We start from the raw sequence: 141,997 nt of genomic DNA, 5'->3' as shown, positions 1-141,997 counted from the left end.
CCCACTCATCCGCCAAAGGTCCAATCCACCACAAAGCCCACCTTGCCAAAGGTCCGATGGCTCAGCCTGCACAAAGTCAACCCGATTCTCGATGACTCTCCACCGCCGAGTTCCTTTAGCTCCAAATCCACGACAAACCTCGCCAAGGAAACCATATCACAATATATTCCAGCTGGCCTTGCCGTGAACAAACAATCCCGGGGTCGCAAAGTCTTAGCCTTGCACAGTCACTTACCGACGCTGTAGTGCCCAAGCTTGCTCATAAGGTCCTTGCCGAACGGCAAGGTCTATGCATAACCAATGGGAGCTCACAAAAATCAGAAGTATACATACTTGCCGAAGGACTAGCTCCAAGGCACTCTCCTCCCAAAGCTTGAACACCTAGCTCCCGATCTCTCCTTGCCAAGGCGAGCCTGCACTCGCTAGACATCAAAAGAAGGTCAAATCACCACATTGAACTCGAACCGACTCGCCAACGGCAAGGTCTGCAGTAACTAAATAGGCTCATCAAAAACTTGTTCTCACCAAGGGCCCGCCCAAGTCTGAATGTGCCTCACCACCCCCAAAATTTGAAGCACCTCTCAAAATCCTAATGAACCCTTGCTGCTCGGGCAATGGTTGAGCCTTGGCTAATGGAAGCAACTCCGATCCAAGAGGCCAAGCTCTGCAGCCTTCCAACCAAGATATCAAGACAATGACCTCCAACTCTTCGCACCACTTGGTTCCGCACTCACTCGCCAAGAGAACTCGCAAGCTTTAATGGCTCAAATCTCTGAGCCCTGCCTTTACACAAAAGGCCCAGCCTGTGATGCAACCTCAAGGCTCACAATATACCTTCAAAGATGCTTCTACCGATCAGAAGACAATAGTAACATGCTCAGCTCCTCCTCCCGAACGCTGGCCATTTGATAACGGCCCAACCTTTGGAACCCGGCTCCAAATGCCTTACCAAAGCTCCATCAAGGCCTAGCTCCATGCAACCTTGCCGAAGCCAACTAGAGCCCAGCCCTTCATTTCGTGCCCCAATGGCCCAACCCCACTACTAAAGCATTGGAGGCCCACCCCCGACTGCCAAGACCCTTGAATTCCAAGCCAAGCCTAAACTGTCTTGGCTTCCTTGCCGAACGGCAACACCCATGAAACTTTTGGGAAGGATCACAACTATTCTCCCTCCAAAAACAAAAAGAGGCTTGGCTTCCTTGCCAACGGCAAGGAGCATGAAAGTTTTGGGGAAGGCTCACCACTCTCCGAGGCCCACCACGAATTGCTAGGATATCACCAAGGTAACCATCATTAAGACCAAAAAAAAGAACTTTGCATGGTTTGCATGGCTCACCACAATTCAAACTAGCCCACCTTGGCCAACCAAAAGCCCAGCTCCTTGTATAAAAATTCTGAGGCCTTAGGCTGCTCCAAACACTCCAACTTCTTATCTAAAACTTATGCAACCTACCATACGGAGGACCTCACACTTCAGGCCTCCACAAAAGGCCCAGCCTTTTGACCCTGTGTCTTTGCCAATAACTGAAAAACAACTTCCTATGTCCCACCTGTGCACAAGCTTAAAGAGCCCGGCTCCTTACTTTTCAAATTTTTCTCCCCAAGCACACAAAACACCACCACCTATGGCTCACCAAACCACAAGAAGACCTCAAGCTCCAACCTACACCGCAAAAAGGCTCAAAGCACAACAGAAAACACCTTCAAAATTTATCAAGACACCCTTGCCGAACGGCAAGGGGTGGTGCCAACCCGATCCCCACTTGACTCATGGGTGGTGCTGTTCGAGAATTCCAAACAACCACAACAACAACAAAATCAAGACAAAAAATTAATGGAACTCGCTGAACGGCAGCTCCGCAGTAATCAAACGGAGGCTTCCTAAAAATCTCTCACCTTGTCCAAACTCCACGGCCGGGTAAATCTTCCCAAAACTCCAAGCAAAATCAAGCTAAGACTCTCACAACCCAACTTACTTGCCTGTCCACTTTGCCGAACCCGACACTACGGTTTTGCCTAATCTCTCTAGCAACCTACGGTTTCTAAGCCTCTGCCACCCGGAAAAGGCCCCGCCAACTTTCCCGATAATCACCAAGGCCACCACGAAACTACAACAGTTTATTCAACCTTGCTGCTCAAAGAAGGGTCGTGGTAAACGACGGAAGACTCCTCGACGGACGAAACTGGCACGGCAACAAAGCCTAGCTTCACCAAAACTCCCGAGTCCCAGCCCGTGCGCACAAGATCTCAAACAACTTGCCAACACCAACCCAAACTCCTGAGTCCAACCGTAAACCCTTAGAAGTGCAATCAAAATACCCAGCCCACTTCTTCCTCAACGTGAAAGAGCCCATCCCTCTTCCAAGGTTGCCGAACGCAAGTTCTAAAAAATAAAGGAGGCACACCAATCCTCATCTAAACCTAGCACCTTACTCTAAACAAGGCCTCACAACTAAACTCACGGCCCACTCTTTTATGCCAAGCCCAGTGATGCAAATCTGCAAACCTGCTGAAATGTTGAAGGCCCAACTCCAAAACCGGTGCTCACTAAAGGGCCACAACAAACTCAAGATGTGCTCATGATCTCTCACGGACCTAGCCCCATTATTACATCGGGCCTCTCTCTACCGAATGCTGTTAAAGCCCATACCACATGGCCATTCGAAAAAAAAAAAACATTGCCGAACGGCAAGGAGCATTGAAACAAGAAAGGTCTCACCCATTTCTCCCCTTGTGGAAGGCCCAGCTTCAATAAATTGACTAAGATTCATTGGGTCCAGCCTACCTTAGCCTTAGCCAAAGCCCCATGGACCCAGCTCTTATCCTTCCTTTTATCACCTTGCCAAGGCCTAGCTCACAAAACTTCAAGGCCCCGGCCTCTGCTAATGCTCAACTCCACAGAGCCCGCACCCGCTTTCTCGCCAAATGCCCAGGTACCTAGCTACCAACAGCAGTAGAAGCTCATATAGCCACAATACCTTCCAAGTGTTGATGCAACTTCTAGCTTGCCAACTTGGGGGACTAGGGAACGCCCTACGGCTCCCACTGAACCTGGAATGCTCAGTCATGATTACACAAAATTTAACAAGTTCCCAACCCAGAAGTTACTTCTTGACCGCGAACTTGGGGGACTACTGTTTACACCATAATCAACCGAGCATATCCGGCATCAAAGCAACAGCTCCAAGAGCATCAACACCGTGACATGTGTCACCACCACAGTGACTTGCAAAAGTCCCACATCGAAATTCTATGCAAACCTCCCACTTTCACCTCCTTATAAATAGGGAGTAGTATCATGTGAAAAGGGGACTTCTTCTCTCCACTTAGAAGAGGATCCGGGTCTCAAAGCTAGACCCTAGAGCCGGGGACTCTCTTCTAGATCCCTGACCTAGGCATCTCACTTGTCATCTTTATATTTGGGTCCAACCCAATGTACAAATGTAATCATACACTATTATAATGAGAACACACTTCTCCGTGGACGTAGCCCATTCATTAAGGGTGAACCACGTATATCTTGTCTTCTTTACATTTATCGCTTGCCCAAGTCTTTACATACATGCTTAAGGTCCTCACCTTCATCCATCATCCATCACTCATCATCACTAAGTTGGACTCATTCTTGGCCTAACCAATTTGAGCATCAACAGAATCCATCAGGGATTGTGCAGCGATTAACATGGGTGCACCAAACACATAGTTGGGAACTTTCCTCCACATTTCAAGCAGATCGGTGTGAAAATTATGCTTTGTGTGGTGCATATGCTAGTTGCAATATGAATGTCTCTCCCTTATGTGCGTGCTTGAAGGGATTTGTACCAAAATCTCCAAAAGATTGGAATTCAGGATATTGGTCTGACGGGTGTGTTCGAAAGATTCCATTGGCTTGCAGCTCTGGAGGTGGCTTCCTAAAGTACACTGGGGTTAAATTGCCAGACACATCTTCCTCATGGTTTGATAAAAGCATGAGCCTCAAGGAATGCAAGGGATTATGTTTGAACAACTGCTCATGTACGGGATATGCAAATTTAGATATCAGGGAGGGAGGAACTGGCTGCTTGCTATGGTTTGGCAAGCTCATTGACATAAGGGAATTCACTCCCGGTTGTGGTCAAGACCTCTAAATACGGATGGCAGCTTCAGAACTTGGTAGCTCTTAAACTTTTATTTAATCTTATTTTTATTTTTCTATCCAACAGTGGATAACATTATCACAATATATTTAGACGTTAAGGGAATGAGGTTTTGTCTACTTGTTATGTTTTGCTTTTGGAAGTGTGTTTGATGGGGGCATCAGTTAGAAGCAACATGTTTAAAATTATTGATCTAGGTCCATAATCAAAGGCCAAACGACATGAAAACCACAATGGTAGTTATTTCCTCAGTTGGCCTTGCTGCTTCATCTGCAACATGAGAAATTGCTTACCGAATTGCATTAAAATTTTGTTTCAATTATGATATTTCAGATCAAATTGAAAAAAAGAGCAAGTTCAACAAGAAAAAGCTACCTGGAATTCTTCTCATCAGCTCTACACCTTTTCTTTTGGGAACTTTAATAATTGGCTTGATATTGTATAGACGGAAGAAGAAACTCAGAAGTCAAGGTAAATATCTCAATGCGGACCCTGATTCTTTCGAATGCATGATTGGATTGATATATGCATTAGATAAAGTTGTTAGTATCTAATTTAGGTAGTGTGTGATTTTCTTGTGTTCCAAGATTTGGTTTAGGGTTAAGCAAAGGGATATGATTTCCCCACTTACACTCCCTTTTGCTTTTTAATAATTTTTAATCAATTTTGTTCTTTCTCATTCCTTACCCTACATTAATTTCATTTTACTTCACTTTTATATTAGTTCTTTTTCTTTATACTTAATTTTCCAACTTGCACTTCATTTTCAGTATTTTTTTTCCTTTAATCGAGTAAGAAATTAAGTTTTTTTTTCTTCCTATAATACTGAAAACGGAGTGTAAGTTGAAAAATTAAGTATAAAGAAAAAGAAATAATATAAAAGTGAAGTAAAACAGAAATTAATGTAGGGTAAGGATAGAATAGGAAAGAGAAAGAACAAAATTGATTAAAAAGTATTAAAAAGAAAAAAGGAGTGTAAGTGGAGAAAAGAGGAGTGAGAAAATCAGCTCCCTAAGCAAATTACCAATTACATTGGCACACATGGCATGTTGTGATTTGATCAATTGATTAACCAAGAGAATTCTTACATTTATCCATGCTGAAGAAATCTCCCACCCAATTTCAGGAGTCAGAAGCATGGATTGCAGAAAAGATTGCCTTGGAGAAGACATGGGATTACCACTATTAAACTTGACCACCGTAGCTAATGCCACTAATGAGTTTTCAAGCAGTAACAAGGTGGGAGAAGGTGGCTTTGGACCTGTGTACAAGGTAACATAAATTTATGCAACTAAAGTGAGCTATTCTGTGATACAAGTTTTAAGACTTTTCTAAATGATGATCCATAGGGTACATTGATAGGAGGGAAAGAAATTGCAGTGAAAAGGCTTTCAAAGGATTCCGGACAAGGACTGAGGGAGTTCAAAAATGAAGCTATGCTGATAGCTGGCCTTCAACATCGCAATCTTGTAAAGCTTTTGGGTTGTTGCATTCAAGAAGATGAAAAAATTTTGATATATGAATTCATGACCAACAGAAGCTTGGACTTCTTTATTTTTGGTATGGTCCTCCCACCATCTTTAATGTTATTCTGCAAGGATTCAATGGTGCATTGACTTAATAGGATCAAAATTTCTTCAGATCATGAGGGACAAAAGTTGCTCGACTGGGCTACATGCTTCCACATTATTGGTGGAATTGCTAGAGGGCTTCTTTATCTTCACCAAGACTCTAGATTGAGAATTATCCATAGAGACTTGAAAGCTAGCAATATCCTGCTTGATGATAATATGAACCCTAAGATTTCAGACTTCGGCCTCGCTAAAACATTTGGTACTGATCAAAGTCGGGGTAATACAAAAAGAGTGGTTGGAACGTAGTAAGTATATTTTCTATGGTTTACATTTTACATTGTGTTGTTTTTGTTGAAATTCTTACTCAACTTATTTTGATGGTGCAGTGGTTACATGTCTCCCGAATATGCAGTAGATGGAATTTTCTCGATGAAATCTGATGTCTTTAGCTTCGGAGTAATACTGCTAGAGATGTTGAGTAGGCAAAAGAACAGGGGATTTTCTAACCCAGATCACCACCTTAACCTTCTTGGACATGTGAGTACAAAGCATTAATAAGTACTATCATTTTACTTTGAAGAACCTAGCGAATTAGACGGTGTAATCTTCTCAGCACCTCCTTCTTTCAATGACATGCCATATAACAGTATAGAGGGTTGATGTAGCAATGCTCCAATTACATGCCACCCAGTTAACATATTGTATATGTTTCAATTCTTTAAGGCATGGATACTATGGATTGAAGATAAACCATTGGAACTGATTGATAAGATATTACGTGATTCGTGCACCATATCTGAAGTGTTAAGGTGTCTTCATGTGGCGCTGTTATGTGTGCAAAGAGTACCTGAAGATAGACCAAGCATGTCATCGGTGGTTCTAATGTTGAGCAGTGATGTTACCTTGCCTCCACCAAAGCAGCCTGGTTTTTACACCGAGCGAAGTGTCCCTGAATCATACTTAAGTACACGCCGGTGTTCAGCAAATACTTCCATTACAATAATAGAGGCTCGGTAGATCATCATTCTGGTGCTTGTTCATGCTTCTGTCTACCATTCACAAAATTGCATTTGGGCAGGTTGTCTACAACCTTTGTAGTCTGATAGAAAACAATGACATGAAGATTATTCATAGTATGCCAAGAAAAGATGTGATTGAATTATAAGTTTGCTTGGAACAGTTTCTACTGCACAACAAAGAAAGGATTTGGGGTTGTTGGGTTGAAGAAAATTTAAGGGGTGTGCTTTGCCATGTATTTAACTTAATTATTTAACAAAATTTAAGATTCTACTTCCAGTCCTGATGCACGTTACTGGTCTGGGTTGTGGGATAAACTATTATGGTTATCGATTGACATAGTGACGGGCACATTTTATGATATTTGTTAAATACAATATCTTTCCCCCCAAAAAAAAACTTAATTATGTTCTTACTCCCCAAGGTATACATAGAAGTGTTCAAAACTGTCAACCAACAAGCAGAAAAAGTGTGAATTGTTAAAAACGTGAGAGACTTGTAATTTCATGTTTGTTGAATTCAAATGGCAGCCCAAATGGTTGTTCCTCATATGCATTGTTGTGTTATGGGGTTTTCCACAGGTTATCACTTTTGGGTTTTTCCCAATTGGCTGGTCAGTTGCCAGTCACTTTTCTATTGTTACAGTGAACAAATGATAACAATAAAAGATGAAAACATAGGAGGGAGGAGAGGCAAGAGGAACACCAAAGAGGCTGACTCATGCCTTTGAAAACCGATTGAAACGTAAAAGCTTGGTATGCATTCATGTCGCACCAGTGTCAGGGCTAATATTAACACGGTCTATGGCCATGCCGGTTTGGTTCGGGAATTTAGTCGAACAAGTGACATGGCACTGTCGTAAATAGGCGGGGTTACCGTGAACCTAAGGCTCGGGTGAGGTGAAAGACATTGATGGATAGCTTTGAAAGCATGCTATTTTATTGTTTTCAAATGGCTTTTGCATCCTGGGTTATAATTTGTAGGGAGAAACTTCAAGTTTACAAGTGACTTTGGAAAGAGTTCTAAACTCTAGTTTTTTGGTTTTTTAATAATTATTTTTTTTATCGATTATTTTTGTTTTGGTCTTATCTTGGTCAACCAATGACTCATTCACGTCTCTTATGGCAACTAGATGGAGATACAACACATATATTTGAATGCTAAAGGGTATCAATTCGGCCAATAGACAGTTGTATGGGTAGCAATCAGAGAAACACCATTTGATTCTTCGTTGACCAACTGGCTTCTAGTCCTTCTCATTCACTGTCTCTTCTAGATCCTAATGGTCCATAGTCAATGACTACCTTTCACAGAGGCCAACTTTTCAAACCCAGAGAAATTGGCATAAGCATACTTATTATCAGTGTATAATAAGTTTTTAGCTCTTCCATCTTCTCTGCCTAATTTATGTGCTAATTTTTTGGGGTATAAAAATATTTAGTCTCAGAATATCAATGCAAGCCATGAAAAGCCTTTTTGTGTGCTCCTTCTTGTTCTCTTTCCTAAGTGTCTCAACTACAACCACACCAGACACAATCACTCCAAGTCGATCTATGAGAGACGGTGAAACTCTAGTTTCAGCAGGTGGAAGCTTTCAACTGGGATTCTTTAGCCCTGGTACATCAAAAGGTCGATACTTAGGAATATGGTACTCTGTTCATACTGAGACAGTTGTATGGGTAGCCAACAGAGAAACACCACTTGGCGATTCTTCAGGAGTTTTGAAGGTCACTGAGCAAGGAGTTCTAGTCCTTCTCAATAGCACAAACACGATTGTATGGTCATCAAATTCATCAACAACTGCAGGGAATCCAGTATCACAACTCATGGATTCAGGAAATCTTGTTTTGAAAGATGGAAATGAAACTAACCCTGATAAATTCTTGTGGCAGAGTTTTGATTATCCTTGTGACACATTCCTACCAGAAATGAAGCTTGGTTGGGACTTGGTTACTGGTTTAGATAGGTACGTCTCATCTTGGAGGAGCACAGAAGATCCTTCTTCAGGACAGTTTTCATTACGGATGGATCTCGTGGTTTCCCACAAATTTTTGTTATGAAAGGAGCTAAGATAATGTCTAGAGCAGGGTCATGGAACGGCCTTCATTTTACAGCATATCCATATTCTCAACAAACACAAGCAAGCCCAACATCGGAGTATGAATTTGTGTTGAACAAGGATGAGGTCTATTATGAGTACAGGCTTCTAAACACGTCCACGTTCTCGAGATATATGTTGAATCCATCAGGCACTGCAGCGCGATTCACATGGGTGTACCGAACACATAGTTGGGAACAGTCCTCTACATTCCAAGCAGATCAGTGTGAGAATTATGCCTTGTGTGGTGCATATACTAGTTGCAGTGTCAATGTCTCTCCCATATGTGCATGCTTGAAGGGATTTGTACCAAAATCTCCAAAAGATTGGAATTCAGGATATTGGTCTGATGGGTGTGTTAGAAAGATTCCATTGGCTTGCAGCTCTGGAGATGGCTTCCTAAATTACACTGGGGTTAAATTGCCAGACACATCTTCCTCATGGTATGACAAAAGCATGAGTCTCAAGGAAAGCATGAGTCCCAAGTGGCTGGTTTAAGCTTCTGAGTAGAAGTTCTGCAGTTGCTTCTTCTTCTTCCCTTTTTCTTTTTGAGTCATTTGTTGATCTTTCTCTAAGGTCTGACCCGTGAGTCCTTTTTCAGAGAAATTGCTCAGAGACATTGTTCTTCATTAACTATCTCAGGGAGTCGGCTTATATTGGTTTTAGAACTGCTTGAACTACAGGAATTTGTTCTAAATAAACGACTCATGACTACTCAAGTGTTTGGGATTGGCTGACTAAAGAAGGAGATAAACAGGGGCTTCCTAAACTGACCATTTTCTCTACAAGAAACTTATTAACCTCTCTCAATTTTCTGTCTCCTGCCCACCGCTCAGGCCCTCTACACTGGGGTCCTACTGTTTGGAAAAAGGACTCACAGGTCAGACCTTAGAGAAAGATCAACAAATGACTCAAAAAGAAAAAGGGAAGAAGAAGAAGCAACTGCAGAACTTCTACTCAGAAGCTTAGAACTCTGGTATCCATGGTTACCCTATAAGACCATTTGAGAATCCAAGGAACCTTATACCGGGCAATAAAAAGCATTTGTTTAGGGAAAAATAAATCAACTTTGGCAAATTTGGCTCAAATGACGGATTAACTCAAGAACAATTTTCGTCAAACCATGCTTTTTAATGAAGAAACCAGTAGGAAAAAAGACTTTTGAATTTATTGTCAAAATTGATAAACCAGGAATGACTAAAATCCTCAGATTGGTGGAGGAAAATAGAATATCAGGCTTCAATATAATCAGAATAATTATATTGTAATTTTGACGACTAGAGGGTTTTCAACTGTAAGGATGGCTACAAGGATTCTTGGCTGGCATCACATTCCATTCATAATGACCGAAAGGGGTGACAAATGCAGTCTTATATATATCTGACTCATCTATTTGGATATCTTCATATATATATATATATATATGCCACATACATCAAGTCATGCTGTTCCAAATTCATTGCCTTGTGTAGAACACAGCAGCAATGAAATTCATTGCCTTGTGTACAGCATCCAAGAAAATAGCATAGTTTTTTTTTCCGTCCATGGAATTTGGATTTTTAAAATTCATAAATTGTTAACAAAATAGGATTTTTTTTTTCATTAAGCAAGCAAGCAGACATTATTAAAATATAATAATTAAAATATTACCTCATTAAAAAACAAGTTAACAGATTAAGCTTTTGACCATATATAAAGCTTTGATCATATATAAAGCTTTTGATTGAATATATAGAGCAGTGCGTGAAAACCCAATAGAGGATATCGAGATGACCAAATTAAAGTCTCATACTATGGAAAAATGAAGCTTTATTTTCTTTACTTTAGAAGTGAATGGTGTGTTTGAATATTGTTGTTGTTGTTGTTTTTTTTAACGTGGACAATTGTAATGTGGTTTTTTCTATTAATTAAGAATTATAATATTATCGTTTCATATTTTTTTTGTTCTAATTTGTATAGAATTTTTTTACCTTTTAGATGTTGACCCCTGCAATCAGAGATCCTGGATCCGCCACTGACAATAACTATATATAGATATTTGAATTGAGCTATATTAGTTATGAAATTTGAAGTTTTATGACATGTTGAACATTAGGATGATTTCGTACCCTAAAAAATGATTTAAGTATGGGACAAGTTGTGCATTTGTTATGCCAGAATTGGGCTAATAATGTTAAAAAAATGAAAATGAAAAGAGAATTGGGCTCAGGCAAAAGAAAAGAGAATTGGGCTTAGGCCCAAAATGTATGTTAAAGTTAACCAAGTAATTTGAACTATTGAAGAAAGATTAAGTTATCAAGAAATAAATTAAGTTCAGTCGCCTCTCCTCCCTGTATATTAGAATAGCTTAAAATATTGTTTTGTCAAATAAAATAAAAATACAATTTAGTTTGTTGGTATTAATGAGAATTGGAATAAACTAACGAATGGGCCTGCAGAGGAAAAGAACCGATTGGGCCTTTGAAGATAAATTTGCATTTTAGAAACCTAGCGATCCAAGACAAAGGTGGCAAATAATAATGGAAAAATGAAGGGGTCAAAGTAGAAATTAGCAAAATTATGGAGATAAAATGGAATTTCGCACAAAATTGTTTCCGAAATCTTTTGCGCTTGACCCCAATAAAAAGGAAGCTTTTGCAGCTTGAAATGGTCGTTTTATTTTATCTTCCCTACAAGCCATTTGGGTACGAAATGGATAACATACAAGATATCACACAAGGGATACAGGAATTGAAATTTGAAGTAATGACACGCTCTTTATCCTGAGGAATTTATACAATAGATCGTAATTAGGCTATACCTGTTAAATCTATGATCAAATGCACTTCAGTCTGCAAGACATGGAGGTCCATGATCATGAACAAAAGCTTCATCTGCTTCATAGCATAACTGTGGACTTTAGCAACTGAATGATGTTCACCTCTCCTACTCCACAAAATTTCTCTGGCAAGAGGCCAACTTCAACTACTACCAAAACACGGTCATTCACAAGGTAGAAGACGAGGTTCACTCTGTGCATCATGATAACCAGGCGTTTGATGTGTACTCCAAGTTTGAATTTCCAATTGCCGCAAAGAAAAACTATGGCAATTCACATGTTTGAGTGGTTGGCTTGGCACTTGTGATGGGCTAGTTTGTTTTGTGGATGATATCCCCTCTTATGCTTACAACTTCATTATATGGAAGTTTGGAACGGGTATATATAGGAGTTTACATATGAGGGTTTTACAAGGAATTAGATATAGTAAAGAATTAGGAAAGTATCTCCTAATTGTACAATGATTTATCACTTAGATAAAAAATAGGAAAGTAAATCCCTTAATTAATCAAGGAAGTAAATCTCCTTGATTAATTAGGAGACTTACGTCAACACTCCTCCTCAAGTTGGTGCATATATATCACGAATGCCCAACTTGGTAAGTGAGTCGTGAAATACTCTTCCATACTCACACATATGCAATATCTGATCTTGGAGGACATATGAAGAGCAGAACCTTGGTGGTGGTGATAGAAGAAGGAGTCCGCAGGTGCCAACAGGATTGATCGCATGCTTCTGTGAGTCTGCAACAAGATGGAGAATCGTATGGGTTCTTGACATCAGCAGCGGAAGTAAAATGTGATATGAGAAGGTGGGGAAGGTGATGTGAGAAATTTGATGTATGAATTTGATGTAGGGATTGGATTTAAGAGGTATGTGTATAAGATTTGATGGTATGTGTTGAGGGATTTGGATAAGAGGATTTGAGGACTTTAGATTTGAGGGATTTGGATTTGGGGAAAAAAATATAAGGAATTTGATTTAGGGTTTTGGATTTGAATATGAGAAATTTGAGATAAGGGTTTAGAGACAAAACAACTTCTCTTCACTCCCCTTCTCCCCTTGAAGAGAAGGGCTCGTTAGAATAAAGAGATATGTAGTATCTTCATGGGAATACATCAAGGTAATGGGGATACGTCAATAAACATATCATTTTCACTCCCCCTCCCTCCCTTGAAGAGGAGGGGAGGAAAGCACTTAAATTTCATGAAAAACGCAAGCATAGGTCACAAGAGAACCTGGCTCTGATACCATGCTAAAATATGAATATGGTTTGAATGTATTAGGTTTTTTTTATTATTTTCCATAAGGAGGTATATATAGGAGTTTACATATGAGGGTTTTACAAGGAATTAGATATAGTAAAGAATTAGGAAAGTGTCTCCTAATTGTACAATGATTTATCACTTATATAAAAAATAGGAAAGTAAATCCCTTAATTAATCAAGGAAGTAAATCTCATTGATTAATTAGGAGACTCACGCCAACAAAGCATGGTAGGTATGATGCTTCTATTGTTGGTTTGATGCTACAACCAATGACTATAAGGTTGCGAGGTGACTTTATTGATGAAGATGAGACGGCAACTCTAGCCGAGGTTTATTCCTAGCCAATTACACTATGAGCACCCTTGGTTGTGTTTTTCCTGCATGTCTAGTAGATAAAGCCGCATCCATTTTGTTAATGGGGTTCTTCATTGGCCTGTAGTTTGTCGACAATTGTTGATTTTTACTATTTATACCAAAACGAACAGCCTATGAGAGAACTGTAGACACGTGGACAGATTGAGCCTGACCATGGTAACCCTCGGCACCCTACTGATTCATCAATTAGGGCCACCTCATTCTCCACGACATGTGGCAGGCCCACAATCGATGTCTACAGTCCCACATTTAAAATCTACTCAACTAGCACACCTCCTAAGGCTTATTAAAGGAGTACACCCCAAAATGGAGGTAATCGAACTTACGGCATACTGTCTATTGATATGTCAGTTTAATCTACCAACTCCGACTTACTTACATCAAGAGCCTTCGCCGGTACCACATAGGTGCCAAGGACTTCGAGCGTGTGTTATTTTACAGATCACGTGCTTTACTCGAGGCCCAAAGGCATACCGAAGGCCCAACATCACTAAGTTGGCCTTAACAACCTGCCAACCATTTTTGAGGTCCAATAGCTTAAGGTCATGGGAAACGAACAAAATCGACCCATTTTCTCCGTAGAATACATGAGGACCACTTCAGTACCAACGCATTGTTAGAAGACTGATTATCGCTTCAGAGGCAGAGTGGAGCTAGCCGAGCTGCCCCTGAGTACTTTGCTCGCACCACCCATTATGCACTACAAACAAGGCAGCTTCGCCCAAATAACTTCTTCTTGAAGGACATGGCTAAACTCTAAGAACATAACAACCTTCTCGCCCAAAGTAGACAACCCAGCAATAGCTTGCTCAATCGAAACATACGCAAAATATCCAAACCACTTAATCTTCCTAGAGCCTCAGACTTCCCAAATGTAAGAAGAAGGGTAAAAGGTAGCAAAGGCAACGCCAGCGCCTTCCAAACAGCTTAGTAGTTCCGGCACTGTGGGATCAACCGCACATACCAAAAATGGTTTACTCGATTGTGCCATCGGCTTAAAGACAAGGAGGTTGAAAGGCAGAGGTCTCCAATCTGATTAATGTAAGGTTGAGAGACTCACAGATGAGGGTTCTCGGGAAGCAAGTCACCCATTTGGAAGGTACCTTTGGAATCGGAAGTAGAATCCGACAACGAGTACGCCCTTTCCAAAACCACCAAATAAACCTACCGCTCGCAACTCCCACGCGATTCTCTGAGGCAAGGCCTTCAAGTCCGTGGAAAACTTCCGAAGACTATGGTTCCGAGGAGGTTCCAAGCCGAGGCCCCGCTATAGGTCTACTTTTTCAGAGGATTTAGAAGATGGAAAATTATAGGACCTGCTCCCAAGAGCCGACCGATGCAAACTTCTGGCCGGACTGCTTCACCTAATGCATAAAGCGCCACGACGTGATAGAGATATACAGCCACTTCATATCATTCTACACCGGTGTCGAAGACCCCTTAACACATCTTCATTCCTTCTAATCGGCAATAGTGGTGCAAGGGACTCAGCGACGAAGGGCAATGCCTCATGTTCCCATCATCCCTTACAGAGGCGGCGTGAATTGGTTCTACAGTTTGGAGCCGGAAATGTAGATTCCTTTGATGAATTGAAACAGATTTTCCTCAATCACTTTATGATCCAGACGGATCATTCAGATTCTGCCGATGATCTGTACACGATTCGGCAGGGAGAAGACGAACCTCTGCGAGAATATGCTGCACGCTCAGTCATGAGTACTGAGGTGTCTGAAACAGACGTGGCAGCCTACGACGCCTTCAAGAGTGGCATTCGGTCATCACACTTTCGGTACTCGTGCACGAGCAACTAGCGCACCTATGACGAACTAATGAAACAAGCCGCAATCCACGCTAAGGAATATTTCAACTCAAAATTCGGGCTTCGCTGGCAAGTGGAAATGGCAATCAAAAGTTACTTGGGCAGATTCTCCTTACGCGGAGAGCCGATTTAATCTCGTAGGGCATAAACGGAAAGATAACCGTGATCAATCGATGTGGACGCTAAAAGAGAGAAAAGGAAAATACGGTAGCAATGACCACCGGGCGCCATCACGATTACCGACTATGCCAAGAAGTCTTCACTCACGAACATCACTTATGAGGCGCTCATGAATGAGAACGAAATAATCCCGAAGACTAATCACCAAAGCCTAGTTTGGCAAGACAATCTAGATAATGCAAATTCGCTGACTACCAAAGATAATAGTCATAGCACGCAGGAGTGCATAAGTCTAAGGAAGATCATCGAACGCTTGATTCGAGAAGGAAAGTGGATCGAAGATATTGCCAAACCACCGCAAGCACCGTCTCCATGTGAATCGACAGATCAACATGATCAACTATCAATCGAGGCCCACTATGGCGGTAGACCATTTAACCGACGAAGCAATATGTACGGGCTGCGACTATCTCAAGTCTTCGGCAGAGAATCTGACCGACTAATCGTAAGGTCTCAAGGTAGTGAGAGCCCATCACGCTTTTGTGAAGAAGAGGAAGAATGAATCATTTACCCCATAATGACCCCTATGTTGTAGGCAATGGATCGATCGACATCGAAGTTCAAGAATGTAATTTTTTGATGTCATAAAGGAATGGGAATACCAAATACCAAAGTCAATCGGCAAATCACACCATCCGCCACTGGGACCTAGTCCACCAAATTCATAGTTGTCACCGCTATCGCCTTCGGCGTTGCCTCCTCAAAACAATGATATATGACTAGTTCCTCATCGCCGATCGTCCCAACGGCATATAACGTCATTATCTAAGAGTCGCTTATGGCGCATACAAAATATATTATTAAAATTACAAAGCTAAAGCTCAAGCGGCAGCCTCTCATCGGCGACATTGGCACCTCGCTGATAGCAACATCGGCAGTAGTATGGCCCTCGGCAAAGACAAAGCTTTCCCGGCGTCCTTCCTCATAGTCCTCAGTCATTTCTTTGGTAATGCCTTTGGGAAGAGGAGGAGGATTGGCAATGAAGTTTAGGTTCAGCTTTTGCCTGGGGTTGTACCGCTTGAATCTTTAGAGCAGATCCGCCATCTTCGAGCCCACTTCCTTGTCCAACAAGACAAGCTGAACTCTTCCGATGAATGGTAGCCTCTCATAGCTTCCCTAATGTGCAGCTTCAATTTCGCTACTTAGAATGCTCTGACTCCTCCAGCCATCTACACCGCCTCCTTAGTCGCTCCATCCTTTGCCGCTATCACCGCAGCCTTCCAGAGCTACTCTCATCTCTCCCACCACCTCGTGTAAGCCCCGAACTTACTATTCGACACCTTGCTTGTCCTTCAAAGAGGTGAGCGTGGTCTTGGAGGGCCTTGCCAGCCTCGACAACCTTGGCATGGCCATCGTCGTATGCCTTCTTTGCACGCTTGGCAGCGGTGATGGCCCGCTTCATGCACAACCACATGTCCATCGATGCCTCGAAACAAAGCAGAATGTCAAAGATAAGTATACAGCCAACGGTGGCACAGCTTGGATAAAATAACTTACTGAGGCCTAGAGAAGGCTCAACCGCTTTTCCCGATGGAGTTTCTTCGATAGCTTTTCTATCTCCGACAACTCCATTTGCGAACCAAGGATCATATGGTTCTCAAATTAGACTGTCTTCGACGGGCATGCGTGGGTGATCGGATAGGCAGGATTGTCATCATCCTCGATACCAGATGCCTCTGCGCCCGTCTCGCCGACCGCAGCTTGGCACCGCCGGCCTCGAGGTCTACAATGAGTGGCCTTTTTCAGCGGCCTTGAAGTAAAGGTCTGGTGGTTGGCATCGTACACTAGGCGCCGACTCGTGTTGAGCTGCCGGAGACGATCGGCAAGGGTTTGATCCTCTAGATCAACCCGCCAATGGAACCGGATCGCCCGCCGCGATTCTTCTTCATCCCTTGAAAGCCCATCATGAGGCGCTCTTGGAGGACTGCTTCATCCTCTTGGCCTAGGCGGCTCTTCCGGCGCCTCACTGTCATTGCACAAGGTGGAGATCGGTAAGGCATTGATATGATATAAATGAGAATGCAAAGATGAAGTCCACTTACTCTCGGCAGGGCTGACAAGTTCAGCTTTTTGATGAGGTTCACGGTAGAACAAAAATTTAGGGTACACCCTCTCAACGGCAGGGACTTTCAACCTAACTTTATCAATTTGCTGAATCTCTGATTGCATGTAGGGCTCGATTGCTTCAGTTTGCATACAAGAACAAAAACAAAACAGGGTTTAAATATCAAGAAAGACACAACTATAGACTCTACCGATCGGCATGTCGACCTATCGCTATTTGAAGGTTGTGGGATGTGGAAACGAACAGCCGCCCTGTGGCGATTCCCAATCCTCCGACAGAGCACCTCCATTCCTTCAGACTTCGAGAGGTCAGCACGGGCGCACGAAATGGCCTCAAGCCCAAGACAGCTGGCAACCAACCTCCGTGATCGCACTTTTTGTACTGTAGGAAAATTGCTCGTATGAGGTTCCCATCCTGCAATATCGAAGCAACAACCCCATTAAGGCCATCCGAGTTGGGGTTGTATTGGCCCGAGCACAACCGATTTAGGCGCATTCATCGCACGACGGTTATGCGATATCGAACCTCTCGTAGAAGGACGCCGGTTGAAAAGACGACTTCACCGCCTTCTGGATTACTGAGGATTCGGTAGGACTCGAATCCTCATCCTTACCAATCCGGATGAGGTATTCAGCACGATACTTGACTATCTCCCCGGTGATCTTATTCGGCTCCAAAATAATCGACGCCAAATAAATGCTCTTCGACATGACTATGGGTACCTAGGATTTTCCGTAAACTACGATACCCTGTGGGAGAGGGTTCTACAGCCGCCTCCACGACCGTATGGAGGTCTTCGATTGGTGACTAGCGCTGATTCGCAAAGGTCGCCCATGCCGATGTGATCGCCATCACGATATACCACAGCCAACGGCATCGCTGCCTTGTCATAAGCCCCTTTCCGATGCGCCGTAGGAATGGAGCTCGCCCCTTATCGATAATCTCAACATCGGAGTCTTCTCCGCTCGCATCGAGGCTTACGACCTCACTATTTGTATCAAACAGGTCATCCGATGACTCCCTATCGAACGCATGGGCTCACTCTTCGAATGGTGACTCGCTATTGACATCTACAAAACACACAAAAGAAACCAAGGCCATGCGAAGACTAGCCTATTGATTCCTACATCACTACCTATGGCAACCAGACTCACTGAAGGGAACCCTATGGTCGGGCCTAGTTCATGCCAAGGAAGGACGTGCACAGAGTAAAGAGTATTAAATAAGAGCACCGAATGGTACCTTATCTCGAGCTTTGAAGGAGAATAGCGAATCGACTACCGATCACCTTCGGCCGAAAATCGCCTTTGTTCTCCTGACGACTTCGTCACGTAAATTGCCTTGACTACCGATTGTTTGGCTGAGAAATCGCCTTGGTTGTCGTTAGCTCGCCGAAGTTGCCTCAACAGAGCTCTCGCCACTCACAAATGCAAAGTGAATTTCCACGAGTCGAGGGTTTGCAACAGACGCCTCAAAAACCAAACGGTGCATTAATGGCGCTTCGCTTGATTGACATGCCACACGCCGCTCGACGCGTATGATTTTCCGACAGACGCATGTAAGTACATCAAGCGCCTTTCATCCCATCATTCCTCGCTTGAAGCGACCTTCCAATCCCCGACGTCAATGAAGACGCATCTAAGGGCCGTAAAAGCCCTTTCATTCGCTTAACTACCGATGGTAGGAATACATTTTGCTTAATCAAGAAGAATGTCAAGTCCCTCCGAGAACTCTCTAATGAGAACTTGGAGGACTTCTGTTTTACCAAAATGAACAGCTTATGAGAAACATACACGTGGGACAGATTGAGCCCGACCATGGTAGCTGCACTTGGCCTACCGATTCATCGACAGGCCACCTCATTCTCCACGACACGTGGCAAGCCCACAATTGATGTCTACAGTCCCACATCGAAAATCTACTCAACTAGCACACCTCCCAAGGCTTATAAAAGGAGTACAATTCCCCAAAATAGAGGTAAAGAACTTACGGCATACCGCCTATTGATATGTCACTTAATCTACCAACTCCGTATCCTACTTAAGCACGAGAGCCTTGCGCACCACACGGTGCCTCAGGACTTACCAGCGTGTGTTATTGTACAGATCACGTGCTCTACCGAGGCCCAAAGGCATACCAAAAGCCCAACATCACTAAGTTGGCCTCAAAAACTGCCGAACCATTTTTGAGCATCAACACTTACTATATTATATTGACATTTGACCTGGGCAAGGAGGTGTTTAGTAAGATACCTATGCCGAAGATTATTCAATGGAATTTCAACTTGGGATTGCAATTGTCTGTTTCAGATAACAAAAAATCTATTGCTTTGTTCATGAGGCCCAACAATCGTGAAGATTTCATAACGGATTATAGGCCTGAAGATTTTGTTCTTCATATATGGGTGATGAAAGAGTATATCAGAGAGGAATCATGGACCAAATTGAATGCTCTCTGTCCACAAGATCTAGAAACAATTTTCCCAGCTACATGTTTTAGGAAGAGTGGGTATCACATCGCTCAAAGAAGAAGAGAGGTAGGAACTAGTATATCACTAGACCTTGTGAGCAAACAGTTTAAAATTCCGTGATTGGATATAAATATCTTGGTCATTTTTATAAAGAGAGCCTCCTCATACACGACAAGAGAGATGAGTCTTACTAAGAGAAAGAATGGTAATGTGACTATAGTGCCGAGAGCAGAACATTTCAATTCTTTGTTTGCCTAAATTGCATGATTGGTGACTTAAAAGACCAAAGACTTGCTGCTTTTTCCATTTCTTGACTGCCCTTATGTTGTATATATGGATATCTGATACCAATATCTCTGTATGTATTAATTGAGATCGTGAAGGTACTATAGAGTCTTGTCTTGGCCAGAATAGTGACTCCTCAACTACCCTCTTAGGGTTCGTGCTCGAAATTCCATCAAATTACCACACTCATTCATGTTTCTCACTGGTAGCCACATTCCGCTATATAAATAGTATAGCTCCTCAACATTCTACCTCTTTAAAAGAGAAGAGTAATCTTGCAATAGGATGCAGATGAGTTTGTGTTTTTTTTATAACTTAATATGAAGAGTGGTAGGGTGAATGAGATGTGTGTATTGATGTACTAGAATTAAGTATTAAGTTGGATGACATTTTTTGTCTTTTCACACAATAATAAAACTTAACAGCTTAATGATTTAAGTATTTGGGTGAACAAAGAGAAATGTGGGGTTTAAATAGAACAATTCGCAAGAAAACCAACGTGACCAATGTTATATTACCACATGCACGCATGGTGGCTGTCTCCTGCTTTGACTCCTTTTGAGGTTGGAAAGGTCAAATACAATATGTTAACCAAAAAATGCAATTTCTGAAACATAACTTTAGGACTAGGAGACATGTATTTGTCATGTGTGAGTTTCCAAGAAAATTCTACATGTGAAAAGGCCTTATATATCGTATGTCCTCATGGTCCACATAACCATAGTCCGTGAGTTTCTTCCACGGTGACCAACTTTCCAAACCAGGGATTCGGTCAATTAAGAAAAGCATCACAACTATACGCATATAGTTTTTATCAGATAACAACATGCCTTTTACTTCTAGTTTTTGGCTCTTCCATCTCTGGAGAAGTCCTGTGCTAATTTTTTTTCGATACAAGTATACAACGCAAGCCTTGAGAAGCATTTTTGTGTTCTACTTTTTATTTCCCTTCTTAGGAACCTCCACTCCAATAACACTAGACACAATTACTCCAAATCGATATATTAGGGATGGTGAAAGTCTAGTTTCAGCTGGTCGAAGCTTTGAACTGGGATTCTTTAGCCCTGGTAAATCAAATGGTCGATACTTGGGAATATGGTACACTGTTGATACTGAGGCAGTTGTATGGGTAGCCAACAGAGAAACACCACTTGGCGATACTTCGGAGTTTGAATGTCACTGAGCAAGGAGTTCTAGTCCTTTTCAACAGCTCAAACAGATTGTATGGTCATCCAATTCATCAACAACTGCAGAAATCCAGTATCACAACTCTTGGATTCAGGAAATCTTGTTGTGAAAGATGGAAATGAAACCAACCTGTTAACTTGTTGTGGCAGAGTTTTGATTATCCTTGTGACACATTCCTACCAGAAATGAAGCTTGGTTGGGAGTTAGTTACTGGTTTAGAGAGGTACGTCTCGTCTTGGAGGAGCACAGACGATCCTGCTCGGAGAGTTTTCTTTATGGATAGATCATCGTGGTTTCCCACAAACTGTTGTTGTGAAGGGAGCTAAGATAGTGGCTTCAGCAGGCTCATGGAACGGCCTTCATTTTACAGCATATCCATATCCTCCACAAACACGAGCAAACCCAACATCGGAGTATGAATTTGTGTTGAACAAGGATGAGATCTATTATGAGTACAGGCTCTTAAAGAGGTCCATGTTCTCAAGATATATACTGAATCCATCAGGCATTGCGCAACAATTAACATGGGTGCACCAAACACATAGTTGGGAACTTTTCCTCTACATTTCAAGCAGACCGGTGTGAATTATGCTTTGTGTGGTGCATATGCTAGTTGCAATATGAATGTCTCTCCCTTATGTGAAATCTTGAAGGGATTTGTACCAAAATCTCCAAAAGATTGGAATTCGGGATATTGGTCTGATGGGTGTGTTCAAAAGATTCCATTGGCTTGCAGCTCTGGAGATGGCTTTCTAAAGTACACTGGGGTTAAATTGCCAGACACATCTTCCTCATGGTTTGATAAAAGCATGAGCCTCAAGTAATGCAAGGGATTATGTTTGAAAAAACTGCTCATGTACGGCATATGCAAATTTAGATATCAGGGAGGGAGGAACTGGCTGCTTGCTTTGGTTTGGAAAGCTCATTGACATAAGGGAATTCACTCGCGGTGGTGGTCAAGACCTCTATATACCGATTGCATCTTCAGACCTTGGTAGCTCTTAAACTTTTATTTCATCTTATTTTTATTTTTCTATCCAATAGTGGATAACATTTATTGTGATTTGATCAATTGATTAACCAAGAGAATTCTCACATTTATTCATGCTGAAGAAATCTCACACCCAATTTTAGAGAGTCAGAAGCATGGATTGCAGAAAATATTACCTTGGAGAAGACATGGAATTACCACTATTAAACTTTTCCACTTTAGCTAAAGCCACTAATGAGTTTTCAAGCAGTAACAAGCTGGGAGAAGGTGGTTTTGGACTGTGTACAGGTATGAAATTTATGCAACTAAAGTGAGCTATTCTGTGATACAAGTTTTAAGACTTTTCTAAATGATGATCCATAGGGTGTTGAAATATAATCTGCTGATTTTCTCTGCTCGCTGATTTAATCGATTACTGATTCGATTCGAGTTGTTCGATTCACTGATTCTTTTTGATTTGTTAGAGCAGTAATTTTCTATTTTTTTTCTGTCTATTTTAAATGATGTAATGAGAACCATTAGATCATAGTCTAGGTGGATTCTCTAGCTTAGATTTGGTATGACACGTGTAAGCACCTAATAGGGTGACAATTGTAATTCTGTTAGAAGAGAATCACATTTCTCTCTACGTCAGTCACACTATGTGCGGCGGTTTGTAAGAATTCAATAGAACAGTGCTTCCTCATTTTCTCTTCATTCTCTCTAGCTGAAATCTCCAGAAAATACATCTCTTCCTAAATCGGAAAATACATATACAAACTAAGAACTCTAACATAGGGTACATTGATAGGAGGGAAAGAAATTGCAGTGAAAAGGCTTTCAAAGGATTCCGGACAAGGACTGAGGGAGTTCAATAATGAAGCTATGCTGATAGCCTGACTTCGGCATCGCAATCTTGTAAAGCTTTTGGGTTGTTGCATTCAAGAAGATGAAATTTTTTTGATATATGAATTCATGACCAACAGAAGCTTGGACTTCTTTATTTTTGGTATGGTCCTCCCTGAAGCCAACCATATGGCTTTTAGGTCATACCATCTTTAATGTTATTCTGCAAGGATTCAATGGTGCATTGACTTAATAGGATCAAAATTTCTTCAGATCATGAGGGACAAAAGTTGCTCGACTGGGCTACATGCTTCCACATGATTGGTGGAATTGCTAGAGGGCTTCTTTATCTTCACCAAGACTCTAGATTGAGAATTATCCATAGAGACTTGAAAGCTAGCAATATCCTGCTTGATGATAATATGAACCCTAAGATTTCAGACTTCGGCCTCGCTAAAACATTTGGTACTGATCAAAGTCGGGGTAATACAAAAAGAGTGGTTGGAACGTAGTAAGTATATTTTCTATGGTTTACATTTTACATTGTGTTGTTTTTGTTGAAATTCTTACTCAACTTATTTTGATGGTGCAGTGGTTACATGTCTCCCGAATATGCAGTAGATGGAATTTTCTCGATGAAATCTGATGTCTTTAGCTTCGGAGTAATACTGCTAGAGATGTTGAGTAGGCAAAAGAACAGGGGATTTTCTAACCCAGATCACCACCTTAACCTTCTTGGACATGTGAGTACAAAGCATTAATAAGTACTATCATTTTACTTTGAAGAACCTAGCGAATTAGACGGTGTAATCTTCTCAGCACCTCCTTCTTTCAATGACATGCCATATAACAGTATAGAGGGTTGATGTAGCAATGCTCCAATTACATGCCACCCAGTTAACATATTGTATATGTTTCAATTCTTTAAGGCATGGATACTATGGATTGAAGATAAACCATTGGAACTGATTGATAAGATATTACGTGATTCGTGCACCATATCTGAAGTGTTAAGGTGTCTTCATGTGGCGCTGTTATGTGTGCAAAGAGTACCTGAAGATAGACCAAGCATGTCATCGGTGGTTCTAATGTTGAGCAGTGATGTTACCTTGCGTCCACCAAAGCAGCCTGGTTTTTACACCGAGCGAAGTGTCCCTGAATCACACTTAAGTACACGCCGGTGTTCAGCAAATACTTCCATTACAATAATAGAGGCTCGGTAGATCATCATTCTGGTGCTTGTTCATGCTTCTGTCTACCATTCACAAAATTGCATAGGGCAGGTTGTCTACAGCCTTAGTTGGAAAACAATGACATGAGATTATTAATATTATGCAAGAACGATGTGATTGAATTATAAGTTTGCTTGGAACAGTTTCTACTGCACAACAAAGAAAGGATTTGGGGTTGTTGGGTTGAAGAAAATTTAAGGGGTATGCTTTGCCATGTATTTAACTTAATTATTTAACAAAATTTAAGATTCTACTTCCATTCCTGATCGTTACTTCTGGGTTGTGGATAAACTATTATGGTTATCGATTGACATTGTACACATTTTATGATATTTGTTAAATACAATATCTTTCCCCCCAAAAAAAAACTTAATTATGTTCTTACTCCCCAAGGTATACATAGAAGTGTTCAAAACTGTCAACCAACAAGCAGAAAAAGTGTGAATTGTTAAAAACGTGAGAGACTTGTAATTTCATGTTTGTTGAATTCAAATGGCAGCCCAAGTGGTTGTTCCTCATATGCATTGTTGTGTTATGGGGTTTTCCACAGGTTATCACTTTTGGGTTTTTCCCAATTGGCTGGTCAGTTGCCAGTCACTTTTCTATTGTTACAGTGAACAAATGATAACAATAAAAGATGAAAACATAGGAGGGAGGAGAGGCAAGAGGAACACCAAAGAGGCTGACTCATGCCTTTGCAACCGATAGAAGTAAAAGCTTTATGCATTCATGTCGTGTGTGGGCTAATATTAACACGGTCTATGCATGCCGGTTTGGTTCGGGAATTTAGTCGAACAAGTGACAGGCACGTCGTAAATAGGCGGGGTTACCGTGAACCTAAGGCTCGGGTGAGGTGAAAGACATTGATGGATAGCTTTGAAAGCATGCTATTTTATTGTTTTAATGGCTTTTGCATCTTATAATTTGTAGGGAGAAGCTTCAAGTTTACAAGTGACTTTGGAAAGAGTTCTAAAGTCTAGTTTTTTTGTTTTTTAATAATTATTTTTTTTATCGATTATTTTTGTTTTGGTCTTATCTTTTTTGTCAACCAATGACTCATTCACGTCTCTTATGGCAACTAGATGGAGATACAAAAGCACATATATTTGAATGCTAGATATCAAGGCCAATAGACAGTTGTATGGGTAGCAAACAGAGAAACACCATTTGATTCTTCGTTGACCAAGGCTTCTAGTCCTTCTCATTCACGTCTCTTCTAGTCCTAATGGTCCATAGTCAATGACTACCTTTCACAGAGGCCAACTTTTCAAACCCAGAGAAATTGGCATAAGCATACTTATTATCAGTGTATAATAAGTTTTTAGCTCTTCCATCTTCTCTGCCTAATTTATGTGCTAATTTTTTGGGGTATAAAAATATTTAGTCTCAGAATATCAATGCAAGCCATGAAAAGCCTTTTTGTGTGCTCCTTCTTGTTCTCTTTCCTAAGTGTCTCAACTACAACCACACCAGACACAATCACTCCAAGTCGATCTATGAGAGACGGTGAAACTCTAGTTTCAGCAGGTGGAAGCTTTCAACTGGGATTCTTTAGCCCTGGTACATCAAAAGGTCGATACTTAGGAATATGGTACTCTGTTCATACTGAGACAGTTGTATGGGTAGCCAACAGAGAAACACCACTTGGCGATTCTTCAGGAGTTTTGAAGGTCACTGAGCAAGGAGTTCTAGTCCTTCTCAATAGCACAAACACGATTGTATGGTCATCAAATTCATCAACAACTGCAGGGAATCCAGTATCACAACTCATGGATTCAGGAAATCTTGTTTTGAAAGATGGAAATGAAACTAACCCTGATAAATTCTTGTGGCAGAGTTTTGATTATCCTTGTGACACATTCCTACCAGAAATGAAGCTTGGTTGGGACTTGGTTACTGGTTTAGATAGGTACGTCTCATCTTGGAGGAGCACAGAAGATCCTTCTTCAGGACAGTTTTCATTACGGATGGATCGTCGTGGTTTCCCACAAATTTTTGTTATGAAAGGAGCTAAGATAATGTCTAGAGCAGGGTCATGGAACGGCCTTCATTTTACAGCATATCCATATTCTCAACAAACACAAGCAAGCCCAACATCGGAGTATGAATTTGTGTTGAACAAGGATGAGGTCTATTATGAGTACAGGCTTCTAAACACGTCCACGTTCTCGAGATATATGTTGAATCCATCAGGCACTGCAGCGCGATTCACATGGGTGTACCGAACACATAGTTGGGAACAGTCCTCTACATTCCAGGCAGATCAGTGTCAGAATTATGCCTTGTGTGGTGCATATACTAGTTGCAGGGTCAATGTCTCTCCCATATGTGCATGCTTGAAGGGATTTGTACCAAAATCTCCAAAAGATTGGAATTCAGGATATTGGTCTGATGGGTGTGTTAGAAAGATTCCATTGGCTTGCAGCTCTGGAGATGGCTTCCTAAATTACACTGGGGTTAAATTGCCAGACACATCTTCCTCATGGTATAACAAAAGCATGAGCCTCAAGGAATGCAATGGATTATGTTTGAACAACTGCTCATGTACGGCATATGCAAATTTAGATATCAGGGAGGGAGGAACTGGCTGTTTGCTTTGGTTTGGTAACCTCACTGACATGACACAATTCACTTCCGGTGGTGGTCAAGACCTCTATGTACGGATGGCAGCTTCAGAACTTGGTAGCTCTTACAATTTTATTTGATCTTGTTTTTGTTTTTCTAGCCAATACTGGATAACATTGTCACAATATATTTATACGTTAAGGGAAAATGAGTTTTTGTCAACTTTTATGTTTTTCTTTTGGATGGGGTTTTGATGGGGGCAGCCGTTAGAACCAGCATGGTTAAAAGTATTGAGCTTTACCTAGATCTAGGTCCACAAATGGTGGTTATTTCCTCAGTTGGCCTTGCTGTTTTGTCTGCAGTTAAGCAGAGTATGGCTAAAATAAGTTAGTGTTAGATTCACAGTTACTGTGAAATGCGAGATTGCTTACTGAATTGCATGAAAGTTTTATTTTAATTGTGATCTTTCAGATCATATTGAGGAAAAGAGCAAGTTCAACAAGAAAAAGCTACCTGGAATTCTCATCAGCTCTGCAGTTTTTCTCGTGGTAACGTTACTAATTGGATTGATATTGTATATACGGAACAAGAAACTCAGAAATCAAGGTAAATATCTCAAACGCGGACCTGGATTCTTTCAAATACATGATTGTAAAATTCAGGCACAAAAAATTAAACCAAAGTACTCTTCTATGAAATTTGCATTAGATTGTTTCGATAGTGTGTGATTTTCTTATGTTCCAAGATTTGGCTTAGGGCGTTTAATCAATTAAATTGGGACACATGGCATATTGTGATTTGACCAATTGATTAACCAATATAATTCTTACACATCTATTTATCCATGCTGAGGAGATCTCCTTGTCATTTCAGGAGTTAGAAGCATAGATTGCACAAAAGATTACCTTGGAGAAGACAGGGAAGACATGGAGTTAACACCACTATTTGATTTGAGCACCGTAGCTAAAGCCACCAATGACTTTTCAAGCAGCAACAAGCTGGGAGAAGGTGGTTTTGGACCTGTGTACAAGGTAACATAAATTTATGCAACTAAAGTGAGCTAATCTGTGATACAAGTTTTAAGACTTTATAAATGATGATCCGTAGGGTATATTGATCGGAGGGAAAGAAATTGCAGTGAAAAGGCTTTCGAAGAATTCCGGACAAGGAATTATAGAGTTTAAAAATGAAGTTATACTGATAGCAAGACTTCAGCATCGCAATCTTGTAAAGCTCTTGGGTTGTTGCGTTCAAGAAGATGAAAAAATCTTGATATATGAATTCATGCCCAACAAAAGCTTGGACTTCTTTATTTTTGGTATGGTCCTCTCTGATGCCAACCATATGGCTTTTAAGTCATACTGTCCTTCACCTTTAATCTTATTCTACAAGGATTCAATGGTGCATTGAGTTAACAGCCTGAAATTTTCTTCAGATCAAGAGGGACAAAAATTACTCGACTGGCCTACGTGCTTCCACATTATTGGTGGAATTGCTAGAGGGCTTGTTTATCTTCACCAAGACTCTAGATTAAGGATTATCCATAGAGATTTGAAAGCTAGCAATATCCTGCTTGATAATGATATGAACCCTAAGATTGCAGACTTCGGCCTCGCTAAAACATTTGGTAGTGATCAAAGTCGGGGTAATACAAAAAGAGTGGTTGGAACGTAGTAAGTATATTTTCTATGGTTTACATTTTACATTGTGTTGTTTTTTTTTGAAATTCTTACTGATTGAAACTTGATTGTGCAGTGGTTACATGTCTCCCGAATATGCAGTAGATGGAATTTTCTCAATGAAATCTGATGTCTTTAGCTTTGGAGTTATACTGCTAGAGATGTTGAGTAGGAAAAAGAACAGGGGATTTTCTCATCCAGATCATCACCTTAACCTTCTTGGACATGTGAGTATAGAGCATTAAGTACCATCATTTTACTTTGAAAAAACTAGCGAATTAGACGGTGCAATGTTCTAAGCACTTTCTCCAATGACATGCCATATACCAGTATAGACAGAATGTAGCAATGCTCTAATTACATGTCGTCCTACTAACATCTCATTTATTTTTCAATTTGTTCAAGGCATGGACATTATGGATTCAAGATAAACAACTGGAATTGATAGATACGATGTTATATGATTCATGCAACATATCTGAAGTGTTAAGGTGTCTTCATGTGGGGCTGTTATGTGTGCAAAGAGTACCAGAAGATAGACCAAACATGTCATATGTGGTTCTAATGTTGAGCAGTGATATTACTTTGCCTCCACCAAAGCAGCCTGGTTTTTACACTGAACGAAGTGTCCCTGAATCGCCATCAAGGAAGCGCCCGTTTTCAGTGAATTATTTCAGCACTACAGTGATCGAGGCACGGTAGATTTTTGTTCTGGATGCTTTGTTGATGGTTCTGTCTGTCATCACGGAATGTGTTTGGCAGATTGACTTGATGCTTGTAGTCTTAGGTGGGAGACAATGACATGAGACATTATCATTATTCATGTTATGCAAGAAAAATGTGTTGAATTAGAAGTTGGTTTGGAGCTTTGCCATTCATTTTATTTATTTTACTCTGTTCTACTCCCCCAAGGTATGCTGTAAGTAATGATATTTAACAACCAGAAAATGTGAATTGTGAATAATGTGTGAGACTTTATCCATTTAAGTAATTTTACTCTGCCACACACGCTTTAACAACCAATGGAAGTAGAAGATTATGGGTAACAATTTTCCCAACTCTCAATGAAGTGCTTTCTGGATTCTCTGAGGAAAACTCATGTCGTGTTTGGGATGATATTAACATAGGTCCATGCACGCAGGTCTGGTTCAGGAATTTGATCGAACAAGTGGTGGGCGCATTAATCGCCTGAATCAAAGTAAATATTGAAGAACCGTCCCAGGTGATCTTATTTATTATTATTGTTCTAATGGCTTTTGCATCTTTTCACTCATTTGTATCGTTATGTAACATACGCAAGATGAATTGAAGGTGCACCACTATATTTACCATTGCATACCCCATTTCGACCACAGTTGAATTTAAGTAGAGGCTGAGTTGTGCTAATCCTTGAATTCCATTTAAGATTTGACATGCATGCATAATGGCTATTTTGGGCTCTTTTTGAGGTTGCAAAAGTCAAATATGTTAACCAAAAGTGAAGATTCATGGCTGCTGGGTATTTGTCATGTGGGTTTATATGAGAATTCTACAATAAATTTGTTTGGCAATCTACCACTGGAGATGACACACACACGCGTGGTCAATTATCAGCTGTCAACTTGGTTGAGTCTTTTTCCTCTTGTGAAATGGCCTTGTATTGCATATCCTAATTGCCCAAAGTCCATGACTTTCTTCCACAGAGACCAACTTTCCAAACCAAGGTGCCGTGTAAAATAAGAAAACCAAGTCCAACAAATATAGGCTTTACTTATTATCAGTACAGAAACACATATTGTACTTTTACGTTTTGGTACTTCCACCTCCTCTGCATAATTTCGTTGGATAAGTATATAGTCCCAGAATATCAATGCAAGCCTTGAGGAACCTTTTTGTGTGCTTCTTGTTTTTCAGGAGTTTTGAAGGTCACCGAGCAAGGAGTTCTAGTCCTTCTCAATAGCTCAAACAGGATTGTATGGTCATCAAATTCATCAACAACTGCAGGGAATCCAGTGTCACAACTCTTGGATTCTGGAAATCTTGTTGTGAAAGACGGAAATGAAACTAACCCTGATAAATTCTTGTGGCAGAGTTTTGATTATCCTTGTGACACATTCCTACCAGAAATGAAGCTTGGTTGGGACTTAGTTACTGGTTTAGATAGGTACGTCTCGTCTTGGAGGAGCACAGAAGATCCTGCTCCAGGAGAGTTTTCATTACGGATGGATCGTCGTGGTTTCCCACAAGTTGATACCATGAAAGGAGCTAAGATAATGGCTACAGCAGGGTCATGGAATGACATTTATTTTACAGCATATCCATATCCTCCACAAACACGGGAAAACCAAATACTTGGGTATGAATTTGTGTTGGACAAGAATGAGATCTATTACGAGTACAGACTCCTAAACAGGTCCATGTTCTCAAGATACGTACTGAATCCATCAGGCATTGCACAGAGATTCACATGGGTGCACCAAACACATAGTTGGGAACTTTACTCTACATTCCAAGCAGATCAGTGTCAAAATTATGCCTTGTGTGGCACATATACTAGTTGCAATATGAATGTCTCTCCCTCATGTGCATGCTTGAAGGGATTTGTACCAAAATCTCCACAAGATTGGAATTTGGGATATTGGTCTGATGGGTGTGTTTGAAAGATTCCATTGGCTTGCAGCTATGGAGATGGCTTCCTAAAGTACACTGGTGTTAAATTGCCAGACACATCTTCCTCATGGTTTGATAAGAGCATGAGCCTCAAGGAATGTAAGGGATTATGTTTGAAAAACTGCTCATGTACGGCATATGCAAATTTAGATGTCAGGGAGGGAGGAACTGGCTGTTTGCTTTGGTTTGGTAACCTCACTGACATAAGACAATTCACTCCCGGTGGTGGTCAAGACCTCTATATACGGATGGCAGCTTCAGAACTTGGTAGCTCTTTGACTGTTATTTCATCTTATTTTTGTTTTTCTAGCCAATAACAATATCACAATATACTTGGAGGTTAAGGGAAAATGAGTTTGTCGTCTCCTTTTTATGTTTTTCTTTTGGAAGGGTGTTTGATGGGGGCAGCAGTTAGAAGCCGCATGGTTAGAATCACTGAGCTTTACCTAGATCTAGGTCCATAGTAAAAGTCGAACTACATGTTCTTCTACCCAATGGTAACAGCATGAAAACCACAAATGGTGTTATTTCCTGGATTGTCCTGCTTCATGTGCAGTTATGCAGAGTATGGCTAAAATAAGTTGGTGTTAGATTCAGAGTTACTGCATCATGATAAATTTTTTACCGAATTGCATGAAAACTTTGTTTTAATTGTGATCTTTCAGATGGAATTGATAAAAAGAGCAAGTTCAACAAGGAAAAGCTACCTGGAATTCTCATCAGCTCTGCAGTTTTTCTTGTCGGAACATTAATAATTGGATTGATATTGTATATACGGAAGAAGAAACTCATAAATCAAGGTAAAAATTGGATTCTTTCAAATACATGATTGTAAAATCCGGGCACAAAAAATTAAACCAAGGTATCTCTACTATGAAATTTGCATTAGATTATAGTGTGTGATTTTCTTGTGTTCCAAGATTTGGCTTAGGGTTTCGCACTGAACCAATTTAATTGGGACACATGGCATATTGTGATTTGACCAATTGATTAACCAATAGAATTCTTACACATCTATTTATCCATGCTGAGGAGATCTCCCTGTCATTTCAGGAGTCAGAAGCATAGTTTGCAGAAAAGATTACCTTGGAGAAGACAGGGAAAACATGGAGTTCCCAATATTTGATTTGAACACCGTAGCTAAAGCCACCAATGACTTTTCAAGCAGCAACAAGCTGGGAGAAGGTGGTTTTGGAACTGTGTATAAGGTAACAATATTTTATGCAACTAAAGTGAGCTATTATGTGATACAAGTTTTAAGACTTTTCTAAATGATGATCCATAGGGCACATTGTTAGAAGGGGAAGAAATTGCAGTGAAAAGGCTTTCAAAGGATTCCGGACAAGGACTGCGGGAGTTCGAGAATCAAGTTTTACTGATAGCCAGACTTCAGCATCGCAATCTTGTAAAGCTTTTGGGTTGTTGCATTAAAGAAGATGAACAAATCTTGATATATGAATTCATGCCCAATGGAAGCTTGGACTTATTTATTTTTGGTATGGTTCTCTCTAAAGCCATATGGCTTTTAAGTCATACCATCCTTCGCCTTTAATCTTATATATACAAGGATTTAATGTTGCATAGAGTTAACAGTCTCAAATTTTCTTTTGATCAAGAGGGACAAAAGTTGCTCGACTGGCCTACGTGCTTCCGCATTATTGGTGGAATTTCTAGAGGGCTTGTTTATCTTCACCAAGACTCTAGATTAAGGATTATCCATAGAGATTTGAAAGCTAGCAATATCCTGCTTGATAATAGTATGAACCCTAAGATTTCAGACTTTGGCCTCGCTAAAACATTTGGTGGTGATCAGAGTCAGGGTAATACAAAAAGAGTGGTTGGAACGTAGTAAGTATATTTAATATGGTTACATTTTATGTTGTGCTGTTTTTGTTGAATTTCTTACTCACTGCAATTTGATTGTGCAGTGGTTACATGTCTCCTGAATATGCAGTTGATGGAATTTTCTTGATGAAATCTGATGTCTTTAGCTTTGGAGTTATACTGCTAGAGATGTTGAGTAGGCAAAAGAACATGGGATTTTCTCACCCAGATCACCACCTTAACCTTCTTGGACATGTTAGTATAAAGCATTAAGTACTATCATTTTACTTTGAAGAAACTAGTGAATTAGACGGTGCAATCTTCGAAGCACCTCCTTGAATTTAATGACATGCCATATATGCCTAATAACATATATCATATCTGTTTCAATTTTTTAGGCATGGACACTATGGAATCAAGAGAAACCATTGGAACTGATTGATAAGACATTAAGTGATTCATGCATCATATCTGAAGTTCTAAGGTGTATTCATGTCGGGCTGTTATGTGTGCAAAGAGTACCTGAAGATAGACCAAGCATGTCATCTGTGGTTCTGATGTTGAGCAGTGATATTACCTTGCCTCCACCAAAGCAGCCTGGTTTTTACACTGAATGAAGTGTCCCCGGATCACCATCATGGATGCCCCCATGTTCAGCGGATAATTTCATTACAATGGTAGAGGGACGGTAGATCATGATTCTGGTGCTTGTTCATGCTTCTCTCTACCATCACTACTGGATATGGCTGGTTGTCTACAACCTTAGCAGGAAAACTATGACCTGAGATTATCTATATTATGCAAGAAAGAAGTGATTGAATTAAAGTTTGTTTGGAGCAGTTCCTACCGCACAACAAAGAAAGGATTTGGGGTTTTTGGGTTGTTGAAGAAAACCAACCAAGAGTGGCCCAGTGGTTTGTCCGCCATTTGGTTAAGGCTCTTGGGTTCAGTTGGGTTTGCTCCCCAGTTCGAGTCCTAGTAGTTACAACACGTGGTGGAAGGATAGGCTCTGATCTGCGAGTGGGGATTACTTGAGGTGGGCGCAATCTGGCCCGGACACCTTATGGTACTTACCAAAATAAAAGAAAAAGAAAATTTAACTATGGTCTTACTCCCCCTAGGTATATAAAACTGTCAGCTAACAAGCAGAAAATATGTGAATTGCTAACAATGTAAGAGAATTCATCCATTTGGGTAATTTTATGTTTTATGTTTGTTGAATTCAAATTGGGTTTTCCATAAGTTATCAGTTTTGAGTTTTTCCCAATTGGCTGGTCCGTTGTCAGTTTTGTTTGTATTGTTACAGTAAACAGTGATAAGAATAATATTTCTTTTCATTGTTTCTTTATATATAATAATAAGATCGAATTTAATTGAGAAGTAAAGTATTTCATATATTGGCACACAGACGCTTTAGGAAATATATACAAGCAGAAGATTATCGGCAACACTTTGCCAAAGAAACAGAGTACTTATTATACAGATGCTACGAAATTAAGCAGAATATATACAACTATAGTTTGATAAGGTTTTTTTGTCATTGTATTTATCTTAGTTGAATTTCTGTTGAGCTTGAGCTGAGCTAATCCTTGACCCCAGCTAACTGCTAAGGTTGTGATAGGAAAAACAAGCTTGCTTGGAAATATTATTTCCAGAGCTCAAATTGTTATGGGCAGAGCAAGTATGCATGTGAAGGTTGTACCTAATATAGGAGGATTGCATTGCACTGGCATGCAATAGTTTCTGCACTAGAAGTAATGTTTTCAAAGAAAAAGCTTTCGTTCTTCAATATTAATCCATTTTATGATTTTAAGTCTTTTTCATTCTGCTTGGCAATCACAAACATGACTGACTCGTTTACTCATCCTGGCTTTGAATTGGGCCATTGAAGCACTCAAAGTGTAAAGCTTTATGGATTTATGTTGTCCATGCTCGCCAGTCTGGTTCAGGAATTTGGTCGAACATGTGGGGTAGCTTTCAAATCATGGATAAATACTCTTTTAACCATTTGATAAGGTTTTCAATGTGGTCCTGAATTTACATTTCCTTGGTTGACAGAAAAATGTGAGAGAAAAACTTATGTGACTTTTTCATGTGTGTTCAAAGCAAAAACATTAGAAACGAACTGATGATGCAGTGTGAATATGTTCAAGTTTTGATCAGTTTTGTCAACAAATGAGTCATTTTCGTATCTTTCTAAAAGAAATATAAAAAAATACGAAAGTCATAGCAACGGTTTGTCTAGTAGACAAAATTTTAGTCATGGTAAGGCTTCTCGACAATCTATTTCTTTTGTTTTAGTCAATTTATGGGTTGTCAGCTTCACTGAGTCTTCCCCTTGTGACCAACATGTGTATTAATCTATGAGTTTCTTTTGCTGAGACCAAGTTGCCGTCATTGAAGAAATCCAAGCTTATCAGAAGACTTTATAGCCTTGAAACTTGACACAGAGGTTGAAGGAAGAAAGCCATAATCATATTTATAGTTGTCAATACTAGACATATTGCATCTTAAATTTCTAGGTGGACAGAGAAAGTAAGGTCTTTTGGGGCTTACTTTTAATTAGTATCAATAGAGACCTAAGAAAGCAATCGAACGATTGAGATCTTCCAATTTACTTCTTTCAACTTCTCTGCATATATGTTATGCATTGCTTTTTTTTTTTTTTTTCACTAAAGTTATGCATTCTGATCAGAATATCGCCTTGAGAACCCTTTTTGTGTGCTCGTTATTTTTCTCCTTCGTGAGAACCTCCACTACCAATACACTAGACACTATCTCTCCAAATCAATATATTAGAGATGATCAAACTCTAGTTTCAGCTGGTGGAACCTTTCAACTGGGATTCTTCAGCCCTGGTAAATTGACAGGCCGATACCTGGGGATATGGTACACTATTTCTAATGAGGTAGTAGTATGGGTAGCCAACCGAGAAACACCACTTGATGATTCTTCAGGAGTTTTAAAGGTCACTGATCAAGGAGTTCTAGTCCTTCTCAATAGCTCAAACGGCATTGTATGGTCATCTAACTCATCAAGAACTGTAGATAATCCAGTATCACAACTATTGGATTCGGGAAATCTTGTTGTGAAAGATGCCAACGAAACCAACCCTGATAACTTCTTGTGGCAGAGTTTTGATTATCCTTGTGATACATTCCTACCAGAAATGAAGCTTGGATGGGACTTCGTTACTTGGTTTAGAAAGGTATGTTTCGTCTTGGAAGAGCACAGAAGATCCTGCTCGAGGAGAGTTTTCACTAAGGATGACTCCTCATGGTTTACCACAACTTGTTGTTATGAAGGGAGCTAAGATACAAACTAGATCAGGTTCATGGAACGGCGTTCAATTAACAGGAGCTATGAGACGATCAAGCCCATCTGAGTTTGCGTTCTTCTTAAATAAGGATGAGGTTTATTATGAGTACAGACTCCTAAACAGGTCTATTCCCTCAAGATATGTATTGACCCCATCTGGCATTGCACAGTGGTTCATATGGATTGAAAATACGTTTAGTTGGCAACCCTTCTTTCAAACCCAACAAGATGAGTGTGAAATTTATGCCTTCTGTGGTGCATATTCTAGCTGCAACACCCGTGATGCTCCCGTATGTGCATGCTTGAAGGGATTTATACCAAAATTGACAGAACATTGGAAATCACAAAATTGGTCTGATGGGTGTATACGAAATACTCCATTAGCTTGCAGCTATAAAGATAAGTTCTTTAAATACACTAGCTTTAAATTGCCAGACACATCTTCCTCATGGTTTGATAAGAGCATGAGCCTCAACGAATGCAAGAGATCATGTTTGGAAAACTGCTCATGTACGGCATATGCAAATTTAGATATCAGGGATGGAGGAAGTGGCTGCTTGCTTTGGTTTGGAGACCTCACTGACATAAGAACCTTCCAATCTGATTCTCAAGACCTCTATATACGGCTGGCTTCTTCAGAACTAGGTAGCTTTTAGAATTTTGTCTGATCTTACTTTTGTTCTTCTTTCCAACAGTAGATAACATTATCACTTATTCTCTGAGGTCAGGGGAAATGAGTTATTTTTTGTCTTTATTTTTTATTTTTGGAGTGGGTTGAGGAGGTAGTAGTTATAAGCAGGTCGGTAAAACTAGAGCATTTTCTATATCCGGACCATAATCATGGACAGATACTTGTTCCTCTACCCAAAAGTAATACCATGAAAACCAGAATTGTTGGTTGTCTCAGCTGTAGGCCATGGTGCTTAATCTGCTGTAGGCCATAATCACGATGCTCTGGGCTCTGGTTTCACATGGTGGGACACTGCACCTTCTTTTATTTTGTCTTTTTGCCATCGGGACTGGTTGGGCATGCCCAATTGCCATTTTACTTAGTCTCTTTTTGTTTACTCTTTCAGAGTTTTGGTTTCTTGGGTCAGCATGTTGATGTGCCTTTGTATCACTGTCTTTCTTTCCTGCAGGGTTACGTCCCCTCTGATATTCTTGTTTTCTTTATGTTTCTTGTCTATTAATAAAATTATGATCAAGGGGACGGGTGGGGACTCCCGAAATGTGTCGATCCCCTCTTTGAAGGTTGTGGATGTTTGTGCATGAGCTAATCTGGCATAATCCATTGTTTTATTTATAAAAAAAGTAATATTAGAATCTCAATTAACTTCAACATGAAAAATTGCTCCCCAAATGACGTGCTTGTTATATTACACTTGTGATCTTTCAGATGACATTGAGAAGAAGAGCAAGTTCAAGAAGAAAAGGCAAGCTGGAGTTGTAATCAGCTCCGTACTTTTTCTAGTGGTAATGCTAATAGCGGGGTTTATCTTGTATATACGAAAGAAGAAACTCAGAAATCAAGGTACATTTCTCAGACATGGACTTAATCATGTTAAATAGACGATTGCAAGATTCTGGCACAAAACACTAAATCAAAAGTATTTTTACTATAAAAAATTCATTTGATAGGGTTAGCATTAATTTCATCAGCGCAACTGTCCACATCTAGCTGAAGAGATCTGCTACTGTTTCAGCATTCAGAAAAAAGGATGACCTTGGAGAAGACGGGGAAGACAGAGAGTTGCCACTATTTGACTTCAACACAATAGTTCATGCCACTAATGGCTTTTCAAGCAGAAACAAGCTGGGAGAAGGTGGTTTTGGACCAGTATACCAGGTAAGATAAAGTAATTCAACTAAAACTAGATTACTTTTGCGTCAAGTTGGCTTTTCTGAATGATGATCCATTCCATAGGGTACATTGATAGGAGGGAAAGAAATTGCAGTAAAGAGGCTTTCAAAGGATTCTGGACAAGGAATGAGGGAGTTCAAAAATGAAGTTATACTGATAGCCAAACTTCAGCACCGCAATCTTGTAAAGCTTCTTGGTTGTTGCACTCAAGATGATGAAAAAATCTTAATATATGAATTCATGGCCAACAGAAGTTTGGATTTCTATATTTTTGGTAGGTTCCTCTCCCAACTCAACCACATAGCTTTTGAGTCCTATCATCCTCCCCTTATGTACTTATTATTTAACGTGGTACTGAACTAATTAACATGCTAAAAAAATTTCAGACCAGGAAAGAGCGAAATTGCTCGACTGGCCTAAGTGTTTCCACATTATTGATGGAATTGCTCGAGGACTTCTTTATCTTCACCAAGACTCTAGATTAAGGATTATCCATAGAGATCTGAAAGCTAGCAATATTTTGCTTGATAATGATATGAACCCAAAGATTTCTGACTTTGGCCTGGCCAGAATATTTGGTGCCGATCAAAGTCGGGGTAATACAAAAAGAGTGGTTGGAACATAGTAAGTAAGGCTTGAACTTATTTTATGGTTGAATTTTTCGTTCTGCTGTTTCTGAAATTCTTTCTTACTCCAATTTCATTTCCCAGTGGTTATATGCCCCCTGAATATGCAGTAGATGGAATTTTCTCGACGAAATCAGATGTATTTAGCTTCGGTGTTGTACTGCTAGAGATATTGAGTAGGCAGAAGAACAGAGGATTTTGGCATCCAGATCACCATCTTAACCTTCTTGGACATGTAAGTACAAAAACTATTTTATTTTGTTGGTGCAATCCTTTAAGTACCTCCTCCAATGGCCTGCCAGTTAAAGTATACTATTATATAGAGGGTATGCAAGTAACAATTCTCCTTTTGTTATGTACATAGAGGGATAGGGACATGAAACCTAACCTGCTAACATAACAAATGTCTTAATATGTTTTAGGCATGGACACTATGGATCCAAAATATTCCACTGGAACTGATTGATAAGTCGCTAAGCGATTCGTGCACCATATCTGAAGTGTTACGGTGTCTTCATGTGGCTCTATTATGCGTGCAACAAGTACCTGAAGATAGACCAAGCATGTCATCTGTGGTTCTAATGCTGAGCAGTGAGGTTGCATTGCCTCCACCAAAGCAGCCTGGTTTTTACACCGAACGGACTCTACCTGATGATCTGTCACGGGTGCGTGATTTGTCGGAAAATAATTTCAGCACTACATTGTTAGAGGCTCGGTAGATGATCTTCAATCTGTCTGGTGCCTATTAATGCTCCTGTGTACCGTCACCAAAATGTGTTCGGCATGTAAGCTTGACTTGAACCTTGTAGGCTTAGATGCGAAACATTGACTTAAAGATTATTCATGTTGTGCACCACACATGTTATTGAGTTATTCCTATGGCACAAACAAAAAAATTTGGGATTGTGGTAGAAACTTTTAAGGAACTATAGGCTTGCTGTTATTTTTCTTAGCTCTGTTTTGCTCCCCCAGAGAATTTGTCTAGATTTGTATTTTTATGTCACAGGTTTATTGTTTTTGTTGATATAAAATCATGTAATGGGGAGCAACTGGTGCCAATGATTGGTTGATTCCCGAGTATTTTACTGTCTTAATTAAAGAACCGAAATATTTATAAAAAAAATCTATGCAATTAAAAAATATTGATGCTATATATGGCATAATAATCCAACCCTAGAAGTAGAGCACCAGATCTCAGCCAAATAAAAAAAAAAAAAAAAAACTCAAGAACAGCAGACAAACAAAAGTACCGAGCTACAGAATTGTTAGCTCAGCAGCAAGTAACACATTGTGAGAAATTTAAAGAGCAGAGCAGACTTGTTGAACGTAGTTAGTTCGAAATTTGCCAAGCGCTCAAAGTGTAAAGCTTTATGGATTCATGTTGTCCATGCATTCATGTTGTCCATGCTCGCCAGTCTGGTTCAGGAATTTGGTCGAACACGTGACGGGCATGTCGCAAATTCTCGGAATTACAGTAAAATTACAAGAACCTAAGGCTCAGGTGAGATGAGAGATGTTGATGGGTAGCTTTTAAATCATGGATAAATACTCTTTTAACCATTTGATAAGGTTTTCAATGTGGTCTGAATTTACATTTCCTTGGTTGACAGAAAAATGTGAGAGAAAAACTTATGCGACTTTTTCACGTGTGTTCAAAGCAAAAACATTAGAAACGAACTGATGATGCAGTGTGAATATGTTCAAGTTTTGTTCAGTTTTGTCAACCAATGAGTCTTTTTCGTATCTTTCTAAAAGAATATGCAAGTTGAATTAAACATGGCGACTCTTTGTTATTGCTGTTCGCATACAGAAAATATAAAAGTCATAACAACGGTTTGTCTACTAGACAAAATTTTAGTCTTGGTAGATACTAGTATATTACACATATGATTGAATGCTGATTTAATTTTATTGTGACTTTATTAGCTTTGTTGAATTTCAGATTTTGATGACACCAGCTGACTGCTGAGCTCATCTTTTTCATATGAACAAGGTTGTGATGGGAAAAACAAAAGCTTGCTTGGAACCATTATTTCCAAAGCTGAAATTGTTATGGGCAGAGCAAGTATGCATGTGAAGGTTATACTTAACATAGGTGGATTGCATCGCTCTGGCATGCAACAGTTTCTGCTCTAGAAGTAATGTTTTCGAAGAAAAAGCTTTCATTTTTCAACATCAATCGAATTTTCGATTTCAAGTTTTGTCATATCACAAACATGACTGACTCGTTTACTTGTCCTGGCTTTGAATTGGGCCATTGAAGCACAGGACCTGACATGATGGTGATCTTAGATGTTGAGGTTGGAATGATCAATATGTTTACTGAAAGACGTTGGATTTTCAGAGACACAAGTGAAGCTTCATGGAAGCTGGGGGAGAGGTCTTTTTCTTGCTCGGTAAGGCTTCTCTACAATCTATTTCTTTTGTTTTAGTCAATTTATGGGTAGTCAACTTCACTGAGTCTTCCTCTTGTGACCAACATGTGTATTAATTTATGAGTTTCTTTTGCTGAGACCAAGTTTTTTTTAAACCAAGTTGCCCTGTCATTGAAGAAATCCAAGCCTAACAAAAGACTTAATAGCCCTGAAACTTGACACAGAGGTTGAAGGAAGAAAGCCATAATCATATTAATAGTTGTCACGAAAAAAAGACAAACATTCCCACCAAAAAAAGAAGAAAAAAAAAAATTGAACTTTTAGATTAATTTACTGTGAAATTTCTCTCTTTTCAATATTTGTTTTTTATACGAATTATAAACTAATACAAGTAGGCCACAAAATTTCAAAATTACTAGGGCAGCCTTTTATTTATTTATTAATAAATAGTATAGCCGCGTGGCTATACGTTGAAAATATAATGTATTTAAAGAGTATAGCAGCCCGGCTATACTGGGGTTTTTTTTTTCATTTTATTGATTACGAGTATAGTCGCTCGGCTACACGCTTTGAATGTATAGCCGGGCGGCTGTACTTGGCGCTTTAAAAAAAAATTAAATAAATACTGTGGCCGGGCGGCTATACTTTTTTAATATAGACTTGGATATATTTTTTAATATATACTTGGATCTTTCCCTTGAAGATTCTATCTAGGTATCCCGATGGAAGACAAGAGGATGGCATAGAGGTTTGGCTGCATTGGTGGAATAGAGGCATACATTACCATGGAGGAGGAAGTCATGACTAAATTTGAAATTGATCCCTTTCTTCAGAGACCAGTGGGCATGGACCGGTTTGATTCTATAGGTTCAAACTTAGCCCATCAATCAGCCCAATTGCACCAGGTTGTGAATTTTCACACCCGAAATCCATCGAGTCTAATTATAAAAAAAAATCGATCCAAACCAAACCAATGATACTTGGGTCGGGTTCGGTTGTATTCAGTTTATTTCTCAAGCTATTAAAAACAATAAAGGCTAAAATTTATGCCTACCTCATTGTAATTTCTTTTCTTATTATCAATAAATTTGTCTTTCATTGGGAAAGTGATAGAGACCAAACATATCCCGAAATGTTAAGGTATATCTTCATCTGGGTCTGTTTACCATCACAAAATGTGTTTGGCCGGTAATATTGACTTGAACCTTATAGGCTTTGCAGGGAAACAATGATAGTTGAGATTTATTCATATTTTAGGGTTGTTGAGTTGTGTTGTGGGGTTGTTTTTAAGGATTCTCGGTCGTTGAGGTGTGGAAGAAAATTTAAGGGGCAGGTATAGGCTTTGCCATTTTCCACTTGATTAGACCTCGTCAGCTCTATTATTTGTTTTATTTTAATTCTCACAGATGGCCAATAATATAATTATCTTAATAGTGGTCACTTATTGAGTTATTATTAATTATTTATCTGCCTGGTGCTACATTAAAAAAAGACCTATAGTGTGGGATAAATCCCATGACAGCACACAGAAGTGAGAACCACAATCAATAGATAATGAACGTTGAAGTGGAAATAATCTCCAAGGAGATCATCAAACCATCTTCTCCAACCCCTAAACATCTTCGACGCCATCAGTTTTCCTTTCTTGATCAAATAAATCCCCCAATTTATACCTCCTTGGTCCTCTTCTATGAATTCAATGGCAAGATCCCGCCCACCATTACCGAAATATCAAAGCACCTTAAGAAGTCCTTATCCGAGATCTTGACCCTTTTCTACCCACTAGCCGGCCGACTCAGAGTCGAGAACCATTTTGTAGACTGCAATGACCAGGGAATACCCTACCTTGAAGGTCTAGTAAAGCCCAACTGCCAGCTTTGTGATTTTCTCAATGATCCGGTCCCTGATGACCTCCAGAAATTTGTCCCCTTTGAGCCAGATGATCTTAATGAATTTCCCCTAGGTGTCCAGCTCAACATGTTCGAATGTGGAGGCTTCGCCATTGGTCTAAGCGTTTCTCACAAGCTCGCAGATGGACTATCTATGCTCATGCTCACCAAAACTTGGGCTGCCATTTCCCGCGGAGAATATGATAATCTTGAAGCCAAAATAGAGCATCCGCAATTTGTTTCAGCCACACTCTTCCCACCCAAGGAGATGACCAGGTACTACTCACACGCCGGTATCACCACGAACAAAGTAACAAAGAGGTTCGTGTTTGATGCCTCTGCGATAGAGGATCTCAGAGTTAAATATACAGGCTTGGAAAACAATGAGAAACGCCCGTCACGTGTTGAGACCTTATCGGCTTTCATATGGAGGCGATTTGTGGAAGCTACCAAGGGTGATCCTGATCAAAATATTGATGATAAGAATAAGTTGCATATGGTGATCCAGACTGTGAACCTGCGCCCCAGGATTGATCCACCATTGCCGCAAAATTCATTTGGAAATATTTGTCATTTTTTCATGATTAGTAGTAGTGGGGATGATGATTATGATGATGAAGATGAAGAATCTTGTCATGGCATGGTGAGGCGGGTACGAGAAGAAATAAGTAAGATTGACAAGGACTACGTGAAAAGGCTACAACAGGGTGATGAGCACTTCAAATTCATGAACCGACTTGCTCAAAGTTCTATTAGATCTGGAGGGAAGGTAGTTACGTCTTACTTCAGTAGTTTGTGCAGATTTCCCCTCTATGATATGGATTTTGGTTGGGGGAGACCGGCATGGGTGGGCATACAGCCACTACCCTTGAACAACCTAATAGTTTTCGTCGACACCAAAGAGACTGGCGGAATAGAGGCATACGTTACCCTGGCGGATCAGCATGTCATGGCTAAATTCGAAAGTGACTCCTTCCTTCAAAGACGGGTGCACAAGGGCCGGTTTGATACTGCCGTTTCAAGTTTAGCGTGTCAACCAGCCCAATTTAACCAGGTTGCGAAATTTCACTCCCAAGATCAGTCGAGTGTAATTAAGAAACCAATTCAAATCAAACCATTGAAACTCGGATCGAGGCTATAATATGGCTTAAATTTAAATTTGGGCCTATCTAACCTTGTAATTGCGTTTCATATCAACAAAAAACATATCCAAAATGTTAATGTGTGTTCATGTGAGTCTGTTGTGTGTGCAACCATGTGCCTGTGACAGACCAAACATGTCGTCTGTGGTTCTAATGTTCGGAAAGGGATCACAAAATGTGTTTGGCAGGGTCATGTTGACTGCTTGGAAACAATCAATATGTTTGTATAAAAAAAACCCTACACCCAAAACACTTTTAAACACACCCAAAACTCATAGTCTGGAGTTGATTTTGGGTGTGTTTCAAGTGCTTGGGTTTTTTTAAAGATGTATTTGAGTTTATAAATTGGTCGATTTGTTGCTGTTCCCACTTGACATATTGAATACTTTCGAATTGTGATGTGAGAGATGAAAACTTTTAAATCTTTTGACATATATATTTCCCACGCAACACATAGGCTATTTATTTTATTTCAATTCTCACAGATGGTGTACTTATTTAATTCTTCATCATTACCCAATATTTTAATGGTTTGCAGGTCAGCTCTGATTATTGAAGTTATTAATCATTCACCAGCCTCATGCTAATAAACAAATACTGCTTCTTCTTTTTTTAATCAGTAATCCCATGATGGCGCAATAATTAAATCATCCAGTTGTAACTTGTAATTTTGATAGACATTGTTAACTCATTTTCTCATAACTTAAGGGCCTGTTTGGTATCATTTTCACAGGCCATTTTCTGTTTTTCACGTGAAAATGTATTGTGGGTTATTTTGACAAACAAGCTGAAATTTTTCTTTCTGAGAATGAATCCAAAAGTATGAACAAATATTGAAAATGCCAAAAAGTCGTTTTTGTTTTCAGTCTCCCGATCAAAGACTCTTCTTCGTCAAATGAGCAACAATCCAATCAAATTATATCCAAAACAGTCAAATCTCCTCCTTCCAACCATAATCAGCCCCAAAATTTCATGAAAATAAACCCATAATTACACAAATTTGCAACTGAGCAAAAAAAAAAAAAAAAAAAAAATAGAGAGGAAGAAGAAGAACCACCACATACCTAGCTCAACCACCATCACCGCCCAATCGAACTACCACAACCACTAATTGGTGGAACCGGAGAGAGAGAGAGAGAGAGAGAGAGTGGGGATAAGATTTTAGTTATTCCAAATGCCAAAAGCAGTGCAAATTTGCCAAAACTAGACTGCTTTTGATTCTTACATAATTATTTTGTGGCGACTCAAGAGATCTCTTGCATGAAATCAAGGGAGTGTCGCAGGTTGCTTGATTGGCAATGGTTTCTCTGTGCCAAAAAAGATTTTTCTTTCACTTTCCAAAAGAAAAAGAATAATGTGTTCACGAGTTCATAAAGAAGATGCATCCTAGCACCCGTATAGTGTGTGTAAATTTAGTATATTATCACCCGTCTCAATAAGAAATGTTCTAAAAAAAAGAAAAAAAAAAAGATGCGTGTATCGAGGGTCAACTATATATGAATAATGTGCAACGTAATGTTATCATTTGCAGTTTATTAATCTTCTTCATAGTTTTTTTAATTTTTTATTCTCTCAAGTGGGTACAACAGTAGCTCAAGACGACGCGATCACGTCTCAAATGGGTAGATGCTCATAAAAAAATGCATGTGTATGGCACAAGTTGACTTGAACATTGCAGGCTTAGCTGGGAAACAATGACTTGAGATTATTCATATTCTACAAGTTAGGCACGATCTTGAATTATAAATTTGCCTGCATTTGCAAAGGATTTGGGGTTTGTTGAGTTGTAGAAGAAATTTAAGGGGCCATATATAAGGCTTTAATTTGCCATTTATATTGTGCATGGCTCTGTCTACACCTCCTACACAGTTATCGTACGTGCTTACCCAATTGAGATTGAAACACCAGCAGAAATGTTTTGAAATTGTGAATAACGTGAGAGATTATGTCAATCCATTTATTTTCTTGAATTCCTTAGTTAATTACGGATTACATAAAGTCAGGTTTAATCAGGTTTAATGAACACAAACAAAAGTACCACGACTTTTAAAATACAAGCAAACTGGAATTTTATGAAGAAAATTAATAAGCAAGTACATTTAACATCCATAAGCAAGCAAGTACTGAAATGATTAGGAAAAATCAACAAAAATATATAAAGATTAGAAGATCTGGATCACAATATATATAAAGATTATATTTTTCCCACGCAACGCATGGGCTCTATTTAAAATTCTCAAAGTGCAATTCTATACTATTAGGCAATCCCATTTGCACATATATATATATTTTTGTGTACGTGTCCCATGTGTAATGATTTAATCCTTAATTGCTGCCAATAATATTACTAATCGTTTCAACTCTTTGTGATAATTAAACTAATACTTATCTTCTTTTTTTTCCAAATTGTTTTCCCTGATTTTTGTTTACGATAAGAGTAGTTTAAAGCATTATCCATTACTATTAGGCCATTACCCGAGTCTCTACTGTCCCCTTTTGATTTTTTACTTTTTCAGAATTATTACCAGTATAAAGAATTTAGTATTTTTCCGTTTAATATTCGTATTATACACGTATGTACGTTTTTTTTTAATAACACTTCCGTTTTTCGTACATGTCTTAAAGAATAGGTAAAATACACATTTTTAAAAAAAACAAACATACAATACACGTATATACATATTTTTCATATTTAATACACGTATTTTTTCATAATTTTTCAATAATACACAAAATTCACGTATTATGCATATAATTTTCACATATTATTGAATATATAATATATAATTAAATAATTAAATATATTATATTAAAATATTATGTAGTGGCCAAACTTCTCAATTGTAACTTGCCAAAATATTGCTGAATAAAACACGTACCTATTTTATTTGTATTTTTTCCGTTCCGTAATTTACTAACTATAAAAGAATTTGGGTGGCCAAGATTATTTCTTACTTGTTGTAAGAAAAATGCAAGATGGTGATTTTCCAATCTCTTTGCCAACAAGAACAACAATTTTAAATAAAGTTTTATGCGTATAGTAGTAAGAGAGGTGGTATCTTCATTTAAAGTGTTGTTTGAAAAGTGAAGCAATTACCAAGACCACTACAACTCAGCATGCAATTCTTTATTAAGATAAACAATGTGTGCAATAACATTATTTAGTAGCATTCGAGAGAAGAAGGTAGATCAAAGACAAACATTCACACAAAAAAAAAAAAAAAAATTGAACTTTCAAATTGATTTTCTCTAAAATTTCTCTCTTTTCAATATCTATTTTTGATATGTTGAAATTAGCAAATTAATAACTATAAATCGAAGTAGGCCAAAAAATTTCAAAATTGCTAGGGCACACTTAAAAAAAAAAAAAAGTATAGCCACATTGCTATACTTAAAGAGTATAGCTGCGCGGCTATACTTGGGTTTTTTAAATTGTTTTTTAAATTAATAGGCTATACTCGTAATTATCAAAATAAAATAAAATAAAAAAGGGCCGCCAAGGCGAGTCCTTCCTCTTTTTTAATAAATAGTATGGCCGCGCGGCTCTACTTAGCTTTAAAAAAAAAAAATTTGTATAACCACCCTACTGTACTATTTTAATATATACTTGGATCTTTCCCTTGAAGATTCTATCGAGGTATCCCGATAGAAGACAAGAGGATGGCATAGAGGCTTGGGCCGGCTGACTCTTTTTATTGGGCAAGCCCAGCCCCATTTAAATTTGTATATATTTTTGGATCCATCTGAATATTTAATTAATAATCATTAGCCAATATTTAAATTGTTTTCAGTAGTGTTCAAATTGTTTGCACTAGTGGGGATAAGATCCTTAAACAAAGACTTCTCTGTCAGTCTATTGCCGTATAAATTCAATAACAGTAGGGCATGCAAAGTATAACAACCATACCATACCATAAATGAACGTTGAAGTGGAAGTGATCTCCGAAGAGATTATCAAAACATCTTCTCCAATCCCATACCATCTTCGCAATTACCACTTTTCCTTTCTTGATCGAACACATCATCCAGTGTACACCTCTTTGCAGGGCCGTCCCTGAGATTTTGAGAGCCCTGTGCGAAACTTAAATTGGGGCCTCGCATAATCTAATATGAAAATACTATAGAAATTTGCCATAACTTAATGTCATAAACAATTTTTTTTATAACTAAAATTCACCATCAATAAATATGCAATGACAATCAGAAATCAAATTCATAAAAATTTAAATGTTTCTATTTGATAAAGTTAAATGTTTGGTACAAAAATAAGCTCATTGTGCCCTTATAAGGTCCCTTGCTGCCTCCAATAACCAATCTGTGTTTAATAGAAAAATAATAATAATTTGGCAATCACAAATTAAAGAGTAGTTGCACACAAATGTCATTAACAAATTAGATTATATTGCATTAAACACAAAAGCAACAACAAAAACATACCTGATTATCCAAAAATCATTCACATTGTATTTGCTGTCTTATTTGAAGAATTAAAGTTATTACGAGAGCTTTTACCCCAAAAGAAAAAAAACACAACTAGTACAATACTAATGTCTGAAAATTGATCTTCTTGAATTTTTAGAAGAGAAATCATCGATCAAATCATCATAATCAAGTTTTTCAAGAAATTCACTTTCAATTGAAAGCAAAGCTAGTCCGTTTAATCTTTCTTGCGATATAGTTGATCGCAAGTACGATTTTAACAATTTTAATTTTGAAAAACTTCTTTCCGCAGATGCAACAGTAACAGGAATAGTCAATAGGATTCTATATGCAATGAATGCATTTGGAAAATAATTTAATCTTTTCAAGAAATTTAATATTGCAGTAGCTGTGGTATTTTCTTTTGGTAAAAGCTCTCGTAAAACTTTCAACTCAACAAATAAATCCTCCCGATTGACCAACAATTGTCAAAGGATTGAAAAAAGAACCAAAGGTAAAAGCTGTGGTATTTTCTTTTGATTTTGAGTGGTCTTTATGAATTCAGGAATTAGGGTTTTCTCTTTTTGGTGTTCAAATTCCTGAAATTGAAAGAATAACAAAAATTGTCAAATGATTGAAAAAAGAACCAAAAAGAAATTGATGAACAATGATGATTACTTACCAGAAAATCAGAGTTTAAGAGAAAGAAGAAGCCATGAAGCTTTTTTCGTGGTGTTTTGAATGAAGATTTCTGTTTTTTTATTTTATTTAAATGTTATAATTATGTAAAGTTTGAATGCAAAAATAATATCAAAAAAGGCTAGCCAGTAGATCGACCTCAAGGAGCATCGAACTCGGGCCCTATTGCCAAAGAGGCAGCGCTCCATCCAACTCCCTTGAATACGCTGTTGTGCAAATATTCAGACGCTATGCTATATATACGATTCATATAATATTAATATATATATATATATAATATAAAGAAATTTTTTTTCAGGGGCCCTGTGCGGTGGCACCACTTGCACCACTCTAGGGCCGCCCCTGCCTCTTTGGTCCTCTTCTATGAATTCAATGGTGAGACATAACCCACCATTAGGGAAATATCCAATCACCTTAAGAAGTCCTTAGCCGAGGTATTAACCCTTTACTATCTACTTGCCGGACGGATCAGATTCGACAACCATTTTGTAGATTGCAATGACGAGGGCGTGCCTTACCTTGAAGCTCAAGTAACCAATTGCCATGTTCTGGAGAATCCAATCCCTGGTGAACTTAATAAACTCGTCCCATTTCAACTAGATGATGGTATTGCTGTTGATGAAATTGCCCTCGGCGTCTAGCTTAGTATGTTTAAATGTGGAGGCTTCGCTATGTTAAGATTTTAGAGGGACGGACCCTTAGCCCACCACTAGCAACATCGATATTGTCCCCAACTTAACCGCCTGTTTAGCAGGTGTGAGGTTTTATACAAAAGGCCTCGATGTTATTAGGAGTGGAACAATTTATTATATGAGACTTTCTATTTTGTTAAGTTTCCTATGTGGGACTCATGTATTCTTCAACACTCCTTATGTGGGACTATTTTTTAGTGGGCCACACATGCAATCAATTCCACATCAGTCACTTTTTTTCTTCTTTTTAAATTTTTTTTGGAAAAAAAATTTGGGGTTTGTTTGATTTTGATTCAATTTGGAGTTTTTGTTTGATTTGAGTTTGTTTGATTTGGGTTTAATCGGGCCCAGTCAACCAACCTATCTCTGAGTTTTTTTGAATATGGTTTGAACGTATTATGTTAATCTTATTCTTCTCCATAAGGAGGCATATATAAGAGTTTACGGGGTGCTTTATAAGAAATTAGATACAATAAGGAATTAGGAAAGTACCTCCTAATTATACAATGATTTATCAACTATATAAAAATAGGAAAGTAAATCCCTTAATTAATCAAGGAAATAAATCTCCTTAATTAATTAGGAGACTCACGTCAAGACTCCTCCTCAAGTTGGTGCATATACGTCACCAATGCCTAACTTGGTAAGTGAGTCATGAAATACTCTTCCACAAACAGCTTTAGTTAAGATATCTGCCAATTGATCTTTTGATCTTACGAATGGTAGGCGGATAATCTTCTTCTCAATTTTGTCTTTGATAAACTGTCTATCCACCTCAACATGTTTAGTTCGATCATGTTGAACTACATTATGGGAAATATCAGTTGGCTAACTTGTTATCACAATGTAACTCAATTGGATTTTCTAGCTTGAAACCCAATTCTATATACAGTCTTTTGATCCATAGTAATTCACAAACTCCGTGAGCCATTCCTCGATACTCTGCTTCAGCACTAGACCAAGAAATCACATTTTGTTACTTACTCCACCAAGTGACTAGGTTACCTCCCATAAAGGTGAAGTAATCTGAAGTAGAGCGTCTATCGATAACAGAGCCAGCCCAATCAGCATCTGTATATCCAACAACTTCAAGATCTCTATTTTTTGAGAACATTAATCATTTTCCAGATTCTGACTTTAAGTATCTTAAGATCTGATCAACTGCATTCCTATGGGACACACTGGGTGAATGCATAAACTGACTAACCACACTTACAGCATATGCAATATCTGGTCTTGTGTGGGCTAAATATATCAACCTTCCAACAAGGCGTTGGTACTATTCCTTATTGGTTGGTTCTTGATTCATGTCTTCACATAACTTGTGATTCATCTCGATGGGTGTATCAGCAGGTTTGCATCCAAGCATTCCTGTTTAAGTGAGCAGATCTAATACATACTTCCTTTGAGACATAAATATACCAGTTGTGGACTTGGCTACTTCAATTCCTAGAAAGTACTTCAGATCACCTAAATCCTTCATCTCAAATTCATAAGACAAATACTTCTGCAGTTTCAGTTGCTCTCCTGTGTCGTTTCCAGTTACGACTATTTCATCCACATAAACAATCAATGCAGTAAGTCTTCTTCCATCACGCTTCAAGAACAAAGTGTGATATGCATTACTTTGTATATATGCAAAATTCTTCATGGATTTAGTGAATTTGTCAAACCATGCCCTGGAGGATTGCTTTAACCCATATATATAAAAGACTTTCTGAGCATGCAAACTTGACTCTCCTTGTCACGAGCTAAGTTAGATCCTGGTGGTAAGTCCATATATACTTATTCTTCAAGTCTCCATGTAAGAATGCATTTTTGACATCAAACTGATGTAGTGGCCCATCGAGATTTGCTGTTAGAGACAATAAGACTCTAATAGTGTTAATCTTAGCTACTAGGGCAAAGGTCTCCTCGTAGTCTATCCCATATCTTTGTGTGTACCCATTCGCCACCAATCTAGCTTTATATCTTTCAACGAATCAATCTGCTTTGAGTTTCATATTATAAATCCACCTGCATCCTATTGTCTTCTTTCCATGAGATAAGGGCACGAGTTCCCATATGGCATTCTTTTAGAGAGCTCACATTTCTTCATTCATAGTTTCTTTCTATTTTGGGTCTTCTAGTGCTTCAATTACACTGTTGGGGACAGATATGTCAGCCAACTGCTTTCACATAGTGCACACGTGACTCTGATAATCTGCTGAAAGATATATAATTATTGATAGGGTATTTTCCTTTGGCTTTAAGATCTGCTTCACATTGTACTCGAGGTTTGCCAAGGTTCTTTCTTTCTGGAAGCTGATATGTAGGCTCTGTGCCTTCTGAAATTAAATCATCATGAGATATTTCATTAGTGTTATCAGTTTCAGGACAAGATGTTACCTGAATGACATCTTCAGCAGGTGATTGGTGTGGTACTGGAGCTGAAGAAGTCTCCGGAGTGGGCAAAATCTCATCAGTTTCCTCCTCTTGAGTTGAGTAGCAAGGAGACGACAAATCAAACAATTGAAACTCAGGCCGAGGCTATAATATGGCTTAAATTTAAATTTGGGCCTATCTACCAAATGATGGTGACTGTTGCCACTTTTTTTTTTTTTTTTTTTTTGGTGGTGTGCTCTCTAAGTTGAAAATACTAACGGTAAGGATCAACCATTGATGTCCCCAACTTCAGAACAAATGGCTAGGATAATGGCTAGACGTATACTATATAGACTAATCCTCGGCCAGGAAAAAAGAAAGTATTTTCCAAAGATTGCACATCATAGTGAAAATGATTATTCTCACATTACGACAATACTAATTACACTAAACTCGACTTTAATACTTAGATTTTGGAATATAATTGAAACTGATTATTTTGACAATAGAATTGAAATTGATTATTCCGACAACAGAATCACAACAATATCAATTAAACTAAACTCAGACCTTCTTTAATTAGCACTTAGTGCTACATGACCTTTGGATTTACAGAAGCATATTTAAGCAGCTCCGGGTTGCTTTCAAAATGCTCCATGATTTCTTCACTAACACTCAACATTGCTTCTATTCCCTTGCCATCTCTTTTATCAATCAAAATAACCAAATCCTTAAGTCCAATACTAGGAATGCTCACCCATGCCGGCTTTCCCAATCCGAAATTAGCTTCATAAAAAGGAAACCTACACCAACTTCCAGGGCATAAATGGTACATGTCAACATTCCCTGTCAACTTTTGACATTCTTGATCCCATTGCCATGCCTTAATAGAATCAAATGGTAGTTTTGTAGGATAAGTTTCTTTCTGCTGTTCAAGCCCTTTCCTGAGTTTGGCAACCAAGTCTTTTAGATCTATGGTCTCATCGTCATTCTCTTCTTGACCTTTTAATAACGATGGTGTAGCGATGACTACTAAATTAGCAACAACGTTCCCACCCAAGTTTTGTGGGAAGGGTGGCTCAAATCGTCTACGCAAGTCCATAGCCATTTTGAACGAAGATGGTCTTGACCCCAATGGTATGTTTGATGATTTGGATGATGCTTCCATAGCACATTTCCAAATGAGTGCTGAAAGTACGAGGACGCGAGTCGGTGCATGAGGTGCCAATGCACTGGCCAAATGTGATTGGAGGGTGGCAATTTTTGAGGCATCAAACACAAACCTCTTTGTTATGTACTTGATGCCCACCAGATTGGGTGGTGATGGCTGTGATGAGTTTAAGAAATCTAGTGGTGGAAAATAAGACGCAGCATCAAATTTTGGGACCATGAAGGGTGCCTGATCATCGTGACAATCATCAAGGGCTGTTTTGGCCCAACAACTGATGAAGGCGCTAGATGTGGTGCCATCAACAACCCTATGTGAGAAATTCAACCCTATTGCCATTCCTCCACACTCGAACAAGTTGGCTTGCACAGCAAGCAACGGGAGCCTCGTGGCATCACCATCACCATCACCATCAGGTTGACCAATTGCTGGGACGAGCCCTGTTAGCATATCGGGATCTGGACGTTCAAAAATCTGCAATAAGGAACATTTAACTCGGGCCGTCACAAACTCAGCTCCATCATCAGTGCATTGGATCATGTCATGGCCTTTACTCAATCTTCCTGCTAAGGGGTAGAAGTGAGTGAGAGTTTTGGCTAATGACTGAATTAGATGCTGAAAATAATCTCTCTCCTTCATCCGCATGGCCGCCGTGTCTGTGGAAGTAGCTCCACCTCCTGAACCAGTAATATTATTGTTGGCGGCGTAGAAGAGAAGCGTTGGGAAGTAAACGTGACTAGGAAGCATCTGATCCAAAACAGAGAGCTGTAGGGTTCTCAAGGGATGAGGAGTTGGGGATGATGGTTTGACTGTTTGCCTCTCAATGATTTCAACCTTGATCAAGTGTGTGGCCATCTTACTTTGTTCGCTATAGGCTATATCTCGCTGGCTAGAAACTAATCTGACTGTTTGCTATATATCAAGTCTGTGGCCATCTTACTTTCTTTATGGGCAAAAGAAAGGATCTGCATGGAATGAGAGTCTTACAATTCTTGTGTGAGTGATTAGTTTAGTTAGGTGGGATTTTTATAAAGACGAGACTTATAGTTTTGAAGACCAGATTCCTTTAGCTTGGCTTATGGTATAATATAATGTGTTACATGTGTTAGGTGGGAATTAGTGAAGACGAGAGAGACTTACTTTCCTAGCTAATATATATATATCCCGACAACTTACCATTTTAGGTGGAATTTAAATACCAGCAGACAGATTCTCTCAGGACATAATCAGTATATTATTGGACTAATTATGGGTTGAGGTTTTTATTTTATTTTAGATAATGTTCTCTAAATAAAATTCTCGTTTTTTTCTTCTACATTATAATGTTGTTCTAATTTTTAATTTTTTTTTCTAGAGGATACATTAACCAAAAATGCCTTTAAAAAATAGTTCACATATTAAGCTACCAGACTCATTCTCGAATCCTGAGAAGCAAATTCGTTTTCTACTTTTCATTTTTTGAAAACATTCTTCAAAACTGTTACCAGACGGGCCCTAAAAGAATACCATGTATTGATATTCTTTCATTATTGTATCAATATGGTGCATATTGGTTTAAGATGAGGCTAAACTTTGAACTCTCTCCTTAATGAATGGTTGAGAAAGAATGCTCCGAGTTAGAAATATAGAAAATTTGACATAAGTTCAATTCTAATGAGAGATGTTGTGTGCAATCTACGTAGAAGTTGTTGTTCTAAGTCCTTAGGCTTTTGCACCACATAAGATTACATGCCATTTTTTATTTATTGATGTTTATGTTTTATTTTAAATTAATTTTTCGATCCAATTATGCCCCTATAACATAAATAAGGTAAATTATGGATTTGTAAAACCGGTAAGTTATTGATTTGTAGGACATCAATTATCAGATTTGATTTGAATTTAGGGTGATTTTATTTGAACCCACAATCCTCTCTTTTGACCCCACACACTCTTCACACCCCCATAAAATTTTACTTAAGTTTAAAATTATTCTCTACACCCATCAATTTTTTCAAAATTACCCTCGCTAACCTAAACCCATCACACATTTTTTATATTCACACCACTTGTTATTCAAATAACATAATAAATTTATTTTTTAAAATTTCATGTGTTCTATGCAGACCCCCGCAGAACTTCTTGGTAAACCCTATCAGTTCTACAGTACAACTCGTCCGAAATTTTGTATGGTTAAAATATCACCTAAACTCCAAGGTCGTGAAGAATGGCAAGGTTAGCCCCACAATTTTGAGTTTTAATGTTATGTTTATAAGTGATATTTTTCAGAAATAGGATGCGTTTTAGAGTTTAGAAATGTATTCATGGTTAAATTTTTGTGATTTTTTTGAAAATTGATGTATGGGTTCAAACCTGGTTTTACCAAAATAGGGGGAAATTTCAACAGATGACCACAAAAATCGTTTCAATTTTTCAGTGGTAGTCTTCCGAATTCGTTTCAAATTTTTAATGGCAGTCTACCGAATTCAGTTTTGAGTTTGTACTTAAAAATGTTTTTTGGGTTTATTTGTCTTCTTTTCTGGTATAATGAATACCTACACTTTTTATCTACCTGTTACATGAAGTAGTTCTCGTTGTTATGGAGACTGTATGCTGAGTGGAGGACTTGAATGTTAGGACAATCATAAATTGCAAATTTCTATATCTTTGTTTTGTTCTATTTTCCCAGTTTGTTGGTATGTGTCTCTTTGGAATGAATTTTTCTTCTCAAACAAGTAGAAATATCAAAGCACACAAAGATGAGAAGTTGAAAATGATGAAAACACTAGGACATTGAATTCACCACTAGTAATCTAATCTAGCCTCTTATGCATGTCCACCTATTACCTAACCAATTGATGTTGCTGCTCAGTTTTCATTTTTTATGAATTACCTATGGTAATTAGGGTAACCCAAATATTTCTACATTCAATTTGCCAATGGTATTTAGGTAAAATATGAACACATAGAAACTCATTAAGATCAATGAAAACCTCTAACAAGCGTATAAATCCTAGAAGCATGGTATTTATCCTATAAGAATTACGAATCTTAACCACAAGAAGCAAGCCTAAAAAAGTATAGTATTTACTCTAATTTGCATAAGATAAACTCAATTAACAATGTAGATGGTGATCAGCATCAAGAAAATCAACCAAGTTATTAAGCACATTGATTAAGAATCCAACATCAATAACGACAATCAATAGATAGGCAAAATCAGAAAACTAGATTATCATATACTAGGCTTGCATCATGCTCTAGCAAAAAAAATTTCATTACACATAGTCATAGAATTTGGCATAAGCAAAATCATAAGGAAGAAACGATAAAATTCTAGTAAAGTTGCTCTACTCTTCCGGCGCTCTCTAATTTTCCAAGTCTTCTGTACCCCCCTAAGGAGTTGTTTCTCAAGTTTTACAAAGAGTTGAAGACTTGTCTCACTATTTACATACAGCAAGGAGTAAATGTTATGGTTGTGAAGCCTATACCCTCCATCTATAAATTGAGACAATCTTTAGGCTTCTAGTAGAGACCTCTAGAGAGAAAAAAGAAAAAAAAAAAAAGAAAAGAAAAAAGCGAGAGCCTAGGCAGAGGAGGAAGAAATAGGAGAGCGAGAGGAGAGAAATTGTCCCAGAGAAAAATGTGAGCCAATGAGAGTGTAAACACCAAGTTATATTCCTTTTGTAGCCCTATTATTTTACATAGTGAAAAGGTTAGTGTTGATGCTCTCCGGAGATGTAGGCACAACTTTCCGAACCTCGTCAAATATTGTGTTTTATTTACTTTATGTGCAACCTTTATATTCCAGTACCATTCGTTTATTATACAACAATTGTAGATTTTTTTTTTCTCTTTTTATCAGTAAGATCTTTAGTTTTCTTACAACCAATGATGGATAATAATATGAGCAATATAATATTGATTTGATTATATTTCTTTTCATGAAGACAACAAATTCAATAACCATCTTCTCACAAAACAACTGAAAGTGATTATTCTCACAGCTAGCGCAATGAAAATAATTATTCTCACGACACAATAATACTAATTAAACTCGACTAAACTCCGACCTTAACACACAGTGCTACATGACCCTTGGATTTACAGAAGCATATTTAAGAAGCTCCGGATTGCTTTCAAAATGCTCCATGATCTCTTCACTCAAACTCAACAATGCTTCTATTCCCTTGCCATCTCTTTTATCAATCAGATAAAACACATCCTTACAACCAATACTAGGAATGCTCACCCATGTCGGCTTTCCCCATCCAAAATCGGCTTCATAAAACGGAAGCCTACACCAAATTCCAGAGCATAAATGGTACATGTCAACATTCCCTCTCAATTTGTTATATTCTTGAGCCCTTTGCCATGCCTCATTAGAATCAAATGGTAGTTTTGTAGGATAAGTTTCTCTCTGTTGTGCAATACCTTTACTGAGTTTGGCAACCAAGTCTTTTAGATCTATTGTCTCATTACTCTCTTCTTGACCTTGTAATGATGCTGTTGCGGTGACTACTAAAATACCAACAACGTTCCCAGCCAAGTTTTGTGGCAAGGGTGGCTCAAACCATCTACGCAAGTCCATAGTTAGTAGGATCGAAGATGGTGGTATGTTTGATGTTTTGGATGATGCTTCCATTGCACATTTCCAAATGAGTGCTGAAACTACAAGGACACGTGTCGGTGCATGAGGTGCCAATGCGCTGGCCAAATTTGATTGGAGGGTGGCAATCTTTGAGGCATCAAACACAAATCTCTTTGTTATGCACTTGTCTTGTTTAATGATGCCCACCAGCTCGGCTGATGATGGCTGTGATGAGTTTAAGAAATCTAGTGGTGGAAAATAAGACGCAGCATCAAATTTTGGGACCATGAAGGGTACCTGATCATCGTCACCATCATTAAGGGCTGTTTTGGCCCAACAACTGATGAAGGCGCTAGCTGTGATGCCATCAATAACCTTATGTGACATATTTAACCCTATTGTTATTCCTCCACACTCGAACAAGTTGGCTTGCACAGCAAGCAACGGGAGCCTCGTGGAAACACCATCACCATGACCGTCAGGTTGTCCAATTGCTGGGACGAGCCCTGTTAGCATCTCGGGATCTGGATGTTCAAAAATCTGCGATAAGGAACATTTGACTCTGGCCGTCACGAACTCAGCTCCATCATCAGTGCATTGGATCATGTCATGGCCTTTACTCAATCTTCCTGCTAAAGGATAGAAGTGAGTGAGAGTTTTAGCCAATGACCGAATTAGATCCTGACAATAATCTCTCTCCTTCATCCTCATGGCCGCCATGTCTGTAGAAGTAGCTCCACCTTCTGAACAAGTAATATTATTGTTGGCGGAATAGAAGAAAAGCGTTTGGGCGTAAACGTGACTTTGAACCATCTGATCCAAAACAGAGAGCTGTACGGTTCTCGAGGAATGAGGAGTTGGGGATGATGGTTTGACTGTTTGCCTCTCAATGATTTCAACCTTGACCAAGTCTGTGGCCATCTTACTTTGTTTGCTACAGGCTATATCTCGCTCCAAACCAATATGACCGTTTGCTGTGGGCTATATCAAGTCTATGGTCATCTTACTGCTCTATATAGGCAAAAGAAAGGATCTGCAAGGAATAACATAAATTAGTATAGTATGCCAACTTCTTCCGTGAGTGATTAGTTTAGTTAGGTGGGATTTTATGAAGACGCGAGAGTAGTAGTTTTGATTGGTGGCTCTAGCTCAGAGATTCTTCAGACCAAAAAAAAAAAAAGCAGACAGATTCTTTTGTCCAGGATTTAAAGGCTCTCATGGTGATTAGTTGCTAGATGGGATTGTTTATTGGTTTATTAATGTGTTAGGTGGGATTTAAATGCTTGCAGACAGATTCACATGTTCCTTAAACATGTTCCATTGTTTCTATAACACATTTTATCACATATTTCCCGAAAGAAGTCAAATGGCAACAATGATACACATTTTATCACATATATCTCGCTAGCTAGAAACTAATCTGACTGTTTGCTATATATCAAGTCTGTGGCCATCTTACTTTCTTTATGGGCAAAAGAAAGGATCTGCATGGAATGAGAGTCTTACAGTTCTTGTGTGAGTGATTAGTTTAGTTAGGTGGGATTTTTATGAAGACGAGACTTGTAGTTTTGAAGACCAGATTCCTTTAGCTTGGCTTATAGTATAATATAATGTGTTACATGTGTTAGGTGGGAATTAGTGAAGACGAGAGAGACTTACTTTCCTAATATATATATATCCCGACAACTTACCATTTTAGGTGGAATTTAAATACCAGCAGACAGATTCTCTCAGGACATAATCAGTATATTATTGGACTTATTATGGGTTGAGGTTTTTATTTTATTTTAGATAATGTTCTCTAAATAAAATTCTCGTTTTTTTCTTCTACATTATAATGTTGTTCTAATTTTTAATTTTTTTTTTCTAGAGGATACATTAATCAAAAATGCCTTTAAAAAATAGTTCACATATTAAGCTACCAGACTCATTCTCGAATCCTAAAAAGCAAATTCGTTTATTGCTTCTCATTTTTTGAAAACATTCTCCAAAACTGTTACCAGACGGGCCCTAAAAGAATACCATGTATTGATATTCTTTCATTAATATTGTATCAATACGGTGCATATTGGTTTAAGATGAGGCTAAACTTTGAACTCTCTCCTTAATGAATGGTTGAGAAAGAATGCTCCGAGTTAAAAATATAGAAAATTTGACATAAGTTCAATTCTAATGAGAGATGTTGGGTGCAATCTACGTAGAAGTTGTTGATCTAAGTCCTTAGTATTTTGAATGTTTCACCAGACTAATACGTTTGGTTCTTACATAATTATTTTGTGGAGACTCAAGTGATCTCTTGCATGAAATTGATGGAGGTGTCGCAGGTTGCTTGACTGTCAAGGGTTTCTCTATGCTAAAAAAGATTTTTCTTTCACTTTCCAAAAGAAAAAGAACCGTGTGCTCATGAGTTCATAAAGAAGATGCATCCTAGTATCTATATAGTCTATGTAAATTTAGTATATTATCACCCCTCTTAATAAAAAAGGTTCAAAAAAAAAAAAAAAAAAAAAGAAAGAAAAAGAAGATGCGTGTATCAAGGGTCAACCATATATGAATAATCTGCAACGTAATGTTAGTATTTGCAGTTTATTAATCTTCTTCATAGTTTTTTTGTTTCTCAAGTGGGTACAACACTAGCTCGAGACAACGTGATCACGTCTCAAATTGGTAGATGCTCATAAAAAAATGCACGTGTATGGCACAAGTTGACTTGAACATTGCAGGCTTAGCTGGGAAACAATGACTTGAGATTATTCATATTCTGCAAGTTAAACATGATCTTAAATTATAAATTTGCCTGCATTTGCAAAGGATTTTGGGTTTGTTGAGTTGTAGAGGAAATTTAAGGGGCCATATATAAGGCTTTGCCATTTATATTGTGCATGGCACAGGTATACCCAATTGAGATTGAAAAACCAGCAGTTTTTTTTTTGAAATTGTGAATATTAACGTGAGAGATTATGTCAATCCATTTATTTTCTTGAATCCCTTAGTTAATTACAGATTACATGAAGTCAGGTTTAATCAGGTTTAATGAGCACAAACAAAAGTACCACGACTTTTAGAACACAAGCAAACTGAAATTTATAAAGAAAATTAGCAAGTACATGTAACATCCATAAGCAAGCAAGCAAGTACATGTAACATCCATTAGTGAGCTTAGGGTTTAGGGATCTCTCAAATAAGTTTATTTGAAGGACACCTTTGTACTTGTAGGGCCCACACCATATTTTATTTCACTAATTCAAACCGTCTATTTTGTAGATATTTGAGAGATTCCTCAATAGGATATATAGGGTAAATTACTCAAATGGTCCTCAAACTTATACTCGATTTACATTTTGGTCCATCAATTAAATTATTCGTTAAAATGGTCCATCAACTCTATATTATTCGCTCCATTGGTTTTACCGTTATATTCTGTCAATATTTCCGTTAAATATGAGGGCAAATTAGTCATTATTTACCCTAAAATTAGGTAAAATCTAACAGAAAATTAGACGGTAAGACCATTAGAGTGAATAATATAGAGTTGGTGGACTATTTGAACGAATAATTTAATTAAGGGACCAAAATGTAAATCAGGTATAAGTTTGAGGACCGTTTGAGTAATTTACCCAATATATATAGATCTTAGAAGATCTTGATCACAGTATATATAAATATTATATTTTCCCCACGCAACGCACGGGCTCTATTTAAAATCCTCGAAGTTCAATTCTATGTTATTAGGCAATCCCATTTGCAATATTTTTTAGTACGCCCCATGTGTAATGATTTAATCCTTAATTACTGCCCAATAATTTGGTCCTTTGCTAACTGGTCAAACAGTTATTACATTATTAGTATTACTAATCGTTTCAACTCTTTGTGACAATTAGATAAATACTTATCTACCAGCCTATTGTGTGTGTGTGTGTGTATATATATATATATATATGCATATGCCATGCAAAATATAAGAACCACACTATATCAACATATTTAGAGAAAATGAACGTTCAAGTGGAAGTTATCTCCAGGGAGATCATCAAACCCTCTTCTCCAACCCCAAACCCTCTTCGCCATTACAAGTTATCTTTTCTTGATCAACTAACTCCCCCATCGTATACCTCTTTGGTGTTTTTCTATGAATTTAATGGCGAGACCCAACCCGCTATTAATGAAGTATCAAAGAAACTTAAGAAGTCCTTAGCCAAGGTCTTAACCCTTTTCTACCCGCTAGCCGGACGAGTGAAAATCGAGGATCATTTTGTGGACTGCAATGATGAGGGAATTGCCTACCTCGAGGCTCAAGTAACCAACTGCCGGCTTTGTGATTTTCTCAACAATCCGCTCCCTGATGAACTCAATAAATTTATCCCATTTGCGCAAGATGAGCATATTGCAAATGAAATTGCCCTCGGTGTCCAGATCAATATGTTTGAAGGAGGCTTTGCCATTGGTCTATGCACTTCCCACAAGCTTGCTGATTTGCTATGCATGCTCATGTTCACCAAAACTTGGGCTGCCATTGCCCGTGATGAAGTCGAAATACAGCGTCCCCAATTTGTTTCCGCCACACTCTTCCCACCCAAGGGGATCACCAGCTATAATTGGGGCGCTGGTATCGCGACGAAGAAAGTAACAAAGAGGTTTGTGTTCGATGCCTCCACGATAGAGGATCTCAGAGCAAAATATACAGGCTTGCAAAACAGTGAGAAACAACCGTCGCCTGTCGAGGCCTTATCGGCTTTCATGTGGAGGCGATTTGTGGGAGCTACCAAGGATGATCATGCTGATGAGAATAAGTTGCACAGCCTGATCCACTCTGTGGACTTGCGTCCACTGATTGATCCACCGTTGTCTCCATATTCTTTTGGAAACATTTATGGTAATTCCTTGACTGCTCCCTTCTTAAGTAGTGGGGATGATGATGATGGTGATCAAGAATCTTCTTATGGCATGGTAAGGCGGGTACGAGAAGCAATAAGCAAGATTGACAAGGACTTCGTGAAAAGACTACAACATGGTGATGAGCAGCTGAGTTTGATCGGCCGGCTTGCTCAAAGTGCTAGCAAAGGGGAGGTGGTTACTTCTTACCACAGTAGTTTGTGCCAATTTCCTCTCTATGATAATGATTTTGGTTGGGGAAGACCTATATGGGTGAGCTTACCACCACTGCCCGTGAAGGACATAATAGTTTTCCTCGACACCAAGGAGCCTGGTGGAGTAGAGGCATACGTTAGCCTTGCCAAGGAAGTAATGACTAAATTTGAAAGTGACACCTTCCTCCGACGAAGGGTGGCCACGGGTCGGGTCGGTTCTGCAAGTTCGTGCTTAATTCATCAACCAGCCCGATTCAATCAAGTTGTAACATTTCACACCCGAAATCGAGCAAGTGTTATTAAGAAACCAACCCAAACCAAACTAATGAAGCTGGGGTCAGGTTCAGTTTGTTCGGTTTGCTTCTGAAGCTTATGAAAAAATAGTTGGCATTAAAATCTATAAGGCTTGCTATAAAATAAGAAAAGCCCTTAGAGCTAAAAGCCACTTTATTTTTTTATTTTTCTTTGTGTGTATTGTTTTGCAATTTAAGTTGCTTCTTGACGCTTTTGCATCCTTGTAATTGTTTTATCAATAAATTTCTCAACAAAAAAAAAAAAAAAAAAAAAAAAAAAAAAAAAAACGAAAGTGCGTCACTGACTAGTGACTATTGTAGAAAGGTAAACAACAATGTGATTTTGGAGTGAATGAATAGTGTACGGTTAAAAAACATTGTTGGTCTTTGTCAGATCTGAGCCGTTCAATTGAAAAAGAATTTGAAAATAAATGGCCTAGATCAAAGAAGCGTTGGAGGCTGATGCTTACGGGAATAAATGGCTATAAAATCTCAAAGCTATAAGGCCTATACATTTGAAATGCTAGGCACTGCCTCCACCTAGGTATGCTCATCCCAAATTGTATATGTTTGGCACAGCCTACATTTTGAAAACATACAAATTGTATATGTATAGAGTACAACCATAGATACCACAATTGATTCCATTAATGCTAATACATTATCAAATCATTCAAACTTGTTCAACTCTTAGATCGAACATTCACTTTGACTCCAAGTTTCCAACAATTCTACTGTTTTATTGAGCTAGAAAATAAGCAATACCATGGCAGAGGAGGACGGTACATGTGGCCAGCTCTCTCATCAGTACTCAGTTGGTGACCCTAGGGTTCAGAGAAGCATATTCAAGCAGCTCCTTGTTGCTTTCAAATAAGGCCATGTTCTCTTGGCTTAGAGTCACCCAAGCTTCTATTCCATTGCCATCTCTTTTGTCCATCAAAACAGTTATATTGTTAATTGCAACAGCAACGTAGCTCACCCATGATGGCTTTCCCCACCCGAAATCGGTTTCATAAAATGGAAACCTACACCAACTTGTGCAGATAAACTTGTCTATGTCATCATTTTTCTTCAGGTTTATGTACCATTTCATGTTTTGCCATGCTTCGTTAGAATCAAATACTACTACTGCAGCACAACGTTCTTTTGTTTCTTCAAGTCCTCCCCTGATTTTTTCCACCAAGCCTTTCAAATCTATCACAGTGGAATTCTCTCCAGAGTGAGAATAGTCGGTTGTCGAAAAATCTAATAGATTCCCAACCAAGTTTTCTGGCAAGGGTGGCACTGCCATTTTACGCCTGTTCACAGAGAGAGAGAAGACTGATGGCCTTCTTAGGCTAGTCCCCAACGTGTTTGATGATGATCGGGATGATGCTTCAATTTTGCATTTCCAAATGAGTGCTGAAGCTGCTTCTACTCTTGTTGGTTTGGGCACAACTGAGCTGGTTACCTTAGATTGGAGAGCAGCAATCTTTGAGGCATCAAACACAAACCTCCTTGTTATGAACTTTTCCTTATCGACTTCCACAGATGGCAGTGGCTCTGAGTTAGAGAAATTTAGTGGAGAAAACAGAGATGCAGCACCAAATTTGGGAAGCATTAACATATTTGACTGATCATGGGCAGCTGCAGTCCAACAATTGATGATATCACTTTATTTCCTTTCCCATATTTGTTTTGAGTAGGAATGGAAAACAAAGTTTGTATAAACTTTCAATTATAGCCATATTAAATCAAATAAAAGAAAAATGCATTTAATGATATATTGTAATTCTAAATTGTTAATGGGGACAAAATGTTCATGAAAAATGTTTATTGAATATTGGCTCATTTTTCCAAACTTTCTCATGAGAATGGAAAACAAAACCTAAGATGGGAGGATGTCTTCACTTTTCCCTCTACTTTTCCATGGGTTAGGCAATGATTTCCTATGTTTGGACTTACCAAACATTAAAGTAATTAATTTCCCATCCGCAAGTCTCCTTTCCCATGAACCAAATAGGGCCTCAAAGTAAAACTCATCTAATGACACATGGATGTTGTAGTGATGTTGCAAACCACCGATTACTCTCAATTGATATAGTCCAAATATATTCTCTAAATTTTTTTTCTATCTGTTCTGGTTATAGTGAGGTCAGTTGATCAATAATATTCTGTAACATCCCACATCGACCAATGGAGAGGGGGTAATATATCTTATATATACATGACCGCCTTCATCTAGCACGAAGCCTTTTGGGAGCTCACTGGCTTCGGAGTCATAGGAACTCCGAAATTAAGCGAGTTGGGGCTAGAGCAATCCCAGGATGGGTGATCCATTGGGAAGTTGCTCGTGAGCTCCCAGAAACAAAACCGTGAGGGCAGAGAGGGGGGCCCAAAGTGGATAATATCGTGCTACGGCGGAGCTGATCCCGGGTTGTGTCATATTCTTTGGATGTGAAAGATCCAAAGCATTTAAAATCATGGGCAGATCCACATAGGGGCAAGAGGGGTCAATTGACCATTGCAAGCCCGAAATTCACCATTGGAGGCAAAGATGGGGCTTTCTTGACGTCAAAACGACGACGTTGTACAAAAATCTTATTTCCATTTTCATCATTTAAGTAAATGTCTTTGTCCTTTTACTTTCATTTATTTTTATATTACTCTATTTACTTAAGTTTACAATGTAAATAAGGAAGTACTTCCCATTTGGATTCAAACAAAAATACTAGAAAATCAAATTCCCACCAAATCAAAATATGAAAATTCGGTTTTAGTGCAAAATACGATTTAGGCTAAAAATGATAGCTCATTGAGTCAATATATACTTCATATTAAATTTCCATAAAATCAAGTTTTCTTATTTGATGTGTAAAAATAAAAGTTGCCAAAAATTATTGATTATTTCGAAAAATCATTTTTCATACTTAACCAATATTTTTACATAAAATAATTTTTCATGTATGATATGAATGCATGAAGGGACCTAAGGTCAATCTAGGTAAAAAACCTTAGATTTTCAATCCACAAAGAGGTTTACAAGAATAACCTAACTCTTACGTATTGAAGAAATATTTGCTTGAATAAGCTTCCCCTAAGATAGTACTCATAAGGGTCTAAAGTTTGAGAGCTAAAGCCCAAAAGAAATGCAGATAAAGTCCAAAGTTTTAGATCGAACATTCACTTTGACTCCAAGTTTCCAACAATTCTACTGTTTTATTGAGCTAGAAAATAAGCAAGCTATCAAAAGCTAGCCAACCATTTTATTGATATCACAACCATGGCAGAGGAGGACGGTACTAATGGCCAGCTCTCTTATCAGTACTCAGTTGGTGACCCTAGGGTTCAGAGAAGCATATTCAAGCAGCTCCTTGTTGCTTTCAAATAAGCCCATGTTCTCTTGGCTCAGAGTCACCCATGCTTCTATTCCATTGTCATCTCTTTTGTTCATCAAAACAGTTATATTGTTAATTGCAACAGCAACGTAGCTCACCCATGATGGCTTTCCCCACCCGAAATCGGCTTCATAAAATGGAAACCTACACCAACTTGAGCAGATAAACTTGTCCATGTCATCATTTTTCATCAGGTTTATGTACCATTTCATTCTTTGCCATGCTTCGTTAGAATCAAATACTACTACTGCCGCACAACGTTCTTTTGTTTCTTCAAGTCCTCCCCTGATTTTTGCCACCAAGCCTTTCAAATCTATCACAGTGGAATTCTCTTCAGAGTGAGAATAGTTGGTTGTCGAAAATTCTAATATATTCCCAACCAAGTTTTCTGGCAAGAGTGGCACTGCCATTTTACGCATGTTCACAGAGAGAGAGAAGACTGATGGCCTTATTAGGCTAGTCCCCAACGTGTTTGATGACGATCGGGATGATGCTTCAATTTTGCATTTCCAAATGAGTGCTGAAGCTGCTTCTACTCTTGTTGGTTTGGGCACAACTGAGCTGGTTACCTTAGATTGGAGAGCAGCAATCTTTGAGGCATCAAACACAAACCTCCTTGTTATGAACTTCTCGTTATCGACTTCCACAGATGGCAGTGGCTCTGAGTTGGAGAAATTTAGTGGAGAAAACAGAGATGCAGCACCAAATTTGGGAAGCATTAACATATTTGACTGATCACGGGCAGCTGCAGTCCAGCAATTGATGAACGTGCTTAATGTTGCGGCATCACCAAACTTATGAGAAATGCTAAACCCAATTGCCATTCCACCACACTCAAACAAGTTGACTTGAACAAGAAGCAACGTGCCGGTGCCCGCTTCTCTAGACTCGGGTTCAACTGGTAGGAATCGTCTTAACATCACGGCATCTGGGTGTTCGAAAATCTCCGATAAGGAACACTTGACTTGGGCTTCCACAAACTCAGCTCCATCATCGTTACATTCAATCACGGCATCACCTTTGATTCTTCCTGCCGAAGGATAGAAGTAAGTGAGAGTTTTAGCTAAGGATTGCATTAGATGCTGACATCTTTCATTGGTGGCCATGACATCGTTGCTAGTAGCATCAGCAGCATTGGGATAGAAGAGAAGGATTGGGATGTAGGTTTGAGGGGCTATCTGATCCAAAATAGAGAGCTTATAATTTCTAAGGTGATGAGGAGTTGGGGAGGATGGTTTAACTGTTTGCCTTTGGATGATTTCAACCTTGATTTCTGTGGCCATTTTGCTCAACCTTGATTTCAAGTGATGCAAGCACAAACTGTGAATTGGAACAATGGGGCTGGTCTACCTTATAATGGATCGGGTTCTACGTTGAATTGAATATAACTAGAACTACATTGTAGGCAAAAGCCCCACTACTGGCTGCCACTCAAAGATTTCAACCTTGATGCTTTGTGGCCATATCTTGATAGTAGATTCTGTTAACTGTGGAAAATAATTTCATGAATATTAGACCGCGGCATGGCCTGCCCTAAACATTGAAGAACTACCTACTTTTGTGGAATTTTGTAGTTGATTATCCAATTGTACTGGGATACAATTAAGTCAACTGGACAGTTGAATTAATTTCTGGAGCAATTTGGCGGCTGTGCTATATAGGTAGCAGTCCCTAGCAGTTGCTTGGCTGTTATGGCCAAACACTACCGAAAATCCATACGCTAGCAGTTTTCTTTTAATCTCTTGAGAGGGCCGGATTCAAATTTGCCTTTTTTGGCATTGTGAAAAGGAAACTCAAATGCATTCATTATAGCAGTTGCTTGGCTGTTATGGCCAAACACTACCGAAAATCCATATGCTAGCAGTTTTCTTTTAATCTCTTGAGAGGGCCGGATTCAAATTTGCCTTTTTTGGCATTGTGAAAAGGAAACTCAAATGCATTCATTATAGGATTCCTAGTTGGAGTTATTTTCACTCAAATACTAGTCCTCTTTTTAATAGGATTAGATTTTATCTCTTGAGATTATTTTCCTAGTTGGACCTTATTTTGGTCTAAGTAAAAATATCATTTTTCATATTTGACTTGGAGAGAATTTTTTTTGAATACCCAAATTGGTTTCATTGATTAATATTGTAGGCTTGTATACAGTGGCGGATCTAGGAATTTTCATTCCGGGGGTCAACGTATAAAAGGTTAAAAAAAATTCTACACAAAATAAACTCATCGAAATGAAACGATAATATTCTAATTCATAGTTAATAGATAAAACCATACAAAACACTCATGTTCATTAGAACTGCATCAACTTCAAAAAATAGATACACATTGCAATAGACCAGAGATATCTCTAGTAAACTACAAAAAAAAAACAACAACAACTTCATCATCTCAAATCCTCTTCCTTCTCTTCTTGATACACGAGTTTGTAAGACCTTCACTAGCTCGACATAGTCTCGATTTCTCCTCTCTAGTGCTTGTATATGTCGGTTCAATTGCTTGAGTTTCCCCTACAAGTCAGCGATCTCTACCTTCAAGGTTGTGACTAAAGCAGTCAACGAGACACACTCTTGGTTCCTCGCTAGTAGATGCAATCCTACATTTGCTGCCGAAGCAACATATTGAGCACTAAAATAATTTGTCTTGTCCACTGCAGTTTTGTTAGTATTGAAGGACAAAGATAATTTTGGCTAAGTATGAAAAATGGTTTTTCAGAATTATCATTTTCAGAAGATAATTTTTGGCGGCTTTTATTTCCTACATATCAAATAAGAAAACCTGATTTTATGATATTTTTATATGAAGTATATATTGACTTAATAAGCCTTCATTTTTATTTCAAATCGCATGTCGAACTAAAACTGATCTTTCATATATTGATTCGGTGGGAATTTGATTTTCTAGTATTTTTATTTGAATCCAAATGGGGGATTGGAAGGTCTATTGACCACCCTTGCTCCTATGTGGATCCGCCCCTGCTTGTATAATCTGATGGGATTGGAAGTTACCTTGAAGAGTGAATATGTCACAGTAGTCGCTCCATGAAGGTTACAAGCGGTGTTCGAGGGCCGAACCGTACATCCATAGATTAGGACTTGAGTAATTTCCTTATACTCAACTGGTTGTTGTAAATTAAATCTGTTAGATGCTCTGTTACTGCCCATGTTAGGTTTTACTTGTGAGGTCGGAGGCCATTTTAGTGTGTATTGTTGAATGTTGAGAGCATGCTGCTGGTTGAGATTATTATGTATATTATGCACGTTGAATTTTTGTTGGGATTGTTTAATTTACAGGGGAGACTCTGCCAAAATTTTGGTAGAAAGTCTCAGTTTTTAGAATGTGGGCCTGCATCGGGGTGATGTCGGTAACAAGACGGGATCCGTCCGGTTTCAGAGGAATTCCGGGCGAGTCCTGTCACCCCTCCTGCCCTCACGGTTTTGTTTCTAGGAACTCAAGAGCAACTTCCCAGTGGGTTACCTATTCTGGGATTGCTCTAGCCCCAACGCGCTTAATTTCAGAGTTCTCATGACTCTGAAGCCAGTGAGCTCCCAAAAGACCTCGTGCTAGATGGAGGCGGGTATGTACATATAAGGCACATCGCCCCCTCTCCGTTGATCAATGTAAGATGTTACAGAATAAGATGATACTAGTAAAAAAAGTGGCAACAGTCGCTATTATTTTGTTACATTTGTGGCTGTGACAAAAGGCATTAGTCACATTTTTTTGACTTTTTTGGTGACTAAAAATGCTTTTAGTCAACTTTTTTACTTTTTTTTAGTGACTAAAGCCTTTAGTAACCCCTACAATAGTCACCAAATAATGGTAATTATTGCTACTGTTTTTAAAAAAAAAAATTTTTTTTTGTAGTGTGATGAAATTGAATAGGACTTTTATAGAATCAAATCTGATTAGGCAAGATATTGATATATTGGCTTTATGAATTTTCTCTTGCAAAAAGTACAACATGTCTGTATAAAGACATGGCGTGCATCTTCTTGTTTGAACAGCTTTTCACATGTTTTGATTGATCATCTAAATATATCTAGAAAAGCTGTGTGCATATGTTTGAGATAAATCATCAAGTGTTCTATGTTTACTTGATGATTTATCAAACAATTTTAATCATTCATATTGCATTCATTTGCATTGTTCAGTGACTCATACGGTTGAGGGTACCAAGACCGTAGTGACGGTTTTCCTCCGGCAAGCTTGAAGCAATTGTGACTAGTATTGCGTTCAACATAAGGAGTGTCGAAAGATCATCTCGTGACAGAAGTTGAGTTATGAAGAAGTTGGTAAACATATTATCTAGAACGTGTCTAGGATAAGTGCGTGAGTACTTCTTGCAATCATCATTTTATACTGGATTTGTGTTGGACTGAGGAGTCCAGTGGATATTCCCCAGAGGTAAAGTTTTACCACATAAAATAATTCTCTGCGTGTTCATTTATTTTATGCTCAGCACATTTTAGAATTGATAAGTCATATCAATCCTGCTACAAAAGTTTATTTTTTGTTCATTGATTATAATTTTAAATTGGCCTATTCACCCCTTTCTTAGCATTTTTAGTCATCCTACAGATAATTTCACATTATCAATAATTGTATGTGGATACGTTTTACGCACAATAAGATTAGGACATTGTTTGCCTCATTTATACAAATTAATCACAGTTTGACATATGCAAAATAATTCATTAAAAAAACACATACACACACTCAAAAACAAAATTTACATACATGTCAAACTGTGATTGACAGGAGTACAAGTTCTACTTACAAGGGCATGATGCAAGTATTTTCCATAAGAGTATTTATAGTACGAATTAGTCAAACTGTGATTATTTACCTAACATTGCCATACTGTGTGGAATACAAAGTGGAAACCTTTGTACATTATTTACCCAACATTACCAACCTCTTTAAAATTTTGAGAATAGAGTTGGTCACCAACATTAATTGGTCATGATCATGAGTATCACGAATCACGATAGTGTTGGATGAGTGTGATTTAATCTATCCACTCCTCAAATTCTAAGGCCCCGTTTGGTTCATGGAACGAATTTGAGGGAAAATAATTTCTCATGTCATTTTCAAGGGATGGGAAATGGAAGATTCATTTCTCACGTTTGGTAATGCTAAGAAAGTAACCCGAAGATATCACTTTATTTCCTTTCCCATGTTTGTTTTGAGTAGGAATAGAAAACAAAGTCTGTATAAACTTTCAATTATGCGCATATTAAATCAAATAAAAGAAGAATAATGATATATTGTAATTCTAAATTGTTAATGGGGACAAAATGGTCATGAAAAATATTTATTTAATATTGCCTTATTTTCCCAAACTTTCCCATGAGAAGGAGAGATTATAGAATAGTATTGTACCACCACGTCAGATAGTGATACTTCCTCTTAAAATTTGACACGTGTCATTTTTAAAAGAAAATAAAAACTTTTTGGACAGCTAGACTTTGACATCCGATTTTACCCCCTAGAATGAAATTTAAAAAATGAAAAACGGAATGAACTCTCCCACCCCAACCCAGATGCAATTACCCTTGGCCACTGCCGCCACCTCCTCCTCTATTTCTATTCCTTCGTCCATCTTTCTCATGTATAAACGACGATCTTATTTTACATCTGGTGTTTGTTTTCACATTCAAATTTTTTCATTTTTCTTCCTTAACAGCAGCATCGTAATCATAATCTCAATTGTTCAATTTCCTCATATCTCATCTCCCTAAAAATGAATTAAAAAAATCAAAGAAATAGATGATTGTACAACAACCCACCCTAAACCTAGCATTACCTCCACTCGTCGCCGCCCCATCCCTCTATTTGCCTTCCTTCCTCTTAGTTTCTTTCTCCTCACTTGTCTTCAATAACATTAATGGATGCATGTCCAGTTGAAGCCCAGTCAACTTATGGGTATCAATTTATATTTCTTGTTTTCTAGAGAGAGGGATGGAGGGAAGAAGAGAAACAAAGAGGAAGAGAGAGAGAGGGAGGGGTTGGTGGGATGAGAGGCAGAACAGCTTGTGGATGGATTTTGCGAATTTTAAGTGTTTTGAAGGCTAAAACAGTTTGGCGAGTTTTTTAGTGTTTTGAAGGCTAAAACAATAACTTTAAATTCAACTGTAAATAAGCTATAAATTTTTTCTAAAAAATGACACATGGCAAACTTTGAATGGAAGTAGTACCAGCTGATATGGTGGTATAGTACTATTCTATATTCTCTCCCTGAGAAGGGAAAACAAAACCCAAGTTGGGAGGATGACTTCACTTTCCCTCCTACTTTCCTATGGGCCAAACAACGATTTCCCATGTCTGGACTTACCAAACATGGGAAATGAATTGATTTACCATCCTCAAGTCTCCTTTCCCATGAACCAAACTGAGCCTAAAAGTAAAACTCATCTAATGACACATGGATGTTGTAGTGATGTTGCGATTACTCTCGATTGATATAGTGCAAATATATTCTCTAAATTTTTTGCTTTCTGTTCCGGTTATAGTGAGGTCAGTTGATCACTAATATTCTTTAGATGTGAAAGATCCAAATCATCTAAAATCAAGGGCGGATCCACCTATGGGCAAGAAGGGTCAATTGACCACTGCAAGCCCAAAATCCACTATTGGAGGCGAAGATGGGGCTTTCTTGACGTCAAAATGACAACGTTGTACAGATACCTTATTTCCATTTACATCATTTAAGTAAATGTCTTTGTCCTTTTACTTTCATTTATTTTTATATCACTCTATTTACTTAAGTTTACAATGTAAATTAGGAAGTACCCTCCATATGGATTCAAATAAAAATGCTAGAAAATCAAATTCCCACCAAATCAAAATATGAAAATTCGGTTTTATTTATTTATTGCAAAATACAATTTAGGCTAAAAATGATGGCTCATTAAGTCAATATATACTTCATATTAAATTTCCATAAAATCAAGTTTTCTTATTTGATGTGTAAAAAATAAAAGCTGCCAAAAAATATCTTGAGAAAATGATTATTTTGAAAAACTATTTTTCATACTTAGCCAATATTTTTACATAAAACAATTTTTCATGTATGATATCGATGCATGAAGGGACCTAAGGTCAATCTAGGTAAAAAGCCTTAGATGTTCAATCCACAAAGAGTTTTACAAGAATAACCTAACTGTTCACCCGTTTTGCGTTTACTCCTATGATGGAAGGGCAAAGTTCCCCACGGCCTTGAGAACCATAGACTGGTCAACAAGTCAGCTTTCTTTGGTGTGCGAGCGTGCCACTGCTAGTAATAAAAATTATAGCAGACTTAGTTTGGAATGGATAACTTGCGTCCCAAGTTACTGATTTATGCAAACAAGCGATTGTGAATTTGGGTAAGGAATATCTCCCAAGTAAGTTCTTTTCTTGCCTCAGACTGGTGAGAACTTTAACAATTTATCTCAGTATAAAGAGGTTGTTCTGGTCAGAATGGTTGATGGGATTTAAACTGTTTTTAGGCGGAACTACCTTTTACAAAAATATAACAACAAATGCTCATGCTAGAGAGAGATGAAGAGACAGCTGGAACTCCATTTGTATCGAGATGGAAGGTTCTGATCCGGCTGGACTGGAAATGCCTGGATGGACCGTTGGCAACTTTGACTGCTAGGTTTCAACTGTAAATCGATACCAAAGGTTGATTCTGGCAGAGCTTCAACGTACCTTAAGCTTTTGTGAAGCTTTTGAGTGGACAGACTGCGGTTTTCTCGGTCTGCACGGGCGTGACTGTTTTGAGGACTTCATGGGCTAGAAACTGCACTTGTGAATCTTGTTGAGATTTTCCATATTTGGAGAAAGCTCAAGCTCTACCTGTCTTGGTTTTTTTGCTGAACCAAATTTGTAACGAGAGAGATCTCGTTTTGAATGACTTACTTCTTAAGTCCGAGCCTTGGGACTTCTGATCTGAAGCTGGTTTCACTTGAAATTCAAGTGGGCTTGTTGGTTGATTTTGAGTTGTCTATTTGACTGATGGTTTCCTTGTGTAAGATTTTTGTTTGATTGGATGTTGAATTTTTTGTTGTCCCTTATCCTGTTCACTTCTTCTTGTATTTATAGTAAAATGCTTTTCTGGAGTAGGGTGATTCTGTTTAATATTGGGCAGCAAAAAGATATCTCCCTTTTTTTCTTTTCTTTTAATGGAAAGAAAGAAAATAGGATTTCATCAGTTTTGGTAGATAGGCTCTCAAATAGGCAATCACTTCCCTGTTTTTCTTGAAAAAGAACCTAATCTCTTTTCCCAATTTCAACTGCCCCTTGTGAGATTTCATCCATGATGGTTAGTTTGACCTCTTTTCTGACTCCGCTTTCCTGCTTATCATTCTCTGAGATTGTAGCTTGCTTATCTCTTTGGGAGAATTACCTTCTCTGTAAAAATAAAAGAAAAAATCTCTGAATATATATATGTAAGAGGGATTTTGATCTTCAGTTTTTTCAGGTTTTTCAGTTTTTCGAATGCTTGATGTCATAAACTTTTCAATCATTTCTTCTATGACAGTTGCCATTGTTGACTTTCCTTTATCCCAGAGATGTCACGTGGGTTTGTTTTCTGTTTCGGGCTTCCCTTTTTATCACAACGGGCCTGTGAGGCCCAGGTTTAGTTTTGTTTGCTTTGATAAGCTTTGGGCTGGGCTTTTCTAGATTCTTGGGCTTCCATCTTCCTGTTTCTCGAAGACCAAATTGCTTTGATTTTTTTGCAGCCTTATTCGGGCCTCAATTTATTGGGCTGAGTGTGTCAATTTTTAGGCCCAAACACTAACTCTTACGTATTGAAGAAATATTTGCTTGAATAAGTTTCCCCTAAGATAGTACTCATAAGGGTCCAAAGTTTGAGAGTTAGAGCCCAAAAAAAATGCAGATAAAGCCCAAAATCAAAACAATGACATGGACCTTAAAAATTACGTAAATGCCCCATAATGAGCAGTCTTGTGCTAATATATGCTAGCTCTTATGTCGAACAGGACGAGAAGCCTTGGAAGGCGAAGAAGATTGCCCTAATTTTTGGTTTATTATCACATTCTTAGAGATATTTTTGGTTTATTGAAATGTGTGTCTATTTTTTGAAGTTGATGCAGTTCTCTTTTGTAATGAACATGAGTATTTTGTATGGTTTTATCTATTAACTATGAATTAGAATATTATTGTTTCATTTCAATGGCTTTATTTTGAATATAATTTTTTTTAACCTTTTACACATTGTTGACCCCCGGAATGAAAATTCATGGATCCACCACTGTCTAAAACGATCACAAAGGATCACATTTTTAAACCACATTACAAAGACAAGATCATCCTATGCACCAAGACAACAATTAAACTCTCATCAACCCAAAACCCTACCATTTTATTCAAACACACATAGACAAAAGCAGTGGGGCTCTATGTCACCAGGTGACACTTTGATTTGCAGAAGCATATATGCAAGAAGCTACGAGTTGCTCTTAAACAAAGCCATGCAGTCTTTGCTGATAGTCAACCATGTTTCAATTCCATTGCTATATCTTTTGTCCATCAAAACAATTACATTCTTAATCGGAAAACTCGCAAAGCGCACCCATGCCGGCTTTCCCCATCCAAAATCAGTTTCATAGAAAGTAAACCTACACCAGCTTGTGCAGTTATACTTGTCTATGTCTTCATTATCCATTAGGTCTCTGTAGTAGTCTTTTAGCTCTTGACATGTCTCCTTAGAATCAAATCCTACTTTTGCAGCATATTTTTCTTTCACTTGTTCACTCCCTTTCCTGATTTTAGCAGCCAAGTCTTTTAGATCTATCAAACTCTCTTCAGCCCTTGATGTAAAGAAACCCACAACATTCCCAGCCAAGTTTTCTGGCAAGAGTGGAGTGACCCTTTTACGCAAGTTTACAGAGAGACGAAGCACAAATGGCCTTCGAGACATACCCAAGTTTGATCTCGATGCTTCCATTGCACATTTCCAAATAAGTGCTGTAACCACTTCCACGCGTGTAAGTTTGGGAACAACTGAACTGGCTACATTCGATTGTAGAGTAAAAAATTTTGACGCATCAAACACATACCTCGACTACTACAAAACAGGGCAAAAAGCACGATCCGTTTTAAGTTCAAGTTTTTTATTCAATTATAGTATCTAATCACTATATTAAGTGGAAATGAAATTTCAGTTTGTTATTTAATATATACATTAAATAATATAATATATATTTTTTGAAAAGGTCTGAAATATCCTATATTAAGTGGAAATGAAATTTCAGTGTGTAATTTTTTTTTTTTTTAACAATTGGGTAAACTGCCAAAATGCCCCTGAATTTGTACATAATTATCAATTTATCCCATAACCTTTTTTATTAGAAAATTAAAGACTCGAGCTAAATTTTATTGCCAATTCCCACTACCGTCTAAGTCAACAACATGTCATCCAATAATCTATCAAATCATTAAAAAATATATTTTTTGAAAAAATTAAAGGTGAAAAAAATGAAAAAAATAAATCATGTTCTCCTTGAACCTGTTATCTTTAACACTACCCCCTCCCAAGGAAGACCACCTCTCCCAATAAGCCCTCACCTTGAACCTGTTCTGCTTCAAACAACCAATCTTTGTCCTCGACACAGAGTAATATTTGATGGGTTTCTTGTATATGTCAGTATGCAAACTGCAGAGTAATATTTGATGGGTTTCTTGTATATGTCATTATGCAAGCTACTCAGCCTGAAAGCTAAGGAATCCCCCTCCTCCACCACACACCTCCACCCCCAACACGCGTATTCTTCTCCACCCCATTCCCTATGACCACCAACCCTTCACTCCAGACCAATCCCCACCTCTCACCCTTCCCATCCTAACCCGATTCCCCATGACTACCACCCTCAACGAACCCACAGACCCACCCCATCCCCATCACAGAACCACCCCCATGAACCCACCCCCAACCACCCGTTTTCTTCTCCCCATTCCCCCATGACCACCATCGCAAGCCACCTTTCCTCGCATCCCTAGTCCTCACAGAAATCATCCACACAACCCCAAACTTTCAAATCAATATCCTAATCCCAAATTCACAACCACCGAATTATTCCAAATTAAAAAAACAGAACTAATTGGTTTCTGAAAACCACGAATTTGACCACAACAATCTTGTGCGTGGTGTCTCTCCCTCTCCCTCTCTCTCTCTCTCTCTCTCCCATTCGAGCTCCCCATCCCCATCACAGACCCACCCCCAAGGAACCCAGAACCCACAGACAAACCCCCTACCCCACGAACCCATAACTGCTGCAACCACCCATTTTCTTCTCCATCATTCCCCATGACCACCACCGCAAGCCACCCTCCCTTTTCTCCATCTCTCTCTCTCTCTCTCTCTCTCTCTCTCTCTCTCTTTCTCCCTTTCCCCTCCCTTTGTAATATGTATAAGGGAGTTTCACTAAAACACCAAAAATGCCCAAAATGGGGGCTGAAATTATACAAAAACTTAATACCCATAACACTTTATAAACACACTCAAAACCCATCATTACACACACTCAAAACCCATTTATAAACACACCCAAAAAATATACAATTGTTGATTTTGGGTGTGTTTCTATGTTCAAATAGTGTTTGGGTTTTTTTATAAATACATGTCTAGGATTGGGTTTATTTATAAATTTGTATATTTTTAATTACAACAAAATGGAAAAAGATGCAGTGGGTGGGTCCCTTTGTTTATTAAAATAATTATATATATTATTTCAATATTTAAAATGACCAATTTGCCTCATATTTAACGGAAAATTGGATGAAATGTTGAGATTTAGATGGTAGGGGGGAATTGAGAATAAAATTTAGTTCGAGTCTTTAATTTTCTATATTAAAAAAAAAGGTGAGAAGGTAAATTAATAATTAGGTACAAGTTCATGGGGCATTTCGGCAGTTTACCTTAACAATTGGCATTGAACACTATTTTCAAATTGTGTTTATATATATTTTTATTTTAAGAAATATATACCCTATTGAGCACGATTTTGAAACTGTGCTCACATCTGTCAAATCACTCTATCTAACAATTTAGTCACTTGTCAAAATAAGAGCACAAATGCTTGGCATTCGTGCTCTAAATGTCTACTTGTCACACCTGGATCGGCTCCGCTGTAGCACGATATTATCGGCTTTAGGCCCCCCATGCCCTCACGGTTTTGTTTATAGAAGCTCACAAGCAAGTTCCTAGTGGGTCACCCATCTTGGGATTACTCTAACCCAAACTCGCTTGACTTCGGAGTTCTCATGACTCCGAAGCCAGTGAGCTCCCAAAAGGACTTGTGCTAGATTGAGGCGGGTATGTACATATAAGGCACATCAATGCCTCTCCGTTGGTCGATGTGGGATGTTACACTGCCATAAAGTAACACATTCATGCTCTATAATCAATGGAAACTGCTATATAGTACACCGACTACTTTAAAGTGGCTGCACCGTGGCCTTCTTCATAGGGCACAATTATCCGTCCTATTTGACATAAAAGAGCACAAATGGATTATGTTCTTTTAGCCCTGTTTTTTTAGTAGTGCTCCTTGTTATGCACTTTTGTGTGTTGACAAATTTCTTACTTGGTGTCGGCTGTGATGAGGTAGAGAAATCTATTGGTGGAAAAAGAGATACAGTGCAAATTCTTGAAGCGCTAGTACTGATCATTGTCGCGGGATGAGGGGTTGTTTGGCCAAACATTTGATGAATGTGCATACTGTGGAGCCATCAGCAATCTTATGTGAAATTCAGAACCCAATTTCCATTCCACCACACTCAAACATGTTGACTTGCACAGGCAACAATGGGCATGCTCCTGCAGCAACAGCTAACTTGGATTCAATTTCAGTTTGAAGGAATTGTTTTAACATATCGACATCTTGGGGTTGCAAAACCTCTGATAAGGAACAATTGACTTAGGCTTTGACGAATTCAGCTCCGTCATCGTTGCATTCGATTGTGGCATTGCCTTCAGTTAATCTCCTTACTAAAGGGTAGAAGTGAGTGAGAGCTTTGGCTACTGTATGAATGAGATGCTGACATCTTTCATTCATGGCCACGGCTTGGTCATGACGGCTAGTATTGACCTTACTAATAGTAGCAGTGGTAATATAGGGATAGAAGAGAAGGAATAGGATGGGAACTACAGAAGCTATTTGATCCAAAACAGAGAGCATAAAATTTCAGAGCTCCAGATAGTGGTCCTACAAAATTGAGATTGAAAAAACAAGTAGAAAACTTTTCAAATTGCAAATAATGTTAGAGATATCAATCGATCCGAAACACCCTGACCCTAATTTAATTATCCATCTAAATTAATTAATTTTGTTTACACCATAATCAACCGAGCATATCCAGCCTCAAAACAACTAGCATCAAGGAAGACACGCCTTCTCCCTTGCCGAAGGAAGACACTCTTTCGAGGTGCCAAGCACCTGCCGAAACTCCCGACTGCTAAACCTAATTTCCATGACATGTGTCACCACCGCAGCGACTTGCACAAAGTCCCACATCGAAAATCTACACCAACCTCCCACTTTCACTTCCCTATAAAAAGGGCACAATACCCTAGTAAAAAGGGTAACTACTTTTCTACCTTTTACTATTACTCTGCAAAAGTTACCATTCTTAGCTGACTTAAGCATCGGAGAGTCTTCACCAAAGACCACACCGATGTCCGCTTAACGATCGCTTCCCTATTTTTGTCTTCTGCAGCTAGCCTTTATTGAAGGTCCAGACCCTTTCCCTACTGAAAGCAAATCTCCTTTTTCTCTAAGTTGACCTTCTCCGAAAAAGAGCATCAACAAATTTAATTAATTGTGAAATTCCACTTTTTGTCTTCGGGTGAGTGGTAATTTGGTCACCTTTTAATTCGAAAAGATTTTGGGGAAATGACTGGTACTTTTACGTAGATCGTACCGAGATGAGTCTATAGACACGTAGGGGGCTCGAATTAGAGTTGTAATGAAGAAATTACGATCAAAACAAGCTTAGTGGCAAAATCGTAATCAGAAAACCTCTCCTCTCTCTCTCTCTCTCTCTCTCTCTCTCTCTCTCTCTCCCCGATTCCCCCTCACAGTTAAGAATGCGACTGTTTTCCACCTCCACACGCCACCGCTTTGAGGTGGCACCATCCCAAAAGAACCTCTCCTCCCTTTTCCCCCACCCACCCCACCAAGCCGCGATTTTTGCCGAAAACGATTTTTGTGAGAAATTTCACCAAACTCGTTCAGACGTTTTTGGCAGCCAAATCTTATGATCCAAGTATGCTTTTCCATCCTCTCATTGTGATCTAGTTGTTGGCTGTGTTATTTAGGATCAATTTCTGTGTTTTGGTTGTCAAATAAGCGATTGAAGTTTGGCCGACTTTCAGCCCTTGATTCCGACCACTTTTGGCCACTTTTTGAGGTAGGTCCAAGAACAAAAGTTGCTCCAATCAATGTCCTGATCATGTAGGCATAAGTCTTGACTGGCGGTTTGGAGATTTTCCGATCGCTGAATCGCTTTGGACATCAACGAGCTGCCGGCATGTGGGGCATCGCGTGGGCACTATTTTGGTGTCCCTCTTGGTCCTAAAATAATCTTCATGCTATCCCAAGCACGACGGTATGCTCGGATTTGAATTTAGTTATCGTTTGACCATTGATCGGTTATTGCATATTAAGGGTTATTCGGGTTCGACATGTTTGGACTGTTGGATCGACTTCAATTTAATATATGTTGATCTAGGCATTCCTAGAATCGTGTAGGATTTCACGGATCATGAATCGGAGCCCCGGATGTTCCGATTCAATAACTTAAAGTTTGCAATTAAACGATAATCGTCCGATCGTACGATCGCGAGCAATCCGACCATTTGATCCGGACCAAACTTGCAGGATGTGTATTATAAACCTTGTGGAACCCATAGGAACTTCTGGATTAGAAATCGGAGGTCTTGGGCCCTGTGGGCCTGATCGACCCAATTTGGGAAGTTTGATAACCCGGTTGACCGAGTATCTTCCGAGGTTATCCCATCATCCGAAACACGTAGTTGGACTTTAGGAACATCTCATTCCTCGTACACTTGAAACCTGGTAAACTAGGATTTTAATGAAAGTTTTCGTTCGAAGTGTTTTATATTAATCTTGTACTTGTATTCTGAATTAGGTACTCTGACCACACGTACGCAGCAAGTGGGACCCTGTAAGGGTAAATCAACATGGGACTACTTGTGAGTGGACATTGTTTTCAAATAATAAGCATTGATTTTATGATGGAAACTTATGCAGGTTGATTTAATGAGTTTATTATTTTTATTCATTATTGAACTTGATATTTCTATATATTTTTGAAATATATTTGGGTTTTGGCATATTGCAAGTATCTTGAGTTAATATATAATATTTTCGAGAATTGCTATATATGTTTGGTTATGTGTGGGGTACATGGGGTGTTGATGTGAGATGATGGAAAGAAAGTGGGTTTTAGTATGTCAGTTGAAGTGCTATACGCACTACCCTATGTACCTCCCCGCTTACGGAAATTATGGAATGGAATTGGATTATTGAGATACTTGGATATGTTGGAACCTGGGCACCCTTGACAGGGTGTTTCGTAGACCCTTAGCGAAGTAGTCTGTTCGTGTAGAACTTGTCACAAGCGCACGAGTCTTGAGGATTCGGTTGTGCGTGTTGGTAGACTCAGTCCCCCGGTTGGACGACTTGTTCCCTAGCCACATGGTCAATTGAGGATTCTTCCATGTGGACTAGTCAAACAATCCCCGGTTGAATTGTTTCCCTGGTACAAACTATGTGATGTCCTGTCTACGGTTTCGTCTCAGTACCACCTACGCAACCACACTACTCACGGTCCCAAAATCTTCCCGGATGCGAAAGTGACCAAAATTACCCTTAACCCAGAAATAATTTAATATTTTCCCTTAATTAAATTAAATAGGAAAATAAACGGGGTCGGGGTGTTACATTATTGGTCTTAAAATTGTTGGCTAGTCCTTACCTAGTTAGGATTTTAGTTCCTTACTATGTTAGGATTTTGGTTACTTACCCATTTATTTAGTCCTATTATAAAAAGGAGTTGTTTCTCTTTGCCATGAAGATATTGTCTATTCCTTGACTCTGACAACCCCTTCTCTTCAGGGGGGGAGAGGGGGAGTAAAGAGCAATTATTTCTGCATGAATTAGCTAAAGTTGATATAGAAGAATTTGTCGTTGCCGTTTCCATTGCTGTTGTTGTTTCCTCTACTGCCATCGTTGATGTTGCCTTTGTTTGCTTCATATTGTTGTGGTCATTGCCATTACCATTGTTGTGGCCATGACCTTTGCCTTTATTTGCATTGCCTTACCTTGCTTTGCCTTTGCTTTACCTTATTTTTAGGGTTTGGTTTTACCTTGCCTTTGCCATGTTCATAAGGTTTCTATGTCCTTTGTTTTGTTCGCATGGTTTCTGTGTTTTTTGCTTTGTCTTTGCCATGTTCAAGGTTTCTGTGTTCTTTGTCGTGTTCATAGGGTTTTTGTGTTCTTTGCTTTGCCTTTGCCATGTTCACAGGGTTTCTGTGTTCTACTATGTGTCTTATTTTTTAGGGTTTGCTCTTATGTTTCTGCTGCGATCTTTACTTTGGTTTGTCAATTGTTTCACTCATTGTTTACGAAAAGACCTTCTCTACAGTTCTTCGATTGGTCAATGTCAAGTATGGTGTTCTATGACTGTCAAGTTGGGCATGCAAAACATCTTTGCCCCAACTTGAGGGGGAGTGTTGGCGAATACTTACTTAGTTAGGATTTTGGTTACTTTCCCATTTATTTAGTCCTATTGTAATTGAGATTTATTTCCTATTGTGTTTAAGGTTAACACATCTTTGTACTTCTTTATAAATACCTCCATATTGGAGAAGAATATATATCTAAAAAATAGAAGCATAATTGAATATTTGCCCTACTTTGCTTGACAAAAATTAGTTGTAGAATATATTCTTGGACGATATGGAGTCAAGTAAACCTTCCATTTGATGATGACTTGTATCCGACAGGATAAAATCCAACCAAACCATCGTAGACTTTGGAACTTTGCATTGAATTTAAAGAGAGTAGAAGAATAAAGGACTAATTTTCTCATTATTATTAATAATTTAATTAGTGCTCTTAATATTAATACGAGTGCCTTCACCATCTAAGAGCTGCCAGCTGACAGTCTTAGCCTAACTAACAGTCTTAGCCTAAGTCTTCTGATAGCCGTTGATTAGGAAGATTATAATTGTGATTATCAGAACATACCTGCTACCAGAATTTTTGTTTATACAAATATGAACAATTCACAAATTTTTGCATGATCTGCAACCAAACAAATGATCTAGAGCGCCTCAGCAGGAGCAAAGTTAGATGGCTACTAAAACAGAGGAAGAAATTGTTGAGAGGTGGCAAAAAAATTTACCATCCCCCCAACTTGATGAATTGAGAAGTTAAAAGCTCTCTTTTTTCAATCAGACGGCCATTATATTTCTTTAATCCCCTTCTAGTTGTTAAATTGTTATGATGTGTATACTATTTGGATAATATAAGACCATCTCCAACTCAAGGGGTGAAATGACTAACTTTGGGTTTTGAGCCCAAAATTCATCTCCAACCCATGTATTTGGGCAGGTGGAATTTGAGTCCAAGCGGAATATTGGCTGAATACCAGTCTAGATATTGCATGGATCGGTAATTTTTGTGGAGCCCAATAGCCAGCTGTGCAGCCCATGTAAAAGGCAAAAAAAAGTGCAGCCCATGTAAAAGGCCAAAAAAAAAAAAAGAGGACCCTGTGCTGCAGACTGATGTCGACCACTTCCCTCCTTTCCATGTGACATCATGGCACATGAAGGAGGCATTGAAATCCAACAGCTCCATTTTGAAAGCTCTTGATCCATTTTTGTTTGTTTAAATACCAACAGCTATTCCAAAGAAGTTGATGTTTCCCATTTTATTTTATTTTTAATTCCAACATCTATATATAATCAATGGACACAATTATTTTTAGGCAATCTCGACGAGAAAAATTCACATCTAACTGCTGAAATTTAAATTCAATGGTCAAATAATTTTTATAATTAATCTAAATTAGATCTAATCTCAAAACTCATCCCAAACTCTATAAATACCCATCTTTTCATTGTACTTGCTTTTATTCTTTAAGTGAAATTATTTTTGGATTTTTTTAGATCAAAATATTCAGAAAATTAAATCATGAATGTTGAAACAAAAATAATGTCAAGAAAAATTAACAATAAAAAAAATAGTGATTAACCATTCTTAAACAATTTAATAAATTGCATACTCAAATTATGAGTCTGCAAGGTTGGAGGAAAAAACAATTTGAGTCCTAAAAATACATGAATAGTTGTATTTTAGTGGGTGAAAATTTGAGTCTAATCTCAACATGGTTGGAGATGGTCCAATAAGCTGAATAAAACAAAGAAGTTGAATTTCATCCCAGCCGAGCTGCAGCTGTGATGTCTTTATATGGACGGTCTGTGTTATGAAACTTTGAAAGTGCGGAGAAAAGTATGACTTCAGAAATCAAGGTTGATGTCAGTCGGGAGGAAACAATTAGACCATCCTCTCCAACTCCTCACCACCTCAGAAGTTCTAACCTTTCTGTTTTTGATCAGCTTACTCCTCAAGTTTATGTCCCACTAGTTCTCTTTTATCCCAGCAATAATAGTGATCACCATTCTCCGGCTTCGGCTGCTGAAAGATCCAAGCTTCTAAAAAGGTCATTATCCGAAACCCTCAGTCACTTCTATCCCTTCGCAGGAACAATTCAATCTAATGATGTTTCAATCTGTTGCAATGACCATGGGGCTACATTTGTTGAAGCCAGAGTCAACTGTCTGATGTCAAAGATATTGGAGAAGCCAGATCTTGGGATACAAAAACAGTTGCATCCAAATGAATTAGAATTCATGGCACAATCAGGCACATGCCATCTTCTACTAGTCCAAGCCAACTTCTTTGAATGTGGTGGGGTGGCAATTGGACTCAACATTTCACATAAGATCATTGATGCTTATACACTCTGCAAATTCATTAATAGCTGGGCTGCAATTGCCCTTGGCTCAGCCAATACTGACCATGTTGTGCCTCCTGTAGAATTTGGTGCTGCAGCATCTCTTTTCCCACCTCTGGATTTCCTCAATTCACCACAACCTTCCATTGACTTTGTCAAGGAAAATTGCATAACAAGGAGATATGTGTTTGATGCCTCCAAGATAGCTGCTCTTAAGTCAAAAGCTGTCAGTGCTGCTGTGCCAAACCCAACTCGTGTTGAAGTAGTGTCAGCGCTCATTTGGAAATGCGTAATGGAAGCATCAAGATCAAACTCAGATTTTGTAAGGCCATCTGTGTGGTGTCAATTTGTGAACATGAGGAAGATATTGCCGCAGGCCCCGGCAGAAAACTTATTGGGAAATCTTCTGGGCTACTCTGTAGCAAAGACAGAGGAGAGGGAAGTAGAACATGATGTTAAAAGCTTGGTTTCTAAATTGAGGAAGGGCTTGGAAGAATTTAAGGTAAAATATGGTAATGGTATTAGTAGAGAGGATGTGTTCCAACGGTGCATTGAGTTATCGAAGCTCGTTGGAAAGGTTGATATAGACACCTATTGTTCCACCAGTTGGTGCAGGTTTCCCTTCTATGAAGCCGATTTTGGATGGGGAAAGCCATCATGGATGAGTATCCCTAGTACTGTAGAAATCAAGAACATGATTTCATTGGTGGATGTAAGTGATGGGATTGGCATAGAAGTGCGCTTGACTTTGAAAGACGAAGATATGGCCATAATCAAAAGCAACCAGGAGATGCTTGCATATGCTTCTCTGAATCCGAGTGTCGTGTAATTAATTAGTACACAAAAATTAATCTGCGTCTTCTGCATCTCAAGTACCATTTCTAAAGTGACGAACTTGTTTAATAAAGGAAATATCGTCATGATCCTTGAAGCTTGCACATGCTTCTCTGTATCTGAGTCAGAGTGCCATCTGTTATTAATTTGTACCAAAAAGTCCTCCTCTTGCTTTTAGAATTCACACCTATGCTATGTTAGAAAATTGATGATCTCTCTTTTCACTTTGAATTGTTGGTCTGATGTTGTTCTTGATGTGGAAACGATGGACAATGTATTGCTTTCAACTAAACAGATTTAATTTTCAATTACTAGCTCATTATTCTATGTATATTATGCATACCTTAGAACTATTTAGCACAGAATATTATTTTTGGACGATATGGGGTCAAGCTAACAATACTAGACTTTGGTACTTCGCATAGAGTTGCTGTTAAAAAAATATGTATACCAGGGAGGGTCTATATATGATTAACCCACATGTGTTTACATGAACCAGGAAGGCATCAGCTGGAGCAAAGTAAGATGGCCACAGAAACCAAGGTACAAATTATCGAGAGGCAAACAATTAAACCATCCTCCGCAACTCCTCCTCACTTAAGAAGTTTTAAGCTCTCTTTTTTCGATCAGACAGCAATTGTAATTTACATCCCAATCCTACTCTACTATCCCAATACTGGCTCTACTAGTAAGGTCAGAACTGGTCACCATGACCATGTCGTGGCCATCAATGAAAGATGTCAGCATCTAATTGAATCATTAAGCAAAACTCTCACTCACTTCTACCCTTTAGCAGGAAGGATTATTGAAGGTAAAGCCATGGTCGAATGCAATGATGCAGGAGCTGAATTTGTCAAAGCACGAATCAACTGTTCCTTATCGGAGATTTTGGAACACCCAGATGCTCAGATGTTGAAAGAATTCCTTCCAATTGAATATGAATCCAAAGAGGCAAGCACAGGCCGGTTGCTTCTTGTACAAATCAACTGTTTTGAGTGTGGTGGAATGGCAATTGGGTTGAGCATTTCACATAGGATTGCTGATGCATCCACACTATCCACTTTCATCAAGTGTTGGGCCACAATAGCCTTTGGGTCCAGAGACAGTGATCAGGTACTACTAGTGCTTCCAAAATTTGGTGCTGCACCTGTGTTTCCACCAATAGATTTCTCTAACTGCACACAACCACCAGCCAGGGAAGTTATAAAAGTAGAAAACTGCATAACAAAGAGGTTTGTGTTTGATGCATCAAAGATCGCTGCTCTCCAATCTGAATCAACCAGTTCAGTCGTGCCCAAACCTACACGTGTAGAAGCGGTTTCAGCACTCATTTGGAAATGTGCAATGGAAGCGTCATCAAGATCAAAGTTGGGGACTCAAAGACGATCTGGGTTCTGTCAAGATGTGAACTTGCGCAAAAGGGTTGTGCCACCCTTGCCAGAAAACTTGGTTGGGAATGTTGTGGGCTCTTTTACATCAACGGCTGAAGAGGGTACCATAGATCTAAAAGACTTGGTTGCTAAATTGAGGGAAGGGATTGAAGAACTGAAAGAAAAGTATGCTAAAAAACTTGTCTTTGATTCAAATGAGGCATGGCAAGGGATCAAAGATAAGCACAGTAAGCTGAAAAATGATGATGAAATGGAGAGTTATAGCTGCACAAGTTGGTGTAGGTTTCCTTTCTATGAAGCCGATTTCGGATGGGGAAAGCCATCATGGGTGAGTGTAATTAGCATTGCAATTAAGAATATAATTGTTTTGATGGATAAAGGAGATTGCAATGGAATTGAAGCTTGGTTGACTATGAGCCAAGAAAGCATGGCCTTATTTGAAAGTAATGTGGAACTGCTCGGATATGCTTCTGTAAATCCAAGTTTGATCACCACTTAATTGTGTCCTTAAATAAATTGAAAAAAAAAAAGGGAAGGAACAACATTGATAGCTTATCTACTGTCTTCAAGCATATGATCTTGTCTATGTACTGTGGAAGTACAATTGGCCAAATACATCCAGTCCCCATTTGAATCATGTTCTATATACTCAATCATTGGCACGATGCTTTCCCACCCTGTTCATCAGTTGAATGACATAGTTTATGAACAAGTTTCCAATTTTTCATTTATAAATAAATTGACACCATTTCTTTCCTTATCATGTACCCAACCATTCTATTTGTCTTCATATTAAAGGTCAAGTTTTGTTGATATATTATTTATTTATACAATTGATATTGAGAAATGGGGAATCGAATCTAGGACCTCAAATACACAGATAAATGCTCTTAACTATTTAAACTACAAACCGATTGCATATGTTTTAATATTTACATTTATATAGAACTTATACTATGGTTAACTCATGATATATAATATGATTTATATAGCTAAAGACAATAGCTTAACGATACTCCCAAGAAACGACTTGATAGTATAGTGGGAAACATTCAAATAACCAATCAACTCCTGCCCATTTGGTTGCCGTAATCTTGGATAATGATTTTAACCTTCCCTCAATACTGGAAGATTTTCAAATTCGAATCTCCCATTCCTATTGATCCAAAAAATTTAAAAAACATCCCACAGTCCCATTTGAAAATCGTTGATACTAGGCTAGGTGTGTGAGTTAAATAAATATGAACGAGTGACATAATTGATATTTCAAAGACCGAGAGTATATTAATTAATAAATAAATAAATACATGTACACTTATAAATTGTTAGTTGGTAACACGACATGACAGTATGTAAGTTCTTGTACCGAGAATCCAATTATCCTTTGGAATTGTGCTTCGGTTAAATTTTATAATTTACAAGGTTTTTTATTTTATTTTTTTATTTACAAACTAATGTCCTCTAGTTAGTTTATACATTTTTAATTTTTGACGCCATTGCTTGCTTCATCATGTCCCAAGTTCCCACCCACTCTATTTGTCTTCGTATTAAAAGTCAAGGTAGTTGCTTAAGGATACAATGCTTATTAATTTTTTCTAAATAGAATGCTTAAGGGATAATCTTTTTTATTCATAAAGCTAATAGGACCTTGTACATATATCATTATTGGAAGCACGATTTAGCCTAAGCTTCACATATTTTATTTATATGATGAATAGTATTCATAACTCCAAAAGATACATACAAATTATAATGCTTCAAATTCAATAGCTCTTAGATGCTGCTGGCCTTAGCCGACTATTCGTCGAATTTTTCTTTTTTTATTTTAATAATTGTCGTTCGTGAGATATGATTTTTTTAAAATTGTTATAGAATTTAGAAAGATGTAATCTCAAACTAAATTTCTTTCTATTTTGTGTTTATCTCAATTCTGTGAAGGGCTTTTTTTACGGACACTTTTTGTTCACTTTGGAAAAGCATTTTGATTCTTTTCAACCTGCATTACATCTGGCCGGCATCTTTTGTTAACTTTTGAAGCTTTTCAACCCAGTTGCTAGATCATATTACATAACATTCACACATCTGTCAGGCCAGATTGTTCTTATGAGCAAGCAACATTCATGCAACCCAATTGTTCAATTGTTCTGTGTGTTGTCAGTCTTGTGAATTGTGATTCACCAAAGAGAAGTTGAAGCGGATCATGGAGTTTGAAATAATCAAGAGAGAAACCATAAAACCATCCTCTCCAACTCCCCATTATCTTAGAAACTTCAAGCTTTCACTTTTGGATCAACTTGGTCCTGTTGCTTATGAACCCCTGGTCCTCTTCTACCCCAAAAATGGCATTGCAACCCCCCAAAAATCCGTCTGGATCATCAAGAAATCACTGTCCGAAACCTTAACTCGCTTCTACCCGCTTGCCGGAAGAATCAAAGGTAACATCTCCATTGATTGCAATGACCATGGGGTTGACTATGTGGAAGCTAGAGTCAATGGCCTTCTGTCTACCTTTCTCTCAAAACCTGATGCTCAGACACTGAGAAAGCTCCTTCCTGTAGACGCAGAGTCCCCTGAAGCAGGCAGGGGACCTCTGCTTCTTGTTCAGGCCAATGTCTTTGATTGTGGTGGATTGGCAATTGGGGTTTGTATGTCACATAAGTTGGCCGATGCAGCCTCATTGAGCACATTCATTCTGGCCTGGTCAGCCACTGCCCTTGGATTTAGTCAAGCTCTACTTCCAGATTTCTCTGCATCGTTCCGATTTCCACCAACTGATCACGCCTCCTCATTCCAGCAGTCTTCAGTGGATGTGAAGAGAGTGAATTGTGTGACAAAGAGGTTTGTTTTTTATGCATCCAAAATTGCAGGTCTTAGGACTAAAGCGGCCAGTGCAATCGTGGATCAGCCTACGCATGCCGAAGCTGTGACAGCCCTCATCTGGAGATGTGCAGTGGCTGCTGCATCAAGATCATCAAGCTCACTGCAGTCTCCTAAGCTATCTGTCTTGTCCCAATCTGTGGACATCCGCAAAAGGGTCGTGCCGCCGTTGTCAGATGACTCAATTGGGAACCTTGTGGGATACTTTGCTGCACATACAGATGAGACTAAGTTGGAGCTGCAAGGCTTGGTTGTAAAACTGAGGAAAGGAATAAAAGAATTGAGCAACAGTTATACCAAAAGACTTCAAAAAGATCAGGCATTGCAGGTGGTTTGTAAGTCTTTCAAAGAGGCAGATGAGTTTATCAAAAGAGATGACATTGTTAACTTTTATGTGGGCACAGATTTGTGTAATTATAAGTTATTGTACGGGGTAAGTTTTGGGTGGGGAAATCCAATCTGGCTTAGTAATGTCCCTGCTGCTTCAAACAATAATGTTGCCTCTTTGGTGAGCACAAGAGAGGATGGTGGCATAGAGGCTTGGGTGACTTTGAGTGAGGAAGACATGGCTGCTTTTGAACAGGATCAGGAACTTCTTGCTTTTGCTTTCATGAATCCTAGTGTCTTAGAAGTAGAACCCATTACAAGGAAGTCTGCTCTGTAAATTTTCACGTGCTGTTGTTTGCTTGTTGAATTATCCAATATTAGAGCTTAGTATTTGGGTCTCTCTGCTGATCTGGGGTTGAATTTTTTGTTCTGTAAGCTTAAGATCAATAATTCGGGATCGAATTTGAGTGGAATTTGACTTTCACCGCACAAGATTTCACCCTAAACTCTTTATAAGCCTTTGATAGGTTTCTCAACTTTCCAATGCGACACATTTCACCTTCAATTTTCCAAGCTTTCGGTTCTTTCTCAACCTGTTCACTTGCGGGGGCATGTTAGACAGAATAAATCTCTACATTCAAATTCCAACTCTTGATATTATCTGATTGTGTTTTTCGGATTCTAGCTAAGATTGTTTAGGCGTGTTTTAAATTGTTGATAACTCTTACGTGTAAATAGGGATTTACCGTACTGTTTGTAATGGCTGGGTATCTATAAGGGCTCCATCATGCTGATGTACAAGCCAAAACATTCTTGTGTGGTTATTAAGTTGTACAGGTACAACACAAAAGAAATCGAATCCTATCCAGGTACAAAAGGAAGTTACCTGAATGACAAGAAATCGGCAACAACAACAAAACCAGAATCTGCCCCGACTCCGGCCGACGGCAACCTGCTCTCATATGTTTTGCGTAATCTGTAGGGAATAATTATTATTATGTAGCGTTTGTATGCTGCCATTCAATTGAATACGTAACCAACGCAGCTTGATTTCAGCAGCAACGTCGACGAATTGAATGTGCGTTTCTCCCGATGGCAGTGGTTGTAATTTTCTTAACTATCTCTGGGAGAATGAAAACTGATCATAATCCGAGTCAATGGGTCGCGATTCATCAATTCAAATACTTGGGTTATACCCAACATTTTCATCAAGAATTGGGCCTGTATTGCGAAGCCTTTTAATGCCAACTATTTTTTGAAAAGCTTCATTAGTTTCTTTTGGTTCGTTTCTTAATTACAAACGGCTGATTTTGGGTATGAATTTTGTAACATGATTGAGCAGGGCCGGTTGACGAAGCAAGCTTGAATCAGCAGCAGAACCAAACCCGCCCGTGCTCACCCGTCCTTGAAGGAAGGGGTCACTTTCGAATTTAGTCATGACTTCCTCCGACAGGGTAACGTACGCCTCTATTCCACCAGCCTCTTTGGTGTCCAGGAAAAGTATTAGGTCATTTATGGGCAGTGGTGGTAAGCCCACCCATGTAGGTCTTCCCCAACCAAAATCAATATCATAGACAGGAAATTGGCACAAACTAGTGTAGGAAGAAGTAACCACCTCCCCTGTGCTAGAACTTTGAGCAAACCGGTCCATGACCCTCAAGTGCTCACCACCGTGTTCTAGTGTTTTCACGTCCTTGTCAACCTTGCTTAGTGCTTCTCGTACCCGCGCCTTACCATGCCATAACAAGTGTTAAAAAATAATGCACACTTGTACTAGAATAATATAGAAAAATCTAGAAAAATTGAGAAAAGATGACAAGTCAAATTTGAGCTCTACACTAAAAACATCCAATTAATTACATAATGTATTGTAAATAGAAAATTCTAGACTTATATTATAACTAATGGCTGGAAAACACTTTGGAAGTCGGTTACTATGCAATAACCGACTTCACTAGATATTTACCATCCTTTGAGTCGGTTTAGCTACTCTATATATAGCTATAGCAGCCCAATTATGTATTCAAGTTAAGAAAGCTGAAAAACTACCAGCTGTCTAAACCCCCATCAGCCACCTCTTGTATCCAACTATCTCTAAAGCTCTTGTACCCTTCTTATTCCAATCAATAAAATAAAATTATCTTGTTACTTTTTCAAAAGCTTTCTATTCATCATCAAGCTATTATCCTAAGCCTCTCTTCTCCCTAGAACTAACAACAAGATTCTTGATCCTCATCATCCCCACTAGAACGTTTACGTGATAAGGGAGCAGTCAAGGAAATACGACAAATATTTCCAAAAGAGTATAGAGGCAACGGTGGTTCAATCCGTGGACGTAAGTTCACAGTATAGATCACTCTGTGCATCTTATTATCATCATCATGATCAGCCCTGGTAGCTCCCACAATTCGCCTCCACACGAAAGCTAACAAGGTCTCAACACGTGATGGGTGTTTCTCATTCTTTTGCAAGTCTGTATATTTTGCTCTGAGGTCCTCTATCGTAGAGGCATCGAAAACAAACCTCTTTGTTACTTTATTCTTTGTGATACCGGTCTCCTTCGGTGGGAAGAGTGTGGCCGAAACAAATTGGGGACGCCCTATTTTGGCTTCGTCGGTCTCTCCACGGGCAATAGCAGCCCAAGTTTTGGTGAACACGAGCATGGACAGTCCATCTGCAAGCTTGTGAGAAATGCATAGACCAATGGCAAAGCCTCCACAATCAAACATATTGAGCTGGAGACCGAGGGAAAATTCATTTGCAATATGCTCGTCCAGTGAAAATGGGATAAATTTATTGAGTTCATCAGGGACCAGATTGTTGAGAACATCATGAAGTCGGTAGTTGGTTACTTGAGCTTCAAGGTAGGGGATGCCCTCATCGTTGCATTCTACAAAATGGTTGTGGATTTTTACCCGCCCGGCTAGTGGGTAGAAAAGCGTTAAGACCTCGGCTAAGGACTTCTTAAGGTGTTTTGATGTTTCAGTAATGACCGGTTGGGTCTCTCTGTTGAATTCATAGAAAAGAACAGACGTATATAATGGGGGAGATATTCGATCAAGAAAAGACAATTTGTAATGGCGAAGATGGTTTGGGGTTGGAGAAGAGGGTTTGATGATCTGCTTGGAGATAACTTCAACTCGAACATTCATTTTCTCTAAATATTTGTTGATAGTTTGGTTCTCTCACTTCTGTGTGGTGGTGGGTATATATATAATAAATATATAGTAAATTGAGCTTAGACCCATAAAATTCATTTTAAATCACCTACAACCCTTTCTTTTAGTTTTCTATTTAAAATACCCAATTTCTTCAATACAAATTTATAAATAAACCCAATCCTAGACATGTATTTATAAAAAAAACCCAAGTACTATTTAAACATAGAAACACACCCAAAATCAACCCCAAAGTCAACTTTTTGGGTGTGTTTATAAATGAGTTTTGAGTGTGTGTAATGATGTGTTTTGGGTGTGTTTATATGTTTAAATAGTGCTTGGATTTTTTATAATTTCAACCCCCATTTTGGGTGTTTTAGTGAAACTCCCTTTTTTCAAATAATACCCGATGACTAGGATTCAACTAAACAAGTTACCTAATATAACTTAAAATCTGATTTATTGTATTTTTCGGATTCCAAAACTACCCCTATTTATAAGTTAATGTGTTATGGGGGGTGTAACTAATGATACCCGTTGAATTTGGAAAGATCTCCAAATAATTATAATGGATGTAGGAACTAACTTAGAAACTTATTTGAAATTAAATATTAAATTCCACATTAAAGTATTAGTAATCTATTTTATGACTAGTAATCTATTTTTGAATTAATGGTGTTTTCCTTTTATGAATTACGACTAGTAATCTATTTAAAGTATTAGTAATTTAAATTCAATATTAAATTTAGGAATTAATGTTGTTTTCTTTTTATGAATTATATGACCAATATTCTTTTTTATTATAGTTTTATGAATAATAGTGTACATTCTAATTACGTTGAAAAATAATTCGATAATCTATTCATTTTTTTTGTTTTTAAAACATTTTTTTTAATGAACCTATTTTTTCTCCAAATATTGTACCTATTTTTTTTTCTTAATTTCTTGTTTTATGAAAAATAATTTGATCATCTTTTTATTGTTTGTTTTATGAAAACAATTTTTTTTAAAAAAAATTTACCTAGTTTTTTCTTTCAAAATAATGTACCTAGTTTTAATTTACCTAGTTTTTTCTCTCAAAATAATTTACCTAGTTTTTTCTCTCAAAATAATGTACCTATTTTTAATTTATAAAAATGTGCATAAATTTCATTATACAACGTGCCTATTTTTCTATAAATTATTATGTACCTATTTTTAATTTATGAAAAATGTACGAAGATTTCAATTACAAAGTAACTGACCTATTTTTGTTAATTTTTTTGGTAAATAATATACCTATATTTTTATAAGTATATATTTATGTTTATATTTTTCATATGTACATTATTGGATATGTAATTTACATATATATATATATATATTGCAATTTTAAGGGGCCATATGTTAGAGGGAATGGCAACCAAAAGAAATGGAGTGATTGATATGCTATTAATAGGGAGTTTTATAACAATTATGGCCGTTAATGAAATGCATAGAATAAATTATAAATAAAATATGAAATCTGATGGTAAGGATGTTAAAACATAGGAATACTACGACCTCTTATATCCTACTTGTCATTTAAGTTTGAAATTGGGTTTTACACATAGATTTATAGAATGATGGGTATATATCTAGGAAATAGAAATTGTAGGGACCTATATTGGACAAGCCCTATAATATATTCACACAAACAATAAGCTAATAGATAAGTGTTTAGACAGTTCAAATTATTGGGCAGTAATTAAGAATTAAATATCTACACATATGTTGCGTGAGGATTTTAAATAATCCTTATATACACATTGTGATTCAAATTTTCTCATCATTGTACATAAGATAAATTTAGCCCACATGGGACATACTCAATCGATATATGTACGCACAATGGGGTTGCATGCCTAATAATAGAATACAACTTTGAAAATTTTAAATAGAGCCAATGCATTGCGTGGGGATAATTTCATCAATAAACTTCACTTTTTGCCAATTTTAAAATTTTATTTATAAAAAAAGTGCGCACAATGGGGTTGCATGCCTAATAATAGAATACAACTTTGAGAATTTTAAATAGAGCCCATGCGTTGCGTGGGGATAATTTCCTTAATAAACTTCACTTTTTGCCAATTTTAAAATTTTATTTATAAAAATATATATATTATGTGCTAGTTGTAGTACTTTTGTATGTTTTCATTGAACCTGACCTTGAAAGATGTAATTTTTAATTAACTAATGAATTCCAAAAAACTAATGGATCGTGACAGGATCCATCTTAGATTCCTCTGGAACTCAAGACAAATTCTGTGGAAATTCCGACATCACACCAATGTCGGGGTCCACTTACTAATAAAACTATAGCCTATTTTCCCAAATAAGGAAAAGGGGCACGAGACTTTCTGCTGAAAATTCGGCAGAGTCTCCTGAAAAACAGACATTTCCTAAATCCATCAACCTGTTAAAAACAAAGTTTAATATCCCAACAGGTAGCATGCTTCAGAAAACGATTAAATAGTTTACAACAAAGGCCTCCCAGCCTCACAAATCAAACCCTAGTATGGGCGATAATAAATCTAAGAATTTAGTTTACAAATGAAAAGGAAGTTCAACAGAGAGAAAAGAATTAAAAAAAGTCCTACGAAAGCTCGGGATTGGGAAGCTCAACCTGGCTCACTGCTGCTCAGCTCAATCAACTACTGGCTAGGGGGTGCAAAACAAAAAAGTGTGAGTGGACAAAAACAAAGTTTAGTTCAGTTGAAATCAACATAATATAACCCCACCGTTTAGAAAAATGATGCCGAAAATCATATGCATTCAAAACCGTCATAACCATATATATATAGATATATAGTTTGGTCAAAACCATAACTAAATCCGAAAACCCATAATTAAACTTTATAAATCAACCCATCCAAACTTTTCCTTACAATCCCAAACTAAACTCTCGAAACGCGTGCCCACCGGCACGACAAGGAAGTATCCTTCGAGAAACAAGAACGAAAAGAATGTGAAGTTTAGGGAATCGCGATCACCGTGCGATTGGGAAGCGAATTCCAATCAGAACCAGATTCTTAGGATGTTCCTTTGGACGTGAGCGCACCGGGAACTTGGGATTTAAGTATTTCCTTTCGAGAATTTCCGCTTTTGGAAGTACGTGATGCTAATCAAGGATCTGTATCTTGGAATAGGTACTTGGTTGATCACTCGCAGGGCGGGACCCTCACGGGGCCGGGCAGCTTGGGATTACTTGTGAGTGGACTTTGTTTTAAGCATATGCATGGTTTTTAATTATGAAAGTTTTGTGCATAAACTTTAAATGATGGTGACTTTGATTTAATAAGCCTTTGGTTGATGATTTGAATATGTTTATGTGTCTTGGTTATATATTTTGAGTATGAACATATATATTTGAGTATGATGATTATGTTGATAAGGATTTTGGGTTGGCTATCTATATTGTCTATATATAGAGTATGAGAGGTTGTTGTGGTGAGATTGTGGAAAGATAGGAGTTTGATGGATGGTTGTGAGATGTATGAGTATGGTAGGTGAGTACCATTCCCTAGTTACTAGGCTTCCCACACACGTCGTTGGCAGTGCCGGTGGGGTGGGAAGGCCATGAGATTACGGGTCTCACACATGGCGTTGGCAGTGCGGTGTGTGAGACACTTTCCATACGTGTCGTTGGCTCTTATGGGAGAGTATGTATATTGCTTGAGTATCATCACACACGCTGCTGGCAGGCCGGTGGGGTGATGATACTGCTCGCGCGTAGGACTTGATATGAGATTTGTGAGCTACACGTGTCGTGGCGTGCGCAGTGAGCTATGCGGAGTTCCGCCCCGGTTGGACTACTCATCCCTGGACGCGGTTCCGTTCGAAAATCCTCCAGACCAGCCAACAATCCCCCGGTTGGATTGTCTCCCCGGTACATTAGTTTGGAGTGGAGTATATATATACTATACTAGAGTCCTAGCTATACATATATTTATATATGGGTATTTACGGGTTGTTGAGAGTTGCATATATTTTGGGAAATGAGTTGTGAGCTTGAGATGTGGAGATGTTTTGGACTTTGGGATTTTTGTACTTGAGTTTTGGTTTCTGAATTGTGAAACTGCATGCTAGAGCATTATTTTTACATGGTGGGGTTACTATGTTGTTTTAAAGTGAAACTTTATTTCTGTCCACTCACATCTTTCTGTTTTGCGCCCCCGCATGAGTTGCTCCTGAAGGCATTCGAGCAAGTCACGAGCTCCGAACTTGTCGTCTGTTAATAGGGTCTGTATAAATTCTTTCTACTCCCCTGTTTGTTGTAAACAAATTCTGTAGATGCTCTGTTATTGCCCATGTTAGGCTACTACTTGAGGCCGGAGGCCATTTTGTGTTGGATTGTAGTATGTTAAAAGCATCTTGGCAGTTGGGTTGTGTATTGATGTAAATTTTTGCAGGTTGTTTATTGTTGGTTTGGGCATTTTACGGGGAGACTCTGCCAAAATTTTGGTAGGATGTCTTGGGAGTTAGTAAGTGGGCGGCATCGATGATGTCGGCACTAAGACAGGGTCCGCCTTTGCTGGGGAAATTCAAGGGTCCTGCACTTGGTATCGAGCATTAGGTTCATTTTCCTTCGACACTTGCACTTTTGCTGCATTGTTGATCTAATGATTCGATGGTTTCTTTGTGTAGAACCATGGCAACACGCTGACCGAGAACACGAGGTCGTGGTCAAAGATGGGGCCCAAATCCTCCACCACCATCTCCGTCACCACCTCCTTCACCTCCGGCCCATCTCCTCCACCATCTCCACTGCCGAGAGAATGCCCTGACTTACGCCATGTGCCGAGTCAATTCACCCGCACCATGACTCACGCTGCGGGGGAGGCGAAGTACAGAAAGTTCGGAAATTAAAAGGGTGAAAGAGCTCGGAGCCAAAGAGTTCATGGGTGGCCCAGATCCGGCAGAGGCTGAGTCTTGCCGATTACTGATGTGGAGCGGATTTTTGAGGTACTGGAGTGTCCTGATGAAGATAGGGTCCGTTTAGCTACCTTTTGTTAAAAGGGAATGCCTATCATTGGTGGAAAGCTGCAAAGAGGGGCTATGGGAATCCAGCTGCAATTACCTGGGAGGAATTCCAAAGGATCTTTTCTGATCAGTTCTATCCACCTTCCTATCGCTATGCCAAAAAGACAGAGTTTTTGTATCTGAAGCAAGGATCAATGTCGGTGGCTGAATATGAGCACAAGTTTAATGAATGCCGAGGTTTGCACCGAATTAGTGGCTACCAAGAGGACCGGTGCAGACGCGTTTGAAGGCGGTCTATGGTGGGAGATTCACCAGTGGTTACTGCTAGCACGTATCCCAACATGAGAGCTTTAGCTCAAGCCGGCGCAGTATCTAGGACATGTGCCTTGGGTGCAGGAAGACGGGAGAGATGCGCAGGATTGGGTGGCCCAAGTCGTGGTCCATCCAAGAGAGGAGGATCTAGTTCGGCTCGCTAGTGGCGGATGGTCGTGGACGAGGATCCAGGGGTAGTGGAGATCCGGTACTGGCCCAGATGGACTCGGAGCTGAGGCAAAGAAGCTGCATCTAGCACACTAGACTCCTCCAGCAGCGGGTTGACATGTTACGATGGGGCATGTGGGGCATTTTGCAAAGGATTGCCCCACTCCATTCAAGGTAAACCAAGCAGCGGCGCCAAGATGCTATTTTGTGGACAGCAGGGCATACCAAGAGGTTTTGCCCACCGATTTACGTGATGTACCAGGCAGGATCGAGCCCAGAAGGCGGTATCATGGGTCGAAGATCGAGTCGAGTGGTGCTACTTCCTCCAGCGGGATCTTCCAAGAGTGGCACCGCCATCTTCTCGGGAAGAAGTGGCAGAAATTCAAGGGGTCACCTGGGCGTTCTACCACTCAGTGCTAGGGTGTTCTCTATGACCCAGCCAGGAGGCACAGTGCCACTCCGACGTGATTACCGGTATGATCCCTATTTTCGGCTATCTTGCTCGTGGTTTTAATTGACAGGGCCACACATTCTTAGCACACAATTTCGCTGCACTATATCGGTGCAGGAGGCCGACACCCATGACAGAAGTTTTAGTATTTCTCTACCCACGGGAAGTCATGTTTGCAGACCGGGTATTCAGAGAATGCTATGTTCAAGTAGAAGATGCATGGTTGGAAGCCAATTTGATCCCTTTAGAATTGGTGGATTTGGATATCATCCGGGGATGGATTGGCTAGAGAAGCATCATGCGTCCGTGGATTGCTACAGGAAGGAAGTGACATTCCGGAGTCCAGACCCAAAGCGATTTTTCGGGGGGAACGTAGAATTCTCCCTACTTGCCTTATCTCTGCTATTACGCTAAGAGATTACTCGAGAAAGGATGTGAAGGATTTCTAGCTCATATCATCGACACCCGAGAGATCACCTTGAATCTGGAAGATATTCCCGTGGTTAATGAGTTTCCTGATGTCTTTCCAGGATGATCTTAGGGTTACCTCCTGAAAGGGAAATTGAGTTCACTATTGAACTTCTTCCAGGCACCAATCCTATCTATCTAACTCCTTATAGGATGGCACCAGCTGAACTCCGGGAGTTGAAGATTCAGTGCAGGAATTAGTGGATATGGGTTTCATCCGACCTAGTGTTTCCCATGGGGTGCACCGGTGTTGTTTGTGAGGAAGAAGGATGGGACCATGAGGTTATGTATTGATTACCGGCAGGTTGAATAAGGTGACAGTACGTAACCGGTATCCTTTGCCGCGGATTGATGATTTGTTTGATCAGTTGAAGGATGCCAAGTATTTCTCTAAGATTGATCTGAGGTCGAGGATACCATCGATTGAGGATCGAGAAGAGGATGTCCCCAAGACCGCATTGAACGCAATATGGACATTATGAATTTCTGGTGATGCCGTTCGGGTTGTGAATGCTCCAGGCATTTATGGATCTCATGAACAGAGTGTTTCGACCTTATTTGGATCACTTTGTGATTGTGTTCATAGATGATATCTTGGTTTATTCTAAGACTTTGGAAGGGCATAAGAAGCACCTGAGGTTGGTATTGAGGACTTTAAGAAGGAAGCAACTCTATGCCAAATTTAGCAAGTGTCAGTTTTGGCTGGATAGAGTGGTGTTCCTTGGACATGTAATCTCAACGGAAGGGATTTATGTGGACCCACAGAAGATTGAGGCTATTGTGAATTGGGTACAACCCACAAGTGTAACGGAAGTACGAAGTTTTCTGGGGTTAGCAGGTTACTATCGTCGATTTGTGGAAGGGTTTTCTTCGATAGCGACACCCCTCTCGCGGTTGACAAGGAAGGATGTTGCATTTGAGTGGACGGAAGAGTGCGAACAGTTTTCAGGAGTTGAAGAAGCTGCTGACCACCGCACTGCTTTGGCTCTTCCCGATAACTCTGGGGCTTCAGGATCTACAGTGATGCATCTTTACTGGGATTGGGATGTGTTTGATGCAACATGACCGGTGATTGCTTATGCCTCGAGGCAACTCCAAAGCATGAGCGAAATTATCCAGTCCATGACTTGGAACTTGCCGCAGTGAGTGTTTGCTCTGGAAGATTTGGCGACATTACTTGTATGGTAAGACCAGAAAATTTTCACTGATCATAAGAGCCTCAAGTATTTCTTTACTCAGAAGGAACTGAATATGAGACAACGGCGTTGGTTGGAATTGATCAAGGATTATGATTGTACGATTGAGTACCACCCAGGCCGAGCGAATGTGGTTGCAGATGCATTGAGTAGGAAGGCTCCTGCGAACTTGGCACATATTAAGGCGGCCTATCTTCCGTTGTTGGTGGAACTCGGAAAGATGGAGTAGAAATGGAGATGACTCAACAAGGTGGAATCCTTGCTAGCTTGCATGTGAGACCCATTATGGTGGAACGGGTAATTGCAGGCCAGTTGGAAGATCCTATACTCTGTAGGATAAGGGGAGAAGTAGAGAATGGAACGCGGAAGGATTATGCTATAAGGGGAGACGGAGCCTTGGTAAAAGGAGCTTGTCTATGTGTACCTGGTAAGAATGTTGAGTTGAAAAGAGAAATCATGGAGGAAGCTCATTGTTCTACTTATACCATGCATCCGGGTAGTACGAAGATGTACCGACGCCTACGGGCATATTATTCATGGCCGCATATGAAGGGAGACATTGCTAAATATGTGAGCAGGATATGTTTGATATGTCAACAAGTGAAGGCAGAGCTGTGGAAGCCATCGGGACTCATGCAACCACTTCAGATTCCTGAATGGAAGTGGGAGCGTATTACCATGGATTTTGTTTTTAAGCTTCCACGTACTTCAAAGGGTCATGATGGAATTTGGGTGATAGTGGATAGACTTACCAAGTCTGCTCATTTCCTACCCATTAAGGAGACCTATCCTTTGACAAGGTTGGCAAAACTTTTTGTGGACGAGATTGTCGATTGCATGGAGCACTGTCCATCGTATCGGACGAGGATCCTAGATTCACTTCGATTTTGGAGGTGTTTGCAAGAAGCTATGGGTACTAGATTGCAATTCGATCTGCTTTCACCCACAAACCGATGGACAATCGGAAAGGACTATCCAGACTCAAGGACATGTTGAGGCCTCAGTGTTACTGATTTAAAGATGCATGGGATGTTCACTTGCCTTGGTGGAGTTCGCTTATAATATGGCTATCATTCGAGTATTGGGATGGCTCCATGAGGCGCTGTATACGGGAGGCAGCAGGACTCCTATTTGTTGGAATGAAGTGGGTGACAAGAAACTGGAAAAAGTGGATAGTATCCGAGTAACAAATGAGAAGGTGAAGATTATAAAGAGAAGTTGAAAACTGCACAAGACCGATGTAAAGAGTTATCAGATATAACGGTCCAAAGATCTTGAGTTTAGGGGATTGGGTGTTCCTGGGTTATCTCCTTGGAAGGGTGTGATGAGATTTGGGAAACGTAAAGTTAAGCCCTCGTTACATTGGACCCTTATGAGATCACTGAGGCGAGGACTCATGGCTTACAGACTAGCCTTACCTCCAGAACTGCATCTCAAGTTCATGATGTATTCCATGTATCTATGCTCGGAAATACATGCCAGATCCTTCCCATGTATTAGAATACCAACTTGTGGAATTGGAAGAAGATTTGACGTATGAGGAACAACCAGATACAGATCTTGGATAGGAAAGAATGTATTATGCGTTCTAGATCCATCCCGTGTAGAAAGTTTTGTGGAGAAGCCAAACTGTTGAAGAAGCTACTTGGGAACTCAAGAGTGATATGGGCCAAGTATCCTTATCTCTTCCATTGATGTATGTGAATTTCGGGGACTGAAATTTCTCTAAGGAGGGTAGAATGTAACACCCGACTTTACCCCGCTTATTTTCCTATTTAATTTAATTAAGGGAAAATATTAAATTATTTCTGGTTAAGGGTACTTGGTCACTTTCGCATCCGGAAGATTTTGGGACCGTGAGTAGTGTGGTTAAGTAGGTGGTACCGAGACGAAACTGTAGACAAAGTGAGGCTGAATCGGAGATTTAACGGGTTTTAGCGATCAAAACTTGTTGGTGTGAGTAATCCGTAATTATTTCGAAGTAAGTTGGGGTAAAAATCAGAATTTTACTATTTTTACCCTCACTTTCTCTCTCTCCCTCCCGCAGACACCCTCTCTCTCTCTCCGTTTCTCTCTCCCGACCCTCTCTTTCTCTCTCTTCTTCTTCCAGCCTGTAACGAGAGAGCCAGACCGGCCTGCCTGACTCCCTCGAAGCCCGATCACAACCCATCGGTTATCCCGACCGAAAACGCGAACCGGTGTTATCGGTATTGGTTCAAGTCGGAATTTTCACGGCGTTGCGCCGTCGTCTCCGCCGTCCCAATCCCGGTGAACCGGTGAGGTTTCTTCTCCTTTTTACGTGTTCTAGCTGATTTTGGGTTAGGATTAGATCGAATTTGAAGTTTGGAACCGAATTGGATATCTAGGTTTTGGCCGGATTTCAATTTGAAATTCCGCCACTTGCCGTCCCAATTGGATGTTGCCGTAGTTGAAAAAGTTGCTCCATTCTTCGAGTAGTATCTAAGATTGGAAGGGTGAGCGTTGGTTTGGAGATTTTCCGTGGAAATCTCTCTACACACTACAGCCTTGCCGGGCGCGTGTGGCGCGGCGGGCAAGGTGGGTGAAGTTGTTTTTCGTCCCTGTTGAGATCCTTAGGCTGTCACGAGTGCGTAGGATTTCGCGGATCTCAATTTGGATATCGCTTTGACTATCGAACGGATTTCATATTGTGCGCTATCCGGTTCGATAAGTTCGACCGCTTGGATCGCTTCCAAATTGAAGTATGTTGATTTAGGTACTCTTAGAAACCTGTAGGAATTCGCGGATCGTGAATTGGAGCCCGGATGTTCCGATTCAAGAATGTGAAGTTTAGGGAATCGCGATCACCGTGCGATTGGGAAGCGAATTCCAATCAGTAACTGGACCTTAGGATGTTCCTTTGACGTGAGCGACCGGGAACTTGGGGATTTAAGTATTTCCTTTCGAGAATTTCCGTTTTGGAAGTACGTGATGCTAATCAAGGATCTGTATCTTGGAATAGGTACTTCGGTTGATCACTCGCAAGGCGGACCCTCACGGTCGGGCAGCTTGGGATTACTTGTGAGTGGACTTTGTTTTAAGCATATGCATGGTTTTTAATTATGAAAGTTTTGTGCATAAACTTTAAATGATGGTGACTTTGATTTAATAAGCCTTTGGTTGATGATTTGAATATGTTTATGTGTCTTGGTTATATATTTTGAGTATGAACATATATATTTGAGTATGATTATGTTGATATGATTTTGGGTTGGCTATCTATATTGTCTATATATAGAGTATGAGAGGTTGTTGTGGTGAGATTGTGGAAAGATAGGAGTTTGATGGATGGTTGTGAGATGTATGAGTATGGTAGGTGAGTACCATTCCCTAGTTACTAGGCTTCCCACACACGTCGTTGGCGTCTGTGGGGTGGGAAGGCCATGAGGTTACGGGTCTCACACATGGCGCTTGGCGGTGCCGGTGTGAGACACTTTCCATACGTGTCTGCTTGGCGCGGCGTATGGGGAGAGTATGTATATTGCTTTGAGTATCATCACACACGTCGTTGGCAAAGGCTGGCAAGGTGATGATACTGTCTGCGCGCGTAGGACTTGATATGAGATTTGTGAGCTACACGTGTCGTTGGCGTGCCGGCGTGTGAGCTATGGAGTTCCGTCCCCGCTTGGACTACTCATCCACAGACATGAGTTCACGTTCGAAGAATCCTGCATTTACCAGACACCAACAATCCCCTGGTTGGATTGTCTCCCCGGTACATTAGTTTGGAGTGGAAGTATATATATACTATACTAGAGTCCTAGCTATACATATATTTATATATGGGTATTTACGGGTTGTTGAGAGTTGCATATATTTTGGGAAATGAGTTGTGAGCTTGAGATGTGGAGATGTTTTGGACTTTGGGATTTTTGTACTTGAGTTTTGGTTTCTGAATTGTGGAAACTGCATGCTAGAGCATTATTTTTACATGGTGGGGTTACTATGTTGTTTTAAAGTGAAACTTTATTTCTGTCCACTCATATCTTTCTTTTTCGCCTGCATGTAGTTGCTCCTGAAGGCATTCGAGCAAGTCACGAGCTCGAACTAAATGCGTCTGTTAATAGGGTCTGTATAAATTCTTTCTACTCCCCTGTTTGTTGTAAACAAATTCTGTAGATGCTCTGTTATTGCCCATGTTAGGCTACTACTTGAGGCCGGAGGCCATTTTGTGTTGGATTGTAGTATGTTAAAAGCATGCTGGCAGTTGGATTGTGTATTGATGTAAATTTTTGCAGGTTGTTTATTGTTGGTTTGGGCATTTTACAGGGGAGACTCTGCCAAAATTTTGGTAGGATGTCTTGGGAGTTAGTAAGTGGGCCATCGTATGATGTCGGCACCAAGACGGGGTCCGCCCCGGTTTCGGGGGAAATTCCGGGGCGGGTCCTGTCAAATAATCAAAGCAATGAGTGATATCATCAAAGGTAACAACATAACATTCATATTAATTTTGTTACTAATTAGTTACACATGGTCAACTAGCTCTTCGTCTAGTGAGATTTCTCTTTTATTGGAAGAGGTTCCAATAAGTTTGAATCTCTCTTTTGCTCAAGTACAAAGAAAAAAAGGAGGAGGAAAAATTACAGGTCGAGACTCGGATTCAGAGAAGCGTATGCAAGCAGCTCCTGGTTACTTTCAACTAAGGCCATGTTTGCCTCTTTCAAACTCAATCTTACTTCTATACCATTCCCATCTCTTTCATCCATCAATGAAATTATGTTCTTGATTTCTACAGCACCAGCTGGGATACTCATCCAGGATGGCTTTCCCCATCCGAAATTGGCTTTGTAGAAGGGAAACCTGCACCAACTGGTGGAACAATAGTTGTTGTCCGTATCCACCTTTCCAATGAGCTCCCCTAACTCTTTGCACAGCTGCAACACATCCTCCCCACTAATTCCATTAGCAAAAATTGCCTTAAATTCCTCAAAGCCCTTCCTCATTTCAGCAACCAAGCTTTGAACGTCATGATCTACTTCACTTTCTTCTGTCCTTGCTACAAAGTACCCGAAGAAATTTCCCAATAAGTCGACTGTCAAGGGCAGAACCATTATTTTCCGCATGTTCACAACTTGACACCATGCGGATGGCCTCGCCGAACCCAAGTTTGATCTTGATGCTTCCATTACGCATTTCCAAATGAGCGCTGACACTACTTCAATGCGTGTTGGGTTTGGCACGGTGGTGCTGGCAGCTTTGGACTTTAGAGCAGCAATCTTTGAGGCATCAAACACTAATCTCCTTGTTACACAATTTTCGTGGACAAATTCCAAGGGAGGTTGTGGCGAGTTGAGGAACTCCAGAGGTGGTAAAAGAGAAGCTGCAGCACCAAATTGTGCAGGAGGCACTACATCAGTAGTCGTAGTGGAGCCAAGGGCAATTGCAGCCCAGCTATTAATGAACTTACTGAGTGTATAAGCATCACCGGCCTTATGCGAAATGGCGACTCCAATTGCCACTCCACCACATTCAAAGAAGTTGGCTTGGACTAGAAGAAGATAGAATTTGCCTGATTGTGTCCTGCATTCTATATGATTTGGAACCAATTGTTTCTGCATCCCAAGATCTGGTTGGCCCAAAATCTGTGATATGGGACAGTTGACTCTGGCTTCAACAAATGCAGCCCCATGGTCATTGCAGCTTATTGAAGAATTATACTTGAATTCTCCGGCCAAGGGGTAAAAGTAAGTGAGGGTTTCAGATAATGATGTTTTTAGAAGGACGGATCTCTCAGCAAACAAAGAATGGCGGTGATCAATATTATTGACCTCATCACTACTGCTGGGATAGAAGAGAAGTAATTGGACATAAACTTCAGATGTGACCTGATCAAAAACAGAGAGATTGGAAATTCGCAGGTGGTGAGGAGTTGGAGAGGATGGTTTAATTGTTTCCTTGCAAATGACTTCAACCTTCATCTCTGTAACCATCTTTTGCTTCTAACTTGACTTTCATAACAAAGATCCTCCATATATAAAGACACATATTTAATCAACAATAATTCTAGGCTCACCTAATTTTTCTCCAAATGGTTTATTAGATAGGATTTTTTTGTAAGTATTTTGTGCTTATCTTATGAATGAATGGATATTTATATAGTCCCATAAAAAAATGTAAATTGAACCATAGTTATTAATTTGCTTAAATTTTGTCATATGCCGAAAGGAATCTATTTGCTTTTATTCCTCAAGTGTGTATAATTAATTCATGTTAATTCGATATCGGACAGTTGACTTTTGCTTCAAGATGAAGCTTCATGGTCATTGCATGTCATTGAAACATTATATTTGAATTTTCATGCGAAGGGTTACAAGTGAGTGAGGGCTTCAGATAATAATTGTTTGCCTCTCGATAATTTGTACCTTGGTTTCTGTGGCCATCTTACTTTGCTCCAGCTGATGACTTCCTGGTTCATGTAAGCACCTGTGGGTTAATCATATATAGACCCTCCCCAGTGTACATATTTGTTTAACAGCAACTCTATGCAAAGTACCAAAGTCTACTATTGTTAGCTTGACCACATATCGTCCAAAAATAATATTCCATGCTAACTAGTTCTAAGGTGTGCATAATATACATAGAATAATGAGCTAGTAATTGAAAATTAAATCTGTTCAGTTGAAAGCAATACATTGTCCATCCTTCTGCATCGAGAACGACATCAGACCAACAATTCAAAGTAACAAGAGAGATCAAGAGGAGGACTTTTTGGTACAAATTAATAACAGATGACACTCTGACTCAGATACGGAGAAGCATGTGCAAGCTTTAAGGATCATGACGATATTTCCTTTATTAAACAAGTTTGTCACTTTAGAAATGGTACTTGAGATGCAGAAGACGCAGATTGATTTTTGTATACTAATTAATTACACGACACTCGGATTCAGAGAAGCATATGCAAGCATCTACTGGTTGCTTTCGATTATGGCCATATCTTCATCTTTCAAAGTCAAGCGCACTTCTATGCCAATCCCATCACTTACATCCACCAATGAAATCATGTTCTTGATTTCTACAGTACTAGGGTTACTCATCCATGATGGCTTTCCCCATCCAAAATCGGCTTCATAGAAGGGAAACCTACACCAACTGGTAGAACAATAGGTGTCTATATCAACCTTTCCAACGAGCTTCGATAACTCAATGCACTGTTGGAACACATCCTCCCTACTAATTCCATTACCATATTTTACCTTCAATTCTTCCAAGCCCTTCCTTAATTTAGAAACCAAGCATTTAACATCATGTACTACTTCCCTCTCCTCTGTCTTTGCTACAGAGTACCCTACAATATTTCCCAATAAGTTTTTCGCAGGGGCCTGCGGCAATATCTTCCTCATGTTCACAAATTGACACCACACAGATGGCCTTGCAAAATCTGAGTTTGATCTTGATGCTTCCATTACGCATTTCCAAATGAGCACTGACACTACTTCAACACGAGTTGGGTTTGGCACAGCAGCACTGGCAGCTTTTGACTTAAGAGCAGCTATCTTGGAGGCATCAAACACATATCTCCTTGTTATGCAATTTTCCTTGACAAAGTCAATGGAAGGTTGTGGTGAATTGAGGAAATCCAGAGGTGGGAAAAGAGATGCTGCAGCACCAAATTCTACAGGAGGCACAACATGGTCAGTATTGGCTGAGCCAAGGGCAATTGCAGCCCAGCTATTAATGAATTTGCAGAGCGTATAAGCATCAATGATCTTATGTGAAATGTTGAGTCCAATTGCCACCCCACCACATTCAAAGAAGTTGGCTTGGACTAGTAGAAGATGGCCTGTGCCTTATTGTGCCATGAATTCTAATTCATTTGGATGCAACTGTTTTTGTATCCCAAGATCTGGCTTCTCCAATATCTTTGACGTCGGACAGTTGACTCTGGCTTCAACAAATGTAGCCCCATGGTCATTGCAACAGATTGAAACATCATTAGATTGGATTGTTCCTGCAAAGGGATAGAAGTGAGTGAGGGTTTCAGATAATGACCTTTTTAGAAACTTGGATCTTTCAGCAGCCGAAGCCGAAGAATGGTGATCGCTATTATTGCCAGGATAAAAGAGAAGTAGTGGGACATAAACTTGAGGAGTAAGCTGATCAAAAACAGAAAGGTTAGAACTTCTGAGGTGGTGAGGAGTTGGAGAGGATGGTCTAATTGTTTCCTCCCGACTGACTTCAACCTTGATTTCTGAAGTCATATTTTTCTCCGCACTTTCAAAGTTTCATAACATAGACTGTCCTTATAAAGACATCACAGCTACATCTCCTCCGGGACGAAATTCATCTTCTTTGTTTTATTCAGCTTATTCTATTATCCAAATAGTATACACATCACAACAATTTAATTACTAGAAGGGGATTAAAGAAATATAATGGCCGTCTGATTGAACAAAGAGAGCTTTTAACTTCTCAACTCTTCAAGTTGGGGGGATGGTCTCAACATTTCTTCCTCTGTTTTGGTAGCCATCTAACTTTGCTCCTGCTGAGGCCCTCTAGATCATTTGTTTGGTTGTCCTACCCTAAGGGCAGGGTACGCAGCAGCCTACTCCATATTTTGCCAAACCAAAAATTACCCAATACCCAATACAATCAAATTTCTTCTGCCTACTCAAACCCAACCCAGCCGCCTACTCCACTTTTTGCCAAACCAAAAATTACCCAATACCCAATACAATTAAATTTCTTCTGCCTACTCCGACCTAACCCACTCAAAATTTTCCCTTTAACAAAAATAATAGCTCAGCCCACTCAAACTTTCTCATTTAACAAAAACAATAAAAAGCAATGAAAGATGGGAAAGTTATATGGAGAATTTTTTCAACGTTGACTAACATTGTGAATTTTGTTAGAGTTCTGCTAAGCGCCGTAAAGAATTAAATTTAATTCGAAAAGCTGAACTCAAAGAGTTATTGGATTCTAGGGAACTTGAGACAGGTAGAAGACTTAATTAAGGTCGTAGTTTGAAACGAGCTGGAGCCACTCGTTGGGGATCTCACTTTGTCTCTATTACAAGTTTGGTGAGTTTATTTAAAGAGACTAAAATACTTCACCAGGAAATCAGTGATTATGGACCTAACCAACAATTTCGTGGCGATGCAGAGAGTAACTATATTGCTATGATGTCTTTTGAGTTTGTGTTTTCATTGCTTTTAATGGATAAAATTATGGGATTGACCAATTTTCTTTGTCAAGTGTTTCAAACAAAAACTCAAGATATTGTAAGTGCTTTAAACTTTGTTGAAAACACAAAATCACAGTTCCGAGATATGAGGGCACATGGTCGGGATGATTTATTCATGAGTGTGGTATTATTTTGTGAACAACATGGTATTAATGTTCCTAATATGAGTTCTTGTTATATGATGGGCACACGTCATTTTTGTCAACTAAAAGATTTCATTATAGTTGAACATTACTATTGCATTGATGTATTTAATGATGTGATAGATTGCATGTTGAGGAGTTAAATGACAGATTTCCAAAGCAAACAGTTGAACTTCTTATTCTTAGCTCAGCATTGGATCATCGTAATTCCTTCAAATCATTCAATATTGGGCATCTATGTAAACTTGCTGAGTGTAACGACCCGGTCCTAAATAACTTGGTAAATATTAATTTATTCGATAAAAGACCATTTTGCCCCTAGAATATTTTATGGGTTTTAAAGTTGACTTTTTGACCAGGAAGAAATTTGGGAATTTCGACTGTACCATTGTGTAGAGCACGCGAGATGAGTTCATAGACACGTGGTGGGCTTGAATTGGAGTTGTATCGAGAGAGATACGATCAAAATACCCTCAGTGGCATAATCATAAATATTGCGAAAAAGGTTTGATAAAAGTCAGAAAAGCCCTCATCTCTCTCTCTCTCTCTCGCGACTACTGTAATAGCTTTGCCACGTTTTGGCCTACGTGCTCTCGTCCGCCACCAAAGCCGACGGCCGGTACAAAATGACTTGGCCGTCCTCTTCCAACCCCACCCAAGCCCCACCGTGTTCCCGTGATTTGCGGAAAAATCGAAGAGAAACGGTCGGATTTCTCCGACTTCGTTCTCCGTCATCCGCCACCAATTTCCGACAAATTAGGTATGGTTTCTCACCTATTTTCCGAGCTTTAGCTGATGGTTGGGTAGGATTGCATCAATTTTTAGCTTAAATTGTCTGATTTTCGAATTGGATTTCAGCCGAATTTTGGGATGAGATTCCGGCCACTTCCGGTCAGTTTTTGGGGTATGTCCAAGAACAAAAGTGGTTCCAAATAGGGTGTTATACCTAGGATAGGAGTCTTGAGTCGTGATTTTGAGTTTTTCAGGCAAAAGATTATCGTTTTGGATGCCCAAGAGTTGCCGACACGTGTGGCAGTGCATGGGCACTGTAGAAAAGGAGCACTATGTCCCGAGGTGATCTCCTGGTCCTCATGAGTGCATAGGTGTGCTCGGATGTCAATTTGGATACCGTTTGAGTCTCGAATGGATATCGCCTATTGCGCGTTATCTAGGTTCGATAGGTTTGAACCGTTGGATAGTCTTGAATTATTATATTTAACCTTCCGATCGTGCGATCGTGAGCGATCCGACCGTCCGATTTGGACAAAACTTGCAGGAAGTGTGTCCTAAGCTTTATAGAACACATAGGAACTTTCAAATCGGAATTTGGAGGTCTTGAGCCCCGTGTGCCCCTTTGACCAAGTTTGGGTAGTTTGACCCTTAGTTGACCGTGAGTCTTCTGAGGTAGTTTTACCTTCCTAGGAGGATTACAATGACCCTAGTGATAGGCTTTGAGCATTGTTGAGTTATGATGATTATGTGGATTAGGATATTAATTTATTGTTTCAAATTGGGGGATTATCGATGCTATATTGTGGTTGAGGTTTATGCAATATTGGAAATTAATATATATATATACATATATTATAAAGATATAAAGATGTTTGATTACACTGTGTAAGTACTAGGGGTGGTTGCGGTTCGGTAACCGCAATTTTGCCCAAACTGCAAAACCGACCGACTATTTGCGGTATGGTGATTTTTGAAACCGCAAAAAGCGGTCGGTTACCATAAATTAGCGGTTTAAAACCGCAAGTTCTTTTTGTGTCATAAAAATCCAATCTTCCACATTTTAGGCCTAATTTTGATGCTTCTTTTGAAACCTTTTGATTTCAAGCATACTTTAACCCAAAAGTATAAATTCAAAACCTAAATAAATAAATTCACAACCTCCTCAACTTCTCAAGCATTCAGAACCTAAAGAAAATTAAAGTTACAATTCGAAGCATTCCAATTAAAGTTAAACTTCTCAAGCATTCAGAATCTCAACTTCTCAAGTATTCCAATTCTAAATCCTTTAAATTTACAAACCAAAAGGAAAATGCAATGCAAAATGAATTAAAGTTACAACCCAAAGGAAAAATCCAATTCAAAGTTAATTAAAGTTACAAACTAAAAGGAAAATGCAATGCACCAATGTTACAAATTAAAGTTACAAACTCAAGTGTTGGTGGTGGTGAGTGGATTTGAAGGATCCCGTTGTGTTGTTTGAGCACTAATGCTATCTACAAAATGCAATTTTCTTTTTCTTTTAAAAATATAATCGCGGTTTGCGGTAACTGCAAGTTTTGAAAATCAAATACAGCAACCGCAACCGCAAATGCAGTTCGGTTCTTCATACCGGAAATGCAGTTCGGTTTCCCGCGATTGCAGTTCTATTGCGGTAAATTGTCGATTGGTTTTTGCAGTTTTTTGGTCTAAAATGCCACCCTAGTACCACCATGTTATTGTTAGGTCTCACGTGGCGAAGGATTTTCCGCGTTAAGATAGACCCCATACGTGGCGTTGGATGTTTCGGCGTATGGGGAGATTATGTGACATAAGATGAGAGGTCGCACGTGGCGTTGGATTTTCCGGTGTGTTGACAGACCCCATACGTGACGTTAGATGTTCAGGCGTATGGGGAGATTATGTGACATGAGATGAGAGGTCACACGTGGGGTTGGATTTTCGGGCGTATGGGGAGATTATGTGATTATGTTAAGGTCTCACGTGGCGTAGGATTTTTCGGCGTGAGGACAGACTCCATACGTGGCATTGGATTTTCCGGCGTATGGGGAGGTTATGTGATTATGTTGAGGTTCCACGTGGCGTAGGATTTTCCAGAGTGAGGACAGACCCCATACGTGGGGTTGAATTTTCCGGCGTATAGAGAGATTATGTGATATTATGTTGAGGTGGCACGTGGTGTAGGAATTTCCGGCTTGTTGACAGCCCCATCACGTGGCGTTATGTTCCGCGTATGAGGAGATTATGTGATTATTAGGGAGATAAATTAAAGATTATGTTTGGTGAGTTGTGACTTAAAGTAAAGGGTTTTAGGAAAGAACTACGTATGGTTTGATCCCTCAGTAAGGGTATGTAGCTGTGAGCTAAACTTTACTTAGGTTGTTTTATTGAGGAAACTCGGCTGAAAACAAGGCTTCTCATTTGGACTAAGTGAATATGGTTGTTGTGCGATTTGGGCTGAGGCCTTAAGTTACTTGCGATTGTGTTAGGAGGTTAAAACCTCTCTTGAGGAGTATTTGAGGAGTTGTTGTATATTGATATATTGGGTGTTCATAAAGTGTCTGAAGTCATTTGGTATTGCTTTGAATTATCGGAAGGCCGAAGGCCATTTATGTGAATTGCATATTATTACATTGTGCAAGCTGCCTATTAGGATATTAAATTGTGTTTTATGCCGGTTGAAATTTTGGGAAATGTTCCATTTACAGGGGAGACTTTGCCGAATTTTCAGCAGAAAGTCTCGTGCTCTTATCCATTTTTGGAAAAGGAGGTTACAGTTTTAGTAAGTGGGCCCGACATAGGTATGATGTCGGGAATTCCATAGGATTCATTCCGGGTTTCGAGGAAATTCGAGGCGGGTCCTGTCATGTATTTTCAAAGTGATATGCATCGTCTTCCCTGCTTTAAGGACTTCACCACTCTTCCTCAGTTATGTCAACAATTGATGGAAACAACTTTGGTAGAAAACTACCATTTGCTTTTCAGATTGATTCAGTTGGTGTTGACTCTTCTTGTTTCTACAGCAACAATAAAACGAGCTTTTTCATGTATGAGAATTATTAAAAATAGACTTCGGAGCACCATAGCTGATGAATTCCTTGCTGGTTGCATGATTCTCCACATTGAAAGATAGTCTGCTAATAATATCGATAATGAAGAGATAATTGAGGAATTATGTCCCTCCTGACCAGGTGTATCTTTTTATTTTTATGAATAAAATTCACTCGTACCGTCGAGTTTTTAATGTAAGTTTCACCTACTTGTCTTTTGAATCCTGGATCCGTCACTTGCAGATCATGTAAACGTTTGTGAATTGTTCATATTTGTATAAATAAAAATTCTGTAAGCAGGTTATGTTCTGATCATCACAATTATAATCTTCCTAATCAACGGCTATCACAAGACTTAGGCTAACTGTTAGTTGGTCATGATCATAGTTATTATTGCTAGATTTCTCACAACAGTTTAGCTTCAGCTGGCAGCTCTGGCTGTCGTATTAATATTAAGAGCACTGATTAAATTATTAATAATAATGAGAAAATTAGTCCTTTATTCTTCCACTCTCTTTAAATTCTATGCAAAGTTCCAAAGTCTACGATGGTCAGGTTGGATTTTATCCTGTCGGATACAAGTCATCATCAAGTGGAAGGTTTACTTGACCCCATATCGTCCAAGAATAATATTCTACAACTAATTTTAAGACCAATAATCAAAGAAATGAGTGAGATCATCAAAGGTACCAACATAAAATTCATATTAATTTTGGTACTAATTAGTTACACATGGCCGACTAGCTCTTCATCTAGTGATATTTCTCTTTTATTGGAAGAGGTTCCATGCTGGGATAGAAGAGAAGTAGTTGGACATAAACTTCAGATGTGACTTGATCAAAAACAGAGAGGTTGGAAATTCGAAGGTGGTGAGGAGTTGGAGAGGATGGTTTAATTGTTTCCTTGCAACTCCAACATAGCAAGGAAACAATAACTGAAAGATCCTCCATATATAAAGACACATATTTAATCAACAATAATTCTAGGCTTACCTAATTTTTATTGGAAGAGGTTCCATGCTGGGATAGAAGAGGTAGATCTTTCTGTACTAATTAATTACACGACACACGGATTCAGAGAAGCATATGCAAGCAGCTCCTCGTTGCTTTCAATCACCGCCATGTCTTCTTCTTTCAAAGTCAAGCGAGCTTCTATGCCAATGCCATCACTTACATCCACCAATGAAATCATGTTGTTGAGTTCGGCTGTGCTAGGGATATTACTCAACCATGATGGCTTTCCCCATCCGAAATCAGCTTCATAAAAGGGAAACCTGCACCAACTGGTTAAACAATAGTTGTCTATATCAACCTTTCCAATGAGCTTCCCTAACTCATTGAACTGTTGGAACACATCCTCACTACTCATTCCGTTACCATATTTTACCTTAAGTTCTTCAAAGCCCCTCCTCAATTTAAAAACCAAGCTTCCAAGATCATGTTCTACTTCGCTTTCCTCTGTCTTTGCTACAGAGTACCCCACAAGATTTCCCAATAAGTTTTCTGCTGGCAACTGCGGCAATATCTTCCTCATGTTCACAAATTGACACCATACGGATGGCCTTATGACACTCGAGTTTGATCTTGATGCTTCCATGGCACATTTCCAGATGAGCGCTGACACTACTTCAATACGTGTTGGATTTGGCACCGTGGCACTGGCAGCTTTAAGCTTGAGAGTAGCAATCTTGGAGGCATCAAACACAAATCTTTTTGTCATGCAATTGTACTTGACAAAGCCAACGGAAGCTCGGGTTGAACTGAGGAAATCAAGAGGTGGGAAAAGAGCTGCTGCAGCACCAAATTCTACAAGAGGCACTACATGATCGGTACTGGCCAAGGAGAGGGAAATTGCAGACCATCTATTAATGAATTTGCAGAGTGTATAAGCATCAATGAGCTTATGTGAAATGTTGACTACAACTGCCATCCCTCCACATTCAAAGAAGTTAGCTTGGACTAGAAGAAGATGGCCTGTGCCTGCCACGGATTCTATTGCATTTGGATGCAATTGTTTTAGCATCCCAAGATCTGGCTTATCGAAAACCTGTGACATGGGACAGTTGACTCTGGCTTCAAAAAATTTAGCCCCATGGTCATTGCAACAGATTGAAACATCCTTAGATTGGATTGTTCCTGCAAAGGGATAGAAGTGAGTGAGGACTTCGGATAATGACCTTTTCAGAATCTTGGACCTTTCAGCAGCCAAAGAATGGCTATCGCCGTTATTGCTGGGGTAGAAGAGAAGTACGGAGACATAAACTTGAGGAGTAAGCTGATCAAAAACAGAAAGGTTAGAACTTCTGAGGTGGTGAGGAGTTGGAGAGGATGGTCTGATTATTTCCTCCTGAGTGACTTCAACCTTGATCTCTGAAGTCATATTTTTCTCCACACTTGAAAATTTCACAACACAGACCGTCCATATAAAGACATCACAACTGCAGCTCCTCCAGGACGAAATTCAACTTCTTTGTTTATTCAGCTTATTATATTATCCAAATAGTATATACACCATAACAATTTAATTACTAATGGCCTTCTGATTGTAAGAAGTTCTTAATCTATTTTGGTGGGCCTCTTAGATAGTGAAAGGCTCTTGTGTTTACATTAAGAGCACTGATGACATTATTAATAAGAAAGAGAAAAAGTATTCCTTTATTCTTCCACACACTATAAATTCTATGCAAAGTGCCAAAGTCTACTACGGTTAGGTTCGATTTTGTCCAATTGATGCAAGTCATCATACCCCATATTGTCCAAAAATAATATTATACAACTAATTTTGAGACCAATAATTAAAAGTAAAGAGTGAGATCATCAAAGGTAAAAACATCGCATCCATTTTAATTCTAGAAGCACAAGAGTTGTTTACACGATGACAATGCCCACTAGCTCTTGGTCTAGTGAAATTTCTTTATGTTGGAAAAGGTTCGAAGTTCGAATCTTCCTTCCTCCATAGTAAAAAGAAAAAAAGAAGAAAGAAAAATTATCCAGGATTTGAAAGCCAACTAGGCGAAACTTACCTACTAAACTCAACGATACAAAGCGAATTCAAATTTGATTAATAAACATTAAAAATACACATAGGGGAAACCATAGATAGATCTGAGAATCAGACTATGAAAAGTGAAAAATTAAAAAGAAAATTCATAAATTGTGGATAAAAAAAAGGGGACGCACGTTTGCCACATCAGAATTTAACAGACCAACTAATGGTCTGGTTAATGGAGGGTCTTATTTGTAGGATTTCCATAAGTTTGGGTACCAGATTGTTGGGTCTTCAAAGCTTAGGTATGAGTTTGTGACGAACCTCATAGTTCAAAGAAGCATACGTTAGCAGCTCCCGGTTACTTTCAACTATGGCCATGTCTTCCGCTTTCAAACTCAAGCGTGCTTGTATACCATTCCCATCTCTTACATCCATCAATGAGATTATGTTCTTGATTTCTACAGCACCAGCTGGCATACTCATCCATGATGGCTTTCCCCATCCGAAATTGGCTTTGTAGAAGGGAAACCTGCACAAACTGGTGGAACAATAGTTGTTTACATCCACCTTTCCAATGAGCTCCCCTAACTCTTTGCAGAGCTGCAACACATCCTCCCCACTAATTCCATTAGCAAAATTTACCTTCAATTCCTCAAAGCTCTTCCTCATTTTAGCAACCAAGCTTTGAACATCATGATCTACTTCACTTTCCTCTGTCTTTGCTACAAAGTGCCCGAAGAAATTTCCCAATAAGTCGTCTGCCGAGTGCTGAACCAAAACTTTCCTCATGTTCACAAATTGACACCACGAGGATGGCCTTACAAAACCCAAGTTTGATCGTGATGCTTCCATTACGCATTTCCAAATGAGCGCTGACACTACTTCAACGCGCGTTGGGTTTGGCACGGCCGCACTGGCAGCTTTGGACTTGAGAGCAGCAATATTTGAGGCATCAAACACTAATGTCCTTGTTACACAATTTTCGTGGACAAATTCCACAGGAGGTTGAGGTGAATTGAGGAAATCCAGAGGTGGTAAAAGAGATGCTGCAGCACCAAATTGTGCAGGAGGCAGTACATCAGTAGTAGCAGTGGAGTCGAGAGCAATTGCAGCCCAACTATTAATGAATTTGCTTAGTGAATAAGCATCACCGATCTTATGTGAAATGCTGACTCCAATTGCCACTCCACCACATTCAAAGAAGTTGGCTTGAACTAGTAGAAGATAGCCTTTGCCTGATTTTGTCCTGCATTCTATATCATTTGGAACCAATTGTTTCTGTATCCCAAGATCTGGTTGGCCCAAAATCTGTGTTATGGTACAATTGACTCTGGCTTCAACAAATGCAGCTCCCGGTCATTGCAGCTGATCGAAGAATTATATACGAATTCTCCGGCCCAGGGGTAGAAGTGAGTTAGGATTTCAGATAATGATATTTTTAGAAGGTTGAGTTTTTCAGCAAACAAAGAACGGTGATCAATATTATTGACCTCATCACTACTGATGATGGGATAGAAGAGAAGTACTGGGACATAAACTTCAGATGTGATCTGATCAAAAACAGAGAGGCTGGTGTTTTTAAGGTGGTGAGGAGTTGGAGAGGATGGTTTAATTATTTCCTTGTGAATGACTTCAACCTTGATCTCTGAAGCCATCTTTTGCTCCAAGCCTGAGTTTCGTAACAAAGACCCTCTATATATAAAGAATACAAAAAGAGAAGGATAGGGTTGTGGAATCCATTGACATTGACTTGTTAACACAGAAGACTTAATCTAATGAACAATAATGCTAGTCTGTTATCCAATTGTTTATTAGATCAGTTTTTATGTATTGTGTGCTTATCTTATAAATGTATATTTATATTGTCCCAAGAACAAAAAGTGAATTGTATATTGGTTGAGCCGATTGCATGTACCACTATACATTATTCTTTTCATTGCATTCATCGATGTGATTTCAGTATTTAAATCTCTTTAGTTCCTGTTGGGTGAGTTGCCGGCATGTAATAATTTGTTAATTTGCTAAAACATGTGGTAAGATTCCAAACGGAATCTATACCGTTGTTATTGAGAGGACGATAGCATACTAAACTTACACACACTACATAGATGTTAGAACTTAAACCCAAAACCTTTCCCGAGAAAGCATTTGCTTCAAACTACTACATTAGCAGGTCATTGCGTTAAACAAGTTCCTTATACTAGTGTGAGTAGTTGAGAATCTTGATTTTTTTAATTTTTTTATTTGGATAGGATGAGAATCTTGATATGCACAAAAGGAGAATCTAGGATTCTATAGCAGTTGTTGGCATTATTGATCAGCTAAAGTACACTTTTTATTGTACAAATTTATAAATAAACCCAATCCTAGACATGTATTTATAAAAAAAAAAAATCCAAGCACTATTTAAACATAGAAACATACCCAAAATCAACCTCAAAATCAACAATTGTATATTTTTTGGGTGTGTTTATAAATGGATTTTGAGTGTGCGTAATGATGGGTTTTGAGTGTGTTTATAAAGTGTTTTGGGTGTTGGGTTTTTTTATAATTTCAGCCCCAATTTTGGGTGTTTTAGTAAAACTCCCTTTTTATTGTTATGGTTTGGCCCCTTTTTTCCTTTTAGTCCATATCATTTTAATTTTTGTAATTTTAGTCCGTCTAATTTGGTTTGATTTACAATGAATTTTTTTTTGTTGGTCAAAGATTTATGGTGAAAATTAAAATTGTAAACTTTACATGAAAATACGCAAAAAAACCCACCACATGTGACAACATTTTTTTAAGGTAATATTGCACTGGTCCGGATAAATTTAGTATATCAGTTGTATTCATGTAGTTATTTGTTTCACACCTCACATAATAACTCACATCCGAGTTCCAAACAAATAGTATAAATCCCAATACTAACAATAAAAAAAATCCAGACATTAAACAAAAAAAAATTTGTCATTTTCCCCACTGAACTATATGTGTCTGAGAATTAAGCCCCCAAACTATTTGTCCAGAAAATTAAGGATATGAAATGTTTAAAAATAGTCAATTTATCCCCTTCCGTTAAATACAAAAGAATTCCATCCAATATGCCGTCAACTAGCAGCACGTGACAAAGCATGTGAACAAATTTCAAGGGCAAATTAGACATTTCATCGCTCATTTTCTTTTGAGTCCCAAGATTCATTCGATGTATCTCAAAAGTGTGTTTAGATTGAAAATTGGGAGTAATTATGATTTAGGGATTCTCGATTCGAATTGCTTGAATTTATTTATTTATTTATTTCTTTTTTGGGTGAGGAAAGGAGCCAAAGCCAAAACAAGAAGAAACTACAAAGAGATCATCCTCAGCCTAGCCAAACATCTTGCATGAGCATAGATTATCAATAACCCAGGCAGTTTGTCTCTGACATTGACGAATCTTGCACCACACTAGATCGAAAAAATGTATTTCCATCTCAGAGACACTGGAGAGTCTAATTTATGGTTAGTGTTAGGTGCATTTTTTTTCTATCTCTTTGTTTGATGAATATTCTACAAATTGATTTGTGTGTATCAATTATTAAAAAAAAAAAAAAAGGGTAATTGCATATTTGGTCACTGGGGTTAGGATCAAATTTAAATATGGTCATCAAAATGTCAATTTTCTCAATTTCATCATCATCCTTCTCGTCGTCAGTAAATCAAGTCTAATTGACTAATTTCGTCAGTTAATACGCACGTGATGCGTGTGTGCAGCCCTGCCCTGTATACCAGCGACCGCCTCATCCACTCCCACCAAGTAAATGTCTTTGTCCTTTTACTTTTATTTATTTTTATATTACTCCATTTACTTAAGTTTACAATGTAAATAAGGAAGTACCCCCCATTTGGATTCAAATAAAAATACTAGAAAATCAAATTCCCACCAAATCAAAATATGAAAAATCGGTTTTAGTGCAAAATACGATTTAGGCTAAAAATGATGGCTCATTAAGTGAATATATACTTCATATTAAAATCCCATAAAATCAAGTTTTCTTATTTGATGTGTAAGGAATAAAAGCCGACAAAAATTATCTTGAGAAAATGATTATTCCGAAAAACCATTTTTCATACTTAGTCAATATTGCACCTCCGCTAAAAATCTTGAGAAAATGATTTTTCATATGTAGGAACCCAAAAATCTTATCCGAAAATATTATCCAAATTAATTGTTTAAGTAAACAAAGTTGTGAAAAAAAAACAAAAAAATGAATAATATTTGCCATGGCAAGCCTAAACTGCTGGAAACACACTTTGCTAAGGGGTAGGGCAGCCACTATTTACATGAATAGTAGCTGCCTAGGGCTCTTGCCATAGCAAGGGGCTAACTGGTGGAAGTGCTTAGGGAAGAATGGGAGGTTTATGTTATGGCTTATGCCGGGAATTCCTTCCTGCGTTGGTATGATTTGGGCATGGGTGTCGGGTTGGGAATCTGTGGGTGGTCCGGTAATCTTTGTATGCATTGGCAGTGGGGATCAATTAGGAATCGATTGGACTTGATTTGTTGATGATGCGAATTGTGATGAGGAAATTGAGAAAATTAACATTTAGGTGGTCAAATTTAAATTCTAGCCTAACTCTAGTTACTAAAAATGTAACTACCCCTGAAAAAAAAGACATTTTATGTAGTCAGTGGTCACGTAGTATCGTTCTAGGGCTTCGATTGATTCCTTTGTTATACACACCACACAATCTCATAAAACCCACAAAAAAATAGAGAATTTGTTTCTTTTGTTTTTTTGTTGGAGCAGATGATTCTATTTATAGAAGCAACCTAAAAGACAAAAGATAACAAAACCATCAGAAACCCAAATGTGAGAGGCGGAGGCAATAGCGTAATCTTTAAAAAAGATTTGAGGTCTGAACCAAACACATGGAAACAAAAGAAGAAGAAAAAAAACAGAGGAATCTTGGACGCCTCTTCAATCGGCTCAGCTAAATAGCATTGCCAATAACCGAAATCAGCAACCTACAAGAGAAAAAGAAAATCAGAAAAAACAGGACGAAAAAAACTGCAACTAAATTAGAAAAAGAAAAAGTGGTTGAAGAAACTTAAAAGAACGATGAAAAGAAAACCTAGTGAAAACCAACTGGATATTTAAACAAGAAGGTAAAAGGTTAAAGTAAACAAACAAAAAAGGACAAAAGGACAAACCAAAGAGAACACTAGAAAACGAATCCTGAAGCACTTACCTAGGCATCTGCAAGTTAAAAACTTGCAAAATAGATGGCAAAACAAGGAAATAGGAGTTAGGTATGTGGACCAAGGGAAACAAGCAAAAAGAATAGAAACGAAGACAAAAAAACAAAAGAAGCAGGCTGAGAAAATAGCAAAAGCCTCAATAGAATTATAAAAGTTACACAAAAAAATTTAGGGGGCGTTTGATATCCTATTTAAGTAGGTAACTCACAAACTTTGATTTTTTTTAAAAACAAGGAGTTCTTAAATCATTTAGGGCCTTTTGATATCCTATTCAAATAGGGAACTCCAAAACTTTGATTTTTCTTAAAAACAAGGAGTTCTTAAATCTATTTTAAAGATTCAAAAACCTGTTTGGTATTCAACTTGAAAATTGTTTTCAAATCTTAAAAATTTGAGCTTGTGTGTTGTTAGGAAAAAACTTAAAAAATAGATATTTTTTTGTTTTTAATAATTGGGGTGTTTTTTAGTTGTTCTTGAGTTTGAGTTTTTAAACATAGGGCTACCAAACAGGTTTTCTTTGTTTTGGACTCAAATTCTATTTTTGAGTTTAAAAAGTTGAATTTAAGTTGAATTCCAAACATGCCCTTAATTATCAAAAGGTCGGGATGTACTTAGGTGGAGCTGTGGATTCGGAAGACAATTGTAACATGGATTTTGTCTCTATGTTGGACTTAAAAGATTCGGATCTGCTATACTTGCTTTCACATGTGGGCGCCTAGGAGCTAGGCTGGGCCTTTGTTATAATTTATAAATAGTATCATTGTAGCTATACTCAAGTATTTTTATTTATTTTTTCAAAATTGTATAGCAGCATGGCTATACACGGGTTTTATTTTATATTTATTTCGAAATAGTATAGCCTCACGGCTATACTTTTTTGACACATGGGTCCCTTTTTTATATTTTATTAATCATTTTTTGAATTAAACCGGATTAGTTAATTATTTATTTATTTATTTGAATTATTTTTAAAATTCAAATATCATATAATGTTTTTGTCTGATTGGGTTTGCCCTTATTTGATACATGTATGCACTCTCTTTAAACACAAGCCTTGGGTCTGTATAATTACATCAAATTCGCAAAGAACATTCATATCATCATTCATATATAGCCTCAGAGATAAACACATAAATTTCGCCAGAAATCAAAACCCTACTTCCAGGACTTTGATTTAGATAGTTGTATCCTGGTGGAGCAAACACCTGCAGAACTACAAACACTGAGTAGGGGTGAACTTCAGTTTCAAGGACATTGCAATTCTGCAAGCCTCATCTGCAAGAACAGTCAATTTTTAGTTTACTGCAATATGTAATTTTATTATATTATTTTTTGTTTAATTAAATTATTAGAATAATATTGATTGTTGTTCCTCCAACAAATTTCACTCAAGAGAACAAATTAGATAAAAGGCAAACATTCCCACACACACAAAAAAAAAAAAAAAATTGAACTCTCACATTGATTTATTGTGAAATTTCTCTATTTTCAATATCCACTTTTGATATGTTGAAATAAGCCAATTAATATCAATAAAGTATAAACTAATGCAACTAGGAGGGTACCTTTTTTATAATAAAAAATTAAAAAATAAAAGGTATAGCTGTGTGGCTATACTACCGTGTTCATTTATTTATTTTTAAATAGTATACCCGTATGGCTATACGTAGTAGAGCCGCGCGGCTATATTTAAAAAAGAGAAAAAAAGAAAGAAAGAATAGTATAGGCTATTTAGAGCTCAATTTAGCCTTTTCTATTCAAAGGCAATTTAGATTCCCCTTCTTTACACCTTTTTCTTTGAGTAATATTAGAAGCATGATAATTGTTAAAATGCTGATAAACTAATGCTGCGTGGCTAAAATGTGGTTAAAAACCTTTTGAATTGATGTTCCCGAGAGTATAGCCCAAAATGCAGAAAGCGAGCGGAATTTACTTCATGAGCAGTATGTTTGTGGGACAGTGTGATCGTGATTTGTCATGTAAAATCAAGGCAGATATTCATTTGCTTAATTCCCTTTAAGCCTTTGGTTCAGATAAACCTGGATGTTCCAAATATAACTGCACAGATAGAGGTTCGCTCCTTATCGATTTAATAGGAGTTATTAATGGAGGCTGTTGCCATTGCTGTGTGTCCGTTGGAATCCATAACTCTGCATCCTTACTTGTACTTGCCTGAGGCAGGGATCGAAAGTACGCGGTTATCTCCACCTGCAATCTGTTATAAAGGAAAGGACTACACACCTAGCAGCAACATCTAAAGGAAAGCAGACATGAAAAAAAAATCCAAACCATGTTCATGCGCTCAACAACCACCCAAGCATATGGTCAATACTCAACCAAATAAACCAAAGCATTTGATAGAAAGTAGCAATTTTAAAACGAAAACCAAACGGAACTACAGCATTGAAAAAGAATTATATCAAATAGTATTCTAAGAAAAAACTACAACGCTGAAGGAAAAAAATAACATAAAACTTACCCTGGGGAAGAACCCGTGTAAGGGATTCTGCGAAAGGAAGCTTGATAAAAAAGGACCTTAGTGAGAACTCCAGGTCAGCTTCTTCCACCCTTGAGCCATAAGACTGATTCACAGTGAGCTTAAACATAAATCTTTCCACAGGGATGCTATCACTGTTAAAGAAAATAACTGCTACTCTTTCCACCAGACCCTAGTTTGTAAAATTTACGTCCGTTTTAGTGAAAATGGTACATCACCGGAATAAATACATTAAACGAATAAGAAAGACTGCATCTTTCTTTAAAAAAATCAAAAAGAAAAAAAAAAAAATAATCCAACCCGCCCAGCCGCCCAGACCCGCCTAGGCGGAATTTTCGAACACATGAGATATATGAGAAATTTTTGAAGAAACAAGAAAGAAAAAAGTAAACAAGAAAGAAAAAAGTAGAAGGAAATAAATGAGTAAAGGGTCAACCTTTTGGATGAAAGGATGAAGTCCCGAGACAGCAGAATGGATATAATCTCTGAGTTCAGGATGACGAGCGCTATGAACCACCAAATTCGTAGATTTCCTTCTTTCAAAAGCACCTTTGTTCTAAGCTCATATGCAATTTGAAAACTGGGTTTTGCTTTCTGGGTTCCCCCGATAACGAAGAAAAACAGAACTCAAAACCACAACCTTTTTTCTCAGCAACCAAAACGAGAAATGGGTTTAGAACAAACCTGGAGGGTAAATTCATTTGAGGAAAACGATTGAAGTGATTGCCACCTCTAGGAATTCAACCAGAATTCGAGCTGTCTCACCTAATAACCAAAAACTGAAGACGAAAACATACCAGAAGTAAAGAGGTTTTGAAACCTTGAGGAGAGTGATTATCTTTGAAAACTCTGTTGAATAATATTAAGGGGTATAGCCGAACGGCTATAGATTAAAAACATTTCTATTTGTACAATATAGCCGCGCGACTATACGTTTGGAATATACAGAGTATAGCCGGACGGCTATACCTTTTTACACACCCTAAATGGTATAGCCGAACGGCTGTACTCCGGATTTTTTTAAAATAAAAACCGTATAGCCTTTCGGCTTTACTGGGGTCCTTTTTTAAATTCTTTTTTATAAATAGTATAGCCGGGCGGCCATACGCAGGATTTTTTTTAATTAAAAAAAGTATCACCTCACGGCTGGAATGGGATCCTTATTTTACTGGTTTTCATGAATAGTATAGCAGCGTGACTATAGGATTTACATATACAATGATCTTTTTTTTTTTTTTTGGTAATTGTTTGTTCCCCCATTTTTGTACTCCACCGATGTGGGATTCCAACATCTATTAAATAGAATTACCACACTCTAATTGTTTGATCCCTTTTTTTTTTTTTTTTGGTGAGCATCGTTAGCTTGTACGGGACTTGGCTCTAATACCATGTTGAAAATTTGGATCTGCCCGTTGGGTCCCACTCTAACAACACCGATACTGTCCCCACTTTACCATCCGCCCAATCCGTCAGGTGTGGGGTTTTTATCACAAAAGGCCTCAATATTAGTTAGAGTGTGGTAATTCTATTTAAACCATTTGTTTTCTTTCACTCCACCGATGTGGGATTCCAACAGTTCTTAACATACAAATCCTTCTTCTCCCTAGGAACATAATTTGGACCCATGATTCTAACCTTCAAACATGTCTGGACTTTACCAGCAAAGACACGACCAAACACAAAGAATCAACCCTTGTCAGATGGGGGGAATCATCCTAGATACATAAAGCATAAGGGGCCCTTCAAGATCACAGTTCTGGATAGCATTTGCATATTGATCATCAAGGGGACCCTCGTACAAGTTCTCAACACGGTATCTCTGGGCAGTTGAAGTAGAGGGAAGGTGAAAAATGATAATTTGCAATAGGGCTGGTAGCCAGGTCTGCATGACACGCTTCATCAACGCCTTCCCCATCAGCTCCTTTTCATCACTCTTCATCGTGACACCAAGCTTTGTCAACATGGGCCACAACTTGTCCTTATGATCATTCATACAGGTGTTGATAATCTGCTTGATGGGTTCATAACAGAACTGAACGAAACCACACTTGCAGGTAGCAGAACCAGTGTTCTTGCTGGTCCATTTCTTGGTAGCTGGGTCAAAGTAGTTCGCACCCCAGAGCCTTTCCATCATCTTTGATTCATCAACTCCAAACTTGGATGCATACATCTTGGCAAAGTTGGTCAGAGTAAAAGCCCATCTGTGCAAACCAGCTGAAAAGGCGACTGTTCCTTTCTCTGGATAGACCTGGACATCACCAAGAAGGGGGTCTTCGTATGTAGCCATTATGACATTAGCATTCTCAATAACCCTTTGGAATGCTCGGTAAGCCTCCTCTCATTCGACCTGGAGCTCAAGGAAGCACCTGTCCATCTTGTTTACAGTCAAAACAGGCCTGGTCTTTTCTCCAAAGGCTTGACGAAGCAGAGTCTCTGTTTGGACACAAACACCCTCAATGCAATCAACCACCACAAGTGCACCATCAGTAATACGAAGAGCAGCTGTGACTTCAGATGAAAAGTCAACGTGTCCAGGGGAATCAATGAGATTGATGAGGTACTCATTTCGGTTTCTCTCCCCCTTGTAGCTCTTCAAAGCTTCATCAGTCATCTCACAGTAGAGAGATACCAGTAGATTTGATTGTGACACCACGCTCTGCCTCATCTGCCTCATCTGCACGGGTATCTGTCATGCGGACATCACCAGCAATTTCTTGTGCAATGATACCAGCAGCAGCAACAAGAGAGTTGGTAATGGTTGACTTCCCTGCATATTAAAATTCAGTACCATTATAGCTATGAACAAGCACACAGGACATTGAAACATGAACAAGAATGTAATGCAAATTTGAAAGCAAAAGGACAATTATACATTTGAGCAGGGCATAGATACAAGAAAGCAGCTCAAATTAACTCAAACAGAACACTATTAAGCACTCCATTATGAGCAGGTGAGTGAAAATAATGTTACAAATATAAGAATTATCAAGTGAAAAAAGTTATCGATACCATGATCAACATGTGCAATAACGGACGTATTGCGAATGTTATGCTTGTAGTCCGTAATCCTACGGAGTTCCTCTGCTGTAAACCTCACCTGCACATATCAATAATATCTCTCCATTAAGAATTACGAAATTAACAGAGTAGCCCAACAACCAGTAAGCTTAGATTTGATAGATTACACTTACACTTACCATCTTGACTAGTATTAAAGAGAAACCACCAATTTGTAATTATAAGGAGGTGAACCACCTGAAAATTAAAACCATAAAGATAATGAACCGAGGGCTCAATTGAACATTCAAGCAAGAAATTCAAGTAAATATCTATGAATACCCTCTACTTTGATAACTGTTACTGTATCAAATATAAGGAGGAGGAGGTGGAAGAGAGGTTTTTTTTTTTTTTTTTCTTTAGATTTTTAGTTTTTAATTTATTTAGTATTTTATTTAATTGGACTGTTTTACCCCTATGTAACGGTAGGACCAATGCGACGATTAATAAAAGTTGGCGGACCATTTGAATGAATAATTTAGTTAAGAGACCAAAATGCAACTTAGGTATAAGTTTGAGGACCATTTTGGGAGGAGAAGACGTGCTTATGGCACATAACCAAATTATTTAGAGCTCAATAATCAACACTAAAGGCGTTTGTTCTTTTCTATTCAAGGGCAAATTAGATTTCCCCTTCTTTACACTTTTTTCTTTGAGTAATATTGGAGGTATCCACTCATTGCACCAACTAATGTGATAGTGCTTTAGTTGTTGTCCAAATGGGGAAGACATTTCAACAACTAGAACGACTTAAACCCACACAAGCTGTGCAAATACATTTTGAACTCATATTCCAACATAAAGGAACATTCATTTCTTTCACAAAGCATGATAAACTAATGCTGAGTAGCTCAAATGTGGTAAAAACCCTTTTGACTTGATGTTTCCCTGGACTTGGGAGATTACAAACAACAATCCCTTCGAGTAAAAGGAAAAGAGATTTAGCTATCAGAAAAGTAATTTTGTTATCTCATAATATACTGTAAATTGTAATATGTTAATCACCCCCAGCTTTCTCCAAAGTGTTGTGCTTATGCTTTACCCTTCATCTTGAACAAAATTTCTACCTTTGTACCCTGTAATCTCATTCTTATTGGATAACAACTTTACAATACTAAGCACTGAATTATTGTGGTTTATACACCAAAATGCAGAAAGCGAGGAATTTACTTCATGAGCAGTATGTTTATGGGACAGTGTGGTCATGATTTGTCATGTAAAATCAAGGCAGATATTCATTTACTTAATTCCCTTTAAGCCTTTGGTTCAGATAAACCTGGATGTTCCAAATATAACTGCACAGATAGAGGTTCGCTACTCATCGATTTAATAGGAGTTATTAATGGAGGCTGTTGCCATTGCTGTGTGTCTGTTGGAATCCATAACTCTGCATCCTTGTACTTGCCTGACGTAGGGATCGAAAGTACGCGGTTATCTCCCACCTGCAATCAGTTATAAAGGAAAAGCTTACACACCTAGCAGCAATATCGAAAGGAAAGCGGACATGAAAATCCAAACCATGTTCATGAGCTCAACAACCACCCAAGCATATGGTCAATACTCAACCAATTAAACCAAAGCATTTGATTGAAAGTAGCAATTTTAAAGCGAAAACTAAACGGAACTACAGCATTGAAAAATAATTATATCAAATAGTATTCTAAGAAAAAACTACAACACTGAAGGACAAAAATGAACATAAAACTTACCCTGGGGAAGAACCCGTGTAAGGGATTCTGAGAAGGGAAGCTTGATAAAAAAGGACCTTAGTGAGAACTCCAGGTCAGCTTCTTCCACCCTTGAGCCATAAGACTGATTCACAGTGAGCTTAAATATAAATCTTTCCACAGGGATGCTATCACTGTTAAAGAAAATAACTGCTACTCTCTCCACCAGACCCTAGTTTGTAAAATGTACGTCTGTTTTAGTGAAAATGGGACATCACCGGAATAAATACATTGAACGAATAAGAAAGACTGCATCTTTCTTAAAAAAATAAAAATAAAAAATAAAAAAAATCCAACCATTGCCTTGGACTACTTAGGCCGAATTTTCGAACACATGAGATATATGAGAAATTTTTGAAGAAACAAGAAAGAAAAAAGTAGAAGGAAATAAATGAGTAAAGGATCAACCTTTTGGATGAAAGGATGAAGTCCCGAGATAGCAGAATGGATATAATCAGGGGCGGCCCTGGGGTGGTGCAAGTGGCGCCACCACAGGGCCCCCGATTCTTAAGGGCCCCCGGAAAAAAAATTCTTTATATTATATATATTAATATTGCAGGAATTGTATATATACTATAGCGTGCTAGATATTTGCAAAAAGGCGTCTCTGCCAGAGTTCAAATCTTGTTGAAGGCGGTCTATTTCCTGTTTTTATATTATTTTTGCATTATAACTAAAAGCTTTACATAATTATTAAATAAATTATAAAAACAATTATAAAAAAAAAACAGAAAGCCTTGAAATAAAAGGAAACATCGAAGCTAACCACATGAGGCCTGAAAAAAATAATAATTAAAAAAAAAAGCTAACCACAGGAGGAGTGCATATATCTCCCAAACACTTTCTACTCCTTACGTATCAATCGTTCTTAAAATATAAAAAAAATATAAAAAAAAACTTTGTGGCTTCTTCTTTCTCTTAAACTCTAATTTTCTGGTAAGTAATCATCATCATTCATCAATCTCTCTTTTGTTCTTTTTCCAATCCTTTGACAATTTTTGTTATTATTTCAATTTCAGGAATTTCAACACCAAAAAGAGAAAACCCTAATTCCTAAATTCATAAAGACCACTCAAAATCAAATAGTCAGATTCAAATTTCAGGAATTTGTGTGCAACTACTCTTTAATTTGTGATTGCCAATTGTTTCTCCTATTAAACACAGATTGCTTATTGGAAGCAGCAAGGGACCTTGTAGGGGCACAATGAGCTTATTTTTGTACCAAACATTTAATTTTGTCAAATAGAAACATTTAAATTTTTATGAATTTGATTTCTAATTGTCATTACATATTTATTCATGGTGACTTTTAGTTATAAAAAAATTGTTTATGACATTAAGTTATGGCAAATTTTTATTTATTTTATTTTCATACTAGATGTGAGGCCCCAATTTAAGTTTCACACAGGGCCCTGAAAATCTCAAGGACAGCCCTGGATGACGAGCGCTATGAACCACCAAATTCATATATTTCCTTCTTTCAAAAGCACCTTTGCCCAAAACCAACCATCAGTGAAAGCAGTTGAGAACTGGGTTTTGCTTTCTGGGTTCCCCAGATAATGAAGAAAAACAGAACTCAAAACCACAACTTTTTTTCTCAGCAACCAAAACGAGAAGTGGGTTTAGAACAAACCTGGAGGGTAAATTCCTTTGAGGAGAACGATTGAAGTGATTGCCACCTCCAGGAATTCAACCAGAATCCGAGCCGTTTCACCTGCACCATTTTCAATTTTAATTATACTCATCTAATAGCCCAAAAATGAAGACGAAAACATATCGGAAGTAAGGAGGTCATTGAAACCTTGGGGAGATTGATTATCTTTGCGGTCCATCTCTACAGTATGGAAGTGCGGTAACTTGGAGTTTTGGTTTGGGAATTTGAATGGTTTCGTACCTTGGAACTTGCAAACTGTGTTGAATAATATTTGGCGGGCCTGACAGAGAGCCCATGGAGACCCGCCTCCTCTTTATTTATTTATTTATTTTAAATTTAAATTTAAATTAATTAATTAATTTAAATTAATTAATTATTTATTTATTTAAAACAAATATTAATGGGAGGAGGGAGGCAGTCCAAATTGCTCTCTCTTGGGATACTTGGAAGAGAAATGGAAGTACAACTAGATCAATAGTTTGTTAAATTGATGACTTCAGTATTTTCTTTTAATATAAGCGATACTCTAAATTATACACGATAGTTAATTGTTAGTCTAGCATAGTATAGTAGAGTCTGAATTATAAATCCTTCAGAAAATGGATAAAAGAAATCTATAAGAGGATAATTGTAATTTATAGGCTTAAATTTTTGAGTCTTTATGGTGAGGAGTAAAATGAGAGGTAAAAAGCTGGTTTAGGAAAACCAAACATATTAAAATAGCTAAAGACCGAAAATATTGTAGCGCAATCTCCTCAAACTCGGATAGCGGGGTCATTTGCTCCTTCAAGCCCTTCCTCTTGCGGATATCTGTAACAAGCTGTGCAGCCTGGTCAGACGACATCATCTCCCAATGATCAAACACACATTGTGGGAAAGCCTGGCCTGAAGTCGCAGCCCTCAACTGACCGGAGAATCTGAAAGACTCAATGACAGGGAGGTAGGCCTTGATGTTGTAGAATGGGGTACCAGGCCTCTGCATTTCCTCAAACACATGCCCACGTTTCTGGTTAACAACACAGTAGATGCCACCAAGAGCCTGCTCCGGAGCTTGGATTTCGACGAGATATACTGGTTCAAGGAGCCTTGGCTTGGCAGTGAGCTGGGAAGCATAGATGACCCTCCTAGAAGTGGGAATGACCTGACCACCTCCTCTGTGGATTGCATCAGCATGAAGAACCACATCACAAACTTCAAAGCAAATACCCCTCATGTTTTCTTCCGCCGATGCACCTTCCTTTGAAGCCCACTGGAAACCAGCAAGAACAATGTAGTTCTTAATTTCATTAAGGTACTGAACTCCCTCACACATATCCACTACCATGTTAGGACCGGTGGTCTCAGGGCCAAAACACCAGATTTTCTTAGCAAGATCTGTTGAAGTTGTCAAAGATCCTAGTTGATAAGGTTCCTTTGTTTTAGGGGCTTATTCCCTGAACGTGCTAATAACCCTCCTATACTTGAGGGACAAGTTTGTTATCTTGTTTTGAGTTAGTAAATTACCACGACTCTAGGTTGATGTAGTCGTGGGGTGTTATTTCACTTTCCTGTTATTGTAAGGCTATTTAATAGTCAGTTATTGTCTTTCAATTCAATAAGGATGCTTCTGAGTTTTCAGTGCAATATACCCAGTGTTCACAAAACCTCTCGATAATCTAGTTAGTTTCAACATTTGGTATCAGAGCAACATCACGGGGCCTGACCAAAAAAAAAAAAAACACTGTTGCTTGTGTGAAAGAACAAGAACATGACATCCGAGAATGGCTTTGTGCAACCTGCCATCCCGAGACTCGATGGGCACTACGATCACTGGAGCATGCTTATGGAAAACTTTCTACGCTCCAAGGAGTATTGGAACCTGGTGGAGACAGGATCCCCGCAGCCGGAGGAGCCGACTCTGATGCGCAGAAGAAGGCAATCGGAGGAGCTGAAGCTGAAAGACTTGAAGGCCAAGAACTATTTGTTTCAGGCCATTGATCGCTCAACCCGAAACGATCTTAAAGAAGGACACGGCGAAGGACATATGGGATTCTTTAAAGGATACAAAGGAACTGCGTGTGAAGCGTGCTCGCTGCAAGCACTTCGAAGGAGTTCAAGTATTGCATATGAAGGCTGGAGAAACTGTCGATGGCTATTTTGGGAGGACACTCACCATAGCCAATAAGATGAGGGTGCATGGAGACAGAATGGAAGATATAGTGATCATTGAGAAAATTTTGAGGTCTATGACTTCAAAATTTGATTATGTTGTCTGTTCGATTGAGGAGTCGAATGACTTGGATACTCTATCTATTGATGAACTTCAGAGCAGTTTGCTTGTGCATGAACAAAGGATGAGTCGACATGTGATGGACGAACAAGCTCTCCAAGTTACCGCTGGAGTCCAACAAGGAGGAAGAAGTGGTGGTCGTGGCTCTTATCGAGGAAGAGGAAGAGGAAGGGGTAGATTTGGGTTCGACAAATCTATCCTAGAATGCTACAACTGTCACGAGCTAGGACACTTTCAGTGGGAATGTCCTAAGAAGGCTATGGACTCAAAGGCCAATTTCGCAGAAACAAATGAAGAAATGCTGCTAATGGCGCTGGTGAATGCAAAGGAAGCTGAGATGGAACATATTTGGTTTCTTGACTCAGGTTGTAGCAACCATATGTGTGGCAAGAAGGAAGCATTTGTCGAAATAGATGCCAATTTCCGAGAGTCAGTCAAGCTGGGAAACAACTTCAGTCTTAGTGTGCATGGCAAAGGCAAAGTAATGCGAATGGAGGTGCATGGGATTGTGCATGTGATTACAGATGTGTTCTTTGTACCTGAATTAAAGACTAACTTGCTGAGTATCGGTCAACTACAAGAGAGGGGACTTGCAGTGCTAATTCAACACGGAAAGTGTAAGATCTTTCACCCTGAGAAAGGTCTCATTCTTGAAACAGAGATGACACACAACAGAATGTTTGCCTTGGTTGCACACTGTCCCAAAGGAACAAAGTCTCTCCATGACAACCACAGATCAAGCTGATCGCTGGCATTGTCGATATGGACATCTAAGTTGGAACGGATTGAAGGTGCTACAACAAAAGAATATGGTTGAGGGGCTGCCAAAGCTCAAAGCTTCTCAGAACGTGTGTGAAGGCTGCCTTGTTGGGAAGCAGCATCGTGACTCTTTTCCTAGGGAAAGTGAATGGAGAGCCTCAAAAATCCTTCAAATGATACACGCTGACATTTGTGGTCCCATAAACCCAATCTCAAATAGTAAGAAGAGATATTTCATCACTTTTACTGATGATTATAGTAGAAGAACTTGGGTTTACTTTCGGTGGAGAAATCGAAGCCTTCACTTTGTGTTCAAAATGTATAAAGCCAAAGTGGAGAAGGAAGGAGCATTCATAAGAGGCTTGAGGACGGATCGAGGAGGTGAGTTCACATCACATGAATTCACAGATTTCTGCAATGAGAATGGCATTCATAGGCAGTTGATGCCTACACGCCTCAGCAGAACGGGGTTGCTGAGCGGAAGAATCGAACCATCATGAATATGGTTCGATGTATGTCGAGAAGCGATTCCAAAGACCTTCGGCTGAAAGCGAATTGGGCAGTTCACGTCTGAATCGAAGTCCAACCCTTGCGGTAAAAGTAAAACACCGAGGAAGCATGGAGTGGGCGAAACCATCGCGAGCACTTTGGTCTTTGGTTGCATCTCTCATGCACACGTACCTGATAGCAAAAGATTGAAGCTTGATAACAAAAGCCTCAAATGTATACTGTTGGGGGTAAGTGAGGAGTCCAAAGCCTATAGATTGTTTGATCCTATCTCGAATAAAATCACTATAAGCCGAGATGTAGTGTTTGAGGAAGATCAACAATGGGATTGGGATGACAGTCATGAGCAAGCTATTTTAGCTGACCTTGATGAAGAAACAGGTACTGAAGATAAAGGAAATGAAGAAGAAGATCAAGTGAATGAAGGAGAATCATGTGCAAGAGTCGAGGGTGAGAATTCCCTTGAATCTGAAGATACCACAAATGAAGGCAATACAACTCAAGAGGGAAGAGCTCGAAGGCCACCAATTTGGATGAGAGACTATGACACTGGTGAAGGTCTCTCTGATGAAGAAGGCATGAACTTGGCTCATCTAGCCTTGTTTACTAATGACGATCCTACTAGCTATTGTGAAGCCGTGAAGAGTGAGAAGTGGAAACAAGCAATGGATAGAGAAATAGAAGCAATAGAAAAGAACAATACATGGGAACTGATTGACTTACCATCAAGGGGAAAAGTTATTGGAGTCAAATGGATTTTCAAGACAAAATTAAATGAAAATGGGGAGGTGGACAAGTATAAGGCTCGGCTCGTCGCGAAGGGATATTGCCAACAATATGGAGTGGATTATTCAAGTATTTGCACCATGGCAACGAATGGATACAATTCGAGTAGTTATTTCTATTGCTGCACAAAGAAGTTGGAAGATTTATCAACTCGACGTCAAAGCAGCTTTCTTGCATGGAGAGATCAATGAAGAAGTTTTCGTTGAGCAACCACTTGGATATGTACAGAAAGGAAGCGAAGGCAAGGTTTATCGTCTCAAGAAGGCACTATACGGGCTCAAGCGGGCTCCACGAGCATGGTACAGTCGAATAGAGGCATATTTTGTCAAGGAGGGCTTCAGCAAATGTCCCTTTGAGCACACATTGTTTATCAAGACAGCCAAAGCAGGTAAAATTTTGATTGTATGCCTATATGTTGATGATCTCATATTCACTGGGAATGATGAGGTGATGTTTGAGGAATTTAAGAGATCCATGATGCTAGAATTTGATATGACTGATCTCGGAAATATGAGATACTTTCTTGGCATTGAAGTAATACAGAAACCAGATGGTATATTTATGTGTCAACGTAAGTATGCACAAGAAGTGTTAGACAGGTTCAACATGGGTCAGTGTAACTCATGCATAACCCTATGGTTCCTGGTTTCAAACTCACTCGTGATGAAGAGGGAGCCAAAGTAGACAGCAACCGCTCTATAAGCAAATGGTTGGGAGTCTTATGTATACATACTACGACTGATCTTATGTACACTGTTAAGCCTAATCACAGAGTATATGAGCATCCCTCTGAGACTCATTTGTTGGCAGCTAAAAGAATTTTAAGATACGTGAAGGAACTATTGATTTCGGGGTGTTCTACAAGAAGGGAGGAGATGGAGAGCTCATTGGCTATACGGATAGTGACTACGCTGGTGATCAAGATGACATGAAGAGTACTTGAGCTATGTATTTATGATGAATTCGGGAGCGATATCATGGTCATCGAAGAAGCAACAGTGGTCACTCTCTCTACTCAAGCAGAATTCATTGCTGCTGCTTCAAAATGCGTGTCAAGTGGTGTGGTTAAGAAGAATTTTGAGTTGCTTGAATTTGAGGCAAACTGGTCCAACGGTGGTTTATTGTGATAACGTCTCAACCATTAAGCTTTCAAAGAATCCAGTAATGCACGGTCGTAGTAAGCATATAGATGTAAGGTTTCATTTTCTTCGAAATCTTGTTAAAGATGAAGTAGTGGAGCTCTGCAGTGTTCTACTCGGAAGCAGATTGCAGATGTAATGACGAAGCCACCAAACTTGAAGTTTTGAAGTCTGCGAGACTTGATGGGTGTACATAAATGGCACGAATAAACTGAATCTTTAGTATTGGTTTAAGGGAGGATGTTGAAGTTGTCAAAGATCCTAGTTGATAAGGTTCCTTTGTTTTAGGGCTTATTCCCTGAACGTGCTAATAACCCTCCTATACTTGAGGGACAAGTTTGTTATCTTGTTTTGAGTTAGTAAATTACCACGACTCTAGGTTGATGTAGTCGTGGGGTGTTATTTCACTTTCAAGTTATTGTAAGGCTATTTAATAGTTTATTGTCTTTCAATTCAATAAGGATGCTTCTGAGTTTTCAGTGCAATATACCCAGTGTTCACAAAACCTCTCGATAATCTAGTTAGTTTCAACATTCCTTGTCCCAACCGAACTCCTCGGCCAAGATTTTGGAACGAAATTTGGGATCATCTTTGGGCCAATACGACCATCATCAATGGCCTGAGGAAGACCTTCCTCCAAGGGTTGAGCTTCCATATACAGACTGTTATGCTTGTTGGGTGACTTGCTCATCACAGTACGACTAGACTTTTCCAGGACAGTCTCACGGAAAGAACAACGGGGTCAGATTTTATAATCTAAGCTCCACCCATGAAATCATCCCGTAGATCCTTCAAACAAATCTCAAGATGGAGTTCACCAGCACCAGCAATAATGTGCTCTCCAGATTCCTCAATGGAACAGACAACCACAGGATCAGACTTGACCAGACGTTTGAGATCTTCAAAAAGTTTGGGAAGGTCGAAGCGACCTTGCATTGAACAGAAGCGCGCACAACAGGTGAAACAAAGAACTTCATAGCACGAATGGGGTGAGCATAGCCGAGCGGCCTTACTTTAAAAAAATCGTATAGCCGATCGGCTTTACTACGACAATTGTTTTTAAAAAAATAGTATCGCCGCAAGGCTATACTTATTTTGACACGTGGGCGCCTAGATCAGGGCGGGTTACCCCCCCCCACCCAATATTATAGCCGCATGGCTATACTCTGGAATTTTAAAAACTTTTAAATAGTATAGCCGTGCGGCTGTCAGAAGACAAAAGAAAATAGTATAGCCGATCGGCTATACTGGTTTCCACACGAAGGCGCCGGGGCTTTTAATTATCATATAGCCGTGCGGCGATACTCGGGTATTTTTCATTTATTTATTTTTCAAAATAGTATAGCCGGACGGCTATACTAGGGCATCTCTTTTATTTATTTATTTTATTTAAAAAAAGTATAGATGCAGTGTTACCAGGGTTTTTTTTTAAAATAAATTGTATAGCTAACTCTTTATATATATATACTAGGAGTAGTTTAGATCATTATCTAGTAGTATTAGGCCATTACTGAAATCTCTATTGTCCCCTTTTAATTTTTTTTTTCTTTCCCAGAGTTATTATGCGTATAAAGAATTTAGCATTTTTTATGTTTAATACTCGTATTATACACGTACATAAGTATTTTTCAATAATACATCTGTTTTCTGTACATGTCTTAAAGACAAGGTAAAATACATGTTTTTAAAAAAGCAAATGTACAATACTCATGTTGTACACATACGTACGTAGTTTTCATGTTTAATACACATGTTTTTTTAAAAAAAATTTAATAATACACACAAAATTCACGTATTATAGATAGATACCGGCTGGTTTAAGACTTGATGGGATACAAAGTGTGGAGTGTATGTATGATTAACAATGATTTGTTTATTAATCATATACGATTAAACATAGACTGTTGAGATATTCAAGTAAGAAGAGACTAACTAAATCACAGTCGAGTTCAGGGGTTGCATATGCAAGCAACTCCTTACTACTCTCAATCATGGGATGTCATCTTTCATCAAAGTAAATGACGCTTCTATGCCCACGCCGTCACTCATATCCATCAATGTGACCCTGTTCTTCATTTCGATGCTACTGATGCTCACCCATGACGGCTTTCCCCAACCAAAATTGTTTTTTTAGAAGGGAAACCGGCACCAACTGGTACACATATAGTCAATGGAAGGTTGGGGTGAATTGAGGAAATCTAGAGGTGGGAAAAGATATATCTCCTACAAATAGTATAGCCGGCTATACTCGGGATTTTTTTTATTTTTTAATTTTTAATTTTTAATTTTTTTTAAAATAGTATAGCTAGTTGGCAGTACTACGGTTTTAAAAAAAAATAATAATAATAGCATAGCCGCTCGGCTATACCTGTGTTCAGCGTATGCTAGTGAGGCTTTAATTATTGTTATAAGTAGACGCGGGTATTTTTATTTATTTATTTTCTAGAATAGTATAACCGTCCGGCTATACTCAGGTATTTCTTTTATTTATTTATTTTTTAAAAAAAGTATAGACGTGGTGTTACCAGGTTTTCTTTTTAATAAACAATATAGCCAATTCTTTATATATATACTAGGATCCTTTTTTTATTTATTTATTTTTTCCTGATTTTCTTTTATCGATAAGAGTAGTTTAGATCATTATCCATCACTATTAGGCCATTACCGGAGTTTCTATTGTCCCCTTTTGATTTTTTTACTTTCCCAGAGTTATTATGCGTATAAAGAATTTAGCATTTTTTATGTTTAATACTCATATTATACACGTACATATGTATTTTTCAATAGTACATCCGTTTTCTGTACATGTCTTAAAGAGTCGGTAAAATACATGTTTTTTAAAAAGCAAATGTACAATACTCATATTGTAAACATACGTACGTATTATTCATGTTTAATACACGTGTATGATTAACAATGATTTGTTATTAATCATATACGATTAAACATACACGTTGGGATATTCAAGTAAGAAAAGACTAACTATATATCACAGTCGGGTTCAGGGTTGCATATGCAAGCAACTCCTCACTACTTTCAATCATGGCCATGTCGTCTTTCTTCAAAGTCAATGACGCTTCTATGCCCATGCCGTCACTCATATCCATCAATGTGACCATGTTCTTGATTTCGATGCTACGGATGCTCACCCATGACGGCTTTCCCCAACCAAAATTGGTTTCGTAGAAGGGAAACCGGCACCAACTGGTACACATATACGTTTCGACATCATCCCTTGCCAGGTTACCAGACTCTTCGATGGTTTGCAATACAACATCACCACTAACTCCGTTGGGATACTTTTCTCTATATTCCTCGAGGCTTTTTCTGAGTTTAGCAACCAAACTTTCGAAGTCAAATTCACTCTCTAAGGCCATTGCCGTGAAGCACCACACAAAATTCCCCAATATATTTTCTGCAAAGGCCTGCCCTGATGATCTTTTCCTCATGTCCACTGCTTGACAACACACTGATGGCTTCTTAAAACCCAAATTCGATCTTGAAGCTTCCATTGCACATTTCCAAATGAGCTCCGACACTGCTTCAACTCGTGTAGGATTTGGCACTGTGGCACTGGCCGCTTTGGCCTTGAGAGCAGCAATATTTGAGGCATCAAACACAAACCTCCGTGTTATACATTTCTCTTTAGAAAAATGCACGGTGGGTTGGGGTGAGTTGAAGAAATCTTGGGGTGGGAATAGAGAAGCCGTAACACCAAATTCTGCAGGAAGCACGACATGATCGGTAGTGCTGGTTGAGCCAAGGGTAATTTGAGCCCAGCTTTTGATGAATGTGCTGAATGTTGAGGCATCAGCGACCTTATGTGAAATGCTGACCCCAATTGCCAATCCACCACATTCAAAGAAGTTGGCCTGAACTAGTAGAAGATAGCCTACTTCTGCTTGTTTGGCTCCTATAGCAGTTGGAAGCAATTGATTTATGTTCGAAAATTCAGGTTTGTCCAAAATCTTTGATATGGGACAGTTCACTTGCGCTTCAAGAAAGGCAGCTCCATGATCATTGCAGCTGATGGAAACATTATATTCGAATTTTCCTGCAAAGGGGTAGAATCGAGCGAGGGCTTCAGATAAT

General features: G+C 38.7%; 13 protein-coding genes, 3 long non-coding RNA genes and 11 pseudogenes across 20 annotated transcripts; 11 read left to right on the top strand and 16 right to left on the bottom strand.

The window, feature by feature from the left end:
• Window positions 1–3,655: 3,655 nt before the first annotated feature.
• On the top strand, window positions 3,656–6,773 carry LOC103325924 (G-type lectin S-receptor-like serine/threonine-protein kinase SD1-1). Of its 2 annotated transcripts, none has more exons than XM_089047686.1 (7): window positions 3,656–4,152; window positions 4,470–4,607; window positions 5,263–5,408; window positions 5,486–5,696; window positions 5,778–6,015; window positions 6,097–6,247; window positions 6,434–6,773. In XM_089047686.1, exons 1-7 carry the CDS (start codon window positions 4,134–4,136, stop codon window positions 6,725–6,727), a joined length of 1,197 nt encoding a protein of 398 aa, XP_088903812.1. In that variant the 5' UTR covers window positions 3,656–4,133; the 3' UTR covers window positions 6,728–6,773. The 2 variants fall into 2 exon arrangements, with proteins under 2 accessions (XP_088903812.1, XP_088903813.1); XM_089047687.1 differs by having other exon boundaries at window positions 6,513–6,643.
• A 1,237-nt stretch (window positions 6,774–8,010) lies between these two features.
• LOC103343657 (G-type lectin S-receptor-like serine/threonine-protein kinase At4g27290) lies at window positions 8,011–24,372 on the top strand (annotated as a pseudogene). Its single transcript, XR_016124926.1, has 6 exons — window positions 8,011–9,310; window positions 22,108–22,564; window positions 23,049–23,272; window positions 23,383–23,620; window positions 23,702–23,852; window positions 24,039–24,372. The product of XR_016124926.1 is annotated as a G-type lectin S-receptor-like serine/threonine-protein kinase At4g27290 (transcript).
• Window positions 24,373–25,486: 1,114 nt separating this feature from the next.
• Window positions 25,487–29,490, top strand: LOC103343655 (G-type lectin S-receptor-like serine/threonine-protein kinase At4g27290). The gene is made up of 7 exons (XM_089047684.1): window positions 25,487–27,023; window positions 27,378–27,512; window positions 27,780–27,937; window positions 28,014–28,224; window positions 28,342–28,579; window positions 28,662–28,812; window positions 28,991–29,490. Exons 1-7 carry the CDS (start codon window positions 25,739–25,741, stop codon window positions 29,285–29,287), a joined length of 2,475 nt encoding a protein of 824 aa, XP_088903810.1. The 5' UTR covers window positions 25,487–25,738; the 3' UTR covers window positions 29,288–29,490.
• A 177-nt stretch (window positions 29,491–29,667) lies between these two features.
• LOC148918720 (G-type lectin S-receptor-like serine/threonine-protein kinase SD1-1) lies at window positions 29,668–34,285 on the top strand. The gene is made up of 8 exons (XM_089047685.1): window positions 29,668–29,807; window positions 30,479–31,501; window positions 31,900–32,034; window positions 32,288–32,442; window positions 32,520–32,730; window positions 32,851–33,082; window positions 33,163–33,313; window positions 33,457–34,285. Exons 2-8 carry the CDS (start codon window positions 31,318–31,320, stop codon window positions 33,673–33,675), a joined length of 1,287 nt encoding a protein of 428 aa, XP_088903811.1. The 5' UTR covers window positions 29,668–29,807; window positions 30,479–31,317; the 3' UTR covers window positions 33,676–34,285.
• Window positions 29,717–31,224, top strand: LOC148918721 (G-type lectin S-receptor-like serine/threonine-protein kinase At4g27290 pseudogene; annotated as a pseudogene).
• A 1,459-nt stretch (window positions 34,286–35,744) lies between the features above and the next one.
• LOC103325755 (G-type lectin S-receptor-like serine/threonine-protein kinase At4g27290) lies at window positions 35,745–39,943 on the top strand. Its single transcript, XM_016792720.2, has 7 exons — window positions 35,745–37,021; window positions 37,773–37,907; window positions 38,080–38,222; window positions 38,301–38,511; window positions 38,624–38,861; window positions 38,948–39,098; window positions 39,286–39,943. The coding sequence occupies exons 1-7, from the start codon at window positions 36,325–36,327 to the stop codon at window positions 39,580–39,582; spliced, it is 1,872 nt and encodes a 623-aa protein (XP_016648206.2). The 5' UTR covers window positions 35,745–36,324; the 3' UTR covers window positions 39,583–39,943.
• A 2,849-nt stretch (window positions 39,944–42,792) lies between these two features.
• On the top strand, window positions 42,793–44,437 carry LOC103325757 (stemmadenine O-acetyltransferase-like). Its single transcript, XM_008227940.2, has one exon. The coding sequence runs from the start codon at window positions 42,793–42,795 to the stop codon at window positions 44,266–44,268; it is 1,476 nt and encodes a 491-aa protein (XP_008226162.2). The 3' UTR covers window positions 44,269–44,437.
• An 8,415-nt stretch (window positions 44,438–52,852) lies between these two features.
• Window positions 52,853–54,539, bottom strand: LOC103325758 (akuammiline synthase 1-like). The gene has a single exon (XM_016793005.2). The coding sequence runs from the start codon at window positions 54,464–54,466 to the stop codon at window positions 53,036–53,038; it is 1,431 nt and encodes a 476-aa protein (XP_016648491.2). The 5' UTR covers window positions 54,467–54,539; the 3' UTR covers window positions 52,853–53,035.
• A 2,958-nt stretch (window positions 54,540–57,497) lies between these two features.
• Window positions 57,498–59,187, bottom strand: LOC103325662 (akuammiline synthase 1-like). Its single transcript, XM_008227841.2, has one exon. The coding sequence runs from the start codon at window positions 59,100–59,102 to the stop codon at window positions 57,678–57,680; it is 1,425 nt and encodes a 474-aa protein (XP_008226063.2). The 5' UTR covers window positions 59,103–59,187; the 3' UTR covers window positions 57,498–57,677.
• A 2,987-nt stretch (window positions 59,188–62,174) lies between these two features.
• On the top strand, window positions 62,175–63,694 carry LOC103325759 (stemmadenine O-acetyltransferase-like). The gene has a single exon (XM_008227942.2). It carries the CDS (start codon window positions 62,175–62,177, stop codon window positions 63,633–63,635), a length of 1,461 nt encoding a protein of 486 aa, XP_008226164.2. The 3' UTR covers window positions 63,636–63,694.
• Window positions 63,695–64,372: 678 nt separating this feature from the next.
• On the bottom strand, window positions 64,373–65,552 carry LOC148918719 (akuammiline synthase 1-like). The gene is made up of 2 exons (XM_089048684.1): window positions 65,506–65,552; window positions 64,373–65,213 (listed from the first exon to the last, which is right to left on the bottom strand). Exons 1-2 carry the CDS (start codon window positions 65,550–65,552, stop codon window positions 64,373–64,375), a joined length of 888 nt encoding a protein of 295 aa, XP_088904810.1.
• Window positions 65,553–66,778: 1,226 nt separating this feature from the next.
• On the bottom strand, window positions 66,779–68,237 carry LOC103325761 (akuammiline synthase 1-like). Its single transcript, XM_008227945.3, has one exon. The coding sequence runs from the start codon at window positions 68,219–68,221 to the stop codon at window positions 66,869–66,871; it is 1,353 nt and encodes a 450-aa protein (XP_008226167.2). The 5' UTR covers window positions 68,222–68,237; the 3' UTR covers window positions 66,779–66,868.
• An 8,158-nt stretch (window positions 68,238–76,395) lies between these two features.
• LOC148918718 (akuammiline synthase 1-like) lies at window positions 76,396–80,128 on the bottom strand (annotated as a pseudogene).
• Window positions 80,129–85,361: 5,233 nt separating this feature from the next.
• LOC103325765 (akuammiline synthase 1 pseudogene) lies at window positions 85,362–87,142 on the top strand (annotated as a pseudogene).
• Window positions 87,143–87,283: 141 nt separating this feature from the next.
• Window positions 87,284–88,890, top strand: LOC103325764 (cocaine synthase-like). Its single transcript, XM_008227948.2, has one exon. The coding sequence runs from the start codon at window positions 87,309–87,311 to the stop codon at window positions 88,716–88,718; it is 1,410 nt and encodes a 469-aa protein (XP_008226170.2). The 5' UTR covers window positions 87,284–87,308; the 3' UTR covers window positions 88,719–88,890.
• Window positions 88,891–90,269: 1,379 nt separating this feature from the next.
• On the top strand, window positions 90,270–91,823 carry LOC148918717 (epi-neemfruitin B 7-O-acetyltransferse L7AT-like). The gene has a single exon (XM_089047762.1). It carries the CDS (start codon window positions 90,420–90,422, stop codon window positions 91,758–91,760), a length of 1,341 nt encoding a protein of 446 aa, XP_088903888.1. The 5' UTR covers window positions 90,270–90,419; the 3' UTR covers window positions 91,761–91,823.
• An 868-nt stretch (window positions 91,824–92,691) lies between these two features.
• On the bottom strand, window positions 92,692–94,580 carry LOC103325763 (stemmadenine O-acetyltransferase-like; annotated as a pseudogene).
• A 12,168-nt stretch (window positions 94,581–106,748) lies between these two features.
• On the bottom strand, window positions 106,749–108,146 carry LOC103325766 (akuammiline synthase 1 pseudogene; annotated as a pseudogene).
• A 623-nt stretch (window positions 108,147–108,769) lies between these two features.
• Window positions 108,770–110,445, bottom strand: LOC148918716 (akuammiline synthase 1 pseudogene; annotated as a pseudogene).
• A 5,541-nt stretch (window positions 110,446–115,986) lies between these two features.
• On the bottom strand, window positions 115,987–117,777 carry LOC148918715 (akuammiline synthase 1-like). Its single transcript, XM_089048591.1, has one exon. It carries the CDS (start codon window positions 117,678–117,680, stop codon window positions 116,358–116,360), a length of 1,323 nt encoding a protein of 440 aa, XP_088904717.1. The 5' UTR covers window positions 117,681–117,777; the 3' UTR covers window positions 115,987–116,357.
• Window positions 117,778–118,339: 562 nt separating this feature from the next.
• LOC148918714 (akuammiline synthase 1-like) lies at window positions 118,340–119,965 on the bottom strand (annotated as a pseudogene).
• A 5,293-nt stretch (window positions 119,966–125,258) lies between these two features.
• On the bottom strand, window positions 125,259–126,821 carry LOC103325666 (uncharacterized). Of its 2 annotated transcripts, none has more exons than XR_016125379.1 (3): window positions 126,692–126,821; window positions 126,444–126,601; window positions 125,259–126,179 (listed from the first exon to the last, which is right to left on the bottom strand). It is a non-coding gene; the product is annotated as an uncharacterized LOC103325666 (long non-coding RNA). The 2 variants fall into 2 exon arrangements; XR_016125380.1 differs by having other exon boundaries at window positions 125,259–125,682; window positions 125,990–126,179; window positions 126,444–126,814.
• Window positions 126,822–127,147: 326 nt separating this feature from the next.
• Window positions 127,148–130,146, bottom strand: LOC103325665 (elongation factor 2-like; annotated as a pseudogene). Its single transcript, XR_016125647.1, has 3 exons — window positions 129,199–130,146; window positions 129,017–129,104; window positions 127,148–128,774 (listed from the first exon to the last, which is right to left on the bottom strand). The product of XR_016125647.1 is annotated as an elongation factor 2-like (transcript).
• Window positions 130,147–130,302: 156 nt separating this feature from the next.
• On the bottom strand, window positions 130,303–131,247 carry LOC148918713 (uncharacterized). Its single transcript, XR_016125648.1, has 3 exons — window positions 131,200–131,247; window positions 130,774–130,963; window positions 130,303–130,506 (listed from the first exon to the last, which is right to left on the bottom strand). It is a non-coding gene; the product is annotated as an uncharacterized LOC148918713 (long non-coding RNA).
• Window positions 131,248–132,226: 979 nt separating this feature from the next.
• Window positions 132,227–132,721, bottom strand: LOC148918712 (uncharacterized). Its single transcript, XR_016125649.1, has 3 exons — window positions 132,593–132,721; window positions 132,425–132,505; window positions 132,227–132,281 (listed from the first exon to the last, which is right to left on the bottom strand). It is a non-coding gene; the product is annotated as an uncharacterized LOC148918712 (long non-coding RNA).
• Window positions 132,722–133,088: 367 nt separating this feature from the next.
• Window positions 133,089–133,819, bottom strand: LOC148918711 (elongation factor 2 pseudogene; annotated as a pseudogene).
• Window positions 133,820–140,812: 6,993 nt separating this feature from the next.
• LOC148918710 (BAHD acyltransferase BIA1 pseudogene) overlaps window positions 140,813–141,997 on the bottom strand; it is a 1,804-nt pseudogene continuing 619 nt past the window's right edge.

This window comes from Prunus mume, linkage group LG3 (assembly GCF_029339155.1).
Source record: "Prunus mume cultivar Tortuosa linkage group LG3, ASM2933915v1, whole genome shotgun sequence".
Classification (NCBI taxonomy): Eukaryota; Viridiplantae; Streptophyta; class Magnoliopsida; order Rosales; family Rosaceae; genus Prunus; species Prunus mume.
The sequence above is the reverse complement of the archived record's forward strand: the minus strand, read 5'-3'. Positions and strand labels throughout refer to the sequence as shown.

Coding starts and splice junctions, on each gene's coding strand:
- LOC103325761 (XM_008227945.3), bottom strand. CDS start 68,221: ATGGCCACAGAAATCAAGGTTGAAATCATCCAAAGGCAAACAGTTAAA.
- LOC103325764 (XM_008227948.2), top strand. CDS start 87,309: ATGTGTTTACATGAACCAGGAAGGCATCAGCTGGAGCAAAGTAAGATG.
- LOC103325757 (XM_008227940.2), top strand. CDS start 42,793: ATGAACGTTGAAGTGGAAATAATCTCCAAGGAGATCATCAAACCATCT.
- LOC148918719 (XM_089048684.1), bottom strand. CDS start 65,552: ATGGGAAAGGAGACTTGCGGATGGGAAATTAATTACTTTAATGTTTG. Junction 65,214..65,505: donor ATTAATTACTTTAATGTTTG/GTAAGTCCAAAC, acceptor AAGGAAATAAAG/TGATATCATCAATTGTTGGA.
- LOC103325755 (XM_016792720.2), top strand. CDS start 36,325: ATGACTCCTCATGGTTTACCACAACTTGTTGTTATGAAGGGAGCTAAG. Junction 38,223..38,300: donor GTTTTGGACCAGTATACCAG/GTAAGATAAAGT, acceptor TCCATTCCATAG/GGTACATTGATAGGAGGGAA. Junction 38,862..38,947: donor AAAAGAGTGGTTGGAACATA/GTAAGTAAGGCT, acceptor TTCATTTCCCAG/TGGTTATATGCCCCCTGAAT.
- LOC103325924 (XM_089047686.1), top strand. Junction 4,608..5,262: donor GAAGAAACTCAGAAGTCAAG/GTAAATATCTCA, acceptor ACCCAATTTCAG/GAGTCAGAAGCATGGATTGC. Junction 5,697..5,777: donor CTTGGACTTCTTTATTTTTG/GTATGGTCCTCC, acceptor AAATTTCTTCAG/ATCATGAGGGACAAAAGTTG.
- LOC148918720 (XM_089047685.1), top strand. CDS start 31,318: ATGAGCCTCAAGGAATGTAAGGGATTATGTTTGAAAAACTGCTCATGT. Junction 31,502..31,899: donor GATGGCAGCTTCAGAACTTG/GTAGCTCTTTGA, acceptor GTGATCTTTCAG/ATGGAATTGATAAAAAGAGC. Junction 33,083..33,162: donor AAAAGAGTGGTTGGAACGTA/GTAAGTATATTT, acceptor TTGATTGTGCAG/TGGTTACATGTCTCCTGAAT.
- LOC103325758 (XM_016793005.2), bottom strand. CDS start 54,466: ATGGCCACACACTTGATCAAGGTTGAAATCATTGAGAGGCAAACAGTC.
- LOC103325759 (XM_008227942.2), top strand. CDS start 62,175: ATGAACGTTCAAGTGGAAGTTATCTCCAGGGAGATCATCAAACCCTCT.
- LOC148918715 (XM_089048591.1), bottom strand. CDS start 117,680: ATGACTTCAGAGATCAAGGTTGAAGTCACTCAGGAGGAAATAATCAGA.
- LOC103343655 (XM_089047684.1), top strand. CDS start 25,739: ATGCAAGCCATGAAAAGCCTTTTTGTGTGCTCCTTCTTGTTCTCTTTC. Junction 28,225..28,341: donor CTTGGACTTCTTTATTTTTG/GTATGGTCCTCT, acceptor AATTTTCTTCAG/ATCAAGAGGGACAAAAATTA. Junction 28,813..28,990: donor ACCTTAACCTTCTTGGACAT/GTGAGTATAGAG, acceptor AATTTGTTCAAG/GCATGGACATTATGGATTCA.
- LOC148918717 (XM_089047762.1), top strand. CDS start 90,420: ATGGAGTTTGAAATAATCAAGAGAGAAACCATAAAACCATCCTCTCCA.
- LOC103325662 (XM_008227841.2), bottom strand. CDS start 59,102: ATGGCCACAGACTTGGTCAAGGTTGAAATCATTGAGAGGCAAACAGTC.